The 144179-nt window shown below is 38.3% G+C and overlaps 1 protein-coding gene across 1 annotated transcript; it reads left to right on the plus strand.

Annotated features, from left to right (window-relative positions):
• Positions 1 to 34126: 34126 nt before the first annotated feature.
• On the plus strand, positions 34127 to 120098 carry CRY1 (cryptochrome circadian regulator 1). The gene is made up of 14 exons (XM_053718758.1): positions 34127 to 34736; positions 76017 to 76125; positions 76811 to 76953; positions 81479 to 81663; positions 86074 to 86162; positions 94452 to 94592; positions 97131 to 97442; positions 105800 to 105951; positions 106338 to 106540; positions 117091 to 117192; positions 117351 to 117440; positions 117547 to 117615; positions 118920 to 119027; positions 119831 to 120098. The coding sequence occupies exons 1-13, from the start codon at positions 34579 to 34581 to the stop codon at positions 119021 to 119023; spliced, it is 1857 nt and encodes a 618-aa protein (XP_053574733.1). The 5' UTR covers positions 34127 to 34578; the 3' UTR covers positions 119024 to 119027; positions 119831 to 120098.
• Positions 120099 to 144179: the final 24081 nt, after the last annotated feature.

Genomic DNA, 144179 nt, shown 5'->3' on the forward strand with positions numbered 1-144179 from the left:
GAATATGGTAGTGTCATCTGCGAACAGAGCCACTTTGTGAATTGTTCCATGAAGGGTAACTCCAGCCATTCCTCTATCCGCTCTAATAGCAGCTGCTAGGGGTTCAATGGCCAGCGCGAATAGAATGGGTGAAAGAGGGCATCCCTGCCGGGTGCCATTTGAGATAGGGAAGGGAGAGGAGTGAAACCCCAGACCTCTGACTGAGGCCGTGGGGGCCGAATATAAAGCCCGCACCGCTTGGATGATGGAAGCCGGGAAGCGAAAGGTCACTAGTACCTCCCACAGGAAATCCCACCGAACCCGGTCAATTGCTTTCTCAGCGTCGAAAGCACGGCTATTGGTTTGTTAAGTCTTTTTGCTTCTAGGAGAATATTGAGGAGTCTTCTCATATTGTCGGGCCCTTCTCTTCCAGGTATGAAACCAACCTGGTCAGGGTTAATAAGCGTGGGGAGAAGTTTCGCGAGCCTATTGGCCAGGATTTTTGCATATATTTTAACGTCAGTGTTGATTAGAGATATGGGCCTATAGCTAGCGCAGAGGGTCGGGTCCTTGTTGGGCTTGAGAATCGTGATGATAGAGGCCTCGAGGAACTCCTCTTGAAATTTACCCTCATCCATAGCCAGATTATAAAATCTGGTCAGGATGGGAGCAATCTCCCGCAGGAATGTCTTATAAAAGATCGCGGTGAAGCCGTCCGGCCCAGGGGCCTTGAGAGACTTCAGATTTTTTACAACAAATTTAACCTCTTGAGGTGTAATAGGGCTATCTAAGCTGTCAACAATGGTATCCTCTAGGGCGGGTAATTTTAAGGAGCGCAGGAAAGGACCTATAGCCTCCGACAAGGTTGGCTGAAATGAAGCGTCATTTTGGATATTATATAGAGCTGAATAGTACTCGTTGAACTGCTGGCCTATATGTGATAGGAGTTTAAAGGACTGAACGCTTTGTTTAATCTCGGGAATATGAGAGATGCTAGTACGGTGTCTTAATTTGTTAGCTAAGAGTGTGTCTGCTTTGTTACCCTTAGAGTAAAATAGCTGTTTCAGCTTAAGTAAGTTATTTTGGGTCTTAATATATTCTAGCTTACATATGTGTCCCCTCAAATCTCTAATCTCCTCCTCGATGTTTATGTTAACTTCTGTCCGTCTTTGTGACTCAAGTCCTCTCAGTTTACGATGGGCTTGGGATAAGGAGAGGCCTGTCTGTTTCCTCAAATGGGCTTGTTTTCGAATAAAGAAACCTCTAGTGGTGGCCTTAAAGGCCCCCCACAGTATATCTTCTCGCATCCCAGGGGTGTTGTTAATTTGTAAAGTGAAGTTTATATCTTTCCTAAGCTCTCTCTAAAGGGAATGTCGGACAGGAGGGTGTGGGGAAGCTTCCAGTTAGGTCTGGGTCTGGTGGTGTCTTGTGACTCCAGGTCCATTAGAACCATGTCATGGTCTGACTATGGGCACGCACAAATCTTTGTGGAGAGTATAAGGTCCAGGGAGTCTGGGTGGCAAAACACATAGTCCAGTCTGGAGTGTGTGGAATGGGGTATATAGTAGTGAGTAAAGTCTCTGTCTAGAGGGTGTAGAGATCTCCAAACATCAAAGAAGTTAAACTGGGACATAAGTTCCCGAAATCTCCGGCATGTGGTCTCTGGGCTAGAGGGACTCATTTTAGATGACTTTGTCTGTCTATCAAGGCCACCATCCCACACCATGTTCAGATCACCTGCCAGAATTACCCTACCTTGTCTAACTTGGTCCACTTTACGTAAGATTTTCTTTAGGTATCTGGGTTGGAGGGTGTTAGGCAAATATACGGATACTAAGGTGTATGTGACATGGTCCAGGTTACATATCAGGATAAGGTACCTAGCCTGTGGATCTGTAATCTCGTGGAGAGGTTCGAAGGCCACTCTTTTGTTAATCAAGATAGCTACGCCTCTAGCCTTCTTAGAATAAGAGGCAGTTTTTACAACAGGGTAGTCACGGAGTGACGGGCCGGGGGAGGAGTCTCTTAAAAGATGCGTTTCCTGGAGGAAGGTCACATCGGCCTTGTGGAATTTTAGCGTTCTAGATAGTAGGCTTCATTTGCCAAAGGTGTTTAGACCTCTTACATTTAGTGTCAAAAATCTAAGGGGCGCCATTAACGAGCAACAAACACTTGAGGATTAGGGATAAGGAAAGGTGAAAAGTGTTGGATGGGGGATTAAGGGCGGGGGGCTGGTGGAAGTAGTCCACCTAAGTGGGACCCAAGCGTGGGTTCCGAAGTCTGGGGGAGGAGCTAAACCAAACTGGTAGGGTAGGGCTAATAAACACATAGCCCCGCTCTCAAAAGAAATACAGGGTGGCTAGCAAACTGGCCGGGTCGCCATGTCAACCATGTCAATCTTTCATGTGGGTATTAACTTACTTCCCATACAACTGTCCAGCCAGAGGCCAGCCAACCCGCACTGCTTTTAACAAATAAACAGAAACATCTGCATACAGATAAAAAATGTTAGCAAAAATCAATTAACATTCAAGCAGGTATAACAGAAGATTATCAAGTAGGTGAGGCTTGAGGCCTCGGGATGTGGTCAGTTGGATTGGGTTTTTGGCGCTTGGGCCTCTGCTCTTTAACAGACCATGCTGGGGCTGAGACACGTAGCTTAGACTGGGCAACTGTCTGAGATTCCACTGCAGGCTGCAGGCCCCAAGTAGCCAGGAGAGTACTGCCCACCGAAGGGGAAGAGACAATATGAGACTGATTGTCCTTTGTCACTATTAATTTAGTGGGGAATCCCCATCTGTACTTAATGTTTGCCTTCCTAAGTTGAGCAGTGATAGGGGCATATAATCTGCGTTGTTGCAGCGTATGAGAGATCTGGGAGGAGCTGAATATCCTTAAGGTTATCAGGCAGACTGGGTTTATGATAGGACGCCTGCATCAGGCGGTCTTTGAATTTGAAGTTATGGAAACAAACCACCACATCTCGTGGCTTGTCGGAAGACATTGACCTCGGCCTAAGAGCCCTATGCGCTCGCTCCATATTGTGACAATCACCCTCCAAGGGGCCAAGCAGAGCAGTGTAGAGGGATGTGAGAAATTCTTGTAGATCCCCTGGCAGAACTGACTCAGGTATGCCTCTAAACCATATATTATTTCTTCTGGCCCTATCTTCCACATCGGCCAGTTTTAATTCAAGCTGAGAGATCTGTTCTGCCAAGTTTTCAGCGTATACTAGGATGTTAGAGTTGTCTGTGGCGAGGTCATCATGTTGTCTCTCCAGAGTATCAATCCTGTCGCCCATCTCCCCTATGTCTTTCCTGAGTTCCGCTGAGCTCCTCTGGATCTCGGCTGTGATAGATTTAGTTTGAGCCGCAAGCATCTTTTGTAATGTGCTCTCCGTGATGTAATGATTTAAGTGGGCTCCTGATTGGCAGCTTGATTGGGAGTCCTCATCTTGCGACTCGGGGTCACTTACTGCCTTCCGCATAGGAAGAGGGTCCTTTATGGGTTGAGAGAAATGATCGAGCACAGTTTTTTTTATTGCTGCAGGAGTTCTAGGATTCCTTCTAGATGCGTGTGGCATGGCTAGTACCTCTATAGAGCAGCTGCTGACTTAAATAATGAACCAACTTGACCACTCCAGAACTTTTAGAGAAAACTGTTAATGCAGAAGGACTGACTAGTAAAAGTTATAGCATCTAAGGATGAATACTACAATACAGAAATATATAAAAGATAGAGAGAGCGGGGCTAGGCATAACCAACATATAGTATTGGTACTTAAAACATGATGGCTTATCACTGAGCCAACGGCTCAGGGAAAGTCGGCTCTGTAACCTCCTACAAAGAATGGGGGGGGCCTCAGGAATACGACCAGAAGGAAGGGGAAAGGGTAGGGGACGTGACCAACCCAGACGAACTGGGTTGGAAAGGGGGAGGTGCGGAGGGGAGCCAGATAGAGCGGTCCGTACCCCCAAGCACTCAGATAACCGGTGCCCCCGGTGTTGCAATTATGAGCTTAACCAATTATTAACAATACAGTATTAACACAGCGTTTTATGCAGAGACACAGGAATTGGGTAACCGGTTGAATGATTCAGGAACAGTTTAGTCTAGGTTTGCTGAGTGGGTCCACCCGACGCCTAGTAGCGGCAGTGACCAAACGTCAGGCCGTCAAGAGGTTGCAAGCACAGCCGAGGAGCCACCCAGCAAACCACAAAGTGCCCCCTCTGGACTCAGGGAGTGGGGGATACGACTCAGAGGAAGGGAGAAGGTAGATGGCGGTGACCAGCCCACCACTTGAGTGGGCCGGAAAGGGAGAATCCTGAGGGGATTCACTGCAGTATTACCACACAAAACATATCCACAGCACAAACAAAATTAGGAAGAGAAAGCATGAGAACTGCAGAGAGAAATCAAGCAGTTAAATGCACAAAATGTAGAATGCAGCTTCTAGGACTATTATTGTAGGTAGGGCCTGTAGATAAAAGTAAGCGTTAGCAGGATATTCAAAAACAATAACACTCCACTTTGAGCTGAGAGCCCAAAGGCACATAGGCTGGCGCAGCAGCAATAACTTCACAAAATAATGAGACAGGCTATTGTGTCAAATCAGGCTCTGTAGTCACACTCTGAGTATAGGCTGCAAAGATATATTTACTGAGATGCTGCAGTCCCTCAGGGTTTAAACATTTCTATGTATTATGTGCATACAAGCAGCACAGTAGGCCTGTGGGGGAGAGTATGGTAGAAAGGGCTGCTCTCCTAGGTGGTAAAACGAAGAGCGTTACCTCACTCTCCCTAATAGTCAGTGTTCTCAGACCCGCTGACGAGAACAAAAAAGGTAGGAAATAAGGGCTTTAAAGGGGCCTGCTCAGAGTACCGTGTCAGTTGATGAGGAAAGTTCTCCTAATAATCCCCCTCACAGTATCTAGTTAAGTTGCTCTAAGAGGGGCGCCAATATTCTGGATGCCTAGCAGTCCCAAACAATGCTGAATCCAAGTATTAGGGCTCCAATCTATGTTTGAAAGGTATCCACATGTGGGCCTAGGGCTGTAATAGATATTCAGTAAATCAAAAGATCAGACCTAGGTACTATGCTCTGAGGGTATTATCAGCTGAACCCTGAGTCCGATGTGTGGTAAGTTTATGACTATCGGCCCAGATCAAACACAGTATTCTTAGGGCTCAATGTGACATCCTTAGATACAAAACATTTAAGTGAGCTTTTGCAGCAGAGGGGGGTCCTGGTACCAGACTAACAAGTGGGGCCACAAAATATAAACCCAAGGCCTGTAAGTAGGACTGGCCTGGTGTGAGGTGCGGTAAAAAGATCTTACCCGGAGCTCCTGCTCCACTGCTCCTGCAGATCAACAGTCCCTGAGTGGTTTCCAGCAAAGATACCCGGCCACGCTGAGTCTGTATGGAGTTTTCGTAACCCTCGTGGGTTTTTGGTCCTGCGACTCTAATACAGGCTAAGTTATGGCTCCACCGCCACAAAATCTGAGGCTCACACGTACCCGGTCTTTCACGAGAAGAGCAGGGTCCTGCCGCGGCAAGGTTAGCAGGTCTCCGCTGTCGGTCTGAGTGGGGTCAGGATAGCCCAGAGCTCTCTCTTCTGCCGCACGGTTATCCTCAGTGACACTTCCACAGGCCGCAAGATGGCTGCCGTTGGCGCCAACACCAGCTCCAATGTCGACTCCCGGCCGGTCCACCGCCAAGTCCTCCGCAGCTCCTCTCTCCCCTCCTCCGGTCGGCGCACAGGTCACGGCTCACCTCCGATGCTGCCTCAAAGCCAAGGGTAATTAGCTTGCTTACGGGAGAGAGCAGGTCTGTTACGTGTGCGAGGCTGGTGTCTGAGAACGAGTAAGCCTGGTTGCCTCTCAGTGTCTGCAGCCCACAACTGCTCCAGAGCGGATCCCCGACCATCCGGAGCTCAGAAGGCCATAGGTTTGGGCTAGACCGTTAGTAGCCGGGAAAACAGGCTGCTCTTCAGATCGCTCCTATTACCTCCAATAGTCTCCGTGCAGGGAAATCTGTGAGTTCCAATAATGCACCGAAAGGAACTGACTCTGGTGGTCAATTAGTGTGCCCAATTTTAATATTGTTAAGAGTATTTTATAAGCTAAAATAGAGTCGTGAGACAGGAGCTCTCTGCCTACACGTCTTCCCTGTTCAGCGGTTAGCTCCGCCCCCTGCTAAATAATATTTGTATGTAGAAATGTAGATAATCCTGTATTTCATCATTGTTCCTTTGGCAAAATTAAATTCTTCTCTTCAGAAGAAAAAGAAGAATTTAAACAGTTTTCAGTACTTCAGTCCTGACCTACTTTCTGAGCCCTACAACAGAGAAGTGAATAAGTGACTCATACAAGCAGCAATCATATTAACAGAACATTTATCTTACTTCAGTTTCTGAATGTGAAAATCTAATAAACTTAGGTGGTGATTGATTAACCTAGGTTATATGTTCTAGCCTGAACCATACTACCCATTCCCATGTTAACATATAAACCAGGTCACTGATTCACCCATAAATTTCACCTATACTAGAACTCCAGAATAGTTTACATTATGATGTGAAACATATAAATCAACTTATTGATTTTTATATAATCATAATATGTAATCATTAAAGGGACACAAAACCCAAATTATTTATTTCATGATTCAGAGAAAGCAAAGCAACTTTCTAATTTACTCCTATTATACATTGTCCTTCGTTATCTTGCTATCTTTATTTGAAAAAAGCACGAATGTAAGCATAGGAGCCAGCCCATTTTTGGTTCAGCACCTGGGTAGTGCTTGCTGTTTGGTGGCTAAATGTTTAAATCTAAAGCATGAAAGAAAAAAATGTGGGTTTTGTGTCCACCAAATTCCATAGCCTTGGAGCCGTATATCTTTAGTAACTTAAATAGTGTTATTTAGTGAGTTTAGAGTTTTTTAATCACTGAAGGATGCATATACTAAGAACTTGATACTAGCAGGAACATTTACAAAATGTGAAACCATTGATTTTTTTTGTACACATATTATCCTAAAAGTAAGAACCCAGGCCACAATGGTAACCTGTCAACTGAAGGCCACTGCTTCTTAAAGGTTTATCAAAATCAAAATTAAACTTTGATTATTCAGATAAGCATGCAGAGTGCAAGAGTACACAGTGTATACGTATATGAGTCTGTGATTGGTTCACATGATAAAGGGGCTGGCAAATTAAAGTAAATGTTTAAATTTCTCATAAACATGTTGGGTCCTTCATGCATGCTACTGGTTAAATGGACAGTACACTGTAAAATAGTTTTTACATTAATGTATTTTCAATGATTTGTTATACCAGCTGCAGAACATAAAATGTATGAGAAATTACATTTTCAGGTTTGTGTATATAAAGTAGCAGGTTTTGTGGTTTTAAACCACAGCCTATTACAATGGGTTGAGCTTGCAAGTAATACCATTATCTCATTATGTTATCACTTTGTTTACACAGACTTGCTTCCTTATCTTATATTTGTCTGGAAAACCAAAGTTCAATACTTAGAGAAAACACTGGAAAATTAACATTTTATAACTTAACAATCCGGCACCTCACAGAGGGGCATATTTATCAAGCTCCATATGGAGCTTGATGCCCCATGTTTCCGGCGAGCCTTTAGGCTCGCCAGAAACAGAAGTTATGGAGCAGCGGTCTAATGACCACTGCTCCATAACCTGTCCGCCTACTCTGAGGCGGCGGACAGAAATCGACAGAAATCCACTGATCAAATACGATCGGGTTGATTGACACTCCCTGCTAGCGGCAGATTGGCCATGAATCTGCAGGGGGTGGTATTGCACCAGCAGTTAACAAGAACTGCTGGTGCGATGATAAATGCAGAGAACGTATGCTGTTGGCATTTATCGATGTGCAACGGACATTATCCGCTATATCGGATCATGTCCCCTCGCAACATCATAAATAGGTGTAATTTATTCATCTGGCTGTTTTTACTTAGGCTTATCAATAGCCTAGACTCCAGTATAGGTGGGGATACCACAGTCTAAATCAGCTATTTCAAATGCAAAATATGGGTAAAGGAGATACTTGTAAACACTTTAATACACTCTAGTAGGTAAAATGAATAATTGGGAACAATTTAAAGGGGACATTTTGGGGGGGTAAACTGTCCCATTAACTATAAATGTGGTTTTAAAAACCTCCATGTTTTGTTTAATTGTCCTTAAAATAAAAGTTTAAGAAGCAAAATCCTGTTACCCAGTGGGGTTTTGTAACAATACTTAAAGTGAAGGTCAACTTTGAGGAATGAAAGTCCGGTTTTTAAAAATACTATTAAAAACATGGGCACTTTAATTCATCAAAGTTTACAAAGCAGCTGATTTGTTTAAAAACTAACCTCTCTCCTCTTCACAGGCAGAGCAACTTCCACTGCCCGCAAAACCTCTCTTCATACATCAGCTATGAAGAATCCGGCTTCCTCCAATCACGGCATGGCCTCAGGCAATGTTTACTGTGTGGGGGGGAAGCCGTTATTGGAGGAAGCCAGATTAGTCTTTGCTGACGTATGAAGAGAGGATCTGCGTCCAGGAGAAGCTGCTCCAACTGTGAAGAGGAGAGAGGTAAGTTTTTTTTAAAAAACGGCTGCTTTATAAACTTTGATGAGTGAAAGTGCCCCAGTTTCTAATAGTATTTTTAAAAACCGGACTTTCATTTATCAAAGCTGACCTTCATTTAATACTCAGAGCTATAATGGCTCTGCAAAATGTATTTGTAACCAACTTTGAAAGCAACTTCAAGGTGTTACAGTGTAATTCTATGTATTTGTATCTTTATTTATTTCATGTGGAAGATCATTGAATAAAAGGACATTGGTGAATAGAAAAATACTTATACATGGTGACATATTTATCATATTTTATTTTACATTTGATCATTTTTATTTTGTGTATGATATTCACAGGTTATGAAACTATATATATTTTTTTATTCATACACTTATAGCTTCTCTGTAGGTGTGTGAAAAAAAATTAAAAACAATATTTACAGATTTTATTTTTCTTTATTACAGATGTTCTACTTTCTTATAAAGTTTGTATTGTATGTCATCTCTTACATTTTTCCATTTTAAAAAAACTCTGATAAGTCCATAAATAAGGCACATTCAATTAAAAATAGACACGTAAACTCAGAATTAAAACAAACAAACAAAATTAATAATTACTTGATTAATTAATTTCTTTCATTGGATTCAACTCTTGGCTACTACAAGGAAGTAAAGATTTCCAAAGCTTTAAGAGCACTTAATCCCTCCAACTTCTCTGGTAGTCTAGTCTGATGTATAGCCATGAAATGAGAAGTAGAAATGTAGTATCATGTAAAGGTTGAGTGACTGTGATGTGATGTACAAATTAATATTTAATTGATATACATATCCCATAGATTAATAGTTCATTAATCTGAAATGTTCCTTTGGATGAAAAAAGTTTTATTAAGGACCTGAAATCAGACTTTTTAACTCAGACCAGTTGCTAGTTGATTATACATCACTGATCAAGTTATCTGAAAATACATTCAAAGAGAAGACAGTTGCCTCAAATGAAATTAGATCACTTCAAAGGGACCTTATCACATTGTATTCCCAGGTTTGAACTTCCATAAAAGGAACTTCCTGCCTGAAGAGTTGGTAATAAAGTAAGTTTATCATAGACCCCCCCCCCCCCTGTAGTCAGGGAGACCGAAAGTCTGAAGTGGGGAAAAGATTTCAGGGTGGGCAGCAAATTGTAATATTTTGCATGTAAGAGTTAATTACTCCATACTGAGTTTAAATATACAAACCCCAGATTCCGTGTCAGCTTTAAATTACCTTGATGTTATGTGGGGAAGCTGAATCGATATAAGAATTGAAATCTTAAGGTTTAAATAAATTGTTAGATAATTTTCAGATGTTTCATTTGTACCTCAGTATTGTATAAATGTATATATATGGATCTGGGAGATATGTCTAATGCCATATACTACATTAGATGAGTGTCTACTATATTATATAAATAGCTGTATTGATTTGAAATATGTGAATAAACAACATTTTCTTTTATTTCAGAAATCTGATGTACCAATGAGGTACAATGAGGTAATGAATACATAATAAATATGCTGCCCTATGAATATTTTTATAGACATGAGTCCATACAATTAAAAAATTATTAAGACATGTGAAATGATGAAATCAAATATATATATTAAATAGTCAATAATAATAAAGTCAAATATATATATCTATAATGAATTAATTACTACAGAATTCAAATTAAATGCAATGTAATATCAGAATATGGAATTATATTATTCTATTAAAATCAAATAACTAATTATTAACATGGTACTAGAAATTATGAATTATACTACCAAGTCCCAAAATAGAAATATGACTCTTAAGTACATCTCTTCAGACATTATCAATAGGAAATATATATATATATATATATATATATATATATATATATATATATATATTAATTAAGATGTAATAATATATATATTTACTTATTTTTTATTTTATTTTTAGATTTTAAGTCCTAAGCTTAGTATGGGAAAAATGCAACAGAGGAAGTTTGAAATGATATGTGCTGAATAACCACTTGTTTGTTTGCTCGATGTACATTTCTCTTATTGCAGAGTTGTTAGTTTGAGTACCTTTTTTTTGGTCATTGATGTTTAGTTCAATGGTGTCAGGTTATAAAATTATAAAACCCCAATATTGAGGTGCATAGGTACATATTCTACACGGTACTCTAACGCATAGAGGATTCCCACAGTTTATATTATGATCATGGTTTTAACATTCTAAATGTCAGTGTATGTTGCTTTTTCTTTTGTACCATTATTTCTGTAATCCTATATTTTTCACCCTGCGTGGTGTATTATTGATATTAATTCTATTTGTGTACCTTGTATTGGCTATAAATAAAAATAAATAAATAAATAAAAAATAATTATACCAATGTTTAGTCTTAAAATATAAATACTTAGTTAAATTATATAATCACATATATATTAACCAAATGCTTTATTAAAATTAAAATTAGGAAATATTAAGTATATTGAATGTACATTTATGGGAAAAAAAATAAAATATATATATATAAATATATATATTCTGTAGTTTACGTATCTTACTGATAAAACCACATTTCAACTCCTGTTGCCCCCCTGTATTCGATATGGGAATTGCAGCGAAATATATTCAATTAAGGAAATTGAATAACCAGTGAATATCCAATGAGAGTTATCCAGACCCAAAGATTTCTCTATTGGGTGATTAAGAAATGGGGAGGAGTTTATCACTGATATAAGCTCTGCACATAGGAGAGAATGGCTCTTGCTGCTTCTTTTTGGTGACTACATTGTATTGAATGTACATTTATGAAAATATATATATATATATATACAGGAAATATATTGTTCTGTAGTTTACGTACCTTACTGATAAAACCACATTTCAACTCCTGTTCCCCCCTGTGTTCGATACGGGAATTGCAGCCAAAGATATTCAATTAAGGAAATTGAATAACCAGTGAATATCCAATGAGAGTTATCCAGACCCAAAGATTTCTCTATTGGGTGATTAAGAAAAGGGGAGGAGTTTATCATTGATATAAGCTCTGCACATAGGAGAGAATGGCCCTTGCTGCTTCTTTTTGGTGACTTACTAACTGACCTTTGCCTTGGTGGTGAGCCCTTTCCTTGTTATATTGTTGCAATCCTGAAAAGCTGCAATATTTACTTACAGAAGATGCGAGTATGGGGACACATTCTTTGTAAGAAAAACCTGTTGGAATCCTCTTTCTGATAAGAGATTGTTGGGCTCACTTCTCTCCCAAAATGTGTGCAAATATCTAATTTTATTTGACAATAAGAGGAATCTAGGATACTGGAACTCTCAAATATTGAGCGATTTAATGTTTCTTTATAATTTGTAATATTTTAAATCAAAGATAGTCTTTATTGCAGTAGTTTGAGTGTAATTTTGTATTTATAAATTAATATTAACTAGACCAGTGTATTTCATATATTAAATATACTAGCATTAAGTCAATTATTATTGAGAAAAGGGTTAGGCATTAACATTCACAAATTCATTTTTATTTTACTGTGATATCTCTTAGAAATTGCACTAGTTATTGTGGCTAAATTGGAATTATTTAATACTAGATTACTGGATATATGTTGAATTAATAGTATTGTGTAACAATCTCTGGTTGATTATTTGAAGTATTATAATTTTGGGCCAAATAGTTGAATAACATTTTTCTGAAAGTTCTATTAGATGTATTGAGATTTGGTAAGATTTGTGTTGAAATATTTGATTATATTGTTAATCAAACGTTGTTAAATAAGCTATAAACTGAATTGGTTAAACTTTCCGGCTATTTATAAATTGTTCTAGTAAGATTCATGTGTGATATTTGATAAGCAATTCATTTTGAGTTAAGGTTAATTTATAGAAATATTGTGTCCATAATACAGAGGTACCAGACGATTAATTGAATATTAATTGATCTAAAGATTTTTTTCTTAGCTTGTTAAATTACTTTAAGATTGCAATAATCACTTAATATATATACCTGTTCATAAGTGATATTCGGTTTACTGCACAAATACAATCATTGTGTTTCATAAAGATTAACTGGTAAGAACTTAGAAATTACTTCAATTAGGATTAAATATTTATGTTGAATAATAATTTTGTTGTCAAATTTATAGATATCTCAATAGTATTATTTTAGCAAACTCTACAGAGATTTAACATTTCACTAGAGTGTACTGATACGATTCTATTGTATTATTGGAGATATTGCTGACAATAATTTTATGATTGTTATTAATTATTAATATTCATAATCATAAATACATAACACGCTTGGAGGACACTCCTGAGATGTACTAATATTATTAGGATATACCACTGAGATATTCTAATAGACAAAATTATATAATATTACTGGAGGCTACTACTGAAATCAATATAAATAAATAATAAATAATATTGTAACCTAGATTAAATGATATAATATAATTGGTGGCAACATTAAGATAAATACACCAACTGTAGGAAAGGACAAAGTAGGGAAAATGAGGTGCAAACTAGAACTATTGCCAGAAAGAAAAGAAAAATAAAGTAAAAAATTTAAATGAGCGGGTCTCATGGACTTTCCCCACCATGAAATAAATTAATTTATCAGGTAAGCATACATTTTGCTTTTTTTCATAAGATTGTAAGAGTGTATCGTCCATTTCTCCTGGAAACTAATACCCAAGCTTTGGAGTCTACAAGTAACTGGATGGGACAAAAAATGTTTTAAGGCAGGTACCTAATTATCAGACTGCTGCATGAATTGCTTTCCTACCAAACACATAAAAGTGGTTACATTTAGAGAGAGTATGTTGCTGCCTTGCAAATTTATTCAATATAATCCTCATTCTTGAAAATCCAAAAAGAAGAAACTTATCTAGAAAAAAAGGGCAATAATGTGTCTATTCTGCCTCCAAATAAATCTTGGTAATCAGAAGATTTATCCAAAAAGCGATATGATATGAAGAGCTAAAACCCAAGTTTTCATTAGCATGACAACTTTCTAAATGATTTGAAAAATTTTACTTTATGGCCCAAAATAAGGTGTTCAATACAGCATCAATTAAAATAAATAATGGCAGTACATAAATGTTCACAAAATGATGTGCACTAGAAAAACAAGGGATATAAAAACAAATAAAATAAAAATTATATATATAATTTAATGTTTATTTAAGACATACAGTAAACAGATAAAATGATTTGGATATTAAATCCCCCGGGAAATACAGTGGGGCAAAAAAGTATTTAGTTAGCCACCAATTGTGCAAGTTCTCCCACTTAAGAAGATGAGAGAGGCCTGTAATTTTCATCATAGGTATACCTCAACTATGAGAGACAAAATGTGGAAACAAATCCAGGCAATAACATTGTCTGATTTAGAAAGAATTTATTTCCATATTATGGTGGAAAATAAGTATTTGGTCACCTACAAACAAGCAAGATTTCTGGCTCTCACAGACCTGTATCTTCTTCTTTTAGAGGCTCCTCTGTCCTCCACTCATTACCTGTATTAATGGCACCTGTTTGAACTTGTTATCAGTATAAAAGAAACCTGTCCACAACCTCAAACAGTCACACTCCAAACTCAACTATGGTGAAGACCAAAGAGCTGTCGAAGGACACCAGAAACAAAATTGTAGACCTGCACCAGGCTAGGAAGACTGTATCTGCAATAGGCAAGCAGCTTGGTGTGAAGAAATCAACTGTGGGAGCAATAATTAGAAAATGGAAGACATACAAGACCACTGATAATCTCCCTTGATCTGGGGCTCCACGCAAGATCTCACCCCGTGGGGTCAAAATGATCACAAGAGCGGTGAGCAAACATCCCAGAAGCACACGGGGGGACCTAGTGAATGACCTGCAGAGAGCTGGGACCAACGTAACAAAGGCTACCATCAGTAACACACTACGCTGCCAGGGACTCAGATCCTGCAGTGCCAGACGTGTCCCCCTGCTTAAGCCAGTACATGTCCGGGCCCGTCTGAAGTATGCTAGAGAGCATTTGGATGATCCAGAAGTGGATTGGGAGAATGTCATATGGTCAGATGAAACCAAAGAAGAACTGTTTGGTAGAAACACAACTCGTCGTGTTTGGAGGAGAGATAATGCTGAATTGCAACCAAAGAACACCATACCTACTGTGAAGCATGGGGGTGGCAACATCATGCTTTGGGGCTGTTTCTCTGCAAAGGGAACAGGACGACTGATTTGTGTACATGAAAGAATGAATGGGGCCATGTATCGTGAGATTTTGAGTGCAAACCTCCTTCCATCAGCAAGTGCATTGAAGATGAAACGTGGCTGGGTCTTTCAGCATGACAATGATCCCAAACACAGCGCCCGGGCAATGAAGGAGTGGCTTCGTAAGAAGCATTTCAAGGTCCTGGAGTGGCCTAGCCAGTCTCCAGATCTCAACCCCATAGAAAACCTTTGGAGGGAGTTGAAAGTCCATGTTGCCCAGCGACAGCCCCAAAATATCACTGCTCTAGAGGAGATCTGCATGCAGGAATGGGCCAACATACCAGCAACAGTGTGTGACAACCTTGTGAAGAGTTACAGAAAACGTTTGACCTCTGTCATTGCCAACAAAGGATATATAACAAAGTATTGAGATGAACTTTTGATATTGACCAAATACTTATTTTCCACCATAATTTGCAAATACATTCTTTCCAAATCAGACAATGTAATTGTCTGGATTTGTTTCCACATTTTGTCTCTCATAGTTGAGGTATACCTATGATGAAAATTACAGGCCAAATTATTCCAATCCTTAGTACAGTACTTAATAATGACCGGTTATGTGAACAGAGAATCCTGAAAAAAGCAAGGCATCTCTACTTAAAGTGTCAGTAAACTTTAAAAATAATGTTATATAATTCTGCACATAGTGCAGAATTATATAACATTATATTAGCTAAACATTTATAAAACATAATATACCCTATTCATTTTTTTTTTAAAAAACGCTGTTTTACAGACCCGCTCTCTGTACTCTGCTGAGTGGGTCTGTTATATTTACTCAGCGCATCGGGCCAGCTGTATAGTCACAGCCCGGCCCGACCGCACCATAGCACTTAGTGCAGCTCGCTCCTGCTGTCTGACAGAGCAGGAGCGAGCTGCACTTAGTCTTATGGCGCGGTCGGGCCGGGCTGTGACTATACAGCTGGCCCGATGCGCTGAGTAAATATAACAGAGCAGCTCAGCAGAGTACAGAGAGCGAGACTGTAAAACAGCGTTTTTTTTTTTTTTTAAAATGAATAGGGTATATTATGTTTTATAAATGTTTGGCTAATATAATGTTATATAATTCTGCACTATGTGCAGAATTATATAACATTATTTTTAAGGTTTACTGTCCATTTAAGGTATCTTAAAATCCCAATAATGTTATCTCTTTACTATATGTCTTAAATAAACATTAAATTATACTTATATTTTTTATTTTATTTGTTTTTTTTATCACTCAAATATTTTTCCAGCACACTTCAGTTTGTGAACTTTTATGTACTGTCATTGCATTTGAAGTTTTTTTTAGGATTTTTACCTTTTTAACTGTTTAGTGCAAAGGATTGGTTCTTAGGGCAGGTTGTTATATTAATTATGTACCTAATAATAGCCTGTGGGTTATGTGAGAGAAAGACACGGCTGCACATACCTCAGATGCACCCATTCTACCATACATACTGGCTGCAGAAGAGACAGCTTTCAGTAGATAACCTATCCAGTTCTGTGTATTTCACAGCAGAGGATCTATGTGTGGAGTATATTAACAACTCAACAGGAGGAAGGTTTGTGAATAACTCCTTTACTGGGAGTAATGGTATAATTACCCTATACTCCAAACTCCCCTCAGCCTCTCAGTAGCAGCTCTCTGAGGAGAAGATAAGCCTCAAAAGTCTGAGGACCCCTCTCATTGAAGAATCTGGAGCACTTCAATTCTTCACCTTCCTCATGTGGAGGCAAAGGACAGACTAGAATACCAGAGAGGCGGGATGGATTAAGTGCTCTTAGAGCTTTGTGAATCTTTGCCTCCTCCTAGTGGCCAGGAGTTGAATCCCAGGAATAATGGCTACTGGACTCTCAACACCTTATGAAAGAAATATTTCTATATACTGGGAATAATTGCTATATCAACTATATTCATTTTCATCTTGTTGAAATCTTGACAATCTATGCACAACTAATCTCTAATGATAATTAATTATCTCTAATGATAATATCTCCAATATGCCAGTGATTATTGTTATGAAAACCTCATGATTTTAGGATGTCAGGGGTTTCTTTTCTTTTTTTTTCTTCTATGTTCTATATTTCCATGTTTGCCATTTACAACCCTTTATAAAAACCTTATCTAAAAAATCAAACTTTTGTGATGAATGATTTGTATTACCTACACCTGGTGAAACAGATACAAGGTGCCATTCACTCTTTTCAGAAAAATGCTCTTTATGGGCCAAGCAGTGAACACAGAGTGACAGAAAACAGTGTCCTTTATAAAGACAAAGATAAAAGAAAGACAAAAAATATATATGTTTTCCTATCATTTCAGCCAGGTTGTGGGAACTGGCTTATGGTCTGCCATAAAAAGGGATGGCTAGCTTCCTTGCCCTACTCTGGAAGGGGCTCAGTTAGAAACCTGACCTCATGAAAATAACTTATTTAATGTTAAATTCAGCAAAATAATATTGTCTTTCACATAGGAAGCTAGTAAAGTGTGTTTGACAATTTTTCTGCCAACTTTACATGGAGCAGAGACTATACCAGTGTAATTATAGGTTATATTATATTTTCTCCTTTTTTATTTTAAAACTGTTTGTTTTGTGTGAAATGGTGTTTGTTATTTCCTTTTTATATAAATGTAATGTGACTATTTTTGTTCATCATAAATATTCCTTTATTATATTTTGCCTTTGTCTAATATTGTCAGGGTGCCAGGAATCAGACTGAGACGAGAAGTGCAAAACTAATCACACCTTTATTAATAGCAAAAAATAATAAAAAGTCCACAAGTCAAATAACAAGCCAGGAGTCAAAACCAGAGCTGGTAGTCAGACGAGCCGAGTTAGGAACCAAATCGAATAGTCAGACGAGCCGAGTCAGGAGCCAAAGCGAGTAGTCAGACGAACCGGAATCAGGAACAAGAAGAACAGCAGTGTCAGGAACAAGTCAGGGATCAGGAACCAGGATGGACGTCAGACAGCCAGGTAATACACAGGAACTGGAACTCACAAACAGGTCTGAGACAACACAAGGGCAAAGCATAATGAACAGAGGCCCTTTAAATAATAAATGATGACATCACAATTCTGAGACTGCAACCTGTCTCACATGGATGATGTACACCTGTCTGGCCATAAAAGGGCATGCAGGAAATGAGTAGCATCACACACTATGCACCAGAGTCAGCAAGAGAGGTGAGTAAAATGGCTGCCAGCAGCACATGGCAAACAAAGCAGTGAAAAAACCCTGACAAATATCTGATCCACGTTACAAAAGAGACAATTAATAACAGTACTGTGTTTTAGACTGATTTTTGCTTAATTGGGTTTTAATCTATTAATCTGGGCTTCATGTAGGATTTCCCATATAAACATCCTAGGTGGTGGTGGCAGAGTTTAGTGTGAGTGGCATTAAAGTAGCATTTTGGGACATGTTTCTGGGTCTAATATAGATGAGTGCTTTTGTTAACCATAATTACAAATTCCAAAGTGTATATGTTTGGGGTAATTATAACAACTGTTATATCCAAATAATGTTTCCAGACATGCATGCTAGCAGGTGAAAAAAAGGATCATGGCCAGCATGTATCAAGTAAAAACAATGTTATCTTTACAAGCATTTTTTCATGCATGAATGTTTTACTATTTCAAAATCAATGACGTTGACTGGAATGATTCTGCTAGTGTTCAATAAATTTAGTATATATGGAAAAGACAGGATGCCACCAGTAGTAGGAGAAGATTAGGGAAGGAGGGAATTAGAAGAGGACGCTGAAAGAACTTCTGAAGTAAGTTCAAGAATCAAGATTGGGAAGGACAAAGAGGTTTCATCAGAACTAGAGATAGTTAGTCTCTGCATACTTTTGAGTGGATTCTCAAAATCATGGCGAAATGGGAAAAAGCATAAGATCCTATAGTCAGTCAAGTTTGGAGAAAGACATTTATGGCTAGAGCCATAGGATCTGGTCTCCTGCTGAAAAAACAAGGAAGCTTTGGAAAAAGGACCACAAAAACATAAGATTTTGAGAAAACTTTACTTCTTGGCCCCCTGGAAATACTTACCAGCAAGACCCAGTCTCCAGAGGGGCAAAAACAGAACCATCCACTCCCCTAATTACCTAATAAAGTAGCTTAGAGGCACCACCCCTTCCTCCTCCTATTTCTGTCCAGCGTCAGGGTTGAACCATTTTAGGTTTGGCACCCTGGACAGTGCTTGCTTATTGGTGGCTACATTTAGCTCCATTTAGATTAGGGGGCTTAGTGATAAAATTAGTTATTTGCATTGTGGGGGGATGGCGGTTAAGGGGTTATTAGTTTAATTAGGTTTCTTTTATTGTGGGGGGTGGCGGTTTAGGGTTTAATAGGTTTATTTTAGTAGTAGCGATGTGGTGGGCTGGCGGTTTAGGGGTTAATAGGTTTATTTTAGAAATAGTGATGTGGGGGTCGGCAGTTAAGTGGTTACTAGGCTTATTTAGTGTTGGCTATGTGGGTGGGTGGGCGGCAGTTTAGGGGTTAATAGGTAGTTTATGGATGTTAGTGTACTTTGTAACATTTTAGTTATGAGTTTTGTGAAACATTTTTGTTTTGCAAAATTCATAACTACTAGTTTTAGATAGCGGAATGGATTGCGGCGGTATAGACTATAACGCTAGCGTGATAGCAGAACCACACAACCTATAATACAGGTGCAATGAAACTCCCACATTCTAAATTTATTTTTTTGAGTGTGGAATGGAGAGTTGCGTAAAGGCTAAAATACTGGCGTATAGCCGTACCACCGCGACTTGTAATATAGGAGACCTGCATTTTCTACACACAATGGCCAATTTTTCAGCTGTATAGCCATTCCGCACCATACCGCATTACTTGTAATTTTGCCGTTTGTTTTTAAATATGTGTGTGATTATTATTTTATTCTCTTTATTTCGATTAGCCTTAACATTTTGCATTAAGACTTGGATATTAACTCTTTAAAAAAGTTGGGCTTGTACTATTTTATATACAGTATATATATATATATATATATATATATATACATTTATGTTACTCTCCCTCTTGCTCATGCTAGCTGCTGGCAATATCTCCCCTAATCCTGGCCCCACACAACTTCCTAGTCTCACTCACCCATGTGTGCCTTTCCATAGATCTAGAAAACAAAACAAAACACTTCTATCCATGACCTCTTTATCACGCATTCATCCTCAGCTCTGGCATACTCCTCTGACACGCTACCTACGCAGATGTTCCCGCACTGCTCAGCGACACTGGAAAAAATCTTTGTGTTCAGCTGATTTTCTTCAATTCAAGTTTGTCTTGAACTTCTATTCAGCCCTTAGTCTCTCTAAGCAAGATTACTTCTCTATTATTATTTATATTCTTCCTTCAACCCCAAAACGTCTGTTCTCCACTTTCAATACTCTTCTTCGCCCACCCCCACCTCCTATTACAACTTCTCTCTCAGCTCAAGATTTTGCCAGCCACTTCAACAACAAAACTGATTCCATCAGAAACACATTATCTCTAAACATAGTAACAGCCTCCAACCTCCTCAAAAGATTGCAATCATCCAAAAACACCAAAGCAATAAATTCAGCTCTTTCACCCCTGTGACTGAGAAATAAGTTTCTGCCCTTATACTGTCCTCTCACCTCACTACCTGTCCCCTCTATCCCATCCCCTCACAGCTACTGCCCTCCCTCTCTTCTTTCCTTACCCCTATACTCACACACATTATTAACCTTTCCCTCAGCACAGGTATATTTCGCTCATCTCTAAACCATGCACTGGTCAAACCTACCCTCAAAAAACCTTCTCTCGATCCAACCTCCCCATCCGACTACCGCCATATTTCCCTACTCTCTCTTGCCTCAAAACTTCTTGAAAAGCTTATATACACTCCACAGAGGCACCAATTGTTAAGGTTACCAACAACCTACTTAAATCAAAATATATGCTAATCCTCCATGATCTGTCTGCAGCATTTGATACTGTTGACCACCCTATTTTGCTCTAAACCCTCTAATCCATTTGCAACACATCCCTCTTGTGGTTCTCTTCCAACCTTTTTAACCATACCTTTAGTGTAGCCTTCTCTGGCGCATCCTTTGCCCCTTTACCACTTTCTGTTAGGGAACCACAAGGCTCTGTTCTTGGTCCCCTTCTCTTCTCAATCTATACATCATCATTAGGTTCCTTGTAAAAGTCCAATGAGTTTCAATATAATTTGTATGCTGTTGACACCTAAATCTACCTCTCTGCACCAGACCTATCCCCTTCCTTGCTAATGCATGTCACTAACTGTCTTTCTCATATCTCATCCTGGATCTCCTTTCACTACCTTAAGATAAATCTCTCCAAAACTGAGCTCCTTATTTTCCCCCATTCTTCTAAAATAATCCCCATTTTTCTATAATGGTTGATGATTCCATTATTGCCCCAGCCACACAAGTACAATGTTTTGTGGTTGTTTTATGATCATTATTTCCCTCCTCACATTCAGTCTTTGGCCAATTAATGATGCTTCGACCTTAAAAACATTTAAAAAATTTGACTTTTCCTCACATAAGACACAACTAAGATTTTAATCCACTCTCTCATTCTTTCCGCCTTGACTACTGCAACTCCACATTTTCTGGTCTCCCTAGCTGCCATATAGCTCCTTTACAATCCATAATGAATGCCTCTGCCAGGCTCATCTTCCATACAATGTAAAGTCCAAGAAGCAGCCGCACCATCATCTTCCATACAAGTCACTCTTCATCTGCTGAATCTCTCTGCCAAGTCCTTCACTGGTTTCCTCAAGCCTCCAGAATTAAACACAAAAATTCTGACTGACAGACAAGGCCCTCAATTGTAGTGTTCCCCGCTATATCTACGACCTTGTTTCCAGATACTTTCCCTCCCGTCCCCTTCGCTCTGCTCACAAGCTCCTCCTCTCTTGTTACATCCTCACATTACCGTCTACAGGACTTCTCCAAACTGGCCGCTATTTTGTGGAACTCTCTACCTCACTCCACAAGACCCTAGTTTTGAAAGTTTCCATAAAGACTCTACTGTTCAGGGATGCATACAATACACGCTAGCCAAACTTTTATAACCTCAGTGCCTCTACTCCTTTTTTATCCCCTTGAACCCCCTTAGCATGTAAGCCTATGACCCCAGCTGTTTTTAGATCACCTTCATGAGAGCTGACTACAACAGTGCAACTCTTGGCAGAGCCATCTACCCACTTGACCCCTATAAATCTTACCCTGCATCTCATGCCTATGTTTATAGTGCTATGGAATCTGTTGGCACTCTACAAGTAACTATATATAATAATATTGTTTAGATTATATTTCCAAACAGGCAATTTTTTGTCACATAATAATTTGTATTACTTCTTATCAATTGTTCGTTATTTCTTTTTAGCGTTTTATTTTTAAGGCCAATAACTAGTATGAATTTCTATGCCAATAACTTTCTAATTTGGTGTGTTTGATATAAATCATATACCTTCTTTCCTTCTATAGAATATATGAGACTTTTTGCAGAGTAAAGTACATTTCCTATAACTTATAACAATCCATAATCGGAGGTGATGTCAATTACCAGAAGTGATAAACATATGCGTAAACTGAAGTGACATCATCAGACAGATGTAATATGGCCAACAAAGGTATTGGACGTGTCCTTTGAAGTTCCTTTACATTATATTTGAGGTGTGCCATTTTAGGTATGGGAAACACTTATCTTTGGCAGGTAATTTTGCAGGCATTTTTGACATCGCACTATTGTTAGCTGACATTTCTTTAAAATGGTTTAAAATTGAGCAGATACCGGTCTTGATAAAGGCCCTGTTAAGGGTCAAAATTCATTGGCTATTGGTATCATGCTCAAATTTTCTTGTATATGCAAGCATCTTTACCATCCTGTAAGCCTTATTCTTCAGTTTGGAGACACTTGTCATTTAGCAGTATTGCACTATGTTCACATTTATTTTTTAGTTCTTCACATTGTCATACTATTGAAGATTTCATCCACAGTGTACATATTATGTTTTTTATTATGAAAGAACAGAATTACATTAACTGGGCAGTAATGCACTGAACCTTTCAGTCCAAATCTCATAAAGCGAAAAGAAGTCGGCAGTAGAAATGCAGATAAGCAGGGCAAAAAGCTTAGATAGCTTGAGTGTGGCAAAAGCAAAGGATATGTGCAGCGTTGTGTAGACAGGCAAACAACATCAGACACCTTGAAGAGGAATGAGACCAGACTGGCCGGGCCAAACAGGGACACAATGGAAAAGAGTTGAAAAGCTTACTAACCCGGCACCCGGCTTGACGCTGATTCCCCGGGTGAAGCTGAACCTTGATTCTTGGTCCTCGTTCCTCCTCCTGAGGCTAGTATTCCATGCACCTCCTCTTGAGGCTAAAGGGTGTTCACTGCTGATGGAAAATGTTTACCGCAGCCGCGCACACTCATTGGCACTTCACTATACACTCACTCCGTTCGGATCTTCCTGCCCTCAGCTGGAGCCAGCTCTCAATATTATAAACGCCCCACGTGACCAGTGGGAACCAATGAAAGTGACTTAAAGACGTTCCTGTAACTGTATTTCTTGTGAGGTGCCTGGCAAGGGAGAAAGTCTGTATGAACAAAGAAGACAGCCGGCACCCTCTTCAATGATTAAAAGATAATTTTTTATTGGTTACATGTAAAAAACAGCCAGGTACCATCTGACATGTTTCAGCTGGAATAGCCTTAATCATAGATGCACCTGATTAAAAATCCACGTGATATTTAAAAACACTGCTGCTAGTTAATTGGATCAAACTCTTATGTTGTGTACCCAATAGCATCATTATTAGCAAACACTGTTTAACCACTCATATGCTGGACCAAAAATACTATGTGCATAAACCTAATGCAGAAACCTAATTTAGCATACTAAAGTGTACCCATTCACTTATTTTCATCATATATTCAAAGCACATATAGTGTAGCAACATCAGGGCACAATATGCATATAGTCTGAATAATTATATACATGAATATGTATGCTAGATAAATGTGGAGTACAAAAATAACATCAATGACATATTTGTTAGTAAACAGTTTTCTTTTACCATTCATGTTTTGAACTAAAGTGCTATGTGAATAAGCCTAAAACAGAAACCTAATTTGGCATACTGAAATGTACCCATATACTTGTATTCATTGTGTGTTCAAAGTACATATGGTGTAACAACACCAAAGCACAAAAAGCAAGTGGCCTAAAATAATTATTTACATAAAATAATTATTTACATGAATGTACCGTATATGCTAGATGACTGTAAAGTGCAAAAATACACTATCCAAAAGATATAATGAGAATAATAAATCCAAACCAGGTTTGCTAATACCCTCCGTTTACTCATCAAGGGAGAAAAACAAGTATTGAAAGTAACAAATTCTATGTATACAGCTCGTTGTTCCATGATAGTAAATCTATACATAGATACTATATTTCTCATCACCTTTATTCTACGTGCCATATTATGTCTAAAACAGTCCATGTTAATTCTGTTATACAAAGTTTTGAAAAATAATGATATAATTAATTAATTAAGTAGCAGAGATGAAGATTGTAGGCATGGTAACAAAATTACTCATGTGTGACACAGTAAAACACCATTCAGTTCTTTTACAGAGATGTAAAGAAAAAATGAATACAAAATCAAAGAAGTAAATGAATACATAAATAAACTAACTCTAAGTGACGTTCGACACATAAACCCCCCATATATTTATGGTACTGTATAGTAAGGATTGGAGGGTTATAACTATGGCCTCTTTGGTATTCAATAGGTATTATGGCTATAGGAAAAATATCTTATTCCCAAAAGTTAATCACATCATATATGCTATTAAAACCATAAGGTACCCTTGTTCCCAAGGTGAGAATCCAAAAGGCCTCCATATTGTGTAGTGACTTGATAGTGTCCCCTCCCCGTTTTGGGGTCTGAACCTGTTTAATAACCATTCATTTAAGCAAAGAGATGTCATTATGGTGAACCTTAACAAAATGTTTAGCTAGATCTGAACTCAGTTTTGATCTGTTTATGTCTGACAAATGTTGTCTGATCCGCTCCCAGACCTCGAGGGTGGTACATCCTACATATTGCTTGTTGTTACAAGTGCACCAAATAAGGTACACAACATTTTTACGTCTTTAGTTCACACACAACCCTACCAAAAATTGCTTACCAGTAGTTGAACAGATAAAGCTATCATTCTTATCAATGTAACTGCAAGGTATGCAGGGACCATATCCGCACCTAAACATACCTTTGTTTTGTAGCCAAGCACTACCTGTGTTTTTAGTACAAAGCTCACTGGGTGACAAGATATTGCCAATGGTGGGCTCTCTCCTGTATCAAAAATGACAACCTGTTTTAACCACATCTTTCAGCTGATCATCCGCTGTAAGCATTAGTAAATGTGTACATATAACTTTACAGACATTATCAAAATTTGTAGAATACTGTGTAACAAAAGTAATTGGCTGTCTAGTTGATGATGTAAAATTTCTCTGTTTGTCTACATCCCTTAACAATGTGCTTCTTGCTATGTTGTCCACCTCAGTTTTAGCTCTTGTGATGGTGTCTCTATGGTAACCCCTTACTGTGTGTCTATTAACCAAATCCTTACTCTGCTTCTCATAATCAATTTGGTTAGGGCAGTTTCATTTAGTATGAATGAACTGGCCTTTTGCAATGGCATAGGGGACCCTCCTTGGGTGGCAACTTCTGCCCTGCAGCAAAGTGTTACCTGAAATGGGCTTCCTGTAGATTGTGGTGTCTACTTTACAAGTGGCAGCATTAGCTATCAAGGTCACATCGAGATCATTAATTCTCTCCAATTCAAATGTAAACTTCAAACCCCAGGGGTTGTTGTTCAATTGATCAACAAAACCAGACGCTTTTTCTTTCCCTCCTGACCACACAAATAAAAGATCATCAATAAAACTATGGTAAATGACAATCTCCTTATGACAACAGTTGGCATCACCATAGATATATGTGGCTTTCCACCACCCCATCACTAAATTTGCATAGGATGGGGAGAATTTAGCCCCCATGGCTGTACCATGGGTCTGCAGATAGTAAGTACTATCAAAGGAAAAATAGTTGTGTGTCAGGAGAAAGCTTGTAACAGACAACAAGTATTCAACAAAATCAGCTGAATAGTTGGTTGTGGTGTACAGAAAATGTTTTATCGCCTCTGTGCCCATATCGTGTGGTATGGACGAATAGAGGGATGCCACATCTATGATGAGCCATCCATAGTTTTTATCCCAATCAAGAAAAGCTAATTTCTGAAGTAAATGTTTGGTATCTCTGAGGTAGTTTTCTAGGTTCAACACAAGTGGTTGGATGATGCTATCAAGCCACTCAGGGAGTGGTTCACACAGAGAACAATGCCAGATACGATAAGTCTTCCCTTAACCGCTACTAAAGACTTATGAACCTTAGGAAGTACATGAATAATCAGAGTTATAGGATTCTTTACCAGTAAAAAATCAAATGTATTGCGATCAAAATGCCCCAACTGCAGACCATCATCAAGCAGAGGGGTTAGCTCTGTCTGAAACCTAAGTGTAGGATTTGCAGGTAGTATTCTATAATCATCTACATTGTTCACTTGTCTTGAGATTTCATTTCTATATGACTGGACATCCCAGACGACTACGCTTCACCCTTTATCCGCTGCCTTGATGATCAAGTTATTATTCTTTTTTAATGAATCTAAGGCTACTTTCTCCTCTCTAGTTAGATTTGGATAAACTCTCGGCTGTTGTTCAGACAACTCAATCAGATCTAACTCAACTCTTTTTTGAAAGTTAGTTAAAATGTCACCTCTTGATTGGACTGGATAAAATGTGGACTTCGGTTTGAAGCCTGTGTTCTAAGAGTTCCAAAGCATGTACATCTCTTATCTCTGAAACATCTAAGGTTGAACCGGTAGTATTTATGTTAGAGGGGTCAACAAGAGCAACAGGGATAGTTTGTGGATCACTGTCAGTGAAATAGTATTATTTCAAAGTAAACTGTCTAATAAGTTTGTTCACGTCCACAAGAGTTTCAAACAAATTGAACCTTGTGGATGGAACAAAGCCCAAACCATAGTTGAAAATCTTGAACTCAATATCACTCAGGCAGTAATCAGTCAGATTTAACACAGTTGCAACTTGTTATGGACTATAATTGTTCTGAGTGTGATTCTTCTCCTGTCTCTGTGGGTACCGGGATTGGTTCTTTTTTGGAATAGCCATCATATAATCATTTCATTGTTTTCTGGGACCTTCATTGACTTTTTTCTTTACCAAGAATATCACTACTTTACTACATTTATTTTTTCATTTGTAATTCTTTTTTCTCCATGAGTTTTAATATATATATGTATATATATATATATATATATATATATATATATATATATATTATATATATATACATATATCATAAAATCATGAAGAAAAAAGAATGACAGATGAAAAAATGTTTGTAGTAAAGTAGTGATATTCTTGGTGACGACAACTCAAAAGAAATTTATTTTTTATTTTTTCATCTGTCATTCTTTTTTCATCATGATTTAAAAAGAAATATATATATATATATATATATATATATATATATATATATATATATATATATATATATATATATATCTATCATTACCCTGGCCCTGCAGCAATCACTACACTTTTACACTCTAGCTCAGTCTCTCACAATACAAATTCCAGGTCACGCAGTCCTAACAATCTCATCTCCATTAACCCACAGCACTTATCCCCTCTCTTTTTTTGTGCCCTCTGGAATTATCGCTGTCTGTAACAAACTAACAACAGTTCACAACCTTTTTGTTTCAATCTTCTAGCAATTACTGAAACCTGGCTATCTTCTGACACTGCTTCCATTGCTGCTCTCATGCACAGCGGTCTCCATTTTAGCCACACACCTAGGCAAGGTGAGAGACATGGTGGCGGTGTTAGAATCTTACTCTCCCCCTCCTGCTCCTATCAGCACCTGCATCCTCATCAATTTCTCTTCTTCTCCTCCTTTGAAGTCCACTGCATTTGTCTGTTCTCCCCCCTCTCACTCAGAGTGGCAGTTATCTATAGCCCCCTGGAACAACCTCCCAATTCCTTGACAACTTTGCTGCCTGGCTTTCTCACTTTCTCTCTACAAATACACCTGCTCTAATCCTAGGGGACTTCAACATCCCCATTGATAACCCATCTGCCCCTGCTGCCTCTAAACTTCTCTCACTCACAAACTCCTTTGGTCTCTCACAATCCATCCTATTCCCTACTCACTGCGACGGAAACTCTATTGATCTGGTATTCTCTTACCTCTGCTCCCTTTCTGATGTCACCTGTCATCCATTTCCCATCTCAGACCACCATCTGCTCATCTATACTCTTAATGTACATGCTAAACCTATTTCTCCCCCTCGCCCCTGCACCTGTAGAAATCTGCACACTGTGGATCCTCTTCAACTTTCCAACCTTATTCAAAAACGCCTCCCTCCCACACTTCCACGGTATTCTGCCCTGACCTTGCTACAACTCACTATAACAATACTCTCTCCTCTGAACTCAACAATAGAAGGGTCTCCATTCTTTCCAAACAGTTTATTAGGAATCAATATATGTTAATAATAAGAGAAAGAGTTACAGGTATATATACACATCTATTTTACAGCAAGACAGTCCAAATAATGAATACAGGGCAATTCTACTACAATACTACAACCCCAATTTCTGCAACACTGCTAAAATAATCACAGGATTTTATCCAAGGAATATACTTAGCCACATTCTCCAGTGTGTCCCACATCAGCCATCTTTTCAGCACGAACAGGATAAGAATGGGAGAGAAAAATAGATTGTTTCCCAATTATATTCTCATTTCAAAGGGGTTTGGCCTAGCACATGCCAGTCAAGGCTAATGGGGGTGTCTTTAATTAAACACCTAGTTCAGAGAGAAAGGTGTATCTGGGGGGAGGGATTTCAATAACAGCTAGGTCAGTAAGCTATGCCACCACACTCCACAAATACGCAAAACCCCACGTCGTCAGCTCCAGCCCTAGCACTTTCAGCAAACACGCTACCTACAAAAATGCTCGTGATGCTGAACGTGCCTGGAGAAATCCCGCTCAGAACCCAATTTCCTCCACTATAAGTTAATTCTTTATTCTTACTCCTCTGCCCTTTACTTAGCCAAGCAAAACTACTTCTCTTCTCTTATATCTTCTCATTCCTCAAACCCTAAACGCCTCTTCTCCATTTTCAACACTCTCCTCTATCCACCTGCACCACCCCCTTCATCTGCCTTTAGTGCTCAAGAGTTGGCAGACTACTTTTTCAACAAAACACTTACCATCCGAAGTAACATCCCAACACAAGACTGCAACCTTCCGTCTCCGCCCCTGGTCATCCCCTCCACCACTCTCAGTACCTTCCCCACAACCACTGAGAATGAAGTGAGTTCCCAAATGTCTTCTACACATCTCACTGCCTGCCCACTTGACCCTATCCCTTCACATCTAACACCTTCTCTGTCTTCTACCCTGACTAATGTATATATATATATATATATATATATATATATACATACAACACACAGAAAACTTGGCACTTAGCAGCAGGCACACAGCAATGTTTAAAAGCAAAAATGGGAGAGTCAGTTGCATTTGGCACAAATGGTTTAAGCCCAGGACCACATCAAGGTCTCTCCCCTCTTGGGACCCTAATCTGCACACACACAATGCATGCTTTCAAACAAACCAACTGGGAGCCTCCCAAGGTGACAAAGGTTTTTGTAATTTCTCTGAGTACATAGCATACAAAGCACAAGAATGGACCGCACTCTCAGATCTGACAGGGTACACATCCTAGTAACTGTAAACTCCACAGCCCTGAACACTGAAAGACAGCTGTACAGTTTGCAGCAATCCAGGCAGTTAACCCCTGAGCTGCCTGGGTGACAAGCATATATATATAGGTAAACTTACAAATATTATCAACACAACACACAGAAAACCTGGGACACACCAGCAGGCACACAGCAATGTTTAAAAGAAAAAATGGGAGAGTCCGTTGCATTTTGCGCAAACAGTTTAAGCCCAGGAACACGTCAAGGTCTCGCCCCTCCTGGGACCCTAACCTGTACTCACACAATACATGCTTTTAAACAACAATCCAAAGCACAAAATCCAGACCGGCTCTTCACAGAGTAAAAACAGTGGGATATTTATTGCATCAAATAAAAGTCATATGTGTAGCACAAACAGCACAGCAAGTAAGCAACACTAACAAGGTGCGAATCGCTATTCTAAAGGCATACAGACGCTACGAACGTGGGGCCGCATGTTGTCACTATATATATATATATATATATATACATATATCATAAAATCATGAAGAAAAAAGAATGACAGATGAAAAAATGTTTGTAGTAAAGTAGTGATATTCTTGGTGACGACAACTCAAAAGAAATTTATTTTTTATTTTTTCATCTGTCATTATTTTTTCATCATGATTTAAAAAGAAATATATATATATATATAATTACCCTGGCCCTGCAGCAATCACTACACTTTTACACTCTAGCTCAGTCTCTCACAATACAAATTCCAGGTCACGCAGTCCTAACAATCTCATCTCCATTAACCCACAGCACTTATCCCCTCTCTTTTTTTGTGCCCTCTGGAATTATCGCTGTCTTTAACAAACTAACAACAGTTCACGACCTGTTTGTTTCAATCTTCTAGCAATTACTGAAACCTGGCTATCTTCTGACACTGCTTCCATTGCTGCTCTCATGCACGGCGGTCTCCATTTTAGCCACACACCTAGGCAAGGTGAGAGACATGGTGGCGGTGTTAGAATCTTACTCTCCCCCTCCTGCTCCTATCAGCACCTGCATCCTCATCCATTTCTCTTCTTCTCCTCCTTTGAAGTCCACTGCATTTGTCTGTTCTCCCCCCTCTCACTCAGAGTGGCAGTTATCTATAGCCCCCTGGAACAACCTCCAAATTCCTTGACAACTTTGCTGCCTGGCTTTCTCACTTTCTCTCTACAAATACACCTGCTCTAATCCTAGGGGACTTCAACATCCCCATTGATAACCCATCTGCCCCTGCTGCCTCTAAACTTCTCTCACTCACAAACTCCTTTGGTCTCTTGGGACCCTAATCTGCACACACACAATGCATGCTTTCAAACAAACCAACTGGGAGCCTCCCAAGGTGACAAAGGTTTTTGTAATTTCTCTGAGTACATAGCATACAAAGCACAAGAATGGACCGCACTCTCAGATCTGACAGGGTACACATCCTAGTAACTGTAAACTCCACAGCCCTGAACACTGAAAGACAGCTGTACAGTTTGCAGCAATCCAGGCAGTTAACCCCTGAGCTGCCTGGGTGACAAGCATATATATATAGGTAAACTTACAAATATTATCAACACAACACACAGAAAACCTGGGACACACCAGCAGGCACACAGCAATGTTTAAAAGAAAAAATGGGAGAGTCCGTTGCATTTTGCGCAAACGGTTTAAGCCCAGGAACACGTCAAGGTCTCGCCCCTCCTGGGACCCTAACCTGTACTCACACAATACATGCTTTTAAACAACAATCCAAAGCACAAAATCCAGACCGGCTCTTCACAGAGTAAAAACAGTGGGATATTTATTGCATCAAATAAAAGTCATATGTGTAGCACAAACAGCACAGCAAGTAAGCAACACCAACAAGGTGCGAATCGCTATTCTAAAGACATACAGACGCTACGAACGTGGGGCCGCATGTTGTCACTGACGCGTTTCGGGGTTTCCTGAAATCATAGGTAAACGTACTACGTAACCCCTTCACCGTATATACCATGTATTGGCCATATAAAAGCCTCTGTTTAAAGTAACTACCACAGTTTTCACTTTAAAAAGAAAGTGCTCCTAGAATCAGACAGTTATATGCTAAGCAAAGTAAGCGATTGAATAACACTTCAACATGCTTTTCAAGAAGCATATAACGATATTTCATTCAATGGATATGTTTCACATTATACATCTGTAATATTTAAAGGGCCATTATACACTCATTTTTTCTTTGCATAAATATTTTGTAGATTATCTATTTATATAGCCCATAAAGTTTGTTTTAAAAATGTATAATTTTGCTTATTTTTAAATAGCATTGCTCTGATTTTCAGACTCCTAACCAAGCCCCAAAGTTTTATTTGAATACCGTCAGCTACCTTCTCCAGCTTGCTCCTGTTTGTGTAAAGGGTCTTTTCATATGCAAAAGGGGGAGGGTCTTATTTCCCACTTGCAGTGGGCTTTCCAACTGCCTTTTCAACAGAGCAAAACTGAGAGCTTCTAAGTACATTTTTAAACAGTTTTACACTGGATTTTTATATCAGTATCTGTGCATCTTATTATTTATAGTAGTGTCTATTACATGTAGTTATATGAAAATGAGTGTATACTGTCCCTTTAAGGAGACATGAAACACAACATTTTTCTTTCATGATTCGGATAGAATATGCCATTTAAAAAAAAGTTCAGTTTACTTATATTATCTCATTCTCTTTGTTGCCTTGGTATAATGTGTATCCATAATTGAGTCAATTATTTGATGCCAGTGAACCACTTTTTAAAATGATTTGCATTTAGTTTTTACACACTAGTCTATACAATTCCCTCTATAGATCTTAGTCGTTGTTATCTTGTCATTCGTGTCCTTTTCTCACCCATGGATTTAACTTAAAGGGCCATAATACCCAAATGTTTAAACACTTGACATCTCTATGTAAAAAAGAAAGATATTTTATCTCAAAAGTTCCTCGGTAGCCACATCCCACTGTAAAGGATTTCTAAGCAGCATATTAATATGTCTGTCCTGGGACAGCTGAAAGGATGAGCCTCGTGCACTCTCATGTTATTTCCCTATTCAGTGTAACAATGAAATCTCATGAGAGTTAAGTGAAATCTCATGAGATCACAGTAAAAGAGTTCACAACCTCAGGACTGCTGTTCATTTCTTCATTTTTTTTACCTGCAGCTGTGAGCAGGTGAAGTATACCTTTTTACACAGAACTTACTCTGCTGAGCTGAGGAGATTGTGAGGTAAAATATCTTCCTTTTTTACATAGAGATGCTCAGGTGAGATTTTCCTGTCAGCTTTTTACAGTTATACTGCATCAGTTTCAAGTGATTTAGCATATGAGTATTATGTCCCTTTAATAAAAACCTAAGCTTGGGATACATAAGCTTTTAGACATACTCGTTTCAATACCCTGTTCGTCCCATTAACCCATTTTCAGTGAGTTACTGAGTTAGGTTTACTTTTTCATATAGTTTCAGAAGCATGTTTTCTGACATATTTATATTTTGTTTGTTTTTTCCCTTACAAAAATTCTTGTTTTTTAGCACATGAACGTTTGTTTCCTAGCAATAGCATATATAGCAATTAAAATAGCCTTAACACCTCCAGTTCTGTTAAATTATAAAGGCATGGCTGTCTTTAATTTGTTTTATACGGTGACAATTACTTCGACACAACCAGGAACGTGACTAGCTGCGGTACAAACAACGGTTACCAAATCTAAGACAGGTGTGGCCTAAATTATGCGGCATTGCATAACGGACAGCCTGTGAGCTACTTATTATGGCAACAACTAGGTCGCGACTACATCCAGTGCAGGATTATTCAGTCTGGAATTTTGCGGATTAATAAAAGCAGCGATGGGAACCGGTTGCTCTAAGCACTAGATTTTAAACATACTAAAACCAAACGACGATAGATGTTATATAGCGGCTGCTCCCGTATAGCACTTGGTATGTATTTACTAATAAGAAGAATGGCACAGGGCTACCCACGCAGTTTGCGCTGTAACAGCAAGCAGGAGGTAATCCGCGTGCTTATCCGGGTACTACTAAAGCCGACCAATCATAGCGCTGCAGTTAGACTGGGCGTTTACACTGCATAACATTTGTGTTCAGCTTGGCATTGGCTGCTGGGAACTACAGTGTATATAGCTCCTAATAAGCGCAGCAGAGGGGAAGTAGGAGGAGCTAAACATAATTCAGTGTACTGAGCTGAAATCTAGAAGAAAGGACAAAAACACGTGAGGGCAGGGAGAGGCGTAGTAAACACACTAGATAAACGTGAGGCGCATATGTCATATGACCTGGCAAGAGCCAATCACAAGGATTAGCGCTAGGAAAGGCGGGGTTAAACTGACGTGTCTGGAGGAGTGCAAGCTAGCTAGTGGAGTCGTGCACTTCAATGAATCAACACTTGGCAGAAGGAGTTGCTGGGTACGGTGGGAGCGTTTGGCAGCTTGTGGTTTACTTGAATGCCCATCTTGCTGTTCTTGACCATCCGTACCAGCGTGTGAGGTCTTAGCGGTGGCGTTACATGTTGCTGCTGGACCGTGTGTTTATTCTCTTCCACACATAATGACCGACAAACCTCTGCTCTTTATTCACAATCAAGGAAAATCCCATTTATTTTTTCCTGCCACTTAAAAGACTTTTAATTTCACCAGCACTCTAGTTACTACAACTTTCTTTACACATTCGTTGTATTTCCATAATGAGACTTGATTGTACTTGACTCTTCATCCCTTGTTTATTTTTACTTTTGTTTTGTGTTCTGTATTTTCAATTTACACCGGCTGCCTTTTTGACATTTTATTTGGAAATATGGGGGTAAATGCTATACACTGGTTCAGAAAAGGACTGAGGCTCCATGATAATCCTGCCCTGCGGGAGTGTATACAGGGGGCTGACACTATCAGATGTGTCTACATCCTGGATCCGTGGTTTGCAGGCTCATCCAATGTGGGGATCAACAGGTGGAGGTAATGAGAACCTTTTTAATAAAGCCAGTAAACTTGCAGCATCTAATTACACTAAATAACCTATTAGTTTCTTAGCTTATTACGTGATTCACCTCTTGGCTGCCCTAGAGGCTTGTGTTTAAATCCTATTTGGCAGTCAGTGGGTCAAAAAAAACTAAAGATTATTCTCCACTTTTTGCAGTTTTTTTCTGACAGGTAAGTGGTTAAACTACTTACGCCTGTACTATTTACTAGATTGATAATTTATAGCTATATCTGTAATAATGCAATGTATTAATATTATAATTTATATGGAAGTATAAAGTAAACTCAAACACTAAAGTAAAGTATCATTAAAATGTTTTTTATTTTTATTCTTCCTCTGTCTGCAGCTGTCTATCCCATGTCAGGTTGTACCTACCTCCATACATACTCATAAGTTAACGGCCATTATGATTGGCTGTCTCCATTATTGCACGCATGCTGCAAAAGGCCAATTAGAGTGCGCAGTAAGATATTAAATTGTAAAAATAAGCAATTGTGCTCACATAGAATTAGTTTTTGCCAGAGCTTTAGATATTTGGATGGAGGAATTTTAGTTTACATGGCCCTTGTTTTTCTCCTTCATGCTGGTTTTGATGTAAGAAAATGTTATCCTTGACTTCTATTTTTAAAACTCCTTTCTATTGTAATGAACAATTATGTGCTTTAAACAGAACTAAAACCGCTATAAAGTGCTTTAGTTGCATGGCATTTAAACCTAAAATCTGCTTTGATATCTATTCCTCTTCCCCCGAGAAACTTCATTGTACTGTACAAAACATTTGGGAAATGCAAGAAGAATGGTATGACACCTGATTTGGCTGACTACTGCTTGTCATTTTTTTATTGTAACTTCAGTTAGGTTGTTCGAGTAGAGTCTTAGCTGCATGATTGTATTTGTATAACTAAAACACCTGAACGTAAAAAGGAGCCAGTCTAGAAAGGCTTGATAATGGGCCAGTAATCACATTGACATAAGATCTTTGTAGCCTTGATATACATTTGAAGTTTGAAAATATTTTAAGTGCATTAAGATCGTATTTGCTGCAAAAGTTTTTGTTTTGTTTTCCGTCTTAAATAGCCAAACTCCACCTGTCACTTGCCATAATGTTGAGTAGCCTATTTGTACGTGTTAGGTGAGTAGACAAGGCTACCCTTGGTAGTCACGTCAGCAGAGTCACCATTGTTTTCCTGTTCCAAGTCCCCCAACAAGTCTTGGGCAGTACTTTAAAAATTCTTTTGTAGTTAAAACTATTTAAATTTGTAAAGGGCCATTATAGTAAAAAAAAAAAAAAAAAATATATATATATATATATATATATATATATATATATATATATATATATATTTAAAATAATATGCTCTAATTCAATAGTGTGCAATTTGAAGACTGGTGTTGCTTTTTGGATCAGATGCAGATTCCACTTAGAACCGCTGTGCTTCCATCGTCATCTTAAGACTTCCAACCCTGCACCTCTAGCGAATTAGAAGGCTATTATAGCCCTTTAAATCTTGCACAACCTAGAAAACCCTATAGGCTTTTAAAGTGTTAGATGGGGGGGGGGGGCTAGTAATATTGTGTCAAAAAGTAATTTACTATTATTGCAGGTGTCAAATTGCTGCAGGTTTTTATGTATCAGTCTTGTTTTCAAATCTATCCATTTACTTTGGTAAGGAATTTAGTTCTATTCTGAAACCTGAATTTTAAAGGACCACTAAACACAGTGGAATAGCATATTCAATAGATGCATAAACAATGCAAAAGCACTTAGCTTGAATCTCAAATCTGTAGATTTTGTTTCTGACAAATATCAGTTACATGTTCCTTCGTAATGCATCATGTGACAGCCATCAGCCAATCACAAAATGTATACATGTACATGCTCAGTAGGAACTGGTGCTTCAAACTTAAAATTATGCACATTTAGATAATGGAGATGAATTGGAAAGTTGTTTAAAATTGTGTGCTCTATCTGAATCATGAATTATTTTTTTTTTTTTTTTACTTGACTGTCACTTTAAGTCAAGTGCCAGTTGCTAAAATCTTTACCTGGTACATTTGCAGACTTCTCTTGCCACTAGGATCTGTTTGCTGCTAGCTTTTTTTTTTTTTCTTCACTTTCACTTTCCATGTAAATAAATTATCAATGAATTAGTCATTCCATGCTTGGTTAGATACGTAGAGCAATCTTGTATCTTTTTTTTTTTTTTTTGTTTTTTTGTTTTTACATTTTCTTTGTTTTTGTTCTATGGTTATGTTTTGCTTCTTTATTTTTTTTTTTTTTTTATTTTTTTTTTTTAACAAACAAAAAGTCCAATAGGATGTCACAATGTATATAAAACAATAAGTATCCTAGCGTATATAAACGCCGCTTACAGATTTACAGCTTTTCCGTGTGTGTCAGGAGAAGTAGATTGGGCTGCCACTGTAGTATTTATTAATTTATTTATTTTTTCATAACTCAGAATACAATTTTTAATTTTACTTCTATTATCAAATTTGTGTTCTCATATTCTTTGTTGAAGAGATATCTAGATAGGTAGAGTGCACATGTCTGGAGCACTACAGGACAGGAAATAGTGCTGCAATCTAGTGCTCTTACTTATGTATAACATTTTTGCAAAACTGCTGCCATATAGTACTGCAGGCATGTGCACACTCATGATCTTACCTTCCTGCTTTTCAACAAAGGATAACAAGAAAATTTGGTAAAAGTACATTATAAAGTTGTTTTAAAATGTTTAGGTTCTATCTGAATCATGAAAGAGAAAAAACGTTGTTTTGTCCCTTTTAAGTATTGGCTATAGAAAAACTGAAGAAATTGCAAGTGGAGGGGTAAGAGATAAGCATTTGTATGCACAGGAATTGATAAAATAAGATTTTTTTTTTTTTGGATTTTTTTTTTCCCTGCAACCTCAACACATTTTAATGGGTTCTGGTTTTAAAGAACAAAACCAGTTATTTAATATACAAAAAAAACTAAAGAAGCAGTTTCTCGTACATTTTATATTCTGCAGCTGGTATAACAAGGCATTGGAACACATTAAGGAAAAAAACAATTATTTTAAAGGGACATGAAACCTGATTTTTTTTTTTTCCCTCCTGATTTAGGTAGAACATAACTTTTTAAACAACTTTCCAGTTTACTTCTATTATCAAATTTGCTTTATTCTTTTTAGTATCATTTGTTAGAGTAGCAACGCGCTACTGGTTTTTAACTGTACAGATGGGTGAGCCAATGACAATCAGTGTGTGTATGTATATATACACACATGCAGCCACCAATCGACAGCTAAAACCCAGGTTCTTTTATAACAAGTGCATGTAACACCAGAGGGCGCTAATATGATTAAAAATTGTGTATACCCAATTTAAAAAGATTTTTTAAAAACAAATGAACAATGGTATATAGTAATGGATAATGGTACCTCATTAAATAAAATGTCCCAGTTTAAAAGTCCACTAGAAAATGTATAGTCTTATAATTGGACACATAAGTTCAAAAATTTTTTCTTGACTGTCGGCAGTGGACTCTCCCTGATTCAGAATCAGGATCCTTCTTTTTCCAAAACGAAGCCAATCTGTGTAGGATTTAAACACAAACAAGATCGACCATTGTGTGTATCCACAGACCCAATATATTTCACACAGCAGTATTCAATTTCCAGGGTACTCACACTTTTGCAGAGCACACCAGTGTGCTTGTGGGAACGGACTGGTTATCAGAGCAAACCAGCTTGCTCTCTCCGGTATGCTCTCTCCTCGCAGGTGTGGATAATGACAGATCCACTGGCGCCTCACAGTAAATCAGTGTACTGAGACTTCACTTAGCAGCGGCTTGGTAATGAGAACCTCACTTGTCAAGGAATGGCAGACAATGATGATAAAAAACAAATCTTTAATCATTAGTAATACCAAAATCCTTACAATACAAGTGGGTGGACAATGTGTAACAATAAAATTTGCTACGCGTTTCTCGGCTCACTTAGCCGTTTCCTCAGGCATATTAAAAACACATTTTTAGCCCGGCTATATAGTGCCGCTCATTACCAAACCAAAACTATACCCTCCCCCTTCCTTTGCTAGGGGGTGTGTGTAGGCTATCCAATCAGTGAATATCATTTTCATACCAAAAAGTTGTTATCATACAACCACCAACTCTCACTTGGTATACAAATAAGATAATGTATCCATAATGTCCCTACATTTAACAAATCACATACTAAAACATATTTAAAAACAAATTCAAAGAAACACTTGTTGCAATTGCTCTTTCACCTATTGTCGTATAGCCAGTCTATATTTTGTTCAGCATGTAAATATTCTCCTCTATAAGATTGTAAAAGCAAACATGATGGTTCACATTAAAAACACTGAAATCGGATTGTCGACCCTAATATATCTCAGCAATATAAACATATTTCACCTCCAAAGTACAACCAAATCGACGATTGAACCATTACTTTTGGTATAGTTTGTATATAAGCTTAACTGAACATATAATAAAATATATAAACCTAACAATTTTAATGTTCCGGCTCCTAAAATAATTTTTATGACAATAAATCAGCTAGTACAATTTGCACTGGCCACTGTATTTATATAATTTTGATACATTAAATGCACTGTATTTTTAGTGAAGAAAGTTCGCCAGTAAAATTTTTCACTGACCGGCAAATTTATGTGATAGTGATATATATAGTGCACCGGATACTAAGTAACAAAAATTTTTATATAATAATACGTGTAATAAGAATTTTGTATAAAATCTATATATATAAGCGTACAATTATTATTATTTATAAATCTATATGGAATATAAAATTTCCCTCAATCCATCTATCATCTGTGGTACAATTGTAATAATATATATTAATATTGTGTGATAAAATATAATGTGAAAATATAGTGATTATACTAGTATAAATATAATGTGAAAAACTAGTAATAACTAGTGCATAAGTGTGATAGTAATAGAAGTATCCCTTTGTTTGTGCACTAATTGTATTATGCAACCATCTAATGCAGATAAAAATTGTGACTCTAAAGTGAATACATTACCAATATACATATATATATATATATACACACATATATATATACATATATATACATATTAAAGAGAAATCTAAATAGTCAACCCAGTATAGTTTTTAGGAGAGCTCCAAATTTAAAACAATCTCTGGCCCCCAGTAAGGTGGTAATTTCAAAAAAAGCCATTAGGAACATGGGTAGTATTGGTACTAATAACAGGGGTACATATAAGTGTGGAAAATCCAGATGCCACATGTGTCACTCTATAACTCATGGTGCTAAAAGTATAAAAGCCCATACAACTGGGGAAACATTTCAAATTAAAGAACATCTCAACTGTAGCTCCAGATTTGTAATTTACGTGTTATCTTGTATTTGTGGGGTACAATACCTGGGGCGTACTACACGCAATATACGGACTAGATGGAGTGAACATCATAGAAATGTTATAAAGAAGTCAGATAAACACAGTGTATCTAGACACTATATTCAAGAACACAATGGGGAACCCTGTAGTTTTAGAATCACACCTTTGGAAACAATACCCTGTTCCAATAGATATAACAGATTCAATAAGCTACGTCAAAGAGAGACTTATTGGATCCATAAATTTGGTTCCCTGTTCCCTGAGGGATTAAATGAAGTGATAGACTCTGCAGCCTTTTGAGAGCAAAACACATCACACGGGTTTTGATTATAGACAGATCATTATTAATAGTCAAGTTAGGGGAGGATTGGCAGTACAGTTATATACACCATAATATTATTATTTTGATGTCCTTACAGACATTCAGTATGTTAGTTCCTGTAATTTAATTATTTTATAATATACGATATATTAGACCATATTTAATGTTTATATCGGCCTGTTACACTGAAGTTCAAGATTACATTATTGATCTATTCCACACATAAACACACCAAATTATAAACACATATAGAGAAATATAGAGGTGTTGTTCACATTAATAAACACATATCACTAAGATTATAATGTTATGCATTTTTAAAAAAATCCTAAATGAAATGTATATATGTATATATATGTATATATATATGTGTGTATATATATATATATATGTATATTGGTAATGTATTCACTTTAGAGTCACAATTTTTATCTGCATTAGATGGTTGCATAATACAATTAGTGCACAAACAAAGGGATACTTCTATTACTATCACACTTATGCACTAGTTATTACTAGTTTTTCACATTATATTTATACTAGTATAATCACTATATTTTCACATTATATTTTATCACACAATATTAATATATATTATTACAATTGTACCACAGATGATAGATGGATTGAGGGAAATTTTATATTCCATATAGATTTATAAATAATAATAATTGTACGCTTATATATATAGATTTTATACAAAATTCTTATTACACGTATTATTATATAAAAATTTTTGTTACTTAGTATCCGGTGCACTATATATATCACTATCACATAAATTTGCCGGTCAGTGAAAAATTTTACTGGCGAACTTTCTTCACTAAAAATACAGTGCATTTAATGTATCAAAATTATATAAATACAGTGGCCAGTGCAAATTGTACTAGCTGATTTATTGTCATAAAAATTATTTTAGGAGCCGGAACATTAAAATTGTTAGGTTTATATATTTTATTATATGTTCAGTTAAGCTTATATACAAACTATACCAAAAGTAATGGTTCAATCGTCGATTTGGTTGTACTTTGGAGGTGAAATATGTTTATATTGCTGAGATATATTAGGGTCGACAATCCGATTTCAGTGTTTTTAATGTGAACCATCATGTTTGCTTTTACAATCTTATAGAGGAGAATATTTACATGCTGAACAAAATATAGACTGGCTATACGACAATAGGTGAAAGAGCAATTGCAACAAGTGTTTCTTTGAATTTGTTTTTAAATATGTTTTAGTATGTGATTTGTTAAATGTAGGGACATTATGGATACATTATCTTATTTGTATACCAAGTGAGAGTTGGTGGTTGTATGATAACAACTTTTTGGTATGAAAATGATATTCACTGATTGGATAGCCTACACACACCCCCTAGCAAAGGAAGGGGGAGGGTATAGTTTTGGTTTGGTAATGAGCGGCACTATATAGCCGGGCTAAAAATGTGTTTTTAATATGCCTGAGGAAACGGCTAAGTGAGCCGAGAAACGCGTAGCAAATTTTATTGTTACACATTGTCCACCCACTTGTATTGTAAGGATTTTGGTATTACTAATGATTAAAGATTTGTTTTTTATCATCATTGTCTGCCATTCCTTGACAAGTGAGGTTCTCATTACCAAGCCGCTGCTAAGTGAAGTCTCAGTACACTGATTTACTGTGAGGCGCCAGTGGATCTGTCATTATCCACACCTGCGAGGAGAGAGCATACCGGAGAGAGCAAGCTGGTTTGCTCTGATAACCAGTCCGTTCCCACAAGCACACTGGTGTGCTCTGCAAAAGTGTGAGTACCCTGGAAATTGAATACTGCTGTGTGAAATATATTGGGTCTGTGGATACACACAATGGTCGATCTTGTTTGTGTTTAAATCCTACACAGATTGGCTTCGTTTTGGAAAAAGAAGGATCCTGATTCTGAATCAGGGAGAGTCCACTGCCGACAGTCAAGAAAAAAAAAAAAAAAAAATTTTTGAACTTATGTGTCCAATTATAAGACTATACATTTTCTAGTGGACTTTTAAACTGGGACATTTTATTTAATGAGGTACCATTATCCATTACTATATACCATTGTTCATTTGTTTTTAAAAAATCTTTTTAAATTGGGTATACACAATTTTTAATCATATTAGCGCCCTCTGGTGTTACATGCACTTGTTATAGGAGTCTGATTCACTTTACTTTCATAGTATATGTGTTGAGAGGTGCAGCTGTAGTTTTATTATATATATCAGACTGTTAATTATCATTTGTCTGTAAAGGGTTTTTTTATATATTTTTTTCGTGTGAAGCCCATATTCATATGGGTTTCTTTGACTAGAGATATTCCTTCTAATTGCACTTTAGCGCCCTCTAGTGATTGTACATCACACATATTTAACCCAGGTTCTTTGCTGCTCCTGAGTTCACCTAGATAAAACTTTCAACAAAGGATAAGAGAAGAAAGCTAATTAAATAGAAGTAAACTTGTTTACAATTGTATGCTGTGTCTAAAGCATGAATGTCTAATTTTGACTTTACTGTCCCTTTTTAACTCATGGCAAACACTTCCAAACCATACAAAACTTTATTGAACCAAGCTAGAAACTCTGAGAAGTTGTTGTTCATCTTTTTGTTACGTTGTAAGGAATATATAATGGTTAGATTACCAGATTGGAATAAACCCATGTTTATATTTATTTTATGTTGTAATAAAGACTCCAATAACATTTTATTACCTTATCTCTTCTATACCCCACTGGGAGTGTAAACTTTTTTTTTTTGGAGTAAACTGTCCCTTTAAGCACCCAAGTCAGTTTTTAGTTAAAAGACCAGTAAATACAGTGGATTTGCATAATCAACCAATTCATAACAAGACAATGCATTAGCATTCAGTCTGAACTTAAAATGATCAGCACTTTTTTTTTTTTTTTTAAATATCTGATAAATTTAAGTTGTCTTTCCACTCCTTGCACATGCTCAATATTTGTGTACATGTGAAGAAACCGTTTTAAAGTTTACCAAGTAGTGTGATTTTGTGTTTTCAGTGATATTGTTTTTACATTATTTACCTTTTTGACATTTTATTTAGCCTCTCCTATATTTCTTGTGTTTGGGCAAAAACTCATTACTGGAACAGTAGTTAAAATAGTAAATATACACCATTAAAATATAATTATTTGTTTTCCCTTTTCTTTAATAACCATTGCCAATAGAAGTCAATCATTTCTGGTTGTTGTCGATCATAAAATTGGCAAAAAAAATCTCAACTTGGTGTCATTGAAGAAATGAAGGTAAGTCGGTCCGGAGAGCCAAATACCGTTTGGTGGTGATATGCAGCTTTTCATGAGAATTGCCACAGGAAAGGCCTCTGCTAAACAGGATCCGTTTTTTAATCAGCAGCCTCAGTTAAGGCCACCTCCTACCAAATTCTTTACTCGGCTTAAAGGGACAATAAAGTCAAATTAAACTTTAATGATTCAGATAGACCATGACGTTTTAAAAGACTTAACATTTTACTTCCATTATCAAATTTTGCAGTCTTTTTATATCCACACTTTCTGAGGCACCAGCTCCTACTGAGCATGTGCACAATTTCAGAGTATATGTATACTAGTCTGTGATTGGCTGATGGCAGTCACACAATATGGGGGGGCATAAATTTGTCAGAAAAAAAATCTACTGCTTATTTGAATTTTAGAGTTTTATTGCATTGCCTTTGTGTTATGCACATGTTAATAATAAAATACTACTGTACAGTATTTAGTAGTCCTTTAAGCAGCCTAAAATTCTGAATTATAATAGAATTACTGTAAAGAAACGTCTATTGAATGTGAAAAATAAGAGATTTGCTTGGGCCATGGGACACATGCAGTGGACATCAGACCATTGGGAGATGTTGTTTTGGTCTGAGCCCACATTTTGAGGTATTTGGTTTCAGTTGCTGTATCTTCCTGAGACACAGAAAAGGTGAATGAATGATATTCAAATATGGTTCAATATTGCCTAAATTTGTCAAAGCATTCGGCATTTGCTTGATACATGAGTCATTCTACTAAGTTATTTGTAAGTTCACATACTGTACATGAAAGTTCCATCTAATAATGATGTAACAACAACAACCTTGTGAAGTAATCATGTGATACGTTTTAGGCCTGAGTAATTATGCCTGTCTAACACAATATTACACTCATGTTAGTGTTTTCTTTCTTCCTGGAATGGTAATGTATTTCATTAATATAGCAAAGGTGACAATCATTTTAAGTGTTTGGCCACTTAATGCAAAAAGAACTGTAACCCCCAGCGCTTCAAGCCTTTTAACAAATTGTTTTGATGACTGCGTTTAAAATGTGGCTCCCTATTCACAGCCATTTTAGACCATTCTATAATGGCTCAAGCTGTTAAAGACCTGCAGTGCAAACACAGCTAAAAGTGATGCTTTTTATACGCATAATATTTGCTTTTGGCCCTATAAGCATATTTAGGATGCACAGACTGTTTATTTACCAAGCATTTCACGCCCAGAGGCCGTGCAAATTAATCTTGTCTAATGCTTGTTGTTCATCCTACGTTCACAGAAGAAGGGATCATGCTTTTGTGGAGGAAATTAAAGGGCTGTTATTCATTGTTGTAATAAAGCACTAAGCTGTGTTTTATACTTACTAGAATGTCTTATTTTATATTTTAACTAAACAGCATAAAAGTCATACAACAGTTACAAAATTGCTAAGCTTGGATGAAATTTATTATTGCTTCTCTCGCTTGGTATCCTTTGTTGAAAAGCATACCTAGGTAGGTTCAGGAGCAGCAATACTTTACTGGGAGCTAGCTGATTGGTGACTGTACATATGTCTCTTTTCATTGGCTCATCGGATGTGTTTAGCTAGCTCACAGTGGGCCATTGCTGCTCCATCAACAAGGGATAAACCAAGATATTGAAGCCAATTTGATAATATAAGTAACTTAGAAAGTTATAGAATTGTATGTTTTTTGTCTGAGTTTTGATAGACAAATTCTGGGTTTCATGTCCCTTGATGCATAGTTTATTAAAGGGTCAGTAAACTCAGTTGATGTTAAAGATAAGTATAAACTCCTATATATACTTAGAATCTAACCTCATAGTGCATTTATCGATAAAATAGCTTCAAACCTGTTCCGTTTTTATTTTTGCATCCTAACCGTTTCTTTTTGTCCGTTCTCCAACCCCTCCACGGCGTCTCCAATGTGGGCGGTATAGACTTACTCTGTACTTCCCACATGTAAATGATGTGACGTAACTCTATCCTCCCACAAAAGCTCGATCACCCTCGTGTGTATGTCCTCTCTACTTCCCTATAATTCTACGGAATATTTGTTTTTTGACATATGGGTCTGAAAAATTATGTGTATACATGATAGTATGTGAATCAAATACAATGAATGGATTCATTTGGATAATTAGCTATCAGTGAGATTATTATACCTGTTTATGGTCAGGATGGAGAGCGGATAGATTACTGTTAGCGAGAGATGCGTCTTTACTAGAATCCACTGCGCAATGAGCGTGATCTATTAGATGCAATATTGTAAGCATCGAACGCTTAGCGTGGACGTCTAATTGGGGGCATGCGCAGAACGAAAGCAGGAGAAGATGAAGTCACTCTGCGCGCGCTGGCAAACAAGGTAAATAGCTCGACCGATATTAACGTTATTGGGTAAATGTACATTCTTGAATTAGATGAAAAAAAGCAGCGGTAGAGAAGGCAGACTGTGAATACACAAGCGGTACAACTTTCAATCTAAATTAGATAACTAAAAAAAAGGTTTTGCATAATTTGATGAATGAAAGTCTACTTAAATACATGTTGCATATTGAAAAACGGCAATTGAAATTTGGAGTATACTGTCCCTTTAAATGCCTACTGAAGTTTCATTAGTCCGGAAACGCTGGGGATTTTAAGCCATGTTTTTTTTTAAATTAAGGGCATTCTAATGCAAAAAGGGCATGTTCTTATTGTTAGAGTATGTCGCGTTTACGTTACTGAGGGCTTAAACACAGGTAACGTTACAATGTGCAGCCACAGATTCAAGGTTTGTGGGCTGTTCAGGGGTGGCCATTACGTGTCCCTCTGAGGAGCTGCAATTCTTGTGGGACTTAGCCTATGTGTGCTAACCCGCTGCAGAATCTGTTGGACCTCTACAAATAACCCCTTTTTAAAAGGGTTAAACACATAACTAGATTATCATATTTATTTTTTATTAATCTACCCTAGATATTCATTTAGTGCATGTCATTTTCTGAAACAGAATGTCCTTTTAAATATACAGCAGAGTATCAATAAACGTTAAGCTACAAAAATGGCATCTGGTAATACCCACTTGCTTTATCTTTAGCTGTCAATCATTACTGTGTCCTATATAATCTTGTACATTTATATTGTTTGGTGAACTAAACATGAGCCACACTTCACCAAGACAAGTTGTTTACATACAAGTGTGTAGTTTTTGTTTAGATAAATACAATTTATAGTAAAATAAGTTTCAATGTGAGACAGGGGTATAAAACATAAAAAAAAAAATACATTTACTGTTGTGTAAAAGTGTTTTTTTTTTGTTTTTTTTTAACAAACCCCTTTAAATATTGTACAATTTTTGTGTCATACTTTAAAAGTAAATTTAATCTATTTAAATAGTTGCTTCTGTTTAAATGTTCATCCAGAAGTAGATAATTCATAAGCAAAACGGCCACCAGGGGGCTGCAGAGAACCTTGAATCTTAAAAACTGCATGCTTTAAAGTGAATGTAAATTATACGGTTGTTAATGTACACTAACAATTCTCAATAAACCTATAATTGAAACCGCAATGTTTTTTTTCTTCAAAATTCATGTTATCCTATTATAATTTATATTATAACTTATCTCCGTTCTGATGGATAACACCTCCCATCCTGGATTTCCTGTATTCTGTCTACATTGCGTATAGAGCAGTCCCGCCTGCTCTATTACGTAGTCCTGAAGCACGCTCACGAAGAGAAATCAATTAGCCCAAGCGTTTTAAAACTATGGCTAATATGCGCATGCGTGCCCTGATCCATTGCGAATCGTAGTAAATGCTTAGCGCATGCGCTAGACGTGGACGAGCATTGCTTGTCAATCACGAATAGGAAGGGAACGCATGCGCAGTTATATCGCATGACGACGAAAAAAAGGGGCTGGACGCCACGGGGTGTAATTGATTATTCGTTAAAGGAACTGTCTATCAACTTGGAACTGAGGGACAAGATGGCGGGCGGAGGAATAAAGTAAGAAATATAGCGATAAAAACGTTTATATTCGCATTTCTTATTCAATAAAAAAAAAATCATGACTTAAACTAACGTTTATTTTTGAATATTCACAACATGAGGATGAGAGGTGACCGTGAGTTTACATTCACTTTAAGTGGACTAAATTTCTCTGCAGTAAATCTTTGACATCTTAAATATATACTGACATAATTGTTAACCTATTCTTATATGCCCCTGTTTTGTTTGTTTTTAGGAAGCAACACCCACCAATAAGAGGTTCAAATTAAATTTGGCATACGTCTCAGTTTTTATGTTTTATTTTTATTTATATACAAAGAGAGAAGCGCTCTACCAGGAACGAACAACAGCTCAGTGGCTTGTTCTATGGCGATTTACCACCCGGAAGCAGCCTCTTTTAGACCAGTGTGCTTTTCACAGAAGAAAACTTTCCTGAAGTATATCAGTCTGATCCTGCCAAGTAAGGTCAGTCCAGCTCCGAAATACCAGGCAATTCTCCTCTGAACAAGGAACATGACAACCCCAGACGATCGTTTCGGCCTCCTATGGGCCTCGTCAGTGAGGTGCAGCCACATTCCTCTAAGCACACTGGGCAAGGAGTCCACGTCTGGTTTCCCCCATCACCCATAGGGAGACTTCCCCAGGGTCATAATAATTTGCATACAAAGAGAGAAGCGCTCTACCAGGAACGAACAACAGCTCAGTGGCTTGTTCTATGGCGATTTACCACCCTGAAGCAGCCTCTTTTAGACCAGTGTGCTTTTCACAGAAGAAAACTTTCCTGAAGTATATCAGTCTGATCCTGCCAAGTAAGGTCAGTCCAGCTCCGAAATACCAGGCAATTCTCTGAACAAGGAACATGACAACCCCAGACGATCGTTTCGGCCTCCTATGGGCCTCGTCAGTGAGGTGCAGCCACATTCCTCTAAGCACACTGGGCAAGGAGTCCACGTCTGGTTTCCCCCATCACCCATAGGGAGACTTCCCCAGGGTCATAATAATTTGCATACAAAGAGAGAAGCGCTCTACCAGGAACGAACAACAGCTCAGTGGCTTGTTCTATGGCGATTTACCACCCGGAAGCAGCCTCTTTTAGACCAGTGTGCTTTTCACAGAAGAAAACTTTCCTGAAGTATATCAGTCTGATCCTGCCAAGTAAGGTCAGTCCAGCTCCGAAATACCAGGCAATTCTCCTCTGAACAAGGAACATGACAACCCCAGACGATCGTATCGGCCTCCTATGGGCCTCGTCAGTGAGGTGCAGCCACATTCCTCTAAGCACACTGGGCAAGGAGTCCACGTCTGGTTTCCCCCATCACACATACACAATTTAGGAGCCAGATGCTGCTTCATGGATTTGTCCACACAATACCCATGAAAATTATTGGTGCTATAGAAAGTAATTAGTTTTAATGGAGAATATAACACAATTAAACATATTTAATATATACAAACTTATAAAGTGTGATTAATATGAATGTATCCCCTTGCATAAAATAAAAGCAAAAAAAATATACGTAAAGTATATAAAATGTTCTTAACAAATGTGAAATAATGTTTACTGGTGTTCAGTTAGTGTGATACAACTCGGATACAGAAGCTGGGAATGTTTTGGTATTGTGGTCACGTGACTTACTCCATGCAGCTTCCAATCCATCTGTCAATCTTTGTAACAGTGCTCCTCAGATCACGTGATCTGTATTGGCCGATCACAAGTTAAAATTATATTCACTTGTTGTAATCTATGTGAAAAGTATGAAAAAGTATCAGCACTATTCTAATGGATACTATATTGAACTGTTGTTCCTGAGCTACAGGCATCTGACCGCATGTGGAACTGGAGCACAATCGGTGCTCCGGTTCCATATGAATGTAGGCTGTTATAGATGGTGACACTGTGTGTCTGTCACTGTCTAATGATCATCTGCTGGTGTGGGTGGTCCAGTGGAGGGAGTGGGAGGACCCTACACACAGAAAATAAAAAATAAAGGGGAAAGGAAGGGATGCTATGATACACTTATTTCTGTATGGGGGGGGGGGGGTTCTAATGATCAGGGTGAGGCACTACACTACAGAAAATAAAAACACACAAAAAAAAAAACCCAGACAATTTATAGGTAGTGGTAGACAGCTGCCAGTACCTAAGATGGCAGGCATAGTTAGAGGGGGAGGGTTAGAGAGCTGTGTGTGAGAGATCAGGGAAGTTGCAGCCTAACGGAGGGATCCTACACTGCAGAAAATAAAAAATGATTTAAAAAAAAAATAATTGCCTTAACTTAATAGTGGCAGACTGTCTGCCAGTACCTTAAATGGTGGTGACAAGTGGGGTGTGAGGGAGGGAAGAGAGCTGTTTGCTAGGAATCAGGGGGTTGGAAGTGTCAAGTGGGAGGGTAATCACGAAAGCTAAAATTAACCTTACAAGTTAACTGATTAACCCCCCCCCCCTTCACTGCCGGGAATAATAGAAGTGTGGTGCAGAACTGTAGTTAGCGCCTTCCAATTACCAAAAACTAATGGCAAAGCCATGCATGTGGGCTATTTAGAAACAAAGGGGACCCCAGAGAATCATTTGTGCTAAGTTTGTGGAAAAAGTTAACATTTTTTTTTATAATATTTAATATGATCGCATCTGGCTGTGAAATGGTGGCATGAAATATACCAAATGGGCCTAGATCAATACTTTGGATTCTCTACTTAAAAAAAAAAAGTCGTTATGACAGGTAAATAGAAAAAAAAAACAAGGCTCCATTTCTATTTAAATGGAGTGATAGCAAAAGTGCTAAAAACTATTTTCTAAAACACAATTATATCAATATGACGGAGAAAAGATTTTGAGCCTATACTTGTACCTTATTTTCTTCATAGTCTGTTGCTGTTTTGACACAATTTTGAATGGAAAGACTGATTTTCTTTTGCTGTTATAGAATGTCCCAAGGCAGAGGAGGTTCATGAGCACCTAGAATGCTTCATGCAGACTGGCAATATAATGACCTTGATTCATAACAAAAATAATACTGATACATAACTCGGTGAACAAAACCATACAAGGAGAGGATGACTGCGTTTAACGGGACTATGAAACATTTTAACTGTGCTTAAGGCATTCGAAATAGAGGAAACTCGTTAAAAATAATGTAATAAACTGTCAATATGGGATATTCTCAGTAGCGCTTTATTATATTTTAGGTGGTCAAAGGGAAGGAAATTAGGCGCAGAGGCAAAAGGTAACTTCCATTATAAAGAAGTTCCTATAAGTCATTATCAATAACTAGACCGTGCTGGATCATAATATTGTCCTTTGTGCCAAGTTGCTCAATTATCAAGATTGTTTTTTATTTTTTAAATCTATGGGAAGGGTTCATTTTCCCTGATCTTCCTGGTAGCAAAAATAAACTGTTTTTCTTTGCTACCTGTGATGCCATTAAGAGACTGTCAGTTGCAATACTCTATTGTAAGAGGGATGTGTGACTGATTTTGCTATGTAAGAGTGTCTCAGGGAGCCCAAGTACAAGGGAATGACGAGATTGAGTGCCTGGGAATTTCATGCTTTGCAATCCCAGATCTATTTTATATGTTAAATGCTACAAATAATGTGGTTTTTTTTGTGTGACCAGTGTGTATACAAACCTCTTTGTAACAATGAATATTTTGGCTTCTCTAGTATGTAACTTTAGTTAATATTCATGTTTCTAGAGGATTCGTCTTAAATTAATCAGAGATTCATAGAACTTGACTTTTAAGCTACTGCATGAATCTATTTAAAAAAGGTTAGTGCATGAGCCAGGATTATCCTTGCTATGGCTATGTCCAGAATTCCTTATCTGTATGGATCACTGCAACTCTCTTGACACATAAGAAGCTTGAGAATAAAGGAATACTATCTATGCATTAGTATGCCATGCTTTGTTATGTCTGCACATTCTAAAGATTTTTTTTTTAATAAGGCTAAATACAATAATTGTGTTTCTGCAGGAATAAAAAAAGTACATTTCCATAATGAAAACGCAGGAAAAAATGCCTCTCTTCTCTGAAAATACCTCCCCTCATGTTACATTTTTTTTATTATACACTTTCTACATTGGGTTGACACCTAGCCGTGATTTTTTTTTTTTCCTCCTGACATGGTTGGTATTTTTAAGGTCCAGATAAGTTGAGAATAAAGATAGAAAAAAGATGTTATCGTGGTCAAAGTGTATTGGAATCTAATGATAAACAAATTGTTTAAAAGCAGTCCTAGCAGCTTTAGTTCCTGATGCATATCCAGTGTTTTTTCCGGAAAAGTTGTCAACCCCATAGAACAGTTTTCATGTTTATAATCCACTTGCATCTAATACAAATACGGTAGCAGAAAATTATTGACAAAAACGTTGAAAGAGAAATTTGAAACCAGAAACGATTAAGAACACGTGGAGTAAGTAACATTTAAACAATGTGTCTTCCGTATCCATTGAACTTGTTATTGGTTTAAATCAAGGTGCTCTATGTACTAGCACTTGTAAGGGTGCCTATTCAGCTCCCGATCTTGAATACTGTTTGGCCATCATTTGTCCACCAGATACCAAACAGCTGCATCCAGGCTACTACCATCTCTCCAAGGCTGGAAGGAATCTGTTGGTTTTTATCTCTTTAAAACTCGTGCTAAGACACCTTCATGTCTCAGAATACTCCCTTAATCCAGTTATACTGATGCAAATACAGGAATTAAACAGGATTTGCTGTGGGTCCAAAATAAATAATAAATGTTTTGGACTTTTTTAATGGCTGTATAAACAAGATTCATTACTGCAAACCTGGCACCTCTGCCCGCATTGAAGATGCTTGTGAATGCTGCCGAGCAGGTGCTGTCAATCTTCCCGATCAGATTGGGATGATTTCACTTTTTCAGACTCATTTGCGTGAGCCGGAAACACTGGTTTCCCAAAGCTGATAAATGGGGCCCTTTGTGTGGGTTGTGCGTTAGTCAATTTAACTAAGGGCCTGAAGGTTAACCTATTTTTGTTTACATGTGTAGAAGTATCATAATAATGACAGATTAACCAACTCTAGGATTTTCCTTTATGTGATTTGTTTGGCATAACTGTGGGCATGTTTGGTAGGCCATAGACTTTGAATTTGTAACTTATTAGCTCATGGACTCCTTATTCTAACTGTACTCCTGTTTGTAAGACCTATTTAAAAAAAACAAGTATATATTGCAAATTAAGTACTAACATTTTCAGGATTCAATGTTTTTCAGAGGTTTCCACCCCCCTGGATTCTTTAGGGGACTTTCCAAAGGAAATACTTTGTATTGTAAATTTAAAATTGCGCGGTGACGTCATTGCGCACAATGTGAAGCCCCGGCGATGCCTGTCACTATGCAGGCCTGATCGCCAGGGTAGGAGCGGGTGGGAGCCCCCAGATCTCCCTCAAGGTTGGGAGAGTGCTAGCACCAGAGTGGGAAGACCCGTCATTAGCACTCAAGGGGTTAAAGGGGCAGTATACACCAATTTTCATTTAACTGCATGTAATAGACACTACTATAAAGAATAATATGCATAGATGCTGATCTAAAAATCCAGTATAAAACCGTTTAAAAACATAGAAGCTCCCAGTTTATCTCTGTTAAAAAGATTAGCTGCAACACCCTCTGCAAGTGGGAAATAACAGACACTCCCCCCTTTCCTTTGAATATGCAAAAACTCTTTACACAAACAGGAGCAAGCTGGAGTAGGTATACATCAGTATTCTAACACTTTGGGGCTTTGTTAGCAGTCTGAAAATCAGCTCAATGTTTAAAAATAAGCAAAACTCTACATTTGTTTTTTAAAAGCTGTATAAACTATATAAATTGATCATCTACAGAACATTTATGCAACGAAAAATAGTGTATAATGTCCCTTTCAGGTGGAAAAGGGGGTACATATACAATGTAGGTGCTTTTTCTTCGTAAAATATGGGAATGCATATTTTAATCGGTTTGTTTTGTTATCTTTACTGCACTATAGGAGATGGTATGGGTGGGGGCCTATGGAAGAAGTATGCTCACCATTTGTCAGGCACTAGCCTAGATCTCCAATTTAAAGAAACAAAACAACATTACAAATAGACTACTGTACAGTTAAACAATAATTTTCTCTCTAACACTATTATAACAGCATTATTCTTGGATGTCTAACTATTAAACCTCAATCCTAGAATTCAAGGAGTCTTGGCTCCATGGCTTATTCTATGTGTGTGTGTTTGGTGCACACCATAGTGTCCTGAGCACCCCTTACCTGGATAAACTGGCAGCACATACAATAACAAAGGCAGCTTATCCCAGAGCAGACTGGGTACAGGATACAGTAAAGTATAATCACTAATGAAACAAACCTTTATTAAGTTCTAGCTGTTGGTCAAGAGGGGATGAGCATAATCACATCCAATTAAACTTACTCCTGTGCTGTATATAACAAGGGGCAGGAGTGGGATTAATTGGCAATTATTTACATGTAAGCCTCTCATTATTAGAGTTGTTCAGCTGCACTTTACATACACATAGCTGAATGTTTTCTTAGGATATTCGTGCTATGCCATGTGATCTTAGTATGGTGCTGTATTTAAACACCTTAAGAGCCTGCTGCGATTTCCAATATATGGCAGTAGTGGTATAACTGTTAAACAGAACTACAACTCCCCTAACTTTGTGTTGTTTACTTTGTTAAACAGTTGCTCATTTGAAATTATATATAAACTTTAAAAAGGAGTGTTGGGGGTGTTATCAAAAACTTACTCCCCCGTTGTGTGATAGAATTATATTGTGACCAGGATGGATACAGCACTTCTGTAAGCATTATATACATATTTGGATACTTAGAATTGTTTCCCCCCATTTTTTTAGTACAAGTAAACTTGGAAGTGTTTGGTTACATATGGCAGCGACATAAGCTGCTAAGTAGGTCACTGCTGGGTACAGCGCTCTCCCCCTACTGGTTGCTACGGCGATGACCTACTTTTACAAGCTGTTATGACATGTCAAAATACTTTAGAAAAAAAGCTACAAACAAACCCTTTATAGGGATACCTTGGACTTTCAGCTAAATCTGAACATTGTTACTTGTTATTTCTGGGTTTTAAAATTACCTGAAAATAGCAGTCAAGTTACTTACCTAAAATAGTAAGTGGAGAGTCTCTGTGTGTAGCCAGATTTTATTTGTGTGGGAAACCCACACAGTTCTGTATTTATTTGGAATGGTATTTTTTTTTCTTTTAAATACTTTTTCAGATATCTAGTAGTAAGTAGCGTAGAGACCTTGTGTATATATTATATAAGAGCAGTAATGTTCAAATCTGGTGTTTGCAGACATCAAATAAATGTCTCTTCTCAGGAATAATAATAAAAAAAAAGTTGAGTTACTCCTATTGAAGTGAGTTAAGAATGCTGAGTTGATTTTTTTTTGGGACATGAAATCCAAACATTTCCTGTCATTATTCCGATAGATGTGTACTGTAAAATATAAATTAATGGTTAATTACACAAGAGTCCAGTATTAAAGGGACATTAAACACTAAATAAATGCTAGATAGAATGATGCATTCAAAGAAAAGATTAGTCCATGACTAACGTAGATGTATTTTTTAAAGTTTCATTAGTTGTTTAAAAAGTGACAAAATAAGTGTAAAGTTTTAGTGTCTATAAAACACTGTGAGCTGCCATGTTGTAACTTGTGTTACCTTCTCTGCTGTGGCCAATTAGAGTCAGTTATAAATAGGTCACTAGAGTGTGCAGCCAATGGTTGTGCTGGATTTAACAGTGTTCTGCACTTCCATTTCTAACAGGAACTGAAAAGCTCACAATTTCAGAATGGAATTACAAGCAAAGAGGACAAAATAAATAATGAAAGTATATTGCAGAATTGTTTTATTATATACAATTTATCATTTTATATTACCATCTCAAAGTGTTTAATGTCCCTTTAAGAACCAAGGTTTGCTGCAACAGAAATTGTCATTGTCAAGTGTTTCACAGTTTGAGAACCTCTGAAATCGAACATCCTGAAGGAACCATGACTTCTACCATTACACGGACAGACACAGTGCACCTTCCATGAGCAACTTACAGCCGGTGAAATGATTTTGCAGTCAGGGTCCCTGCTACTCTATTCTATAAAACAATACAGCATTTGTAATGGGAATATGCACAGGCAGCTGTGAGAGTTCATTGTATAACAAACAGGGCTCCAGCCTTTTGAAAGAGGTGCTGAATTCTACTAAAGAAGATGAGAATAACTGATGTAGAGAAAAGGAGTGCCATATGTGCGTAGTAAATGGGAAGTGGATAAGGCTATAATTGCGGTGTAGGGGACATCGGCTAAAATGGCCTCTGGGATTTTGTTGTAGCCGTTAGGTTGGACGCCCCTGGGTCAATCCATCTCAAGTGGTCCAACATATGTTGCTTGGCCATTTTTAGTAGTTGCCTTGTAATGTTTACTTTATAACATTGGTTTTCAAACCTGTCCTCAGTCTCCCTAGCAGGCCAGATTTTTAGGATTACCTTGGGTGAGAGCAGGTAAAATAACCATATTTACTAATCAGCTGATTATTTCACCTGTGCTCTATTTCAGATATCTTCAATCTGGCCTGTAAGGGTGTCATGAGGACAGGTTTAAAAACCAGTGCTTTATAATGTGCTGGGGGGTCAGTCCATCTCAAGTGGTCCAATAATTATCAAGTTGGTTGCTTGACCATTTTTTATTATTTTTAGTGATTACCTCTATCTACGGTATTGCAAAATCACCATTGGTTTTAATTTAATTTTACTTGCTTTTAACAGAGCAGCCATCTTTGTGTAATGCGCATGACAAATTTTGATTATACAGATGTTTATAGAAAAGTAGGGGATCAGGTAGGAACCTAATAAAATTATTCCTTCAAGCCCATCTGTTTTGAGAGTGTGCTTGCCTATAAGTGACAGTAAAGTCAAAATAAAACTTTAGATTCAGATTGAGCATGGCATTTTAAACACTTTTCCAATTTACTTACACTATCAAAATTGCTTTTTTCTTTTGGTATCCTTTGTTGAAGAGTAAATCTAGGTAGGGTCATAGCAGTTCAGGAGCGTGCACATGTCTTTAATACTCTAGGGCCAGCACTGTTTTGCTACATTGTTTGTAGTAATGTTTTACTTTGTGGAAAACACTGCTGCCATAAAGTACTAAAGACACATGTACACTCCTGAGCTCTTATGAGCCCACTTTAATTCACTCTTCAACAAAGGATACCAAAAGAACAAAGGTATTTTGATAATATAAGTAACTTGGAAAGGATCACTAACTTTAGTAGAATTGCATAATTATTAAAGGGACATTCCAGTCAAAATTTAAATGCTCATAGATGCATTACATCTTTGAATAGAAACATATTTGCAATATACATGTATTGGCAAAAATGCTTCTAGTAAAAGTTATCCTTGTTTTAGTGTTAGCATTTTTCTCTGCACGTGCATGTGAAGCATAGCTAGGTATTCTCAGTGCACCCACATTTTACATACTGCAGCTGCTCAGCGCATCAGTGGGGCTGGTATCATGTCAGCAATTAACAAATTGAGTCATTACCAGATGGTACAAGCACCTTAGGCTCTCCAAGCAAGTGCTTTGTTTAAAATGCTGGTGCACGGTACATACTTAAATACACTTTTGAAACAGCTATAGCTTTTATTAGAAGCATTTTTGCTAATGCATGTATATTACAAAAATGCCTCTGTTCGAAACTGAAATGCATCCATGTGGTTTCCCATTTTGGCTGCAATATCCCTTTAAGTGTATAATATAAATACAATGCAATAACACTGAATTTCAAATAATCAGTAGATATTTTTTTTTTTCTGACAAATTTTGTTTCCCCCTTTTGCTGTCCCTCTGTATCATGTGACGGTTATCAGCCAATCAGACTAGTATATGTATACCATATAAACTTGTGCACATGCTCAGCAGGAGCTGGTGCCTCAAAAAGTGTTTATATATAAGACTGCAAAATTTGATAATAAAAACAAATTAGAAAGTCTCTTAAAACTGCATCCTCTATCTGAATCATAAGTTTTAATTTTGGCTTTTAGTGTCCCTTTAATGTCATAGTAAAGTGTGACAAATTTCATTGAGGAAGTGCCAGAGGCAGAATTTATTTTCATGTACTGCAATAAGATTTTTTTTTTCCTGCAGCTCATATTGAGATGACATTTTAAATCAGTTACAGTAAAGCACCAGCTCAATTGCAGAGTGTTGATTAATAAAGCCATTTTGAAAGGTTTATAACATTGCAGCAGTTAAAAAATGGTATTGTAACTGCAGAGATTTAAAAAACAAACAAAAAAAAAACTAGTTTTAATAATTTTACTCAAAAGTCAAAATATTAAAGGGTAAAAAGATCAATGACAATTACAAATTGCAACACTTCTCACATAAGGACAAAAGTATCCTGATGAATAACAAGCAGAAAACAAGGATTTTCAGGTAATCTTTTCTAAGAAATAGACCGCAGGCATCATTAAAAAAGAAAAAATAGTCCATAAGTATCAGTACAAATCTATATAATGAATAATACAATTATAACAAATCCGCACATTAAGTCCTCAGGGAGAAAATCGAATCTCCAAGGTCACCCTATTTTTTGATTACCTTATAACTAGTAGTTGCAAATATAAAATCCGAGCTAGAGAATAAAAAGGTATTAAGTTTTATAATGTCCCTTAAATAAATGTAATTTCTCCAACATTGGTGTGTCCGGTCCACGGCGTCATCCTTACTTGTGGGATATTCTCTTCCCCAACAGGAAATGGCAAAGAGTCCCAGCAAAGCTGGTCACATGATCCCTCCTAGGCTCCGCCCACCCCTGTCATTCTCTTTGCCGTTGCACAGGCAACATCTCCACGGAGATGGTTAAGAGTTTTTTGGTGTTTAAATGTAGTTTTATTCTTCTATCAAGTGTTTGTTATTTTAAAATAGTGCTGGTATGTACTATTTACTCTGAAACAGAAAAGGATGAAGATTTCTGTTTGTAAGAGGAAGATGATTTTAGCAGACAGTCACTAAAATCGATTGCTGTTTCCACACAGGACTGTTGAGATGAAGTAACTTCAGTTGGGGGAAACAGTTAGCAGTCTTTTCTGCTTAAGGTATGACTAGCCATATTTCTAACAAGACCATGTAATGCTGGAAGGCTGTCATTTCCCCTCATGGGGACCGGTAAGCCATTTTCTTAGTTAAACATAAAAGAATAAAGGGCTTCAAAAAGGGCTTAAAATCTGGTAGACATTTTTCTGGGCTAAAACAATTGCTTTACTAGGCATATTATGCAGATTCTAACTAATTATTGGTATTGGTATTGAACAATTCCTTCATACTTTTTCACATATTCAGTAATAAAGTGTTTTCAGTTTGAAATTTAAAGTGACAGTAACGGTTTTATTTTAAAACTTTTTTTGTGCTTTGTTGACAAGTTTAAGCCTGTTTAACATGTCTGTACCTTCAGATAAGCTATGTTCTATATGTATGAAAGCCAATGTGTCTCCCCATTTAAATTTATGTGATAATTGTGCCATAGTGTCCAAACAAAGTAAGGACAGTAATGCAACAGATAATGATATTGCCCAAGATGATTCCTCAAATGAGGGGAGTAAACATGATACTACATCATCCCCTACTGTGTCTACACCAGTTATGCCCACACAGGAGGCCCCTAGTACATCTAGTGCGCCAATACTTATTACCATGCAACAATTAACGGCTGTAATGGATAACTCCATAGCAAATCTTTTATCCAAAATGCCTACTTATCAGAGAAAGCGCGATTGCTCTGTTTTAAACACTGAAGAGCAAGAGGACGCTGATGATAACTGTTCTGACATACCCTCACACCAATCTCAAGGGGCCATGAGGGAGGTTTTGTCTGATGGAGAAATTTCAGATTCAGGAAAAATTTCTCATCAAGCTGAACCTGATGTGTGACATTTAAATTTAAATTAGAACATCTCCGCGCACTGCTTAAGGAGGTGTTATCTACTCTGGATGATTGTGACAATTTGGTCATTCCAGAGAAATTATGTAAGATGGACAAGTTCCTAGAGGTTCCGGTGCCCCCCGACGCTTTTCCTATACCCAAGCGGGTGGCGGACATAGTAAATAAAGAGTGGGAAAGGCCCGGCATACCTTTTGTTCCCCCCCTATATTTAAGAAATTATTTCCTATAGTCGACCCCAGAAAGGACTTATGGCAGACAGTCCCCAAGGTCGAGGGGGCGGTTTCTACTCTAAACAAACGCACTACTATTCCTATCGAAGATAGTTGTGCTTTCAAAGATCCTATGGATAAGAAATTAGAGGGTTTGCTTAAAAAGATTTTTGTACAGCAAGGTTACCTTCTACAACCATTTTCATGCATTGTTCCTGTCACTACGGCAGCGTGTTTCTGGTTCGAGGAACTAGAAAAATCGCTCAGTAAAGAATCTTCGTATGAGGAGGTTATGGACAGAGTTCAAGCACTTAAATTGGCTAACTCTTTTGTTTTAGATGCCGCTTTGCAATTAGCTAGATTAGCGGCGAAAAATTCAGGGTTTGCTGTCGTGGCGCGCAGAGTGCTTTGGCTAAAGTCTTGGTCAGCGGATGTGTCTTCCAAGACAAAATTGCTTAACATTCCTTTCAAGGGTAAAACATTATTTAGACCTGATTTGAAAGAGATTATTTCAGACATCACTGGGTGAAAGGGCCACGCCCTCCCACAGGATAGGTCTTTTAAGGCTAATAATAAGCCTAATTTTCGTCCCTTTCGCAGAAACGGACCAGTCTCTAATTCTGTATCCTCTAAGCAAGAGGGTAATACTTCACAACCCAAACCAGCCTGGAAACCAATGCAAGGCTGGAACAAGGGTAAGCAGGCCAAGAAGCCTACCACTGCTACCAAAACAGCATGAAGGGATAGCCCCCGATCCGGGACCGGATCTAGTGGGGGGGCAGACTTTCTCTCTTTGCTCAGGCTTGGGCAAGAGATGTTCAGGATCCTTGGGCGCTAGAAATAGTTTCTCAAGGTTATCTCCTGGAATTCAAGGAACTACCCCCAAGGGGAAGGTTCCACAGGTCTCAATTATCTTCAAAACAAATAAAGAGACAGGCATTCTTACATTGTGTAGAAGACCTGTTAAAGATGGGAGTGATACATCCAGTTCCAATAAGAGAACAAGGAACGGGATTTTATTCCAATCTGTTCATAGTTCCCAAAAAAGAGGGAACATTCAGACCAATTTTGGATCTAAAGATCCTAAACAAATTTCTCAGGGTACCATCGTTCAAAATGGAAACTATTCGAACGATCCTACCTACTATCCAGGAAAATCAATTTATGACTACTGTGGATTTAAAGGATGCGTACCTACATATTCCTATCCACAAGGAACATCATCAGTTCCTAAGGTTCGCTTTTCTGGACAAGCATTACCAGTTTGTGGCACTTCCATTTGGATTAGCCACTGCTCCAAGGATTTTCACAAAGGTACTAGGGTCCCTTCTAGCGGTTCTAAGACCAAGGGGCATTGCAGTAGTACCTTACTTGGACGACATCCTGATTCAAGCGTCGTCCCTGTCAAAAGCAAAGGCTCATACGGACATCGTCCTAGCCTTTCTCAGATCTCACGGATGGAAGGTGAACAAAGAAAAAAGTTCTCTGTCCCCGTCAACAAGAGTTCCCTTCTTGGGAACAATAATAGATTCCTTAGAAATGAGGATTTTTCTGACAGAGGTCAGAAAATCAAAACTTCTAAGCTCTTGTCAAGTACTTCATTCTGTTCCTCGTCCTTCCATAGCGCAGTGCATGGAAGTAATAGGATTGATGGTTGCAACAATGGACATAGTTCCTTTTGCACGAATTCATCTAAGACCATTACAACTGTGCATGCTCAGACAGTGGAATGGGGATTATACAGACTTGTCTCCGACGATTCAAGTAGATCAAAAGACCAGAGATTCACTCCGTTGGTGGCTGACCCTGGACAATCTGTCACAGGGAATGAGCTTCCGCAGACCAGAGTGGGTCATTGTCACGACCGACGCCAGCCTAGTGGGCTGGGGCGCGGTCTGGGAATCCCTGAAAGCTCAGGGTCTATGGTCTCGGGAAGAGTCTATTCTCCCGATAAACATTCTGGAACTGAGAGCGATATTCAATGCTCTCAGAGCTTGGCCTCAACTAGCAAAGGCCAAATTCATAAGGTTTCAGTCAGACAACATGACGACCGTTGCATATATCAATCATCAGGGGGGAACAAGGACTTCCCTGGCGATGAAGAAGTGACCAAGATAATTCAATGGGCGGAGGATCACTCCTGCCACTTGTCTGCGATCCACATCCCAGGAGTTGAAAATTGGGAAACGGATTTTCTGAGTCGTCAGACATTCCATCCGGGGGAGTGGGAACTCCATCCGGAAATCTTTGCCCAAATAACTCAATTATGGGGCATTCCAGACATGGATCTGATGGCGTCTCGTCAGAACTTCAAGGTTCCTTGCTACGGGTCCAGATCCAGGGATCCCAAGGCGACCCTAGTAGATGCACTAGTAGCACCTTGGACCTTCAACCTAGCTTATGTATTCCCACCGTTTCCTCTCATCCCCAGGCTGGTAGCCAGGATCAATCAGGAGAGGGCCTCGGTGATCTTGATAGCTCCTGCGTGGCCATGCAGGACTTGGTATGCAGACCTGGTGAATATGTTATCGGCTCCACCATGGAAGCTACCTTTGAGACAGGACCTTCTTGTTCAGGGTCCATTCGAACATCCGAATCTGGTTTCCCTCCAACTGACGGCTTGGAGATTGAACGCTTGATTTTATCAAAGCGTGGGTTTTCAGATTCTGTAATAGATACTCTGATTCAGGCTAGAAAGCCTGTAACTAGAAAAATTTACCATAAAATATGGAAAAAATATATCTGTTGGTGTGAATCTAAAGGATTCCCATGGAACAAGATAAAAATTCCTAAGATTCTATCCTTTCTACAAGAAGGTTTGGAGAAAGGATTATCTGCAAGTTCTCTGAAGGGACAGATCTCTGCTTTATCTGTTTTACTTCACAAAAGACTGGCAGCTGTGCCAGATGTTCAAGCATTTGTTCAGGCTCTGGTTAGGATCAAGCCTGTTTACAGACCTTTGACTCCTCCCTGGAGTCTAAATCTAGTTCTTTCAGTTCTTCAAGGGGTTCCGTTTGAACCCTTACATTCCGTAGATATTAAGTTATTATCTTGGAAAGTTTTGTTTTTGGTTGCAATTTCTTCTGCTAGAAGAGTTTCAGAGTTATCTGCTCTGCAGTGTTCTCCGCCCTATCTGGTGTTCCATGCAGATAAGGTGGTTTTGCGTACTAAGCCTGGTTTTCTTCCGAAAGTTGTTTCCAACAAAAATATTAACCAGGAGATAGTTGTACCTTCTTTGTGTCCGAATCCAGTTTCAAAGAAGGAACGTTTGTTACACAATTTGGACGTAGTCCGTGCTCTAAAATTCTATTTAGAGGCTACTAAAGATTTCAGACAAACATCTTCCTTGTTTGTTGTTTATTCTGGTAAAAGGAGAGGTCAAAAAGCGACTTCTACCTCTCTTTCCTTTTGGCTTAAAAGCATTATCCGATTGGCTTATGAGACTGCCGGACGGCAGCCTCCTGAAAGAATCACAGCTCACTCCACTAGGGCTGTGGCTTCCACATGGGCCTTTAAGAACGAGGCTTCTGTTGACCAGATATGTAAGGCAGCGACTTGGTCTTCACTGCACACTTTTGCCAAATTTTACAAATTTGATACTTTTGCTTCTTCGGAGGCTATTTTTGGGAAAAAGGTTTTGCAAGCCATGGTGCCTTCCATTTAGGTGACCTGATTTGCTCCCTCCCTTCATCCGTGTCCTAAAGCTTTGGTATTGGTTCCCACAAGTAAGGATGACGCCGTGGACCGGACACACCAATGTTGGAGAAAACAGAATTTATGCTTACCTGATAAATTACTTTCTCCAACGGTGTGTCCGGTCCACGGCCCGCCCTGGTTTTTTAATCAGGTCTGATGAATTATTTTCTCTAACTACAGTCACCACGGTATCATATGGTTTCTCCTATATATATTTCCTCCTGTCCGTCGGTCGAATGACTGGGGTGGGCGGAGCCTAGGAGGGATCATGTGACCAGCTTTTCTGGGACTCTTTGCCATTTCCTGTTGGGGAAGAGAATATCCCACAAGTAAGGATGACGCCGTGGACCGGACACACCATTGGAGAAAGTAATTTATCAGGTAAGCATAAATTCTGTTTCCTTTGCTCTTGGTCTAACATCACATAACTATAAGGTAAAAATGTAGTAATAAAAATGGTGCATTGCTTATAAGAACATCACATTCAGTAGTCACAGCTTTACAGACTGGTAAAGGCTAGGGGATGGGGTTGAATAAATCCCTGAGTGCTAGTTCTCAATCAATGCACTGCTTGTTTCCAGCGATGCTCCATATATCATTGTTCTCTTTAAAAATTTTGCTTGGGCTGCACTGTGTAATTTTTCCTTAAAGGACCAGTCAACACAGTAGATTTGCATAATCAACAAATGCAAGATAACAAGACAATGCAATAGCACTTAGTCTGACCTTCAAATGAGTAGTAGATTTTGTTTCTGACAATTTTAAAAGTTATGTCTCTTTCCACTCCCCCTGTACCAGCCATCAGCCAATCACAAATGCATACATGTACCATGTGACAGCCATCAGCCATTTACAAATGCATACACACTTATTCTTGCACATGCTCAGTAGGAGCTGGTGACTCAAAAAGTTTAAATATAAAAAGACTTTGCACTTTTTGTTAATGGAAGTAAATTAGAAAGTTGTTTAAAATGGCATGCTCTATCTGAATAATGAAAGTTTAATTTTGATTGAGTGTCCCTTTAACAAAAAGTGCTGCTTGAAGAGAACAGTAAAATACTTAGCAGCAGTCTGATGTGGAGCAGAGCTGTAAAACGAAAGCGCTAACCGTTCCTGTGTGTGTCATTTTCTCTAGAGACATGCTGCATTTTCTGGGATGACATCTCAGATCATGGTATGTTCTGCCTTGTGGCTGTGGACAAGGGATTATCCAAATGAGGTCTCATGCGATACCAGTTCAGGGATTGCCAACTGCATGGGGGTTGCAGGGCTTTTACATTTTAGTTTAGCCTTCTAACTTTTGTGTTTTTATATATATATATATATATATATATATATATATATATATATATATATATATATATATATATATATAAATGTATGACTTGTTTGCAGATACACTTCTGGCTTCTAAACGTTTGGGTGGCTTCCCCATATTCCTTCTGGCTTGCAAATTAAAAATACTTTGTTAACTTCACTTCTAATTAGCAGGTGATTTGTCATAAGTATGTCAACCTATCTACTAGGTGACTTTTACAATTCTGTTGTCTCTAAAAGAGAGCCCAGTGCACCCATATAAATGACCACTGACCCTTGTTCGAATAGAAAAGGCTCCTTTTCAGGTGGTCACCAAAACAGTGATTCCAAGATTTAACTATAAACATATGGAACTAAATCATGTGTATTTGGGTATTGCTCCTGTGTCCTGTGATAGATTTTTTTTTTTTTTTATTGAAATGGTAAATTCCTTAGCATTGGACTTGTATTAGTGAGTGGTGCATCTATAAAGAAGTCCTTAACCATAAAAAGTCACAACACTAAGGACCTGATGAGCAAAAAAGACGCTGACATGGAGAGAAATCTCAACATCTCTTTGGGGGCTTTATTTTGAGCATTATTTTGCAATGTAGATGTCTCCTTCACATGCAGAATTACGCATAAAGAGATAAACAACTCAAGAAAATAAATTGCCTTTTAAAAGAATTTGATGGATCTTGCGGTACTGACGAGATTAATTAGATCATCTCACCTGAGCAGAGAGGTTTAGATCATCAAGCCCTAGGAGTACAAAAATATCCTTTCAAGGATCTTGTGTCAGAGTAATAGTGATCAAGTTCTAGCCAAACATTTTAGGTGCTAGGGCTTATAGATCCATCTTTATCCAAGGAAATACACATTTGTCAATATTCTACTAAATAGGAGAAGTAAATGAGTAGAACAATCTGTGATATTTTTCAGAACATTGTGTCTTGTGTGTGAATGTTTAGAAAGTATGTAATTGAGGTGTAGATGGGGTTAAATGCCAGTTCTCCAGAAAGTGTGCCAGATAAACTGGCTAATACAACTTTACTGGCTTATCATAAGATACATTTCTTTCATGTAATTAGCAAGAGTCCATGAGCTAGTGACGTATGGGATATACATTCCTACCAGGAGGGGCAAAGTTTCCCAAACCTCAAAATGCCTATAAATACACCCCTCACCACACCCACAAATCAGTTTTAGAAACTTTGCCTCCCATGGAGGTGGTGAAGTAAGTTTGTGCTAGATTCTACGTTGATATGCGCTTCGCAGCAGGCTGGAGCCCGGTTTTCCTCTCAGAATGCAGTGAATGTCAGAGGGATGTGAAGAGAGTATTGCCTATTTGAATTCAATGATCTCCTTCTACGGGGTCTATTTCATAGGTTCTCTGTTATCGGTCGTAGAGATTCATTTCTTACCTCCCTTTTCAGATCGACGATATACTCTTATATATACCATTACCTCTACTGATTCTCGTTTCAGTACTGGTTTGGCTTTCTACTACATGTAGATGAGTGTCCTGGGGTAAGTAAGTCTTATTTTCTGTGACACTCTAAGCTATGGTTGGGCACTTTTATATAAAGTTCTAATTATATGTGTTTAAACATTTATTTGCCTTGATTCAGGATGTTCAACGTTCCTTATTTCAGACAGTCAGTTTCATATTTGGGATAATGCATATGAATAAATCAATTTTTTCTTACCTTTAAATTTGACTTTTTTCCTGTGGGCTGTTAGGCTCGCGGGGGCTGAAAATGCTTCATTTTATTGCGTCATTCTTGGCGCGGACTTTCTTGGTGCAAAAATTTTCTTGTCATTTCCGGCGTCATACGTGTCGCCGGAAGTTGCGTCATTTTTTTTACGTTTTTGCGCCAAACAATGTCAGCGTTACTGGATGTGGCGCCATTTTTGGCGCCAAAAGCATTTAGGCGCCAAATAATGTGGGCGGCTTTTTTGGCGCTAAAAAATTTGAGCGTCATTGTTGTCTCCACAATATTTAAGTCTCATTATTTATTGCTTCTGGTTGCTAGAAGCTTGTTCATTGGCATTTTTTCCCATTCCTGAAACTGTCATTTAAGGAATTTGATCATTTTTGCTTTATATGTTGATTTTTCTATTACATATTGCAAGATGTCTCAGATTGACCCTGAATCAGAAGCCACTTCTGGAAAAACGCTTAACTGAGTTTCAGTTCTACCAAAGCTAAGTTCATTTATTTTAAATGTTATAAATGTTTATCTTTAGCTATGGTTTGTAATAAGTTATTAAGATATACTTTTACATGCAGAATCCATTAGTATTTATGCTTTATATATTTTCATTCTTACATCTTATGTACAAGAAATATTTAGAATATTTATAAGAAATATTTTTCTGATTCTATTTTAAAGGCTTTGTCTGACTTTGTGCCTTCTAATAAAATTTTTAGGTCTTTTTCACTTCTTTTTTAATTATTGAAGTTTCAAATGGCCAAAAACATACTGATTTATCCTTCTCTGATGATATTTTTTCTCTCTCAGAAATTTTCTTCATCAGATATTGACACTAACAAATCTACTTTTTTATTATTTTTCTATTATTAAAGTACATTTGTTCTTTGTTGAAAAGGTGTTGATTATTTTGGATATTAAGGTAACTAGTTCTTTAAGACTAGCTGACACTATTTCTGCCTATTTATTTCTTCTGTGTTTTCAGAGGTTTTCTTTCCAATTCCCCATTCTAGGGAATGTAATAGGCTGAGAACTTTCTTTTATTCCTTCTTCAAAGGTTTTAAACTATATTCTTTGCCAGCAGTTAAATTCAATTTGGAGGGTTCTCCAATTTATTGGGGCTATCTCTACTTCTACTAATTATGCTATTGTTTCTATAGCAAAATAGTATTTATTTTCCTTTAGATAGTTGTATCTTATTTATGGAAAATTATTTAGTTTCAGGTACTTTTCTTGGTCCTGTGATTTATTTGGATATTTCAATTGCTTCATTTTTTCTGTTTACTTTAAGATCAAGTATCAGATTATGATTTATTTTAGCATTGTTAAGGGACAACATTTACTAGACTAGGTGCTGTTGCATTTGTCTTGTTGTTTTGCATTTATTGATTATGCAAGTCCACTGTATTGACTGGTCCTTTAAACTGGACTATCATGCTAATAATTTCATTTGTGTCTTCATTTTATTGAATATTTTCGCAAATGAGGGTTAATCTATGTCTTTAGCTATTTTAGCTAGAAGAATTTTGTGATTTAAAAAAAAAAAAAATCCATATTTCTTTTGTTTAACTGTTACTCTGGGCTTCAAGATTGAGTTCTAAGACTAAAACTTTAAGCTTATACTAGTTTGGTTGTTCTTATTAAGGAACGAATTCCTGAGTTCTTTCCCAAGTAACATGTTTATAATTGGGGTTCGAAATCAGCTCCCTAATATTGCGATGTACGTGCCGTATTCCAGCTTGGCTGGTAAGGGGCAGGTTAAGACTTCTTTGAAATTTATTTGGTTCTATTTTGTCCAAATTCTTTGATTTTATTCCAGTAAGGCTAACACTTTCTTTAAGTGTGTTTCTGTCCTATATATTTTGGGTACTGTTGAAGCATGGCTGGGCACCCATGGGGTTCAAGCGCTGCTCAGACCTGGAATCTTCTGGGGTATTTCTTCCAGTTCCTTTTTTAGGAACCGGGTTTGGAGTTTTATTCAAACTATTTTGCCTTTTTATGGTCATTGATAGCATTATTTGTTTTCATTAGATACAATAAATGCATATTTTCATTTTTCTGTTTTCATTCAGATTATTTTCTGAGGATGCGGAATCTCATATGATTCACTTGCTCTTCAGGACATAGTTAGAGGATCTTTTTTTCGAAAGCTCTTGATTCCTCACACAAGGGTCACCTTTTTTAGGTTTCCAGAAAGTTTGTGTCACTGTCTTTGTCTCTCTCAGACAAGGGATAATTCTATTGGGTTCCGTCTGTCGGTACCTTTAGTCTCTATTATTTCCTTCAGTTGCTATATATGCATAGAAGTTTTAGGTCTTATGGCCACAACATTGGATTCAATTCCCTTTGCTCATTTTCACTAGAAAGAACCTTTCCAGTCTTTTATGAGTGTTGTTTCTTCTAGAACATGGTTGGAGGATCAATTTACCAAAAAGTTTGTTGATTCCTCAGACAAGGGTAACCTTTTTAGGTTTCCTGATAGATTCAGTGTCCTTGACTCTGTCTCTGACGGACAAGAGACGTCTGAAATTGGTTTCAGCTTGTCGAAACCTTCAGTCTCAATCTTTCCCTTCGGTAGCCTTATGCATGGAAATTCTAGGTCTTATGACTGCTGCTTTGGACGCGGTTCCCTTTGCTCGTTTTCACATGCGACCTCTTCAGCTCTGTATGCTGAACCAGTGGTGCAGGGATTATACAAAGATATCTCAATTAATATCTTTAAAACCGTTTTTTTTTGACACTTTCTGACGTGGTGGACAGACCACCATCGTTTAGTTCAGGGGGCTTCTTTTGTTCTTCCAACCTGGACTGTGATTTCAACAGATGCAAGTCTGACAGGTTTGGGAGCTGTTTGGGGGTCTCTGACAGCACAAGGGGTTTGGGAATCTCAGGAGGTGAGATTACCAATCAATATTTTAGAACTCCGTGCAATTTTCAGAGCTCTTCAGTCATGGCCTCTTCTAAAGAGAGAGTCGTTCATTTGTTTTCAGACGGACAATGTCACAACTGTGGCATATGTCAATCATCAAGGAGGGACTCACAGTCCTCTGGCTATGAAAGAAGTATCTCGAATTCTGGTTTGGGCGGAATCCAGCTCCTGTCTAATTTCTGCGGTTCATATCCCAGGTATAGACAATTGGGAAGCGGATTATCTCAGTCGCCAAACGTTACATCCGGGGCGAATGGTCTCTTCACCCAGAGGTATTTCTTCAGATTGTTCAAATGTGGGGACTTCCAGAAATAGATCTGATGGCTTTTCATCTAAACAAGAAGCTTCCCAGGGATCCTCAGGCGGAGGCAGTGGATGCATTGTCACTTCCTTGGAAGTATCATTCTGCCTATATCTTTCCACCTCTATTTCTTCTTCCAAGAGTAATTTCCAAGATTCTAAAGGAGTGCTCGTTTGTTCTGCTGGTGGCTCCAGCACGGCGTCACAGGTTTTGGTATGCGGATCTTGTCCGGATGGCCACTTGCCAACCGTGGACTCTTCCGTTAAGACCAGACCTTCTATCACAAGGTCCTTTTTTCCATCAGGATCTCAAATCCTTAAATTTGAAGGTATGGAGATTGAACGCTTGATTCTCAGTCATAGAGGTTTCTCTGACTCTCTGATTATTACTATGTTACAGGCTCGTAAATCTGTATCTAGGAAGATATATTATCGAGTCTGGAAGATTTACATTTCTTGGTGTTTTTCTCATCTTTTTTCTTGGCATTCTTTGAGAATTCCTAGAATTTTAGTTTCTTCAGGATGGTTTGGATAAAGGTTTGTCTGCAAGTTCCTTGAAAGGACAAATTTCTGCTCTTTCTGTTCTTTTTCACAGAAAGATTGCTAGTCTTCCTGTTATTCATTGTTTTGTACAAGCTTTTGTTCGTATAAAACCTGTTATTAAGTCAATTTCTCCTCTTTGGAGTTTGAATTTGGTTCTGGGGGCTCTTCAAGCTCCTCCGTTTGAACCTATGCATTCGCTGGACATTAAATTACTTTCTTGGAAAGTTTTGTTTCTTTTGGCCATCTCTTCTGCTAGAAGAGTTTCTGATTTATCTGCTCTTTCTTGTGAGTCTCCTTTTCTGATTTTTCATCAGGATAAGGCGGTGTTGCGAACTTCTTTTAAATTTTTACCTAAGGTTGTGAATTCTAACAACATTAGTAGAGAAATTGTGGTTCCTTCATTGTGTCCTAATCCTAAGAATTCTAAGGAAAGATCGTTGCATTCTTTGGATGTAGTTAGAGCTTTGAAATATTATGTTGAAGCTACTAAAAATTTCTGAAAGACTTCTAGTCTATTTGTTATCTTTTCCGGTTCTAGGAAAGGTCAGAAGGCCTCTGCCATTTCTTTGGCGTCTTGGTTAAAGTCTTTGATTCATCATGCTTATGTCGAGTCGGGCAAAACTCCGCCTCAAAGGATTACAGCTCATTCTACTAGGTCGATTTCTACTTCCTGGGCGTTTAGAAATGAAGCTTCGGTTGATCAGATTTGCAAAGCAGCAACTTGGTCTTCTTTGCATACTTTTACTAAATTCTACCATTTTGATGTGTTTTCTTCTTCTGAAGCAGTTTTTGGTAGAAAAGTACTTCAGGCAGCTGTTTCAGTATGATTCTTCTGCTTATAATTTCAGTTTTTTTCATTATAAGATTTAAACTTTATTTTGGGTGTGGATTATTTTCAGCGGAATTGGCTGTCTTTATTTTATCCCTCCCTCTCTAGTGACTCTTGCGTGGAAGATCCACATCTTGGGTATTCATTATCCCATACGTCACTAGCTCATGGACTCTTGCTAATTACATGAAAGAAAACATAATTTATGTAAGAACTTACCTGATAAATTCATTTCTTTCATATTAGCAAGAGTCCATGAGGCCCACCCTTTTTTGTGGTAGTTATGATTTTTTTGTATAAAGCACAATTATTCCAATTCCTTATTTTTTATGCTTTCGCACTTTTGTCTTATCACCCCACTTCTTGGCTATGCGTTAAACTGATTTGTGGGTGTGGTGAGGGGTGTATTTATAGGCATTTTGAGGTTTGGGAAACTTTGCCCCTCCTGGTAGGAATGTATATCCCATACGTCACTAGCTCATGGACTCTTGCTAATATAAAAGAAATGAATTTATCAGGTAAGTTCTTACATAAATTATGTTTTCCCACTTCTGTTAGTCTACCATGGAGGATAAAATCAATAATGTATATTTAAAATCTATACAAAATATGCATTGTCATATAGATGCCCAAACATTTCTGTCACCTATGTGTTTGTGCTAGATGTGTGTGTGTATGTATATATATATATATATATATATATATATATATATATATATATATATATATATATATATATATATATACATACATATATACATACATACATACATACATACATACATACATACTATTAGAGAGCCATGGAAGTGAACAGAACCTTTCAGGTCCTGAACAAGGTGCATTCATCCTTTCATAGCAAACACTGTTCTATAATGAAAGGAATTTTTGTGAAATTTATGTATGGACATAAGAATAATTATGTCCTAAAAGCTGCAATCAGACCCATGATGCATCAACTCACCTTTGCAAGAAAGTAAAATGTAGTATATACTCATTTGTGTGTTTTTAGTTGCTATATGTTAGAGAACATTGGTATATACTACATTTTACTTTCTTACAATGTTGAGTTGAGGCATCATGGGTCTGATTGCAGCTTTTAGGACATAATTATTCTTATGCCCATACATAAATTTCACAAAAATTCCTTTCATTTTAGAACAGTGTTTGCTATGAAAGGATGAATTTCTGTTTACTTCCATGGCTCTCTAATAGTTAATTTGTTGAATGGAACACCCCCCCTCCCATCAACTAGAGCAAGTTACATTGTTATAAGTTGCTAATGAGCGGATTATTAAATCAGCTGTACGGTCAAATAAGGCGCTCTCCGGATTCATAAATAAGACAGAATGTACTGTAATGTCACATGCCAAGGTGCAGATGTCTGTTACATGGACTGCAGATTAAATGGGTTTGTAGGTCACTGTTTGTAGTTAAAGATCCTTTAGAATAGATCATTTGTAGGTTTGCATACAGTTAATACAAATTCTCAAAAACCACAGTTTTCCCTCTATTATCATACAGTCTCTACAAATGTGTTAAAAATTTAGGAACCAGAAATGTCAGGTTTTATGGTGGTTATGCATATGACCTTACAGTGCTCACTCAGCCTTTCTCTATCGATATTCATATCTATAGCTAAATGTATTGTAGCCATTGTAAAACCAATACACATATACCAAGTTTTAGCCAATTTCATTCCAGTCCAAAAATCAGGTTTTATTATGGAGCAACTTGTAAAATTAAATTATAGCATTTCTGCTCTGAGGATATACACATATAAGACTGTGTATAGTTTTAGTCAGCAGGAAAAAAAGTATTTGCCACTAATTGGCCACAGCAAAAGAGAAAAGATAAACACTCCTCTGAAGAATCGTCATGGTGTCTGCCCCTTTACTGAAAAACAGAGCAAATGTTAACAAAACAGAATGAAATATAAATTGAAATGTTTTTAAAAACTTTATGGTAAATGCAATTTTTAAGCCATATTTAAAAAAAAAAAAAAAAGTTTGTTATTTCTACCAGACTGTCAGACTTTACTTCAGCCTGGCTATAATCATTTTCCTTTTCTAATGGCATTTTTTATTTGATCCAAGCACGCTTCAATACAATCTGATTTGCTTTGCTTGCTCGGATTCAGAGGATCAAATAAGACCATATGAAAACCATCTTTCTTTTCTGGCCTGTAATAAGAATGACCTATTTCTTTTATTCTAGTTCTTTTGGCAAAGCCAGATCACTGGCTGCATCTCCTAGTTCCTTTAGATCACTAATGGTTTGGGGTTTAATAATTATTTAAAAGCCTTAAAGGGACATGAACCCCAAACATTTCCTTTCATGATTCAGATACAGCATGCGATTTTAAACAACTGTCTAATTTACTTCTATTATCAAATTTGCTTTGTTCTCTTGGTATATTTTGTTTAAAAAAAAGCTTACGAGCATGCACATGTCTAGAGCACTATGTGGCAGCAGTTTTGCAAGAATGTTATCCATTTGCAAGAGCACTAGATCGCAGCACTATTTTCTGCCATGTAGTGCTCCAGACACCTAACTAGGCATCTCTTCAACAAAGAATACCATGGGAACCATGCAAATTTGACAATAGAAGTAAATTGGAAACTTTTTAAAAAAAAAATGTATGCTCTCTGGATTACAAATACAAATTTTGGGTCTCATATCCCTTTAAGTGACCTATTATTAAACACTCAAATATTATTAAATTTCCTAAAAATGTTTAGTAACACACGGCCTGATTTAGACAAGGTTTCCCCTTTAGAAGACTCTTTTTGAGTTTTGTCCACCTTGTTTTCCAAACAACCAGAAGTCTCCAAAGCACACAATTTTAAAACTATGGTAAACCCAATTCTGCTTTTTCACAGGGGCTGCAAAAAAGTAGATTGGGCTGTGTGTAGCCCAGGTGGTCATCCCTCCTTTACATTAACTAGACTTCAATGTGATGTCTTTTATTCTAAAGATATTTAATCCAATTTTAAAAACTTCCATCCTCTGTATTTATATCCGCTGGTGTTGCAATGTAGTGCCATTATTCTGGCTTATTACCTAAGGTGTCTTTGTTGTTGAGTTTCAAGGCTCATGTATGATTGCAGGACATTTAAAAAAAAATTGTTAAATATAAAATGACACGGCCCCTATTTAACAAAGGTCTGTAGGACCTGATCTGACAGTGCGGATCAGGTCCGCCAGACCTCGCTGAATGCGGAGAGCAATACGCTCTTGGTATTCAGCATTGCACAGCAGCTATTGTGAGCTGCTGGTGCAACGCCGCCCCCGAGTGTCAATAAACTCGATCGGGTTGAATTGCGGCGATGTGAGCAGACGGACAGGTTATGGAGCTGCGGTCTTTAGACCGCTGTTTCACAACTGGTGTTTCTGGCGAGCCTGCAGGCTCGCCAGAAACATGGGCCCTCAAGCTCCATCCAGAGCTTGATAAATGGGCCTCATGGTATGAAATGGTTAATTGCATACATTATGAATTGATACTATTAAAGTGCTAAATCCTGCATTTGTCACATTTAACAGTAATAATCATGAAATCGAATAACCCACATGCAAGTGCTTGTAAAAAAAAAATGCCACAAAAAGTCTGTTTTCAGGTTTTGTATGTTAGAATGTTGTTTTGATAATATTGCATATGTTTAATTAAAGGGACACTGTACCCAATTTTTTTCTTTTGTAATTCAGAAAGAGCATGCAATTTTAAGCAACTTTCTAATTTACTCCTATTATCAATTTTTCTTCGTTCTCTTGCTATCATTATTTGAAAAAGAAGGCATCTAAGCTTTTTTTTTTTGGTTTCAGAACTCTGGACAGCACTTTTTTATTGGTGGATTAATTTATCCACCAATCAGCAAGGACAACTCAGGTTGTTCACCAAAAATGGGCCGGCATCTACACTTACATTCTTGCATTTCAAATAAAGATACCAAGAGAATGAAGAAAATTTGATAATAAGAGTAAATTAGAAAGTTGATTAAAATTTCATGCTCAATCTGAATCACAAAAGAAAAATTTTGGGTACAGTGTCCCTTTAAGGTGGCTTAATCAACTGAAACAGCAGCTATAATAGATTTAAATCTCATAGGAAAAAAAGCCACAAATTAGTAGTTGCTTGTGAATTTGTATCCCTGTAACATCTAATATATTTGTATGCGGACCCCTCTCTATTCTATTGTCTACTTATTTCTTTCTTTCGTCTGGGACAGTAAAGTCAAAATAGGACATGCAATTTTTCCAGTGTACTTTTATCATCAATTTCCTTAGTTCTCTTGGTATTCTTTGTTGAAAGCTAAACCTAGGTAGGATCATAGGCTGATGTATATGCCCTTGAAGGTTGCCTCTTATCTCAGGGCATTTTACAGTTTTTCAGTTAGACAGTGCTAGTTCATGTGTGCCATATAGATAACTTTGTGCTTGTGGAGTTATGCAGCAGTCACCACTGATTGGCTAAAATAATAAAGGGAGCAGTCTGCAGAGGCCTAGATACAAGGTAATCAAAGAGGTAAAAATTGTATTAATATACGTGTTGGTTATGCAGAACTGGGAAATGGGTAATAAAGGGATCATCTTTTTAAACACTAAAACATTTTTAAGTAGACTGTCCCTTTAAATGTTTAACATAGAGAGATCCTCTTATAATTGTTTATTAGTTGGCAAATTATTATGATTGTTTTGGGGTTTTTTATGAATTAAATATATGATAATATATAAACTTTTGTTTACTTTTCTCTGTTAATGTGTTTTGTTTTTGTTTTTTAGATTTCTTCTACAATGTCTTGAAGACCTTGATGCTAATCTGCGAAAATTAAACTCTCGTTTGTTTGTAATCCGTGGGCAGCCTGCTGATGTATTTCCCCGGCTCTTTAAAGTATGTTTTGTTTTAACTATTATTTATCATTTTTATTTTTTTAATGTTCATTAACTTTGATAAGGCTTATAGGCTAGATTTTCACTACTTTGCTACCGTGGAAGTTGAATGTTTTTAATAATTTTAAATAAATTACTCACAATTACATTTTATGCATTGTGTTTTTTGTTTTTTAATATTTCTGCAAAAAAAGTATTTGGTTTGCTGAAAAGAACATGATCGCTGAAATTTGATTTTAGATGCTCTTAGCTGAAGTCTAAAAACTGCTTCAGAGCAAATTTGTGAAATTAATCAGCACCAAAATGGTTAAATGGGTTATCTTTCCAGACATATTGATAAAATGAGTTGTTCATTAGTCATATTTATTTCAGAGTCCCTTATTAAACACTGTTCATCCCACTGAAGCAGAGGTTACTGTACCTACCTTTTTAAGAACATAAAAATGAAGTAATAGGAGAAAACTTACCATAATTCTGCTATTAAAAATGTTTCTGTTGGAGAAGAGTTGGGCTAATCAGTGGCTAATAAGTTCTTAATACGGATTTAAAAATATTGGATTAAGTGTTGGACTTTAGTGCAAGAATTTGAAATTATGGCAAATATGGTTATCAGATGTCTGACTCTCCAGTTGCATTGTGGGCCACAGTGAACAGTTGTTTTATATATGGTTTCCTTTTTTATATAGGAATGGAACATTACCAAGCTGTCGATTGAATATGATTCTGAGCCATTTGGAAAGGAGCGAGATGCAGCCATTAAAAAACTTGCTAGTGAGGCTAAAGTGGAGGTCATTGTACGCATTTCACATACTTTATATGAGTTGGACAAGTAAGTATTTTAAGATATCTTTGCTGTTTGAACCATGTCAAACCTTTATTATATTGAATTATCTAGTTGAGACTAACCAATGGAGGTTTTTCCCCTCTATGTACAGAAACTTACCACTCACCTTTTACCAATTTAGGGCCAGATTACGAGTGGAGCGCTAACAGTTACATGCAAGTGATGAGGGTTTTTTCACGGTTGTCTGCGCACGTCGGGTTTTTGCTTGTATTACAAGTTGAAAGTAAACACTATCGCTTGAGCGCAATTGAGGTTAACACGCGTAGGGTTAGCGCGCACTCAGAGCTCTGGTTAACTGAAACAAAAAGGCATCACAAAACACATAAAAAATACATTGAAAAGTACACTTACACTCATAATATCACTATCTGTTAAACATTATTTAAAAAAATGCATGTTTTTTAACACCTGATATATGAGGTCTCAGGTGTTAGAGAAAAAAAAAAGGGCAGGCAAAGGGCTTTAACATAGAGATACATACATATAAATGTCTAAATATGTGTGTGTGTATATACTGTATGTGTATGTGTGTGTGTATATATATATATATATATATATATATATATATATATATATATATATATATATATCTTAAGATACAAAGAGGAAATATGTACACAAAATAAAAAATTCAGAACAAAATAGCTTCTTCAGGCATAAGTCAGTATTTAGCGTGACCTACTTGGCACTAAGCACATCTTGAACTCTTTTGGGACAACTGTTCTGAAGTTTTCTGAAGTAATCTTCTGGTATATTATACAGCTTATTTCAGCACTTCCCAGAGTTCTATAGATTTAGGTTGTTTTTTATTTATTTATCTGTCCAGGTGATCCCATACTGCCTCTTTAATATTCAGGTCTGAACTCTGTGGAGGTCAGTCCATGACTCTCAGTGTTTTATCAGCTTTTTTTTAACCTCCAAATATGATTCCACTGCATTAGCAATGTGCTTGGGATCGTTATCATGCTAAAAAATAAAACCGTTCACAATCAGGTGCTTTCCAGAAGGAATGGCATGATGAATTAAACTCTGTACTTTTTCAGCATTTATGATCCCATCAATTAGGACAATATCACCAACACCACTGGCAGAAATGCAGCCCCAAACCAGGACAGACCCTCTACCATGTTTCACTGAAGGCCGCAAGCACTCGTTCTTCCATCTTTCTCCAAATCTCCTCACATATTAACGACGATTGGACCCAAAAATGTCAAACTTGGATTCACTTCATAATACTGATCATCATTCCAATCTTTGTGAGCTTTAGCATATCTAAGGCTTTTCACCCTGTTCCCCTTTCTAAAAAAGGCTTTCTTGGCTGCTACCATTCCACAAAGACCATTCCTGATGAAGCTTCTTTGGACTGTAGAAGGGTAAACTTGGCATCCCAATGAAACAGCCAGATGCTGAGCTAGGTCCTTGCTAGCTAGACATCATCTGGTCTCTCAAAGAAGGAACTGAGAAACTTCTTATCAGACTTTGAAAGCCTTCCAGTCCTTTTTTGTCTTTGACCTCTCCTGACTCTTTAAATTTCATATAACTGCTTGAATACCACATATTGAATATACAGTACAGTTTGTTTGCTGATTGCCCTTTGAGAGTGGCCTTGCTGATGCAAAAGTATGATTTTATGTCTGTCAAATTCTGGGATCTTTGGCATTTTTAATGGAATGATGTGATTGAAAGTTGGTCTTATTAGGAAGCTTCTAATGAATTAAATTCGTACCACATGTGTATGTAATGCTCAAGCATGTCTTGCACAAACCTGGTGTAATTTTTTTTCACAGCAGTAATTTTGACTTGAAATAGTAGAACAAATACAGGTGTCAGCAATGACATCAATTAGGGTTCCATTCCATTTAAGTTTTATGAGAGCCAGCTTCCTGCTATTTGTAAGGGGAGGTCACACTAAATACTTGCCACTTTAGCCTATAGAAGTTTTATTTTCTGATTTCCTTTTCTGTCTGTTAATACTATATACAAATATCCTGTATTTTCTGGTTAAATTCTAATAAAGAGACGTAATTAAGAGTAATAATTATACAATATATCACAAAAATGAGTACACCCCTTACATTTTTGTAACTATTTTATTATATCTTTTCATGTGACAACACTGAAGAAATTACACTTTGCTACAATGTAAAGTAGTGAGTGTACAGCCTGTATAACAGTGTAGATTTGCTGTCTCCTCAAAATAACTCAACACAAAGCCATTAAAGGGACATTAAAGCCAAATTTTTTCTTTCATGATTCAGATGGAGAATACCATTTTAAACAACTTTCTAATTTGCTTCTATTATCTAATTTGCTTCCTTCTCTTGATATTCTTTCCTAGAAAGCATATCTAGATAGGCTCAGTAGCTTCTGATTGGTGGCTGCACATAGATGCCTCATGTGATTGGCTCACCCATGTGTATTGCTATTTCTTTAACAAAAGATATCTAAAGAATGAAGCAAATTAGATAATAGAAGTAAATAGGAATGTTGTTTAAAATTATATTTTCTATCTGAATCATGAAAGAAAATTTTGGGATTTAATGTCCCTTTAATGTCTAAACCGTTGGCAACAAAAGTGAGTACACCCCTAATTGGAAATGTTCAAATTGGACCTAATTAGCCATTTTCCCTCCCCGGTATCATGTGACTCGTTAGTGTTACAAGGTCTCAGGTGTGAATGGGGAGCAGGTGTGTTAAATTTTGTGTTTAACTCTCACACTCTCTCATACTGGTCACTGGAAGTTCAACATGGCACTTCATGGCAAAGAACTCTAAGGATCTGAAAAAAAGAATTGTTGCTCTACATAAAGATGGCCTAGGCTATTAGAAGATTGTCAAGACCCTGAAACTGAGCTGCAGCACGGTGGGCAAGACCATACAGCGATTTCACAGGACAGGTTCCATTCAAAACAGGCCTCGCCATGGTCGACCAAAGAAGTTGAGTGCACGTGCTCAGTGTCATATCCAGAGGTTGTCTTTGGAAAATAGACGTATGAGTGCTGTCAGGATTGCTGCAGAGGTTGAAGGGGTGGGGGGTCAGCCTGTCAGTGCTCAGATCATACGCCGCACACTGCATCAAATTGGTCTGTATGGCTGTCGTCCCAGAAGGAAGCCTCCTCTAAAAATGATGCACAAGAAAGCCTTCAAACAGTTTGCTGAAGACAAGCAGACTAAGGACATGGATTGCTGGAACCATGTCCTGTGGTCTAATGAGACTAAGATAAACCTATTTGATTCAGATGGTGTCAAGCGTGTGTGGCGGCAACCAGGTGAGGAGTACAAAGACAAGTGTATCTTGCCTACAGTCAAGCATGGTGGTGGGAGTGTCATAGTCTGGGCCTATGTACTGTGACATACTGAAGCAGATCATGATCACCCCCCTCTTTCGGAAACTGGGCCGCAGGGCAGTATGCCAACAGGATAATGATCCCAAACACACCTCCAAGACGACCATTGCTTTGCTAAAGAGGATAAAGGTGATGAACTGGCCAAGCATGTCTCCAGACCTAAACCCTATTGAGCATCTGTGGGGCATCCTCAAACGGAAGGTGGGGGAGCGCAAGGTCTCTAACATCCACCAGCTCCGTGTTGCAGTCATGGAGGAGTGAAAGAGGACTCCAGTGGCAACCTGTGAAGCTCTGGTGAACTCCATGCCCAAGAGGGTTAAGGCAGTGCTGGAAAATAATGGTGGACACACAAAATATTGACACTTTGGGCCCAATTTGGACATTTCCACTTAGGGGTGTACTCACTTTTGTTGCCAACGGTTTAGACATTAATGGCTGTGTGTTGAGTTATTTTGAGGGGACAGCAAATTTACACTGTTATATAGGCTGTACAGTCACTACTTTACATTGTAGCAAAGTGTCATTTCTTCAGTGATGTCACATAAAAAGATATAATAAAATATTTACAAAAATGTGAGGGGTGTACTCACTTTTGTGAGATACTGTATGTGAGTAAAAAAGTAATCTCCAGCAGTGAGCAAAGTGACTTTAATTTTCAAACAAAGGTAAAATGCAGCCGTATTTGACCTTTGTTTGAACATTAAAGTCACTTTGCTCACTGCTGGAGATTACTTTTTTTACTTGAATTGTTTGCACTTTTGAGTAGTGGGTGCTTTATCCATTGCTATTTATCTGAGATACTGTATATGGTCATTATACCATTGCTAAAACAATAAATCTAATGGTGGCCTAAGACTTTTGCACAGTACTGTATGTGTGTCTGTTTATTTATATATACAAAATGTTTGCATAGAAAATTAGCACATTTCCTATGCAAAAATATTGTATTGATTTACTTTTGAGACATGGAGGATTTTAATCTCAGATTTTTATCTCCACCATAATTTTAATGAATTTTGTTTATTTATATGTATATGAATCATGAAAGTTTTTCATTTTGACTATACTATTCCTTTTAATGTCCACTTATTTCTGCCTGTATTTAAATGGTTTATATATACCATCTGTGTCAGAATACTATTGAATGTATATGTCTTTTGTAGGATCATAGAGCTTAATGGAGGGCAGCCACCGTTGACATATAAAAGATTCCAGACCTTAATCAGCAAAATGGAACCACTTGAGACACCAGTAGAGACCATCACTACAGAAGTGATGCAAAAGTGTACTACACCTGTATCAGATGATCATGATGATAAATATGGTGTTCCTTCTTTGGAAGAACTAGGTATAGTATTGTATTCTTTTTGGCTAATGTTGTTATATAGACCCCAATGACCAGCATATTGTATCACACAGGATAACATTTACATAACTGACATCTAACAGTTGACTATTCTCTATTTGTTATTTTACTAAATTTCAGTTCAGCGTTAATATCTCTGCATTGTCTTATTGATAAAAACAAATCTTGTTATAGTGAAAAGGGGTTACTAAAATGTTTGTGTTTCACTAAATATATGTTGAATGCAGAATTTCCAGCTATTTCACCTGTTCACAACATTTTAATGAAATAAAAAAAAAATTAATGTGTAAATTTTGCTTAATTTCAATATATAATTACATTTTGCAGAGCTTAACAGAGAGGCTCATAGCCAAACAGATATTGTGAACCATTTTATTCTACAGGAGTGCGCTCTTGAGGATTTCTAGTTTGAGGCATGTTTTTATAGATAATACCTCTTGGGCAAAACAGCCTCTGATTGGTTGAATTGTCATGAATATCTACTTGAACAAGTACCTAGACATCAGAAAGCCAAACTTGTAACTTCACATTTAAAGGGACATGAAACACATTTCCTGATTCAGACAAAGTATACTATTTTAAACAACTTTCTAATTTATTTGTATTATTTAAATTGCTGTATTCTTGTGGTATCTTTTTGTTGAAGGCGCCACAATGCATTACTGGGAGCTAACTGAACACATCAAGTAAGCCAATGATGAGGCATAAATGTACAACCACCAATCAGCAGCTAGCTCCCATCAGTGCATTGCTGCTCCTGAGCATACCTTTGTATGCTTTTCAATAAAGGATACCAAGAGAATGAAGCAAATTAGATCATAGAAGTAAACAGTGGCAGACCCAACGCATAGAGGCCATAGTGCCTTCTGTTTATATTAACGCTCCTTTTTAAAAGTGAAAAGCAACATCAGATAATAACGGGAGCCTACACTGCTGCTTTCCCTTATATTAGCCATTGTGACTGCAGTAATCTTCTTACCCCAGGATCTTTTCTATTACATTAAGGACATGTAGCTACAGTCAATGCTGTTACTCCCAAGTGCTATCAAAATCCAGGTCTGCCTCCTGCCCTCTTACCTAATCTTCCTTATGGTTTTGAATTCCTCTGTCCTGCAGCTCTCTTGTCCAACATATGGTCACTGCTTCCTTTCACCATGCGAAGTGACATGTCCTAACTGGTTCTCACCGGACATGGACTCACAAAATGGGCGCTGCTCAGCTGACTGTACTCCCTGGTTCCTCACACTATGTGAGTGTCAGAAAATGGGCAGAGATCTGTAGCGGTCCTTCCTTCCCTCTATTAGAGGCGGTGACATAAAAGGCTAAGCGTGCTAAGTCAAAGAGGAATCTGGCAGGTAAGCTTCACAGCACGCTAATATGGAGGGACTGTGTGCTGCCAGAGATGGGGTCGTGCTAAGGGGTAACAGTTTAGCGAGCTGTACTCACCAGCATGCTAAACCGATGCCTCATAGTTGGCCCCAGGCTTTAGCAGCATGCATTATCACCAGTTTAGTTCGTCTATGAAGCTTCCCTGCTAGACTGATCCTTGGCTTAGCATGGCTGCCACTGAGCAGCGCTAAGTGCTGACAGTCCTGATTAAGCCTTGGTGAAATGGAGCTCCGGGCAAATGGCCGGTTCTTTCATCTTGTTTGGGTCTCCCCAAGCCTCGGGCCCGGTGCAGTGGCACTACCTGCAGCGGCAATAGTTCCGCCCCTGGAAGTAAATTAGAAAGTTGTTTTAAAGTGTATGCTCTATCTGAATTATGAAATAAAAAACTGGTTTTCTTGTCCTTTCTAAATTATGCAACAACTAAACATGAAGTAGTACATAAATTGATAAAGAAAATCTGCAATAACTGGGCAATCTGAATTAATATATTACCCTCAGTGTATAGTAAGAATTGTTTCAAGTGTACTTGTTCTTTTTCAGACCGATACAGGTGTCTAAATATGTCACTTTGTTTGCTTTTTTTTAAGAACTTTCTATCAAAGTGTATAATATATATATTTGTTTATTTTCGGTTCAGTTTGACAGGGTTATATAGCCTTACTATACTTATATCATTGTAGATTTAGTTTATTTAGATTCCTATTTATTTTAGCAAGCCTTCATTTATTTTGTTATATTTGCATTTTTTAGCTGAATGCTTGAGTTTCGACTGCAGATAATCTGGTAATCTAGATATACTGTTACAGCTGCTGCTATGGTACTGCGTACAATTATTGGGGGCATTTTTTTGTTCTCTGTTTAGTTTTTGGCAGCATTAACTAAATAACACATTGCTTAACCATTTACTACACATTGCTTAATTTCTACTGATTGCTTACACCATTAACTTCATATGGATTGATATTAAAGCAGAAAGCATGATAATGGCAGAACATGCTATTCGGTCATCTCTCTGTAAGGGGCATGCAAATATAACAGTGTAAAGCACACTTATATTTAAATCTGCAGACACTTTTGTGATTAGAAATGCAAAGGGCTATGGGGATAATAGTTGTACTACATGAAAATATAATTGCGCTTCCTACTAAAGGACTGTTCAGAAGTCTATGTCTACAGAAACATATAAAGGCATATTGTATCAGTGGCACATATAAGTAAAGAGTACTTAGTCCCACATGTATAAATCTTGCTGGAAGATATTATAATAAAACAAAATTTAGCTGTCAGTAAGAAGTGGAAAAAAACATGTTTTACTGCTTTATAAAGGCAAGCTTTCTGCTCTATGCCCTGTAATTTTGCATAAATGGGCATTTATCCAGTTTTTAAATGTAAGCAGAAACATTTTTATATATATTCATATATTTAGCAAGCGTTGTATACAAGTTGTCCTTTTTGCTGTTCCTCCCCTGTATGTATCTGAATATTTCTCACATGACAAATTAGTACAAGATTGAGATGTATAATTAACAGAAGCATTTTATTAAATACAAAAAATATGTTTAACTCTTTGGTGCCACGTTTACCAGCAATGGGATGCATGTCCGAAAAATCTCACTCCCGTATTGCAATTAGATAGCAAATTACTTTAACCTTACGTTTTATCGATGGAGCAGCTAATTACTTAAGGCATTTAATTGTAATTAATGAAAGTAATCTAACAGAAAATAAAGTAAACCATGAGAGAGAAAATGTTTTCATGTTCCAATATTTAGAGGCATTTTTAAAAAAAAAGTTCTTTAGGAGTTTAAAGTTTCTTAATTGGGTGAGCGAATAATTTTGGTTTCCATCTTTTAAATAAACAGCAGCATGGTGCCTAAAATTGGAACATTTGTTTCTGAACAACGTAGCATTCTTACTTTTAAATGATTTTGCGTTTTTTTAACAAATAACAGACCTAGCAATTTCTCCAGGAAACTCTGCAAGTTAAATTAAAGAACTGAGATTTTTCTTATCAAGTTTTTTTTTGCCAGGACCTCAAATAGAAAGGGCTCTCTGGTGCCCTTAGGCTGCAGTCTGTCAAGTAGTATGTTACTTACTCACCGAGAGACCTCACATTCGGAAAAGGGTGGTTGCATCACTGTCCGCTGACTACAGCGATTTGGTGATGTAAATTGCTCCAGCAGGGATCGGATCGTTGCATGGAGACTCACAATGAGAAAACCCATGAGAAGATGGCACAGGTGGGGTCGTTATTTTTCTAAAGAGTGCCATGAATGTGGCAGGGCATATCCCATACGTCTATGCAGCACAGCTACAGTGGACCTGTGGGGTATGCTCATAGGTTTCTGGGGGAGTCAAGTGTTTGTTTGTTATCCAACTTGTGTTCTGTTTTCTACCAAACAAAACAACATATAATTTGCTGGATACCTAACGTATAAGATGCAAATTTAAAATATCATCTTAACCCTATTCAGGACTGTCTTTTTAGAGATCCAAATAGCTTCAATAAACACATCGAATAGCTCACATTTTGTATAACTTTTTGTAATACGTTCAACCCATGTCATCTCAGATTTAATGTGTAAATATTTACACAAGAAATTAATACAGTGATAGAGTCCTGAATAGAGTTAAACTATTTGTTTTAGTGTGTGTTTCTTGTCTGTCCAGGTTTTTCCCCTAGTTTTGGATTAGACAAATGTTCATTTCTATTCTTAGAAAAGAATCACACTAAAATTAAATGATAACATTGTCCCAAAAAACTCAATCTAAATTGTAATCCTTTCACACCAGGAGTCAGATTTTGTCGGCGCGTGTCCCTTTGCCGGAACAGGAACTTACTTTGCCTGCTAGCCCCAAGGAGTTAAAGAATTTGTTAACGTTTGTCAAGAACCTTCCTCAGTTGAAGGATTGTTCTTGTGCTTTACAAGCAAATTTGTGCTACATATTTGTTTCCTTTAACTTACGTACATTTAAATATAATTGTATGTCTTCATCCTGTAGGGTTTGATACCGAAGGATTGCCATCAGCTGTGTGGCCTGGGGGAGAAACTGAAGCTCTCACTCGTTTAGAGAGACACTTGGAGAGGAAGGTAATTTTTTGCCAGATTAAAAAAAAAATGATATTGCGCACACTCACTTAAAAACAGCAACCAGCAGATAAATGCCTCCAAAACAAAACGGCTGCCATTCTCTTGATTTGTATAGTGCTAACTTTATTAGCACAGTGACATTTTGGGGATATCTATATACAAATTCAGAAAGTGCTAACCTTTTAATTTTGTTAAAACACATACATACACACATACAAAACACACTGCTGGACATATTTACATTTTTGCTATTTAATCAAAATACACAAACCAAATTAAATAAAGGAATTGCTTATAAAAGAATGCAGCATAAATGTATACTGAATTTTTATGAACATATGCATCTCAGTTTCAAGGGATTTTAACTTTAAATTTATCTTCCACCACACATTTGTATAAAAAGCAAAAAGTTGCACACTAAATTTTGGAATGAAGGTGACATCTTTGCTAAATACTACATATTCAGTACAGGTTCACAATTTTAATATAATAATGATGACAAATCAAGCATACTTTTTATAAATCATTTTGTTTTGTATTTGCATGGTGTTGTTAATTTAATTTTAAGATGGATTTCTTTTTGTGTACTTTCTGATAAAACCATAAAACTACCTTTTAGTCCATTTTTTATTTTGGACATTTTACATTGTGTTTTTTTTTAGGTTTTTTTTTTAGTCAAAGTGCTTTACCTAAAATCAAGTGGGATTTCCTATAATATGTCTATTGTTTAGTGCACTGACAATTTCACATGAATCGTCTTATTTATTGAACAAGCATTGGGCCTGATGTTGTGCTTACATTGTTAAAGGGATATGAAACCCAAACATGTTCTTTAGTGATTCAGACAGAGCACACCATTTTACAAAAGTTTCCGATTTACTTCTATTATCAAATTTGCTTTGTTCGCATGATGTTCTGTGTTGAAGATATACCTTGGATAACATCAAATAGTTAAACAAAATGGGGTATTAGTGCACAAATAAACAAACATTTTTAAATTCTGCGAAACATTGCCTGCAAACATCACTTATACTTTTATATTAAATATATAATATTAAAAAGAGAGAAGCAGGAATGATTCAGCCCATAAAAACAAAGTATTGTAGTGTTAGGACCAGTCAATATTGGGGCACATTGTAAGATGGTGACTGGCAAAGCAGGATGTGATCATATTTTGTGACTAAGATCCCAATTTTAATATAAAAACATAAGTGATTTTTGCAGGCAATCTTTCAAGCATTTAAAAATGTTTTGTTTATATAATGTACATATTCATATAGCTAGATAGATATATAACTATCTAGATATATATCTCTGAATTTAAAACCTAGTTTAAGACTTTATGACGAACACTATATTTTTTTTCAACCACCTCCCAGGTTAGCAAAAGTCAGACCTGAGTTTTGCAACACACCCTATAAAGGTCTATTAGGTGAGGGATTTAGCAAGCACAGCTACACTATCTGACCTCTAAATGTTATGGAAGAATAAACGGAGCGCTATAGATTGCACTCTGATTATGTTAGCGCACCATAGCACTACTATTTTTGCACTCCACTTGTGATCTAGGTCTTATTGTGCAAAACCTTATCGCATGATATTTTTCCTTTTAGATGCGGCATCTTTTTTATTGCTTTTAAAACATGCACAAGTAGAAGACATTATGGGCCAGATTATAAGTGGAGTGCTAAATATTACTTTAGTGAAAACTTTATTTGCGCTGCATTTTGTGTAGACTGCTCCCTATGTCCGTTCTTTTGACAAACTTGCATTTTAGCCAATCAGTGCTGACTAATGGGTAACTCCACAAGAGAGCACAATGTTATCTATAAGGCACACATGAACTAGCGCTGTATAGCTGTGCAAAACTATCAAAATGCACTAAGATAAAAGGCGGCCTTCATGGGCTTAGAAATTAGCATATGAGCCTACCAAGCTTTAGCATTCATCAAAGAATAACGAGAACAAAGCAAATTTGATATTAAAAGTAAAATGGAAAGTTGTTTAAAATTGCATGCCCTATCTGAATCATGAAAGTTTTAATTTTAACTTAATTGTCCCTTTAAGTATATAAATTGATTGTATATGTAAGTGATACCACAGACAAAATCAGCAATGTCAAATGCTGATATAAAGGTAAATGAGCTATTTGTAAACAATTTAATACACTCCAGCAGGTAAATAGATCACTGGGAACAAATTAATGGGGAGAACAATTTAGGCTAAACTGTCCCTTTCTCCAACATAGGTGTGTCCGGTCCACGGCGTCATCCTTACTTGTGGGATATTCTCTTCCCCAACAGGAAATGGCAAAGAGCCCAGCAAAGCTGGTCACATGATCCCTCCTAGGCTCCGCCTTCCCCAGTCATTCTCTTTGCCGTTGTACAGGCAACATCTCCACGGAGATGGCTTAGAGTTTTTTGGTGTTTAACTGTAGTTTTTATTATTCAATCAAGAGTTTGTTATTTTAAAATAGTGCTGGTATGTACTATTTACTCTGAAACAGAAAAGAGATGAAGATTTCTGTTTGTAAGAGGAAAATGATTTTAGCAACCGTTACTAAAATCGATGGCTGTTTCCACACAGGACTGTTGAGAGGAATTAACTTCAGTTGGGGGAAACAGTGAGCAGACTTTTGCTGCTTGAGGTATGACACATTTCTAACAAGACGATGTAATGCTGGAAGCTGTCATTTTCCCTATGGGATCCGGTAAGCCATTTTTATTACATAAAGAAAAAAAGGGCTTCACAAGGGCTTTTAAGACTGTAGACATTTTCTGGGCTAAAACGATTGATATATAAGCATATTTTATACTTCATAGCTTTGAGGAATTATTTTATTCTTGGGACTTATGTAAAATAACCGGCAGGCACTGTATTGGACACCTTATTCTCTAGGGGCTTTCCCTAATCATAGGCAGAGCCTCATTTTCGCGCCTCTATTGCGCACTTGTTTTTGGGAAGCATGACATGCAGATGCATGTGTGAGGAGCTCTGATACATAGAAAAGACATTCTGAAGGCGTCATTTGGTATCGTATTCCCCTTTGGGCTTGGTTGGGTCTCAGCAAAGCAGATACCAGGGACTGTAAAGGGGTTAAATATAAAAACGGCTCTGGTTCCGTTATTTTAAGGGTTAAAGCTTTCAAATTTGGTGTGCAATATTTTTAAGGCTTTAAGACACTGTGGTGAAATTTTGGTGAATTTTGAACAATTCCTTCATACTTTTTCACATTTGCAGTAATAAAGTGTGTTCAGTTTAAAATTTAAAGTGACAGTAACGGTTTTATTTTAAAACGTTTTTTGTACTTTGTTATCAAGTTTATGCCTGTTTAACATGTCTGAACTACCAGATAGACTGTGTTCTGTATGTGGGGAAGCCAAGGTTCCTTCTCATTTAAATAGATGTGATTTATGTGACACAAAATTTAGAGAAAATGATGCCCAAGATGATTCCTCAAGTGAGGGGAGTAAGCATGGTACTGCATCATCCCCTCCTTCGTCTACACCAGTCTTGCCCACACAGGAGGCCCCTAGTACATCTAGTGCGCCAATACTCCTTACTATGCAACAATTAACGGCTGTAATGGATAATTCTATCAAAAACATTTTAGCCAAAATGCCCACTTATCAGCGAAAGCGCGACTGCTCTGTTTTAGAAAATACTGAAGAGCATGAGGACGCTGATGATATTGGTTCTGAAGTGCCCCTACACCAGTCTGAGGGGGCCAGGGAGGTTTTGTCTGAGGGAGAAATTTCAGATTCAGGGAAAATTTCTCAACAAGCTGAACCTGATGTGATTACATTTAAATTTAAATTGGAACATCTCCGCGCCCTGCTTAAGGAGGTGTTATCTACTCTGGATGATTGTGAGAATTTGGTCATTCCAGAGAAATTATGTAAAATGGACAAGTTCCTAGAGGTCCCGGGGCCCCCCGAAGCTTTTCCTATACCCAAGCGGGTGGCGGACATTGTAAATAAAGAATGGGAAAGGCCCGGCATACCTTTCGTCCCTCCCCCTATATTTAAGAAATTGTTTCCTATGGTCGACCCCAGAAAGGACTTATGGCAGACAGTCCCCAAGGTCGAGGGGGCGGTTTCTACTCTAAACAAACGCACCACTATACCCATAGAAGATAGTTGTGCTTTCAAAGATCCTATGGATAAAAAATTAGAGGGTTTGCTTAAAAAGATGTTTGTTCAGCAAGGTTACCTTCTACAACCAATTTCATGCATTGTTCCTGTCACTACAGCAGCGTGTTTCTGGTTCGATGAACTAGAAAAGGCGCTCAATAATAATTCTTCTTCTTATGAGGAGATTTTGGACAGAATTCATGCTCTCAAATTGGCTAACTCTTTCACCCTAGACGCCACTTTGCAATTGGCTAGATTAGCGGCGAAAAATTCTGGGTTTGCTATTGTGGCGCGCAGAGCGCTTTGGCTAAAATCTTGGTCAGCGGATGCGTCTTCCAAGAACAAATTGCTTAACATTCCTTTCAAGGGGAAAACGCTGTTTGGCCCTGACTTGAAAGAGATTATTTCTGATATCACTGGGGGCAAGGGCCACGCCCTTCCTCAGGATAGGTCTTTCAAGGCCAAAAATAAACCTAATTTTCGTCCCTTTCGCAGAAACGGACCAGCCCCAAGTGCTACGTCCTCTAAGCAAGAGGGTAATACTTCTCAAGCCAAGCCAGCCTGGAGGCCAATGCAAGGCTGGAACAAAGGTAAGCAGGCCAAGAAACCTGCCACTGCTACCAAGACAGCATGAGATGTTGGCCCCCGATCCGGGACCGGATCTGGTGGGGGGCAGACTCTCTCTCTTCGCTCAGGCTTGGGCAAGAGATGTTCTGGATCCTTGGGCGCTAGAAATAGTCTCCCAAGGTTATCTTCTGGAATTCAAGGGGCTTCCCCCAAGGGGGAGGTTCCACAGGTCTCAATTGTCTTCAGACCACATAAAAAAACAGGCATTCTTACATTGTGTAGAAGACCTGTTAAAAATGGGAGTGATTCATCCTGTTCCATTAGGAGAACAAGGGATGGGGTTCTACTCCAATCTGTTCGTAGTTCCCAAAAAAGAGGGAACATTCAGACCAATCTTAGATCTCAAGATCCTAAACAAGTTTCTCAAGGTTCCATCGTTCAAAATGGAAACCATTCGAACAATTCTTCCTTCCATCCAGGAAGGTCAATTCATGACCACGGTGGATTTAAAGGATGCGTATCTACATATTCCTATCCACAAGGAACATCATCGGTTCCTCAGGTTCGCATTTCTGGACAAGCATTACCAGTTTGTGGCACTTCCGTTCGGATTAGCCACTGCTCCAAGAATTTTCACAAAGGTACTAGGGTCCCTTCTAGCGGTGCTAAGACCAAGGGGCATTGCAGTAGTACCTTACTTGGACGACATACTGATTCAAGCGTCGTCCCTTCCACAAGCAAAGGCTCACACGGACATTGTCCTGGCCTTTCTCAGATCTCACGGGTGGAAAGTGAACGTAGAAAAAAGTTCTCTATCTCCGTCAACAAGGGTTCCCTTCTTGGGAACAATAATAGACTCCTTAGAGATGAGGATTTTTCTGACAGAGGCCAGAAAATCAAAACTTCTAAACTCTTGTCAAATACTTAATTCTGTTCCTCTTCCTTCCATAGCGCAGTGCATGGAAGTAATAGGTTTGATGGTAGCGGCAATGGACATAGTTCCTTTTGCGCGAATTCATCTAAGACCATTACAACTGTGCATGCTCAGTCATTGGAATGGGGACTATACAGACTTGTCTCCGACGATACAAGTAGATCAGAGGACCAGAGATTCACTCCGTTGGTGGCCGTCCCTGGACAACCTGTCACAGGGGATGAGCTTCCGCAGACCAGAGTGGGTCATTGTCACGACCGACGCCAGTCTGGTGGGCTGGGGCGCGGTCTGGGGACCCCTGAAAGCTCAGGGTCTTTGGTCTCGGGAAGAATCTCTTCTCCCGATAAATATTCTGGAACTGAGAGCGATATTCAATGCTCTCAAGGCTTGGCCTCAGCTAGCAAAGACCAAGTTCATAAGGTTTCAATCAGACAACATGACGACTGTTGCGTACATCAACCATCAGGGGGGAACAAGGAGTTCCCTGGCGATGGAAGAAGTGACCAAAATCATTCAATGGGCGGAGACTCACTCCTGCCACTTGTCTGCAATCCACATCCCAGGAGTGGAAAATTGGGAAGCGGATTTTTTGAGTCGTCAGACATTTCATCCGGGGGAGTGGGAACTCCATCCGGAAATCTTTGCCCAAATTACTCAATTGTGGGGCATTCCAGACATGGATCTGATGGCCTCTCGTCAGAACTTCAAGGTTCCTTGCTACGGGTCCAGATCCAGGGATCCCAAGGCGACTCTAGTAGATGCACTAGTAGCACCTTGGACCTTCAAACTAGCTTATGTATTCCCGCCGTTTCCTCTCATCCCCAGGCTGGTAGCCAGGATCAATCAGGAGAGGGCATCGGTGATCTTGATAGCTCCTGCGTGGCCACGCAGGACTTGGTATGCAGACCTGGTGAATATGTCATCGGCTCCACCATGGAAGCTACCTTTGAGACGAGACCTTCTTATTCAAGGTCCGTTCGAACATCCGAATCTGGTCTCACTCCAACTGACTGCTTGGAGATTGAACGCTTGATCTTATCAAAGCGAGGGTTCTCAGATTCTGTCATTGATACTCTTGTTCAGGCCAGAAAGCCTGTAACTAGAAAAATCTACCACAAAATATGGAAAAAATATATCTGTTGGTGTGAATCTAAAGGATTCCCTTGGGACAAGATAAAAATTCCTAAGATTCTATCCTTTCTTCAAGAAGGTTTGGAGAAAGGATTATCTGCAAGTTCTTTGAAGGGACAGATTTCTGCCTTGTCTGTGTTACTTCACAAAAAGCTGGCAGCTGTGCCAGATGTTCAAGCCTTTGTTCAGGCTCTGGTTAGAATCAAGCCTGTTTACAAACCTTTGACTCCTCCTTGGAGTCTCAATTTAGTTCTTTCAGTTCTTCAGGGGGTTCCGTTTGAACCCTTACATTCCGTTGATATTAAGTTATTATCTTGGAAAGTTTTGTTTTTGGTTGCAATTTCTTCTGCTAGAAGAGTTTCAGAATTATCTGCTCTGCAGTGTTCTCCTCCTTATCTGGTGTTCCATGCAGATAAGGTGGTTTTGCGTACTAAACCTGGTTTTCTTCCGAAAGTTGTTTCTAACAAAAACATTAACCAGGAGATAGTCGTGCCTTCTTTGTGTCCGAATCCAGTTTCAAAGAAGGAACGTTTGTTGCACAATTTGGATGTAGTTCGTGCTCTAAAATTCTATTTAGATGCTACAAAGGATTTTAGACAAACATCTTCCTTGTTTGTTGTTTATTCTGGTAAAAGGAGAGGTCAAAAAGCAACTTCTACCTCTCTCTCTTTTTGGCTTAAAAGCATCATCAGATTGGCTTACGAGACTGCCGGACGGCAGCCTCCTGAAAGAATCACAGCTCATTCCACTAGGGCTGTGGCTTCCACATGGGCCTTCAAGAACGAGGCTTCTGTTGATCAGATATGTAAGGCAGCGACTTGGTCTTCACTGCACACTTTTACTAAATTTTACAAATTTGATACTTTTGCTTCTTCTGAGGCTATTTTTGGGAGAAAGGTTTTGCAAGCCGTGGTGCCTTCCATCTAGGTGACCTGATTTGCTCCCTCCCTTCATCCGTGTCCTAAAGCTTTGGTATTGGTTCCCACAAGTAAGGATGACGCCGTGGACCGGACACACCTATGTTGGAGAAAACAGAATTTATGTTTACCTGATAAATTACTTTCTCCAACGGTGTGTCCGGTCCACGGCCCGCCCTGGTTTTTTAATCAGGTCTGATAATTTATTTTCTTTAACTACAGTCACCACGGTATCATATGATTTCTCCTATGCAAATATTCCTCCTTTACGTCGGTCGAATGACTGGGGAAGGCGGAGCCTAGGAGGGATCATGTGACCAGCTTTGCTGGGCTCTTTGCCATTTCCTGTTGGGGAAGAGAATATCCCACAAGTAAGGATGACGCCGTGGACCGGACACACCGTTGGAGAAAGTAATTTATCAGGTAAACATAAATTCTGTTTTTTACGATCTGTGAAAGGACTGTTGTATCTTTCCGGTGACTTCCAAGTTCCTATCCCGAAAACAAGGGATGAAAATTACTGTTAAATACAAATTTATGTTTTGTGGTTTTTCATTTCATGTAAGCTCAGAGATAATTGCTATTTTTTTTTCTCTGTGTATTTTAGGCATGGGTGGCGAACTTTGAAAGACCTCGAATGAATGCAAATTCTCTGCTTGCAAGTACTACTGGACTTAGCCCATACTTGCGTTTTGGATGTTTATCTTGTCGTCTCTTCTATTTCAAATTAACCGATTTGTACAAAAAGGTAAAGTTTGCAATAGAAGTGTCCAACCTTTTCAAATGAGGGGCCAGCTGGCAGGTTTAACTGTAAGAAAAACAAACATATATCTGAATAAAGTTAAGAAAAGTTTCTGTAAAATATATAATATTGCTTATGCTTGTAGAGTGCAACCAACATATATATGCAAACATACACAGTAACACATACTTCCAAAAGACCAGAAAAGTGGTGCAATATATCATCCAGTTGCAGCTAGGGGAACGTGTGTGTTGTATACAGAGAGTGGTAGAGGAAATGTAGGAATAGCACTCAGTTTCTTTACTATATTATAACATAACCAAATGGTGTTTATACACAATTTGGTGTTCTGTGTCTTCTTTATTAAAGGGACACTATACCCAAACATTTTCTTTCATGATTAAGGTAGAGAATACATTTTTAAACAACATTCCAATTTACTTCTATTACCTAATTTGCTTCATTCTTTAGATATACTTTAATGAAGAAATAGCAATGCACACGGTGAACCAATCACAGGAGGCATTTATGTGCAGCTACCAATCAGCAGCTACTAAGCATATCTAGATATGCTTTTCAGCAAAGAATATCAAGAGAATGAAGCAAATTAGATAATAGAAGTAAATTAGAAAGTTGTTTATAATTGTATGCTCTTTCTAAATCATGAAAGAAAAAATTTGGGTTTCATGTCCCTTTAATGTGCTGTAACATTTCTCAATAACTCCAAAGCAAACATTAAAGGCACATGAAACTCACATTTTTTTTCTTTCATGATTCAGATAGAGCACATCATTTTAAACAACTTTCCAGTTAACTTCTATTATCTAATTTGCTTAGTTCTCTTGATATCCTTTGTTGAAAAATATACCTAGGTGGGCTCAGGCGCTGGGTGCTAACTCCTGATTGGTGGCTGCACATATATACCTCTTTTCATTGGCTCATTAATGTGTTCAGCAAACTCCCAGTAGTGCATTGCTGCTGCTTCAACAAATGATACCAATAGGATTTAAAAAAAAAATGATAATACAAGTAATTTGGAAAGTTGTTTAAAAGTGAATGCTGTATCTGAATTATCATGAAAGAAACATTTAGGGTTTCATGACATGACCCTTTTTTTAGTAATTTGTACAAATGGGTTCAGTTACCATTAGGCCACTCTGATTACCCCAAGGCCTGAAGCTGAGCAGACTAGTTTACAATATTGGAAGATTATGGAAAGCCAAAACCATTTTCTTCCATACGTAATCTTAACATATTGATTAGTTAGTTGGACAATTAGAAGATAAGAAAATTACAAATACTGTGTGAGCAGCACTTTATATGTATATAGGCTAGTACAAACTATACACATATACTATACACATATACTATACACATCCTATACACATATACTATACAAGTATATGTATATAGTACAAACTATACACATATACTATACACATACTATACACATATACTATACACATATACTATACACATATACTATACAAGTATATGTATATAGTACAAACTATACACATATACTATACACATACTATACACATATACTATACAAGTATATGTATATAGTACAAACTATACACATATACTATACACATATACTATACACATATACTATACACATATACTATACACATATACTATACACATATACTATACACATATACTATACACATATACTATACACATATACTATACAAGTATATGTATATAGTACAAACTATACAAATATACTATACACATATACTATACAAGTATATGTATATAGTACAAACTATACAAATATACTATACACATATACTATACAAGTATATGTATATAGTACAAACTATACAAATATACTATACACATATACTATACACGTATATGTATATAGTACAAACTATACAAATATACTATACACATATACTATACACGTATATGTATATAGTACAAACTATACAAATATACTATACACATATACTATACACGTATATGTATATAGTACAAACTATACAAATATACTATACACATATACTATACAAGTATATGTATATAGTACAAACTACACAAATATACTATACACATATACTATACAAGTATATGTATATAGTACAAACTATACAAATATACTATACACATATACTATACACGTATATGTATATAGTACAAACTATACACATATACTATACACATATACTATACACGTATATGTATATAGTACAAACTATACACATATACTATACACATATACTATACAAGTATATGTATATAGTACAAACTATACAAATATACTATACAAATATACTATACACATATACTATACAAGTATATGTATATAGTACAAACTATACAAATATACTATACAAATATACTATACACATATACTATACACATATACTATACAAGTATATGTATATAGTACAAACTATACAAATAAGATCATTCTTTGGTTTGATGACAGGCACTTTTATGGCTTAATGTTTAGAATGTCCAGATGTCATTACATCCTGCTTTACTAGCCATGTTAAATGAATCTTGTGTTTTGTTGAACATTTTATATAGGTAAAGAAAAACAGCTCGCCGCCTCTTTCTCTCTATGGGCAGCTACTGTGGCGAGAATTTTTCTACACTGCAGCAACTAACAACCCTCGTTTCGATAAAATGGAAGGGAACCCAATTTGTGTTCAAATTCCTTGGGACCGAAACCCAGAGGCCTTGGCCAAATGGGCAGAAGGACGGACAGGCTTTCCATGGATTGATGCAATCATGACACAGCTTAGACAGGAAGGTTGGATTCATCATCTTGCTCGACATGCAGTGGCTTGCTTCCTCACAAGAGGAGACCTGTGGATTAGCTGGGAAGAAGGCATGAAGGTAACCTGCTCTTCTTAAAGTCACCATTTTATATATATATAGTAAACTCACAGTTAACCGCCAACCATGGGGATTGGTAGATTCCGGATAAGTGTAGTTTCTGGTTGCTTGAGAGTTACTATTAAAATAGGCCTAACTAGTTCTTTAACCCATACTATACTATAAACGCTTTATTTTCTTGATATTAATATTTAAATACAGTAAATAAAAGTAAATAATATTAATGCCGCCTCCGTTCAGTCCCGGGCACCCAGTGGCAGCGTGATGTCTAATTCTCAGACTGCCTTGTGCTCACAACTGTCAAGAGCAGTTATGTAGGGTCTAGTGGCATGAAAAGGGCTTGCTTTCACCTTCGAGAGCCCACTATAAAGGAAGCTGTGGAGCAAACTTAGGGCCGATTTATCATTGGTCTGTCCGACATGATCCACTCAGAGGATCATGTTCGACAGACATTGATGAATGCCGACAGCATACTCTGTCGGCATTTATTATTGCACAAGCAGTTCTGGTGAACTGCTTGTGCAATGCCGCCCCCTGCAGATTTGTACCCAGACTGGGCGTAGTAAGAGGTCATGAAGATGGTTTTGTTACTGAGAACAGTATTACAAATACCAATTCTTCTTTCTGGCATAGGAAAGGACTGTAAATTTCTAAGGTTGTTCATAATATTTAGAGATCAACTACACTTTCTTTAGATGCCGGTGAAATAGTTTGTCAAACTTTACCTATTTTTATATTGTTTAGGGTAATTAAAAAATGTTTCTGTTAATTACAGAATCGTTTCAAAATGTACTGTAAGATGGAACAAAGAGGAAAATTAATACAATGTCCCATTTAAATTTAAACAGGGAGTCCCATAGCAGCCATGTAGTAGGTGTACAGCAACAAAAAACAACCAATAGAAACAGCCAAGGTTTATCTTATTGACTATATTATTTAATTAATAAAGTGCACTATCCACTAAGCTATATGCTTTTGTGGAGATTTAAAAAAAATAGTGATCAGTGATGAAATCTGTTGCAAATAATAGGTTAAAATAAATTAAACAGGAAACCCCAGCATTTTCTATCACGATTTGTATATAACATACAATTTTAAACAACTTTTCAATTTACTTCAATTAACTAATTTGCTTCATTATTTTGTTATCATTTGCTGAAGGAATAGCATTGCACTACTGACATCTAGTTAGCCAATCACAAGAGACAAATGTGTGCAGGCACCAATCAGCTGCTAGCTCCCACTAATGAAGGATATGTGCGTATTCTTTTTCAACAAGGGATACCAAGAGAACGAAGCACATTTGAAAATCGAAGTGAATTTATAAAGTGTTTTAAAACTACATGCTCTATCTAAATCATGCAAGTTTAATTTTGACCTTCCTATCCCTTTAAATTAACCAGCATGTAATAAGGCTACTGCCTTAGACAGTTGATTTACTTTAAATGTATGTCATTTTGTTTGTTTTATACGTACTGACATTTCACCCCTGCTATAAAAAAGATTTAACTGCAGAGTTTTAGCTTGAGCTTATGATAAACATTAAAACAATGATGCTTTCTGTTAATTAAAATAGCTCCTCATTCTTTTTTTGACATCATCCTTTTCCACTTTCTAGGTCATTTAATACCTGCTGTGTTCTTAAAGGCAAGGCTTTCAGGCTGTCCTCATTTTAAAAATAACCAGGTTAATTTCACTGACTGTGTAAACAATATAATGAAATACTAAAAAAGTATTTTTTAACCTGTAAAAAAAAAAAAAAAAAAATATATATATATATATATATATATATATATATATATATATATATATATATTTCTCCAACATTGGTGTGTCCGGTCCACGGCGTCATCCTTACTTGTGGGAATATCTCTTCCCCAACAGGAAATGGCAAAGAGTCCCAGCAAAGCTGGCCATATAGTCCCTCCTAGGCTCCGCCCACCCCAGTCATTCTCTTTGCCGTTGCACAGGCAACATCTCCACGGAGATGGTTAAGAGTTTTTTGGTGTTTAAATGTAGTTTTTTATTCTTCTATCAAGTGTTTGTTATTTTAAAATAGTGCTGGTATGTACTATTTACTCTGAAACAGAAAAGGATGAAGATTTCTGTTTGTGAGAGGAAGATGATTTTAGCAGACAGTAACTAAAATCGATTGCTGTTTCCACATAGGACTGTTGAGATGAAGTAACTTCAGTTGGGGGAAACAGTTAGCAGACTTTTCTGCTTAAGGTATGACTAGCCATATTTCTAACAAGACCATGTAATTAATGCTGGAAGGCTGTCATTTCCCCTCATGGGGACCGGTAAGCCATTTTCTTAGTCAAACAAACAGAATAAAGGGCTTAATATGGGCTATAAAACTGGTAGACACTTTTATGGGCTAAATCGATTGCTTTATTTGGGCATTTTATTCATGTTTATGCTGATAATTCACATTTATAAACTTGGGGAACGTTTATTAAACGGCAGGCACTATGTTAGACACCTTTTCCAGTCAGGGGGCCTTCCTAGTTGTAGGCTGAGCCTCATTTTCGCGCCATTACTGCGCAGTTGTTTTTTGAGAGCAGGACATGCAGATGCATGTGTGAGGATCTGAAAGTTGCTGGAAAAGTTTCTAGAAGGCGTCACTTGGTATCGTATTCCCCTCTGGGCTTGGTTAGGTCTCAGCAAAGGCTATAGCTGGGACTGTATAGGGGTTAAATTTGTAAACAGCTCCGGTTCCGTTATTTTAAGGGTTAAAGCTCTGAAATTTGGTGTGCAATACTCTTAATGCTTTAAGACACTGTGGTGAAATTTGGTAATTTTTGAACAATTCCTTCATACTTTTTCACATATTCAGTAATAAAGTGTTTTCTGTTTAAAATTTAAAGAGACAGTAACGGTTTTGTTTTAAAACGTTTTTTGTGCTTTATTGACAAGTTTAAGCCTGTTTAACATGTCTGTGCCTTTGGATAAGCTATGTTCTATATGTATGAAAGCCAATGTGTCTCCCCATTTAAATTTGTGTGATAATTGTGCCATAGCGTCCAAACAAAGTAAGGACAGTACTGCCACAGATAATGAAATTGCCCAAGATGATTCCTCAGATGAGGGGAGTAAACATGATACTACATCATCCCCTACTGTGTCTACACCAGTTTTGCCCACGCAGGAGGCCCCTAGTACATCTAGCGCGCCAATGCTTATTACCATGCAACAATTAACGGCTGTAATGGATAACTCCATAGCAAATATTTTATCCAAAATGCCTACATATCAGAGAAAGCGCGATTGCTCTGTTTTAAACACTGAAGAGCAGGAGGGCACTGATGATAATTGTTCTGTCATACCCTCACACCAATCTGAAGTGGCCATGAGGGAGGTTTTGTCAGATGGGGAAATTTCAGATTCAGGAAAAATTTCTCAACAAGCTGAACCTGATGTTGTGACATTTAAATTTAAATTAGAACATCTCCGCGCACTGCTTAAGGAGGTGTTATCTACTCTGGATGATTGTGACAACTTGGTCATTCCAGGGAAATTATGCAAGATGGACAAGTTCCTAGAGGTTCCGGTGCACCCCGACGCTTTTCCTATACCCAAGCGGGTGGCGGACATTGTGAATAAGGAGTGGGAAAAGCCCGGCATACCTTTTGTTCCCCCCCCTATATTTAAGAAATTATTTCCTATGGTCGACCCCAGAAAGGACTTATGGCAGACAGTCCCTAAGGTCGAGGGGGCAGTTTCTACTCTAAACAAACGCACTACTATTCCTATCGAGGATAGTTGTGCTTTCAAAGATCCTATGGATAAAAAATTGGAGGGTTTGCTTAAAAAGATTTTTGTACAGCAAGGTTACCTTCTACAACCCATTTCGTGCATTGTTCCTGTCACTACAGCAGCGTGGTTCTGGTTCGAGGAACTAGAAAACTCGCTTAGTAGAGAGACTCCATATGAGGAGGTTATGGACAGAGTTCACGCACTTAAGTTGGCTAACTCTTTTATTTTAGATGCCGCTTTGCAATTTGCTAGATTAGCGGCGAAAAATTCAGGGTTTGCAATCGTGGCGCGCAGAGCGCTTTGGCTAAAGTCTTGGTCAGCGGATGTGTCATCCAAGACAAAATTGCTTAACATCCCTTTCAAAGGTAAAACTCTATTTGGACCAGAATTGAAAGAGATTATTTCAGACATCACTGGGGGAAAGGGCCACGCCCTTCCACAAGATAGGCCTTTCAAGGCCAAGAATAAGTCTAATTTTCGTTCCTTTCGCAATTTCAGGAACGGACCGGCCTCTAATTCTGCATCCTCTAAGCAAGAGGGTAATGCCTCACAACCCAAACCAGCCTGGAAACCGATGCAAGGCTGGAACAAGGGTAAGCAGGCCAAGAAGCCTGCTGCTGCTAACAAAACAGCATGAAGGAGTAGCCCCCGATCCGGGACCGGATCTAGTAGGGGGCAGACTCTCTCTCTTTGCTCAGGCTTGGGCAAGAGATGTTCAGGATCCCTGGGCGCTAGAAATAGTTTCTCAGGGTTATCTCCTGGAATTCAGGGAACTACCCCCAAGGGGAAGGTTCCACATGTCTTACTTATCCTCAAACCAAATAAAGAGACAGGCGTTCTTACATTCTGTAGAAGACCTGTTAAAGATGGGAGTGATACACCCAGTTCCAATAAAGGAACAGGGAATGGGATTTTATTCCAATCTGTTCGTAGTTCCCAAAAAAAGAGGGAACTTTCAGACCAATTTTGGATTTGAAGATCCTAAACAAATTTCTCAGGGTACCATTGTTCAAGATGGAAACCATTCGAACGATTCTACCCACTATCCAGGAAGGTCAATTTATGACTACCGTGGATCTAAAGGATGCGTACCTACATATTCCTATCCACAAAGAACATCATCAGTTCCTAAGGTTCGCCTTTCTGGGCAAACATTACCAGTTTGTGGCCCTCCCATTCGGGTTAGCCACTGCTCCAAGGATTTTCACAAAGGTACTAGGTTCCCTTCTAGCGGTTCTAAGACCGAGGGGCATTGCAGTAGTACCTTACTTGGACGACATTCTAATACAAGCGTCGTCCCTGTCAAAAGCAAAGGCTCATACAGACATCGTTCTGGCCTTTCTCAGATCACACGGATGGAAGGTGAACATAGAAAAGAGTTCTCTGTCTCCGTCAACAAGAGTTCCCTTCTTAGGAACAATAATAGATTCCTTAGAAATGAGGATTTTTCTGACAGAGTTCAGAAAGTCAAAACTTCTAAGCACTTGTCAAGTTCTTCATTCTGTTCCACGTCTTTCCATAGCGCAGTGCATGGAAGTAGTAGGGTTGATGGTTGCAGCAATGGACATAGTTCCTTTTGCACGAATTCATCTAAGACCATTATAACTGTGCATGCTCAAACAGTGGAATGGGGACTATACAGACTTGTCTCCAATGATTCAAGTAGATCAGAAGACCAGAGATTCACTCCGTTGGTGGCTGACCCTGGACCATCTGTCCCAGGGAATGAGCTTCCGCAGACCAGAGTGGGTCATTGTCACGACCGACGCCAGTCTAGTGGGCTGGGGCGCGGTCTGGGAATCCCTGAAAGCTCAGGGTCTATGGTCTCGGGAAGAGTCTCTTCTCCCGATAAACATTCTGGAACTGAGAGCGATATTCAATGCTCTCAGGGCTTGGCCTCAACTAGCAAAGGCCAGATTCATAAGATTCCAATCAGACAACATGACGAACGTTGCGTATATCAATCATCAGGGGGGAACAAGGAGTTCCCTGGCGATGAAAGAAGTGACCAAAATAATGCAATGGGCGGAGGATCACTCCTGCCACCTGTCTGCGATCCACATCCCAGGTGTGGAAAACTGGGCGGATTTTCTGAGTCGTCAGACATTCCATCCGGGGGAGTGGGAACTCCACCCGGAGATCTTTGCCCAAATAACTCAATTATGGGGCATTCCAGACATGGATCTGATGGCGTCTCGTCAGAACTTCAAGGTTCCTTGCTACGGGTCCAGATCCAGGGATCCCAAGGTGACTCTAGTAGATGCACTAGTAGCACCTTGGACCTTCAACCTAGCTTATGTATTTCCACCGTTTCCTCTCATTCCCAGGCTGGTAGCCAGGATCAATCAGGAGAGGGCCTCGGTGATCTTGATAGCTCCTGCGTGGCCACGCAGGACTTGGTATGCAGACCTGGTGAATATGTTATCGGTTCCACCATGGAAGCTACCTTTGAGACAGGACCTTCTTGTTCAGGGTCCATTCGAACATCCAAATCTGGTCTCCCTCCAGCTGACGGCTTGGAGATTGAACGCTTGATTCTATCGAAGCGTGGGTTTTCAGATTCTGTGATAGATACTCTGGTTCAGGCCAGAAAACCGGTAACTAGAAAGATTTACCATAAAATATGGAAAAGATATATCTGTTGGTGTGAATCCAAAGGATTCCCATGGAATAAGATAAAAATTCCTAAGATTCTCTCCTTTCTACAAGAAGGTTTGGAGAAAGGATTATCTGCAAGTTCTCTAAAGGGACAGATCTCTGCTTTATCTGTCTTACTACACAAAAGACTGGAAGCTGTGCCAGATGTTCAAGCATTTGTTCAGGCTCTGGTTAGGATCAAGCCTGTTTACAGACCTTTGACTCCTCCCTGGAGTCTAAATCTAGTTCTTTCAGTTCTTCAAGGGGTTCCGTTTGAACCTTTACATTCCATAGATATTAAGTTACTATCTTGGAAAGTTTTGTTTTTGGTTGCAATTTCTTCTGCTAGAAGAGTTTCAGAGTTATCTGCTCTGCAGTGTTCTCCGCCCTATCTGGTGTTCCATGCAGATAAGGTGGTTTTGCGTACTAAGCCTGGTTTTCTTCCAAAGGTTGTTTCTAACAAAAATATTAACCAGGAGATAGTTGTACCTTCTTTATGTCCGAATCCAGTTTCAAAGAAGGAACGTTTGTTACACAATTTGGACGTAGTCCGTGCTCTAAAATTCTATTTAGAGGCTACAAAAGATTTCAGACAAACATCTTCCTTGTTTGTTGTTTATTCTGGTAAAAGGAGAGGTCAAAAAGCGACTTCTACCTCTCTTTCCTTTTGGCTTAAACGCATCATCCGATTGGCTTATGAGACTGCCGGACGGCAGCCTCCTGAAAGAATCACAGCTCACTCCACTAGGGCTGTGGCTTCCACATGGGCCTTCAAGAACGAGGCTTCTGTTGACCAGATATGTAAGGCAGCGACTTGGTCTTCACTGCACACTTTTGCCAAATTTTACAAATTTGATACTTTTGCTTCTTCGGAGGCTATTTTTGGGAGAAAGGTTTTGCAAGCCGTGGTGCCTTCCGTTTAGGTAATCTGATTTGCTCCCTCCCTTCATCCGTGTCCTAAAGCTTTGGTATTGGTTCCCACAAGTAAGGATGACGCCGTGGACCGGACACACCAATGTTGGAGAAAACAGAATTTATGCTTACCTGATAAATTACTTTCTCAAACGGTGTGTCCGGTCCACGGCCCGCCCTGGTTTTTTAATCAGGTCTGATGAATTATTTTCTCTAACTACAGTCACCACGGTACCATATGGTTTCTCCTATATATTTCCTCCTGTCCGTCGGTCGAATGACTGGGGTGGGCGGAGCCTAGGAGGGACTATATGGCCAGCTTTGCTGGGACTCTTTGCCATTTCCTGTTGGGGAAGAGATATTCCCACAAGTAAGGATGACGCCGTGGACCGGACACACCGTTGGAGAAAGTAATTTATCAGGTAAGCATAAATTCTGTTATTGAAGTTGCTGGAAATCAGCAGTGTTGAACCTTTTCAAATGAGAGGACACATTAGCATTTTTCCTTTGAATGGCTGATGAGCAATGTTTGAATAAAAACTACACAATGAAACTGAAATTGATTCTGTTATATAAATACATTTTAAAGAAGTAAATTTAACCTAGATATGTAATTGATTTAGTTTGCAAATGTATCATTATCTGCTTGTTGCAGATCTCCATTAGTAGAGTGTAGTAATATATCTGTTATAAGATTGATGTACTGATAAATACCTCCCTGATTCATACACATAATGCTTGTAAACATGGAGGGCCACATAAAAAGTACTGGAGGACTACTGTAGCCTATAGGCCTTTGGTTAGGAAACCTTCTTTATTAATTGTAGCCTAAACTGACTTCTCAGAAGACCAACAAGGACCTGCTGTGATCCTTATTTGCATTAAAAAATAATAATCTAAATTGGAAGTCATTCAATGTTGGTATTAAGTGTTTTGATAATTGCTCTTATTATTATTTTTACCAAGTTTGATTTTAATATAATTTAAGATTATTCCTCTTGTATGCTAGCCCTTTGAGTTATTAAACTAATAACTGTGTAATCTTTCAGGTGTTTGAAGAACTGTTACTTGATGCTGATTGGAGTGTTAACGCAGGAAGTTGGATGTGGTTATCTTGTAGTTCATTTTTTCAGCAATTTTTCCATTGCTATTGTCCAGTTGGTTTTGGAAGAAGGACTGACCCCAATGGAGATTACATTCGGTAACTAGACACACAATCTGTTAAAACAGAAATTATAAATAGTAATTTTGCTTTTATCTCCCCCACCCCACCCGAAGCAGAATCCATTTGAATTAGTATTTATTTTTGCCTATGTAATTGTCAAAGCTATCCAGGTACCTATAACAAGCCAAAATATAACTGGTAATATACAACGGCTTTAATATTTGTAGATCCACGTCCATCCATCAGTGTTTTACCTAATCTACAATTGTTAACTAAACAAACGTTTACTCCCTTTGATAAAATAGTTGAATGTTACATTTATTTTTACTTCAGTTTTTTTTTAAAAACAATGATGCATTTTCTACATATGCAATCTTTTTTTCTAGAAATTTAAAATGGACGTTATTCTTTTTTATGCACAGGCGGTACTTGCCGATTTTAAAAGGGTTTCCACCAAAGTATATCTATGATCCCTGGAATGCACCCGAAAGTGTACAGAAACTTGCAAAATGTATTATTGGTGTTAATTATCCAAAGCCTATGGTAAATCACGCTGAGGCAAGCCGTCTGAACATCGAAAGAATGAAGCAGATTTACCAGCAACTTTCCAGATATAGAGGACTAGGTATGTCATAGAGAATCTATCCTCCTGTGCTTTACAGATAATCCATTTTTTTCTGTTCTATATTCTGCTAACATAGCATTTTTATAAACCTGCAATGTGTAGCTCCACCAAAAGAAGAGTTCTAAAGAGCCAACCATTTGATAGACCTATAGTGCATTGTAGAGTATCATGAGGTAAACTCAACTGTGTTCTTGTGTGAAGTAGCCTTTTTTATTATTATTATTATTATTATTATTATTATTAGTTCTTTCTAGTTGCTGCATTGGAGACCTTTGCAGTTTAGTAGATGAAAACATGAAAAATAATTTTTATGCAATATTCATATTTAATAATGGTTTTAACTATGTGTTTATAAATAGATATTCCTATATATATCTAAACATATATATATATATATATATATATATATATATATATATATATATATATATATATATATGTATAATGTATATTATACTATTGAGCACCCAGGGCTGTGCATGTTACAGGGTCACAGGATGTGTACCCAGTCTGAGAGTTTAGTCCCCTTCCGTGTTTTGTATATGTCTAGGGAGATTACATATGTCTGAACCCTTTACTTTTTCCCAGTTTGTTTGATTGAGAGCTTGCTTTGGTATGGCTGAATTAGGGACCCAGGTTTTGGGAGAGACCTTGAAGTGGTACTTGGGCTTGTAACTAACTCTTCCAGTTTTGCTTTTAATCTTAGCTGAGTGCTGGACTTCCTCTGGCCTAGATTTAGAGTTCGGCGGTAAAAGGGCTGTTAACGCTCCGCGGGTTTTTTTCTGGCCGCACCATAAATTTAACTCTGGTATCGAGAGTTCAAACAAATGCTGCGTTAGGCTCCAAAAAAGGAGCGTAGAGCATTTTTACCGCAAATGCAACTCTCGATACCAGAGCTGCTTACGGACGCAGCCGGCATCAAAAACGTGCTCGTGCACGATTCTCCCATAGGAAACAATGGGGCTGTTTGAGCTGAAAAAAAACCTAACACCTGCAAAAAAGCAGCGTTCAGCTCCTAACGCAGCCCCATTGTTTCCTATGGGGAAACACTTCCTACGTCTGCACCTAACACTCTAACATGTACCCCGAGTCTAAACACCCCTAACCTTACACTTATTAACCCCTAATCTGCCGCCCACGCTATCGCTGACCCCTGCATTACACTTTTAACCCCTAATCTGCCGCTCCGTAAAACGCCGCCACCTACGTTATCCCTATGTACCCCTAATCTGCTGCCCTAACATCGCCGACCCCTATGTTATATTTATTAACCCCTAATCTGCCCCCCACAACGTCGCCGACACCTACCTACACTTATTAACCCCTAATCTGCCGAGCGGACCTGAGCGCTACTATAATAAAGTTATTAACCCCTAATCCGCCTCACTAACCCTATCATAAATAGTATTAACCCCTAATCTGCCCTCCCTAACATCGCCGACACCTAACTTCAATTATTAACCCCTAAACTTCCGATCGGAGCTCACCGCTATTCTAATAAATGGATTAACCCCTAAAGCTAAGTCTAACCCTAACACTAACACCCCCCTAAGTTAAATATAATTTTTATCTAACGAAATAAATTAACTCTTATTAAATAAATTATTCCTATTTAAAGCTAAATACTTACCTGTAAAATAAATCCTAATATAGCTACAATATAAATTATAATTATATTATAGCTATTTTAGGATTAATATTTATTTTACAGGCAACTTTGTAATTATTTTAACCAGGTACAATAGCTATTAAATAGTTAAGAACTATTTAATAGTTACCTAGTTAAAATAATAACAAAATTACCTGTAAAATAAATCCTAACCTAAGTTATAATTAAACCTAACACTACCCTATCAATAAAATAATTAAATAAACTACCTACAATTACCTACAATTAACCTAACACTACACTATCAATAAATAAATTAAACACAATTGCTACAAATAAATACAATTAAATAAACTACCTAAAGTACAAAAAATAAAAAAGAACTAAGTTACAGAAAATAAAAAAATATTTACAAACATAAGAAAAATATTACAACAATTTTAAACTAATTACACCTACTCTAAGCCCCCTAATAAAATAACAAAGACCCCCAAAATAAAAAATTCCCTACCCTATTCTAAATTAAAAAAGTTACAAGCTCTTTTACCTTACCAGCCCTGAACAGGGCCCTTTGCGGGGCATGCCCCAAGAATTTCAGCTCTTTTGCCTGTAAAAAAAACCATACAATACCCCCCCCCCAACATTACAACCCACCACCCACATACCCCTAATCTAACCCAAACCCCCCTTAAATAAACCTAACACTAAGCCCCTGAAGATCTTCCTACCTTGTCTTCACCATCCAGGTATCACCGATCCGTCCTGGCTCCAAGATCTTCATCCAACCCAAGCGGGGGTTGGCGATCCATAATCCGGTGCTCCAAAGTCTTCCTCCTATCCGGCAAGAAGAGGACATCCGGACCGGCAAACATCTTCTCCAAGCGGCATCTTCGATCTTCTTCCATCCGGTGCGGAGCGGGTCCATCTTGAAGCAGGCGACGCGGATCCATCCTCTTCTTCCGATGTCTCCCGACTAATGACGGTTCCTTTAAGGGACGTCATCCAAGATGGCGTCCCTCGAATTCCGATTGGCTGATAGGAGACTTATTAGGGGGCTTAGAGTAGGTGTAATTAGTTTAAAATTGTTGTAATATTTTTCTTATGTTTGTAAATATTTTTCTTCTGTTATGTGTGATCAGTCCACGGGTCATCATTACTTCTGGGATATAACTCCTCCCCAACAGGAAATGCAAGAGGATTCACCCAGCAGAGCTGCATATAGCTCCTCCCCTCTACGTCATTCTCTTGCACCCAACGACTAGATAGGATGTGTGAGAGGACTATGGTGATTATACTTAGTTTTTATAACTTCAATCAAAAGTTTGTTATTTTATAATAGCACCGGAGCGTGTTATTACCTCTCTGGCAGAGTTTGAAGAAGAATCTACCAGAGTTTTTACTATGATTTTAACCGGAGTAGTTAAGATCATATTGCTGTTTCTCGGCCATCTGAGGGAGGTAAAAGCTTCAGATCAGAATGAATCTGCATTGAGGTATGTAGCAGTTTTTATTTTCTGAATGGAATTGATGAGAAAATCCTGCCATACCGTTATAATGACATGTATGTATACTCTACACTTCAGTATTCTGGGGATGGTACTTCACTGGAATTACTCTGTAAAAAGTACAGTAAACCTTTTAATAGGTATTTATTATGTTAAACGTTTTTGCTGGAATGTAGAATCGTTTGCATTTTCTGAGGTACTGAGTGAATAAATGTTTGGGCATTATTTTTCCACTTGGCAGTTGCTTGTTTTAATTGTGACAGTTTCGTTTCTCTCTCACTGCTGTGTGTGAGGGGGAGGGGCCGTTTTTTTGGCGCTCTTTGCTACGCATCAAAAATTTCCAGTCCGTTACTCTTGTATTTCCTGCATGATCCGGTCATCTCTAACAGAACTCAGGGGTCTTCAAACTTCTTTGAAGGGAGGTAGATTCTCTCAGCAGAGCTGTGAGACTTATATATTGACTGTGATTAAAAACGTTGCTCTGTAATTTTTACGTTTCAAATTTAATTATTGTTACTTTACTAATGGGAACAAACCTTTGCTAAAGTTGTGTTGTTTTCAAGGATTGATGCTATAACAGTTTTTCAGTTCATTATTTCAACTGTCTTTTAATCGTTTAGTGCTTCTTTGAGGCACAGTACGTTTTTGTTAAATAAGATTGTAACCAAGTTGCAAGTTTATTTGCTAGTGTGTTAAACATGTCTGATTCAGAGGAAGATACCTGTGTCATTTGTTCCAATGCCAAGGTGGAGCCCAATAGAAATTTATGTACTAACTGTATTGATGCTACTTTAAATAAAAGCCAATCTGTACAAATTGAACAAATTTCACCAAACAGCGAGGGGAGAGTTATGCCGACTAACTCGCCTCACGTGTCAGTACCTGCATCTCCCGCCCGGGAGGTGCGTGATGTTGTGACGCCTAGTACATCTGGGCGGCCATTACAGATAACATTACAAGATATGGCTACTGTTATGACTGAAGTTTTGGCTAAATTACCAGAACTAAGGGGCAAGCGTGATCACTCTGGGGTGAGAACAGAGTGCGCTGATAATACTAGAGCCATGTCTGATACTGCGTCACAGCTTGCAGAGCATGAGGATGGAGAGCTTCATTCTGTGGGTGACGGTTCTGATCCAAACAGATTGGATTCAGATATTTCAAATTTTAAATTTAAGTTGGAGAACCTCCGTGTATTACTAGGGGAGGTTTTAGCGGCTCTTAATGATTGTAACACTGTTGCAATACCAGAGAAATTGTGTAGGTTGGATAAATACTTTGCGGTACCGGCGAGTACTGACGTTTTTCCTATACCTAAGAGACTAACTGAAATTGTTACTAAGGAGTGGGATAGACCCGGTGTGCCGTTCTCACCCCCTCCAATATTTAGAAAGATGTTTCCAATAGACGCCACCACACGGGACTTATGGCAAACGGTCCCTAAGGTGGAGGGAGCAGTTTCTACTTTAGCTAAGCGTACCACTATCCCGGTGGAGGATAGCTGTGCTTTTTCAGATCCAATGGATAAAAAATTAGAGGGTTACCTTAAGAAAATGTTTGTTCAACAAGGTTTTATATTGCAACCCCTTGCATGCATCGCGCCGATTACGGCTGCGGCAGCATTTTGGATGGAGTCTCTGGAAGAGAACCTTAGTTCAGCTACGCTGGACGACATTACGGACAGACTTAGAGTCCTTAAACTAGCTAATTCATTCATTTCGGAGGCCGTAGTACATTTAACCAAACTTACGGCTAAGAATTCAGGATTCGCCATTCAGGCACGTAGGGCGCTGTGGCTAAAATCCTGGTCAGCTGATGTAACTTCTAAGTCCAAATTACTTAATATACCTTTCAAAGGGCAAACTTTATTTGGGCCCGGTTTGAAAGAAATTATCGCTGACATTACAGGAGGTAAGGGCCACGCCCTGCCTCAAGACAAAGCCAAAGCTAAGGCTAGACAGTCTAATTTTCGTCCCTTTCGGAATTTCAAAGCAGGAGCAGCACCAACTTCCACTGCACCAAAACAGGAAGGAGCCGTTGCTCGTTACAGACAAGGCTGGAAACCTAACCAGTCCTGGAACAAGGGCAAGCAGGCCAGGAAACCTGCTGCTGCCCCTAAGACAGCATGAATCGAGGGCCCCCGATCCGGGACCGGATCTAGTGGGGGGCAGACTCTCTCTCTTCGCCCAGGCTTGGGCAAGAGATGTTCAGGATCCCTGGGCGCTAGAGATCATATCTCAGGGATACCTTCTAGACTTCAAATTCTCTCCCCCAAAAGGGAGATTTCATCTGTCAAGGTTGTCAACAAACCAGATAAAGAAAGAAGCGTTTCTACGCTGTGTACAAGATCTGCTATTAATGGGAGTGATCCATCCGGTTCCGCGGTCTGAACAAGGACAAGGGTTTTACTCAAACCTGTTTGTGGTTCCCAAAAAAGAGGGAACTTTCAGGCCAATCTTGGATTTAAAGATCCTAAACAAATTCCTAAGAGTTCCATCGTTCAAAATGGAAACTATTCGGACAATCTTACCCATGATCCAAAAGGGTCAGTACATGACCACAGTGGATTTAAAGGATGCTTACCTTCACATACCGATTCACAAAGATCATTACCGGTATCTAAGGTTTGCCTTCTTAGACAAGCATTACCAGTTTGTAGCTCTTCCATTCGGATTGGCTACGGCTCCAAGAATCTTCACAAAGGTTCTGGGTGCCCTTCTGGCGGTACTAAGACCGCGAGGAATTTCGGTAGCTCCGTACCTAGACGACATTCTGATACAAGCTTCAAGCTTTCAAACTGCCAAGTATCATACAGTTAGTCCTGGCATTTCTAAGGTCGCATGGATGGAAAGTGAACGAAAAGAAGAGTTCTCTCTTTCCTCTCACAAGAGTTCCATTCTTGGGGACTCTTATAGATTCTGTAGAAATGAAGATTTATCTGACAGAAGACAGATTAACAAAACTTCTAAATGCATGCCGTGTCCTTCATTCCATTCAACTCCCGTCAGTAGCTCAATGCATGGAGGTGATCGGCTTAATGGTAGCAGCAATGGACATAGTACCCTTTGCACGTCTACATCTCAGACCGCTGCAATTGTGCATGCTGAGTCAGTGGAATGGGGATTACTCAGACTTGTCCCCTACTCTGAATCTGGATCAAGAGACCAGAAACTCTCTTCTATGGTGGCTTTCTCGGCCACATCTGTCCAGGGGGATGCCATTCAGCAGGCCGGACTGGACAATTGTAACAACAGACGCCAGCCTACTAGGTTGGGGCGCTGTCTGGAATTCCCTGAAGGCTCAGGGACAATGGAATCAGGAGGAAAGTCTCCTACCAATAAACATTCTGGAATTGAGAGCAGTTCTCAATGCCCTTCTGGCTTGGCCCCAGTTAAAAACTCGGGGGTTCATCAGGTTTCAGTCGGACAACATCACGACTGTAGCTTACATCAACCATCAAGGAGGGACAAGAAGCTCCCTAGCAATGATGGAAGTATCAAAGATAATTCGCTGGGCAGAGTCTCACTCTTGCCACCTGTCAGCAATCCACATCCCGGGAGTGGAGAACTGGGAGGCGGATTTCTTGAGTCGCCAGACTTTTCATCCGGGGGAGTGGGAACTTCATCCGGAGGTCTTTGCCCAAATACTTCGACGTTGGGGCAAACCAGAGATAGATCTCATGGCGTCTCGCCAGAACGCCAAACTTCCTCGCTACGGGTCCAGATCCAGGGATCCGGGAGCGGTTCTGATAGATGCTTTGACAGCACCTTGGAACTTCGGGATGGCTTATGTGTTTCCACCCTTCCCGCTGCTTCCTCGATTGATTGCCAAAATCAAACAGGAGAGAGCATCAGTGGTTCTAATAGCGCCTGCATGGCCACGCAGGACTTGGTATGCAGATCTAGTGGACATGTCATCCTGTCCGCCTTGGTCTCTACCTCTAAGACAGGACCTTCTGATACAGGGTCCATTCAAACATCAAAATCTAACTTCTCTGAAGCTGACTGCTTGGAAATTGAACGCTTGATTTTATCAAAACGTGGTTTTTCTGAGTCGGTTATTGATACCCTGATACAGGCTAGGAAGCCTGTTACCAGAAGGATTTACCATAAGATATGGCGTAAATACCTATACTGGTGCGAATCCAAGGGTTACTCCTGGAGTAAGGTTAGGATTCCTAGGATATTGTCCTTTCTACAAGAAGGTTTAGAAAGGGGTTTATCGGCTAGTTCATTAAAGGGACAGATCTCAGCTCTGTCCATCTTGTTGCACAAGCGTCTGTCAGAAAATCCAGACGTCCAGGCCTTTTGTCAGGCTTTAGCTAGAATCAAGCCTGTGTTTAAAACTGTTGCTCCGCCATGGAGTTTAAACCTTGTTCTTAACGTTCTACAAGGAGTTCCGTTTGAACCCCTTCATTCCATTGATATAAAGTTGTTATCTTGGAAAGTGTTATTTTTAATGGCTATTTCTTCGGCTCGGAGAGTCTCTGAGTTATCAGCTTTACATTGTGATTCTCCTTATTTGATTTTTCATTCAGATAAGGTAGTTCTGCGTACTAAACCTGGGTTCTTACCTAAGGTAGTCACTAACAGGAACATCAATCAAGAGATCGTGGTTCCTTCCCTGTGCCCGAATCCTTCTTCAAAGAAGGAACGTCTTCTACACAATCTGGATGTAGTTCGTGCCCTCAAGTTCTACTTGCAGGCAACTAAGGATTTTCGACAAACTTCTTCCCTGTTTGTCGTGTACTCTGGTCAGAGGAGAGGTCATAAGGCTTCGGCTACCTCTCTCTCCTTCTGGCTTCGTAGCATAATTCGTTTAGCCTATGAGACTGCTGGACAGCAGCCTCCTGAAAGAATTACAGCTCATTCTACTAGAGCTGTGGCTTCCACTTGGGCCTTTAAGAATGAGGCCTCTGTTGAACAGATTTGCAAGGCTGCAACTTGGTCTTCGCTTCATACTTTTTCCAAATTTTACAAATTTGACACTTTTGCTTCTTCGGAGGCTATTTTTGGGAGAAAGGTTCTTCAGGCAGTGGTTCCTTCTGTATAGTGAGCCTGCCTATCCCTCCCGTCATCCGTGTACTTTTGCTTTGGTATTGGTATCCCAGAAGTAATGATGACCCGTGGACTGATCACACATAACAGAAGAAAACATAATTTATGCTTACCTGATAAATTCCTTTCTTCTGTTGTGTGATCAGTCCACGGCCCGCCCTGTTTTTTAAGGCAGGTAAATATTTTTTAAATTATACTCCAGTCACCACTTCACCCTTGGTTTCTCCTTTTTCGTTGATTCTTGGTCGAATGACTGGGAGTGACGTAGAGGGGAGGAGCTATATGCAGCTCTGCTGGGTGAATCCTCTTGCATTTCCTGTTGGGGAGGAGTTATATCCCAGAAGTAATGATGACCCGTGGACTGATCACACAACAGAAGAAAGGAATTTATCAGGTAAGCATAAATTATGTTTTTTATTTTCTGTAACTTAGTTCTTTTTTATTTTTTGTACTTTAGCTAGTTTATTTAATTGTATTTATTTGTAGCAATTGTGTTTAATTTATTTATTGATAGTGTAGTGTTAGGTTAATTGTAGGTAATTGTAGGTAGTTTATTTAATTATTTTATTGATAGGGTAGTGTTAGGTTTAATTATAACTTAGGTTAGGATTTAATTTACAGGTAAATTTGTTATTATTTTAACTAGGTAACTATTAAATAGTTCTTAACTATTTAATAGCTATTGTACCTGGTTAAAATAATTACAAAGTTGCCTGTAAAATAAATATTAATCCTAAAATAGCTATAATATAATTATAATTTATATTGTAGCTATATTAGGATTTATTTTACAGGTAAGTATTTAGCTTTAAATAGGAATAAGTTATTTAATAAGAGTTAATTTATTTCGTTAGATAAAAATTATATTTAACTTAGGGGGGTGTTAGTGTTAGGGTTAGACTTAGCTTTAGGGGTTAATCCATTTATTAGAATAGCGGTGAGCTCCGATCGGAAGTTTAGGGGTTAATAATTGAAGTTAGGTGTCGGCGATGTTAGGGAGGGCAGATTAGGGGTTAATACTATTTATGATAGGGTTAGTGAGGCGGATTAGGGGTTAATAACTTTATTATAGTAGCGCTCAGGTCCGCTCGGCAGATTAGGGGTTAATAAGTGTAGGCAGGTGTCGGCGACGTTGAGGGGGGCAGATTAGGGGTTAATAAATATAATATAGGGGTCGGCGGTGTTAGGGGCAGCAGATTAGGGGTACATAGGGATAACGTAGGTGGCGGCGATTTGCGGTCGGAAGATTAGGGGTTAATAAGTGTAAGTAGCTGGCGGCGACGTTGTGGGGGCAGGTTAGGGGTGAATAAATATAATACAGGGGTCGGCGGGGTTAGGGGCAGCAGATTAGGGGTACATAAATATAACGTAGGTGGCGGTCGGCAGATTAGGGGTTAAAAATTTTAATCGAGTGGCGGCGGTGTGGGGGGACCTCGGTTTAGGGGTACATAGGTAGTTTATGGGTGTTAGTGTACTTTAGGGTACAGTAGTTAAGAGCTTTATAAACCGGCGTTAGCCAGAAAGCTCTTAACTCCTGCTATTTTCAGGCGGCTGGAATCTTGTCGTTAGAGCTCTAACGCTCACTTCAGAAACGACTCTAAATTCCAGCGTTAGAAAGATCCCATTGAAAAGATAGGCTACGCAAATGGCGTAGGGGGATCTGCGGTATGGAAAAGTCGCGGCTGAAAAGTGAGCGTTAGACCCTTTAATCACTGACTCCAAATACCAGCGGGCGCCCAAAACCAGCGTTAGGAGCCTCTAACGCTGGTTTTGACGGCTACCGCCGAACTCTAAATCTAGGCCATAGTGTGTTAAAAATAAAATAAAAAAAATATATATATATATATATATATATATATATATGTATATATATATATATATATATATGTGTGTGTGTGTGTGTGTGTGTGTGTGTATATATATATATATATATATATATATAAAATTTTGTATAAAAAAAATCATCAGATATATGTAGAAATATTTATTTATGAAGAACATTGGAATGTGAAATGTTAATATTTTCATGCTCACAAGAGCTGCTGGTGCAACGCCGCCCCCTGCAGACTCGCGGCCAATCGGCCGCCAGCAGGGGGTGTCAATCAACCAGATCCTACTCGATCGGGTTGATTTCTGGCAATTCCTGTCCGCCTGCTCAAAGCAGGCTGACAGGGTTATGGAGCAGCGGTCTTTAGACCATAACTTGTGTTTCTGGCGAGTCTGAAGACTCGCCAGAAACACGGGCCCACAAGCTCCCTACGGAGCTTGTTAAATGGGCCCCTTAGTCTGAAAATAATTTATTTATTTAAATCCAACTACAGTTAATTACCTGATAAAGTAATTCATCATGTTTTAATATAAATGAACTATGTTTTGTAGGTCTTCTTGCATCTGTTCCATCAAATCCAAATGGAAATGGAAGTGGGGGGCTTATGAGTTACTCTCCAGGGGACAATATGTCAGGCTGCAGCAATAATGGAGGTACAATGAGAAATAGATTTCTTGTGTTCTTTTTTCTCTCTTTTCTACCATCCATTCCCCAAGTAGAAATAGTATATGAATATATTATTCATATCTTGTTCTTTTACACCATTTAATATTTGTTTAATAAATGTTTTCTTTTTTTATTATATTGCCAGGAGTTCAAATGGGAACCAATGAAGGGAGCTCATCAAATAACCAAAATGTTAACCAGGAGGACACCCACTCAGGGGCCGGAGGAGTTCAAGGTATTACTGAGTTATTTGTGGCTATTTCTAGGGTTCACAGTGTCATTGGTTTAATTCTGGCACAATTTCTTTTTAAACTAGGAATTAATCGGTTGTAATTTTGTAGGTTACTGGCAAGGGAGCAGTATGCTGCATTACAGTCACGGTGACAGCCAGCAGTCTTACCTAATGCAAGGTAATACATATTTTCTTATGTCAGTGTAATAAAGAATCTATCTTAAAGCGTATTAAAGGGACATGAAACAATTTTTTTCTTTCTTTCCTGATTCAGAGAAAACTTGTAATTTTAAACAACTTTCCAACTTATTTCTATCATCAAATTTGTTTTGTTCTCTTGGTATCCATTGTTGAACAGCATATCTATGCTAAGTTGATGCTGATTGGTGGCTGCGCATGTATCCCTCATGTTGTTGTCTCACCCATGTGCATTGCTATTTCTTCAACAAAAGATACTAAGAGGAAGAAGCTAAATAGATAATTGAAGTAAATTGGAAAGTTGTTTAAAATTGTATTATCTATCTAAATCATGAAAGAAAAAAATGCTCTATTTTAGGACATTTATTTTCAAACACTTGTCTTTTTGTAACTGTGTTTAACCCCTGCGATACTGCATTTTCATAGGAAAGTCAGTGCATTGAGTGGCATTCAATTGTGTTTAACCTTTATGGGTTACTTTATGGGTTACTAAAGAGCATACACAGATTTATGTGAAAATCGCTGGTAAGCCATACTGTATGAGGAAGGCTTCAAGTAATACAAGGGACATTCCAGCCAAAATTGAAAACCTCATGGAATACATTTCAGTTTTTATTAGTAGCATTTTTGTTATATACATGTATTAGCAAAAATGCTTCTAATAAAAGCTATAGCTGTTTCATACGTGTATTTAAGTATGTACAGTGCACCAGCATTTTTAGAAAGCACTTGCTCATAGAGCCTAAGGTACTTGTATCATCTGGTGATGACTTAATTTGTTAATTGCTGACATGATACAAGCCCCACTGGTGCTCTGAGTGGCTGCAGTATTTAAAATACTGGTGCTCTGAGAATATCTAGATATGCTTCATATGCAGAGAAACATGTTAATACTAAAACCGTGATAACTTTTACTAGAAGCATTTTGCCAATACATGTATATTGCAAATATGTTTCTATTAAAATATGTAATTCATCTATGTGCATTTAAATTTTGACTGGAAGGTTTATTCAAGGTGTTCTTATCAGCTTAATTTTAATTACCTGTGTGTGTGTGTGTGTATATATGTGTGTGTGTGTATATATGTATATGTGTGTGTGTGTGTGTGTGTATATATGTGTGTGTGTGTGTGTGTATATATATATATATATATATATATATATATATATATATATATATATATATATATATATATATATATATATATATATATATATATATATATACTTTTTTTAAAGGTTTTATATTTAGTCTGAACTGATACATTTTAATTTTCTTTATAGCCAGAAACACTCTGAGTCCAATGGTTTCTTCAGGCAAACGGCCAAGTCAAGAAGAGGAGATACAAAGTGTTGGGCCGAAAGTGCAGCGCCAAAGTATCCATTAACATGGTATGGTTCATTCAGCAAGTTTGCAACTGCAGTAGTCCTTTATAGACTAAACAAATATGTATTGCATTATTTATGTTCATTATGTTTTTAAACCATAAACTCTTCTTTCAAAAACAGCCTTGATTTATCTAATTGTTATGTAGCATTTTACACACAGAAAATGTTATATGAGACTATTAGCCTTTTCCTATACTTCCCATTACATATGAATCTTTATTTTAATGTTAAGCTTTCAACAAACTTCTATTTAACAAGTTATAAATTATAAGCAACTCTCACACAAAACACCTTTTTGCATAGGAGTATATTAGCAATCTTCTCCTTCCTCCTATGGGCCACTGAGAGCACATAACTTACCTTTATAGTTACTTTATACTGTAGATACATTCATCACCTGTCCACTATGTGATTTTTGGAAGACATTGGCTATAAAGGTGAACATGCCTTTCCCTTTAATCAGGGATTCGTTTTGGGGTTCACTATAAAACCACTTGCATCTTTGGCATCTAAAGGGTTAACTGGAGTTCATAGGTCACCTGCGACCTAATTTTAGCTATGGCAATATTTTGGCAGCCACAGCATTTCTGTTAGGACAACAACTGATATGAGAATACCTGAATTATTTCTTGTAACTTTATTACTTGTGTTACCTTCACTTGTGAACTTTTCTCGACCTAAGAATCCTATTTAGTCATCAGATTTATCTGTTCGTTTTAATAAATCTGTCTTAATTGTTGACAATATTTTGTACCAGTGACAATACAATGTATTAACCATCTTCTTTTTGTTTGTTTTTCCTACAGCTGCTGGAATCTGCAAAACAAACCGAAGCAATGTTCACTTTCATAGTATTGAATTTGTATGTAAATAAAAAATAGGGAAAAAAATGAAAGACTTTTCTCAAACAGTTCTGAATTATTGTAAACTAATCTGTTTGTGAAAGTTTAACTTATCACTGCATTTCTATGGTTTTTACCTTTTTACATATTTCAGTACATTTTTGTGTAAATATTTCTGTAAGTATTTGGTGACGCTTATAAGCTTGTAAATAAAAAATATCTATGAATTAGACATAGACTGTTTTTAATATATTTTTGTAAACTCTCTACCGCAGAAAAGAATAACTGTAAACTGGCAACAATCTAGTGAAAGCTTTGTTTTCTGTCAGGGGGAGGTTGTGTTCGATTTATCTGAAATGTCTGTCTGCTTGTTAAATCAGCTGTTCATTTATTTAAAGGGTCATTATACATATGTAAAAGCACTATTAAACATTATATATATCTATATCTATCTATCTATATATATATATATATACACACACACACAGGTGGCCCTCGTTTTACAACGGTTCAATTTACACTGTTTCAGAATAACAACCTTTTTTTCCAGTCATGTGACTGCTATTGAAAAGCATTGAGAAGCAGTGCATTTATTAATATAGCCAGTAGGTGGAGCTGTCCGCTTGTGTTGCAGCAAAGCCAAGCAAGCTAAAATTAATCAGTTTAACCAGACCTGAGCTATCGAGCAGATTTCAAAGGAACAATATCTTCCTGTCTATAATATATATATATATATATATATATATATATATATATATATATATATATATATATAATATATAGTATATATATACTGCCGTTTTAGTTTATATACTTTCTGCTAATGCTCATTGGCTGCAAAGAACAACTCCAGCACTTCTTTTGGAGGAGATAGCGCACTTCTGCAAGCCTAAATAATGGTTTATTATGGACTGGATCATGCCCTTTAATTTATTGTGGGATAAAGACACATTGCAGATTGATATATTTTAATATATCTCACAAACAGACAAAGTAAATATTATTCAAAACGATGTACAAAGATTGTAGTACAGTTTAAGCTATGCTTAAAATTAAGGGTTGGGTTTTCAGGTTCTGCTGCACAGTTTAGTTGTTCTTCTTTGTTAGCAGAGCTCCAGCATTGTCTTTAGGGTTCTGATAACAGCCTTCTCACCTATTACAATGTTGGAGGAACAGTGGATCTATACACTGTCCCTTCTACCAATATGAATGTGTCACATGAGAAAGCACCTATTTTAATGGGAAGAGTGATCCATGCTTTTGTAAATGAGAGAGTGGTCAGTAAAGTGTTCATGCATAATTGAACACATTTTATCAATACAATGAAAAAACATTTACTCTAGGGATTGCCCTTTTATTTATCAGGAACAGCATTTTAGAGAATGTGGCTATTTCAAGAATGTGTGTTACCATCTTTGGCCATATAAATACCCCAACCTTACGTCTCTGCACCCTAAACCTGTAGGCTGTGAGCTCTCCGGAGCAGGGTCCTCTTCCTCCTGTACTAGATTTGTTTAGTTTTGTTATGTTTTGTATTTTAGCACAAATCCTTGTCATTGTATACCCCTATCATTGTACCCAGCGCTACGGAACTTTGCGGCACTATACAAATAAATGATAATAATCAAATGTGGCACATATAATTCTTTATATGTATCAATCAAAAGTCCTGTTAAGTTTGACTTACCATCTGCTGTATTTTCCCAGAATAACATACTTGGTGCTATGTGCCTATCAAATATTTTGAACTGAGTCATAGGTCCTATCGGAAAGCTAATATTTCCTATTCTTCAACTTTATTTGAAGAATTAAATAAATACATGTAATAACCTATTGATGGCTTTAAACACTTTGATATTGTAATATAACATGTTTAATTATGTGTATTAAAAAAATTAACATATACTTTCAATATTTATTCTGTCCCCCTTTCCTGTAATTTAATTCTGAAAACTGTAGGCTTACTAGTTCCTATTAGAAGTGCAGACTCCAGACTTGAAAATGCTACATTCTACAGAGTCATTATTTGCATTTTAGTGCATCATTTATAGCTGTCCCTAATTTGCCTCAGCAGAAAAAGTGGCACCCATTGTTTTTTGGCCTCTAAAACGTTACACTTATTAGTTATTCACTTACTGAAAAATAAACCATTATCTGCATATTATTCTCAGGCTACTATTTGATTTGAAGTGCTTAATGGCCCTTTAATTTATCCAGACATCCTAGAATGACATGTTTTTATTTTAGTATTATTTTTTTTTAATTGGTTTAAAGACACAAGTGTTGCACATTAGTTTTCTGATAACATATGAAGCTTCATTGGTTTGTAGACTAAGATGTGCTGGGGAATAGTGAGTAACAGTTTGAGAATTTTACCAACATTCCATTTTTTATTGTTACTGACAGCCATCATATAATTAAAGGGACATGAAACCCACATTTTTTTTTCATGATTTAGAAAAAGCATGCAATTTCTCCAACATAGGTGTGTCCGGTCCACGGCGTCATCCTTACTTGTGGGATATTCTCTTCCCCAACAGGAAATGGCAAAGAGCCCAGCAAAGCTGGTCACATGATCCCTCCTAGGCTCCGCCTACCCCAGTCATTCTCTTTGCCGTTGTACAGGCAACATCTCCACGGAGATGGCTTAGAGTTTTTTAGTGTTTAACTGTAGTTTTTATTATTCAATCAAGAGTTTGTTATTTTGAAATAGTGCTGGTATGTACTATTTACTCAGAAACAGAAAAGAGATGAAGATTTCTGTTTGTATGAGGAAAATGATTTTAGCAACCGTCACTAAAATCCATGGCTGTTCCACACAGGACTGTTGAGAGCAATTAACTTCAGTTGGGGGAACAGTGAGCAGTCTCTTGCTGCTTGAGGTATGACACATTCTAACAAGACGATGTAATGCTGGAAGCTGTCATTTTCCCTATGGGATCCGGTAAGCCATGTTTATTAAGATCGTAAATAAGGGCTTCACAAGGGCTTATTAAGACTGTAGACTTTTTCTGGGCTAAATCGATTCATTATTAACACATATTTAGCCTTGAGGAATCATTTATTCTGGGTATTTTGATATAATAATATCGGCAGGCACTGTTTTAGACACCTTATTCTTTAGGGGCTTTCCCAAATCATAGGCAGAGCCTCATTTTCGCGCCGGTGTTGCGCACTTGTTTTTGAGAGGCATGACATGCAGTCGCATGTGAGAGGAGCTCTGATACTTAGAAAAGACTTTCTGAAGGCGTCATTTGGTATCGTATTCCCTTTTGGGCTTGGTTGGGTCTCAGCAAAGCAGATACCAGGGACTGTAAAGGGGTTAAAGTTAAAAACGGCTCCGGTTCCGTTATTTTAAGGGTTAAAGCTTCCAAATTTGGTGTGCAATACTTTTAAGGCTTTAAGACACTGTGGTGAAAATTTGGTGAATTTTGAACAATTCCTTCATGTTTTTTCGCAATTGCAGTAATAAAGTGTGTTCAGTTTAAAATTTAAAGTGACAGTAACGGTTTTATTTTAAAACGTTTTTTGTACTTTGTTATCAAGTTTATGCCTGTTTAACATGTCTGAACTACCAGATAGACTGTGTTCTGAATGTGGGGAAGCCAGAATTCCCATTCATTTAAATAAATGTGATTTATGTGACAATGACAATGATGCCCAAGATGATTCCTCAAGTGAGGGGAGTAAGCATGGTACTGCATCATTCCCTCCTTCGTCTACACGAGTCTTGCCCACTCAGGAGGCCCCTAGTACATCTAGCGCGCCAATACTCCTTACTATGCAACAATTAACGGCTGTAATGGATAATTCTGTCAAAAACATTTTAGCCAAAATGAACACTTATCAGCGTAAGCGCGACTGCTCTGTTTTAGATACTGAAGAGCATGACGACGCTGATAATAATGGTTCTGAAGGGCCCCTAACCCAGTCTGATGGGGCCAGGGAGGTTTTGTCTGAGGGAGAAATTACTGATTCAGGGAACATTTCTCAACAAGCTGAACCTGATGTGATTACGTTTAAATTTAAGTTGGAACATCTCCGCATTCTGCTTAAGGAGGTATTATCCACTCTGGATGATTGTGACAAGTTGGTCATCCCAGAGAAACTATGTAAAATGGACAAGTTCCTAGAGGTCCCGGGGCTCCCAGAAGCTTTTCCTATACCCAAGCGGGTGGCGGACATTGTTAATAAAGAATGGGAAAGGCCCGGTATTCCTTTCGTCCCTCCCCCCATATTTAAAAAATTGTTTCCTATGGTCGACCCCAGAAAGGACTTATGGCAGACAGTCCCCAAGGTCGAGGGAGCGGTTTCCACTTTAAACAAACGCACCACTATACCCATAGAGGATAGTTGTGCTTTCAAAGATCCTATGGATAAAAAATTAGAAGGTTTACTTAAAAAGATGTTTGTTCAGCAGGGTTACCTTCTACAACCAATTTCATGCATTGTCCCTGTAGCTACAGCCGCATGTTTCTGGTTCGATGAGCTGATAAAGGCGGTCGATAGTGATTCTCCTCCTTATGAGGAGATTATGGACAGAATCAATGCTCTCAAATTGGCTAATTCTTTCACCCTAGACGCCACTTTGCAATTGGCTAGGTTAGCGGCTAAGAATTCTGGGTTTGCTATTGTGGCGCGCAGAGCGCTTTGGTTGAAATCTTGGTCAGCTGATGCGTCTTCCAAGAACAAGCTACTTAACATTCCTTTCAAGGGGAAAACGCTGTTTGGCCCTGACTTGAAAGAGATTATCTCTGATATCACTGGGGGTAAGGGCCACGCCCTTCCTCAGGATCGGCCTTTCAAGGCAAAAAATAAACCTAATTTTCGTCCCTTTCGTAGAAATGGACCAGCCCAAAGTGCTACGTCCTCTAAGCAAGAGGGTAATACTTCTCAAGCCAAGCCAGCTTGGAGACCAATGCAAGGCTGGAACAAGGGAAAGCAGGCCAAGAAACCTGCCACTGCTACCAAGACAGCATGAAATGTTGGCCCCCGATCCGGGACCGGATCTGGTGGGGGGCAGACTCTCTCTCTTCGCTCAGGCTTGGGCAAGAGATGTTCTGGATCCTTGGGCGCTAGAAATAGTCTCCCAAGGTTATCTTCTGGAATTCAAGGGGCTTCCCCCAAGGGGGAGGTTCCACAGGTCTCAGTTGTCTTCAGACCACGTAAAAAGACAGGCATTCTTACATTGTGTAGAAGACCTGTTAAAAATGGGAGTGATTCATCCTGTTCCATTAAGAGAACAAGGGATGGGGTTCTACTCCAATCTGTTCATAGTTCCCAAAAAAGAGGGAACGTTCAGACCAATCTTAGATCTCAAGATCTTAAACAAGTTTCTCAAGGTTCCATCGTTCAAGATGGAAACCATTCGAACTATTCTTCCTTCCATCCAGGAAGGTCAATTCATGACCACAGTGGATTTAAAGGATGCGTATCTACATATTCCTATCCACAAGGAACATCATCGGTTCCTAAGGTTCGCATTCCTGGACAAGCATTACCAGTTCGTGGCGCTTCCTTTCGGATTAGCCACTGCTCCAAGGATTTTCACAAAGGTACTAGGGTCCCTTCTAGCTGTGCTAAGACCAAGGGGCATTGCTGTAGTACCTTACTTGGACGACATTCTGATTCAAGCGTCGTCCCTTCCTCAAGCAAAGGCTCACACGGACATTGTCCTGGCCTTTCTCAGATCTCACGGATGGAAAGTGAACGTGGAAAAGAGTTCTCTATCTCCGTCAACAAGGGTTCCCTTCTTGGGAACAATAATAGACTCCTTAGAAATGAGGATTTTTCTGACAGAGGCCAGAAAAACAAAACTTCTAGACTCTTGTCGGATACTTCATTCCGTTCCTCTTCCTTCCATAGCGCAGTGCATGGAAGTGATCGGTTTGATGGTAGCGGCAATGGACATAGTTCCTTTTGCGCGCATTCATCTAAGACCATTACAACTGTGCATGCTCAGTCAGTGGAATGGGGACTATACAGACTTGTCTCCGAAGATACAAGTAAATCAGAGGACCAGAGACTCACTCCGTTGGTGGCTGTCCCTGGACAACCTGTCACAAGGGATGACATTCCGCAGACCGGAGTGGGTCATCGTCACGACCGACGCCAGTCTGATGGGCTGGGGCGCGGTCTGGGGATCCCTGAAAGCTCAGGGTCTTTGGTCTCGGGAAGAATCTCTTCTACCGATAAATATTCTGGAACTGAGAGCGATATTCAATGCTCTCAAGGCTTGGCCTCAGCTAGCGAGGGCCAAGTTCATACGGTTTCAATCAGACAACATGACAACTGTTGCGTACATCAACCATCAGGGGGGAACAAGGAGTTCCCTAGCGATGGAAGAAGTGACCAAAATCATTCTATGGGCGGAGTCTCACTCCTGCCACCTGTCTGCTATCCACATCCCAGGAGTGGAAAATTGGGAAGCGGATTTTCTGAGTCGTCAGACATTGCATCCGGGGGAGTGGGAACTCCATCCGGAAATCTTTGCCCAAGTCACTCAGCTGTGGGGCATTCCAGACATGGATCTGATGGCCTCTCGTCAGAACTTCAAAGTTCCTTGCTACGGGTCCAGATCCAGGGATCCCAAGGCGGCTCTAGTGGATGCACTAGTAGCACCTTGGACCTTCAAACTAGCTTATGTGTTCCCGCCGTTTCCTCTCATCCCCAGGCTGGTAGCCAGGATCAATCAGGAGAGGGCGTCGGTGATCTTGATAGCTCCTGCGTGGCCACGCAGGACTTGGTATGCAGATCTGGTGAATATGTCATCGGCTCCACCTTGGAAGCTACCTTTGAGACGAGACCTTCTTGTTCAGGGTCCGTTCGAACATCCGAATCTGGTTTCACTCCAGCTGACTGCTTGGAGATTGAACGCTTGATCTTATCGAAGCGAGGGTTCTCAGATTCTGTTATCGATACTCTTGTTCAGGCCAGAAAGCCTGTAACTAGAAAGATTTACCACAAAATTTGGAAAAAATATATCTGTTGGTGTGAATCTAAAGGATTCCCTTGGGACAAGGTTAAGATTCCTAAGATTCTATCCTTCCTTCAAGAAGGATTGGAAAAAGGATTATCTGCTAGTTCCCTGAAGGGACAGATTTCTGCCTTGTCTGTGTTACTTCACAAAAAGCTGGCAGCTGTGCCAGATGTTCAAGCCTTTGTTCAGGCTCTGGTTAGAATTAAGCCTGTTTACAAACCTTTGACTCCTCCTTGGAGTCTCAACTTAGTTCTTTCAGTTCTTCAGGGGGTTCCGTTTGAACCCTTACATTCCGTTGATATTAAGTTATTATCTTGGAAAGTTTTGTTTTTAGTTGCAATTTCTTCTGCTAGAAGAGTTTCAGAATTATCTGCTCTGCAGTGTTCTCCTCCTTATCTGGTGTTCCATGCAGATAAGGTGGTTTTACGTACTAAACCTGGTTTTCTTCCAAAAGTTGTTTCTAACAAAAACATTAACCAGGAGATTATCGTACCTTCTCTGTGTCCGAAACCAGTTTCAAAGAAGGAACGTTTGTTGCACAATTTGGATGTTGTTCGCGCTCTAAAATTCTATTTAGATGCTACAAAGGATTTTAGACAAACATCTTCCTTGTTTGTTGTTTATTCCGGTAAAAGGAGAGGTCAAAAAGCAACTTCTACCTCTCTCTCTTTTTGGATTAAAAGCATCATCAGATTGGCTTACGAGACTGCCGGACGGCAGCCTCCCGAAAGAATCACGGCTCATTCCACTAGGGCTGTGGCTTCCACATGGGCCTTCAAGAACGAGGCTTCTGTTGATCAGATATGTAGGGCAGCGACTTGGTCTTCACTGCACACCTTTACCAAATTTTACAAGTTTGATACTTTTGCTTCTTCTGAGGCTATTTTTGGGAGAAAGGTTTTGCAAGCCGTGGTGCCTTCCATTTAGGTGACCTGATTTGCTCCCTCCCTTCATCCGTGTCCTAAAGCTTTGGTATTGGTTCCCACAAGTAAGGATGACGCCGTGGACCGGACACACCTATGTTGGAGAAAACAGAATTTATGTTTACCTGATAAATTACTTTCTCCAACGGTGTGTCCGGTCCACGGCCCGCCCTGGTTTTTTTAATCAGGTCTGATAATTTATTTTCTTTAACTACAGTCACCACGGTACCATATGGTTTCTCCTATGCAAATATTCCTCCTTAACGTCGGTCGAATGACTGGGGTAGGCGGAGCCTAGGAGGGATCATGTGACCAGCTTTGCTGGGCTCTTTGCCATTTCCTGTTGGGGAAGAGAATATCCCACAAGTAAGGATGACGCCGTGGACCGGACACACCGTTGGAGAAAGTAATTTATCAGGTAAACATAAATTCTGTTTTTAAGCAACTTTCCAATTTACTTCTTTTATCTAATTTGTTTCATTTTCTTAAAATACTTTGTTGAAAAGCATATCTAGTTTGGCTCAGTAGCTGCTGATTGGTGGCTATGCATAGGTGCCTCATGTGATTGGCTCACCCAGGTGCATTATTTCTTCCACAAAGAATATCTACAATTGGACTGTTTAAAATTTGTATCCTCTATCTGAATCATGAAAGAAAAATGTTGGGTTTCATGTCCCTTTAATTTCTAGAAGTTGAGCAGAAATGTAAAGGCCTGCTGCCTCCATGTTTATATTAAAGTCTAGAGATTATGATGTCTGAAATATGAACTTCTTCAAACAGCTCAAAACACAAGGCAATAGGAAGCCACATACAGTAACTTCAGCATAACCATCTAGTTTTTTGGGTCTGTTTTTTTTTAAATAAACATACAGTTTCTATTTAAAACTGGCAGATCTATAGGTGCAGAAACCTATTTTTATGTTGGTTATTTTTATGTTGTAAACCTGCACTTTACTTTTATTGTTTAGACCTAATATTTGTTACTGCTGTAAATATTGCATGCATGCCAATGTATCCTTAAATACAGTAATAACTGTTTTGTAATTGCACTGTACTATTTGTACACCCCCATTGCCTTTTTTATTTTTAAAGAAAAGCTACCCTTCTAATAAAACATGAAAATGAATACAATTTGCTTCGCTGTGGTTTTGGAGTTAATCTGAAATAATAAAATGTTTAGGAATGATGTTAAACCTGGAGAAAATGGGATGATTTTGCATACAGTATATTCTTAGCAATCACAACATTCATAGGTTAGAGGGCATTTAATTTAAATTGCTGGCCAATATTTCTCTTGTAAGGTGTATCCAGTCCACGGATTCATCCATTACTTGTGAGATATTCTCCTTCCCAACAGGAAGCTGCAAGAGGATCACCCACAGCAGAGCTGTCTATATAGCTCCTCCCCTAACTGCCACCTCCCAGTCATTCTCTTGCAGCTCTCGACAAGGGAAGTAGCTAGAGAGATGTGGTGCATTAATGTAGTTTATCTTCAATCATTGACGGTCCCTAAGGGGGAGGGAGCAGATTCTACTCTAGCTAAGCGTACCACTATCCCTGTCGAGGACAGTTGTGCTTTTCTAGATCCATTAGATAAAAAAATTAGAGAGTTACAAAGAAAATTTTTATTCAATAAGGTTTTATTCTCCAGCCTCTTGCATGCATTGCCCCAGTCACTGCTGCCGCGGCTTTCTAGTTTGAGTCCCTAGAGGAGGCTCTACAGATTGAAACCCTGTTGGAAGATATTGACAAGCTTAGGGCCCTTAAGCTAGCCAATTCATTTGTTTCTGATGCCGTTGTTCATTTAACTAAGCTAACGGCTAAAAATTCAGGTTTTGCTATTCAGGCGCGTAGGGCGCTATGGCTTAAATCCTGGTCAGCTGACAGCTGACGTGACTTCAAAGTCTAAACTTCTCAACATTTCCTTCAAGGGTCAGACCCTATTCGGGCCTGGACTGAAGGAGATCATTTCTGACATCACTGGAGGAAAAGGTCACGCCCTTCCTCAAGACAGGTCCAACAAATTAAGGACCAAACAGTCTAGTTTTCGGCCCTTTCGAAACTTCAAGAGTGGTGCAGCTTCAACTTCCTCTAACACAAAACAAGAGGGAACTTTTGCCCAGTCTAAGCCGGTCTGGAGACCTAACCAGGCTTGGAACAAGGGGAAACAGGCCAAAAAGCCTGCTGCTGCCTCTAAGACAGCATGAAGGAGCAGCCCCCGATCCGGAAACGGATCTAGTAGGGGGCAGACTCTCTCTCTTCGCCCAGGCTTGAGCAAGAGATGTTCAGGATCCCTGGGCATTGGAAATTGTGTCCAAGGGTTATCTTCTGGAATTCAAAACCTCTCCCCCAAAAGGGAGATTTCATCTCTCACTTTTATCTGCAAACCAGATAAAGAGAGAGGCATTCTTACATTGTGTTCAAGACCTCCTAATTATGGGAGTGATCCACCCAGTTCCGCAGGAGGAACAGGGTCAGGGCTTCTATTCAAATCTGTTTGTAGTTCCCAAGAAAGAGGAAACATTCAGACCAATCTTAGATCTCAAGATCTTAAACAAATTTCTCAGAGTTCCATCCTTCAAGATGGAGACTATTCGAACCATCCTTCCTATGATCCAGGAGGGTCAATATATGACTACCGTAGACCTAAAGGATGCTTATCTTCACATCCCGATACACAAAGATCATCATTGTTTTCTCAGGTTTGCCTTTCTAGACAGGTACTACCAGTTTGTGGCTCTTCCCTTCGGGTTGGCCACGGCACCAAGAATCTTTACAAAGGTTCTAGGGTCCCTTCTAGCGGTCCTAAGGCCGCGGGGTATAGGAATAGCCCCTTACTTAGACGACATTCTGATACAGGCGTCGACTTTTCAAGTTGCCAGGTCCCACACGGACATTGTTCTGGCATTTCTGAGGTCCCATGGGTGGAAGGTGAACGAAGAAAAGAGCTCTCTATCACCTCTCACAAAAGTTTCATTCCTAGGGACTCTGATAGATTCGGTAGAAATTAAGATTTACCTAACAAAGGCCAGATTGTCAAAACTTCTAGACTCTTGCCGTGTACTTTATTCCACTTCTCCTCTTTCAGTGGCTCAGTGTATGGAAGTAATCTGTTTAATGGTAGCTGCAATGGACATAGTACCGTTTGCCCGCCTACATCTCAGACCGCTGCAACTTTGCATGCTCAGTCAGTGGAATGGGGATTACACAGATTTGTCCCCTCTACTAAAACTGGATCAAGAAACCAGGGATTCTCTTCTCTGGTGGCTATCTCAGGTCCATCTGTCCAAGGAGATGAGCTTCCGCAGGCCAGATTGGACTATAGTAATGACAGATGCCAGCCTTCTGGGCTGGGGTGCAGTCTGGAACTCACTGAAGGCTCAGGGCTCGTGGACTCAGGAGGAGGCTCTCCTTCCAATAAACATTCTGGAATTAAGAGTGATATTCAATGCTCTTCAGGCTTGGCCCCAGCTAGCTGCGGTCAGATTCATCAGATTTCAGTCAGACAACATCACGACTGTAGCCTATATCAACCATCAGGGGGGAACAAGGAGCCCCCTGGCAATGTTGGAGGTTTCAAAGTTAATTCTATGGGCAGAGGTCCACTCTTGCCATCTCTCAGCTATCCATATCCCAGGAGTAGAGAACTGGGAGGTGGATTTTCTAAGTCTGCAGACTTTTCATCCAGGGGAGTGGGAGCTCCATCCGGAGGTATTTACCCAGCTGATTCAACTATGGGGCAAACCAGAACTGGATCTCATGGCGTCTCGTCAGAACGCCAAACTTCCTTGTTACGGGTCCAGGTCAAGGGATCCCCAGGCAGCGCTGATAGATGCTCTAGCAGCGCCCTGGTCCTTCAGCCTGGCTTATGTGTTTCCACAGTTTCCTTTGCTCCCTCGGCTGATTGCCAAGATCAAGCAGGAGAGAGCTTCGGTGATTTTGATAGCTCCTGCGTGGCCACGCAGGACTTGGTACGCAGATCTGGTGGACATGTCATCCTTTCCACCATGAACTCTGCCGCTGAGGCAGGACCTTCTACTTCAAGGTCCCTTCAAACATCCAAATCTAATTTCTCTGCGTCTGACTGCTTGGAGATTGTACGCTTGATTTTATCAAAGCGTGGTTTTTTTCGAGTCGGTCATTGATACCTTAATTCAGGCTCGAAAGCCTGTCACCAGGAAAATCTATCCTACGATATGGTGTAAATATCTTCATTGGTGTGAATCCAAGGGTTACTCATGGAGTAAAGTCAGGATTCCCAGGATATTGTCTTTTCTCCAAGAAGGATTGGAGAAAGGATTGTCAGCTAGTTCCTTAAAGGAACAGATTTCTGCTCTGTCTATTCTTTTGCACAAGCGTCTGGCGGATGTCCCAGACGTTCAGGCGTTTTGTCAGGCTTTAGTTAGAATCAAGCCTGTGTTTAAACCTGTTTCTCCACCATGGAGTTTAAATTTAGTTCTTAAAGTTCTTCAAGGGGTTCCGTTTGAACCTCTGCATTCCATAGATATCAAGCTTTTATCTTGGAAAGTTCTGTTCTTGGTAGCTATCTCTTCGGCTTGAAGAGTTTCAGAGTTATCTGCCTTACAGTGTGATTCCCCTTATCTGATCTTCCATGCAGATAAGGTAGTGTTGCGTACCAAACCTGGGTTTCTTCCTAAGGTGGTATCTAATAAGAATATCAATCAGGAGATTGTTGTTCCGTCACTTCTTCAAAGAAGGAACGTCTATTACACAATCTTGACGTGGTTCGTGCTTTAAAGTTTTATTTACAAGCTACTAAAGATTTTCGTCAAACATTTGCATTGTTTGTTGTCTACTCTGGACAGAGGAAAGGCCAAAAGGCTTCGGCAACTTCTCTTTCCTTTTGGTTAAGAAGTATAATCCGCTTAGCTTATGAGACTGCTGGCCAGCAGCCTCCTGAAAGAATTACAGCTCATTCCACTAGAGTGGTGGCTTCCACATGGGCTTTTAAAAATGAGGCTTCTGTTGAACAGATTTGTAAGGCGGCGACTTGGTCTTCGCTTCATACATTTTCAAAGTTCTACAAATTTTATACTTTTGCTTCTTCGGAGGCTATTTTTGAGAGAAAGGTCTTACAGGCAGTGGTGCCTTCTGTTTAACCGCCTGCCTTGTCCCTCCCTTCATCCGTGTCCTATAGCTTTGGTATTGGTATCCCACAAGTAATGGATGAATCCGTGGACTGGATACACCTTACAAGAGAAAACAAAAATTTTGCTTACCTGATAAATTTATTTCTCTTGTGGTGTATCCAGTCCATGGCCCGCCCTGTCATTTTAAGGCAGGTGTTTTTTAAATTTTTAAACTACAGTCACCACTGCACCCTATAGTTTCTCCTTTCTCTTGCTTGTCTTCAGTCGAATGACTGGGAAGTGGCAGTTAGGGGAGGAGCTATATAGACAGCTCTGCTGTGGGTGATCCTCTTGCAGCTTCCTGTTGGGAAGGAGAATATCCCACAAGTAATGGATGAATCCGTGGACTGGATACACCACAAGAGAAATAAATTTATCAGGTAAGCATAAATTTTGTTTTTTTAAACAGTACATTTGTCTTTTAATAGATGGTGTTTTTTTTAGTGTGTGTATATACAGTATAAATATATATATATGTGACAAGGCAGCAGCCAGAACATGTCCAAAACAGGATCGCAACGTTCATATAAAATCTTAGTGGTTTAGTCAACAACAAAAAATAACAGGTTGCACCGTGACTTTAATCCCTAGCAAGGCTAGCATAAAGAGAAAAGAAAAACCTCCTTTTAGGAGGCTTACTAAACTTTTTAAACAGTCCTGACTAACTGTGTACTGGCCAGCTAATCTGGTTACCAGTCAAATAAACACAGCAAATATAGTACAAACATTTGTCGCTCCAAACAGTTTTTCTGTGAAAACTCGCAGCAGCATTCTATAGCTTTATCTCACTGGTAGCCATTTGCATAATGAGAGACTGCTTATTACAGTTCTGCCTATAAAGCCACAAACTGATTAAAGGGACAATATACACCAATTTTTATATAACTGCATGTAATAGGCACTACTATAAAGAAGAATATGCACAGATACTGATATAAAAATCCAGAATAAAACCTTACATAGAAGCTCCCAATTTCACACTGTTGATGAGGTTAGGCTGGGACACCCACTGAAATGGGCTGAGAAAGAAGAAAGAGCAGATACTCACCCCCCTTCCCCCGCATATGAAAAGACCCATTAGACATAACAGGAGAAAGCAGGAATCTGTAGACATCAGTATACATCTAAAACTATGGGGCTTGGTTAGGAGTCTGAAAATCAGTACATTATTTAAAAATAAGCAAAACTATTCATTTTTACAAAAACACTCAGGCTACATAAGTGTATTGTATTTGTTTATAAATCACACATTCCGTTTTTTATTTTTTTGCCCAGCAATTAGGATTTTACCTTTGTTTATTCATCCGTTTTCCCTTGCTTCATTATTCTACCTTCCTTGTGGTTGCTGGAGACTCGTTTGCTGTATTGTTCTTGTGCGCAACGATCTCCGGTTGCGGCCGCCATTTTGTTTCCTTTCCTACTTAATCTGTCACGCCTCCATTTTGGTGAAAGTGTATTTGCCCGCCCTTTGACCTGTCAATCACAGGTTTTTCTCTTTACCGCCCTCATTGCTCCTCAGAGTCTGACAGGAAAAGTTGCATTTAGTCAAGTTTGCAACATTTGTATTTATATATACATTGTTATATTTGTTTTTCTCTAATACATTATTATAAGTATATATTACAGATTTGTTTAAGATAGTTTAGCAGCTAGAATTCAAACTTTAAACTTTAATTTTATTAAATTTAAAGCTACAGTATTTTAGTTTGATTAATTTTTATTAAGACCCTTTTATTTGTTAGAATATTACAAATAATTGTTTTACTTCAGTTTTATTATGTCTGATGATAAGTCTGAGTTCTCTGAAAAATCAGTCAGAGAATTAATAAATAGCTCTCTAGAGCCTTTCAAACAGCAGATGATGCAATTTCAATCTGCAATTAACTCTGTGAACGAGACTAAGGACAATATTCCTAGAAAAGCTTCAGCAAAAAAGAAGCATTTACTAAAAAATGTTAAATCAAAATCTAATGATAAATCTCATGTTCCTTATAAAAGAGTTAATGTACGTCAGCGCAGTTCTGACATTTCCCAGCCTGCCTTGCAGCGCAAATATATTTAATCAGACTCAGAAAGTGACTCTAACAAAATTAAAAAGAGACAAAATAGGAAAAGAAAATTTTTAATTTCTTCTGATTCATCTGATAATCTGGATGTCTCAGACATGCAAATTGAAAAATATTATCCTGATTTTGAGGAGTTTTCTAATGATTCTATAGATAATTTTAATGACATTTCTTCTGAAGAAGAATTCCCTAAATCTAAGAAACCCAAGTTCATGTCAAAATCAAAAAAGGTTAAACTTTTTGATAATTTTGGAGATCCCTATACTGACCCTAATGATTTAGAATATCCCAGATCATCTCAATGGAAACCTTCTAAAAGGGTTTCAAAGTTTTTAGACCATTACATTCGCAGACCCCTTACTTCCAAAGCAAAAAATATTTTAAAAGCTGAATGCCCTCGCCCTGAGCTCCCTCACAACACCCATATGACTCCTAATATTGATGAAAACTTATTAAAATTTTTAGGCAATAAAAATACCAATTTAAGAAGAGGTCCTGACAGATTTTTAAAATCTTGTCAGGATAAATTGTTAGATACCTTAGGTCCTGTAACTAAGCTCTTCAAACTATCCGAAGAGGCTATTTCATCTGATTCTATGCTAGATCCATACGTATCTAGGGAATGGATACAAAGATTGGTTTACCTTTTAGGGGATGCCAATACCTCCTTGTCTACTCAAAGGAGAAGACTTCTTTTAAGATTCCTGGATCCAAAAATTGCAGACTTTGCCCCCACTGAAATGGACCCTAAAGCTGATGGCTTCTTATTTGGTTATGCTGGTTTACAGCAACTTAGTTCTTACGTTAATAGATTTAACAGTCTTAACATAATTAAGATGAATACTAAAAAGATTTTCTACCAATCTCAACCTTCCAAGGTTTTCCCCAGGGCTGGAAAAGGCAGGGAGCGCTTTTCCAGCCACTACTCAAATATTTCCAGGTCCCACTTCCAGAATTTTGTCCCTTCCACTTCCTCACACGCAAGCTTCTTTCCATCAAGAAGCAGAACATTTTTCAACAGAGGTTCCAGGAACTTCAGGAATACTAGGAGACCATTCCAAGGTAAGTTCTCCCATCTGTATTTCCACAAATTTTTCCTATCTAAAAATAGGTGGCAGACTTATGTATTTTATAAAAGAATGGCAAAAAATTACATCAGACCCATGGGTTATTCAAGCTGTATCCGGCCTTCCATTAGATTTTATTCAAATTCCCTTTCAAAATTCTCATCCTTATCCAATAAAATTTTCTACAGAAGATCAATCCCTTCTAGATTTAGAAATTTCAGAGCTATTGGAGAAGAATGCAATAGAACTAGCACCTTCTCTAGTAGACTCTTTCATCAGCAACATGTTCTTCGTAAAAAAGAAAGAAGGTTCTCTTCGTCCTGTCATAAATTTAAGAGAATTAAATCAATTCCTTGTTTTCAATCACTTCAAAATGGAAGATATTCATCTTTTGAGGGATTGTCTTTACAACAAAGATTGACTTGTAGGACTAGACCTAAAAGATGCATACCTATCAGTCCCTATCCACTTAGATTTCAGGAAACATCTAAGATTCCTTTGGAAAAACAAATTATGGCAGTTTTCTTGTCTGCCTTTTGGCCTTTCTTCTGCACCATGGACTTTTACAAAGATTCTAAAACCAGTCACAGCCTGGTTGAGGAAAATAGGAATTTGTCTAATAATATACTTGGACAATATCCTTCTTATTCACCAATCTCCCCTTTTTTTTGAAGGATCAGTTATCTCTTACGATAAATTTCCTCCAAAACCTGGGTTTCATTATCAACTTCAAAAAATCAGTTTTGGTTCCTTCCAGAATCTGATTTTTCTTGGCTTCAATGTGGACACTGTTTCAGCTTCTCTCAGCCTCCCTTTGGAGAAGATCAAAAAAATCAAGAAAGAAATTTGTTATCTTCTAAAGAAAGATTTCTTCTCTATCCGTCTTTTAGCCAGAATTATAGGTCTTCTTTCCTCTTCTATTCAAGCAATTTTTCCAGCTCCACTTCATTACAGAGCTCTCCAAAATTAAAAATCTATTACCTTCGACAGGGTTTCTCTTATCAAGACAAAATATCAAGACAAAATATCCTTATCAAAGGAAGCTTCGGAGGAATTGAATTGGTGGCTCCTGAATATAGAAGCTTGGAATGGAAAAGCAATTTTCGGAATTCTCCAGATATAATAATAGAGTCAGATGCGAGCAAATCTAGTTGGGGTGCAAGATGTGGTCCTCTGATTACAGGAGGGAAATGGTCTCCTTCAGAACAAAATCTTCACATCAATTGTTTGGAACTTCTAGCAGGGGCTTTTGCAGTTCAAAGTTTTGTCAAGCACAAAAATCCTATAACAATTCTTCTTCGTATGGACAACGTATGTTCGTTATATCAATCGATTAGGAGGTACTGCTTCAAAAATGTTATCAGATTTAACAAAATATTTTATTCACGATTGTTTATCTCAGAATATATCTATTCAAGCAGAATATGTTCCGGGTTTAAACAACCAGATGGCAGATTGGGGATCGAGATATCTTACAGACTTCAGCGATTGGAAATTTAATTCTTTAATTTTCCAAAAAATTCAATCTCTAAGGGGTCCCTTTTCAATAGACCTCTTTGCCTCTCGTCTGAATCATCAGATATCTCCTTATTTCAGTTGGAGACCAGATCCCCAGGCTCTAGCAATAGATGCCTTTCTGCAGCAATGGCCAATCACAGGAGCTTATGCATTTCCCCCATTTTCAATGATTCTTAGGACATTACTTTTTGTCAAACGTCAACAGATTTCTCTTCTAATAATAACACCCTTTTGGCAAACTCAAGTTTGGTATCTTCTTCTCCTAGAATTATCATTTTTTCATCCACTTCTACTTCCATCCAGGTCAGATCTTCTAACAGATCCTTCAGACCAATTTCATCCTCTGGTCCTTCAAGACAAACTTCATTTAATCGTTTGGATGATTTCAGGGGATCCTGGTCTGGCGATGGATTATCGGAAGAAGCTAGACTCCTCCTTCAAGATTCCTGGGCCCCTAGAACCAAAAATTTTTATTTATCCTCCTGGCTTAAATGGTCTAGCTGGTGCAATTCTAGACACCTGGATCCATTTCAGTTCCTTTAAATCAAGTTATTAATTTTTTATCTTCTCTTTTTCAATCGGGTTTAGCTTACAGATCCATTAATGTAGCTAGATCAGCTATATCTGCTGGACATGAATTACTTAATAATTTCCCTATAGGTCAACATCCTACTATCTGTAGCCTTTTAAAATCTTTTCGTCTTAAACGTCCTCCTTCTTCTAAATATTCTTTCTTTTGGGACGTAGATTTAGTTATCTCTCTTTTTAATTCTGGCCTAATAATGAAAGTTTAACTCTCAAACAACTTACAGTTAAATTAACCACTCTACTATGTCTTTTATCTTGTAAAAGAGTATCTGACGTTAAAGCTATTGATTTCAATTCCAAATCTTTTTCACCTCAGGGTGTAATTTTTTCTATCTCTCGTAGAACTAAGACCCTATCTTCATCTATTTTTTATCCTTATTTTTATGAATATCCTAAGCTTTGTGTAGTTCTTTGTCTCAAAGAATACGAACAAAGAACTTCTCTTCTTAGGTCGTCCCCTCATAATCAACTTCTTCTTTCTTATGCTCCTCCTCATTTACCCGTTTCTTCTCCTACTATCAGTAGATGGGTGAAATGGGTTATGAATCAAGCTGGTGTTGACAATAATTTTTCTTCACATTCAATAAGAGGAGCTTCTGATTCTAAAGCATTTTCCAAATCTGCTTCCCTTCAAGACATTCTTAATGCTGCCGACTAGTCATCAGCTTGAGTTTTTAGACAATTTTATTTTAAACCTATTCATTCTATTCCTTTTAATTTAGTTTCATAAGTTCTTTGCTTTAAACTAGCAAAATAGGAGTCTCTGTCCTTGTAATAAAATTCCGATTATCCTAGCTTTGTGAAGGAATAATCTAGATTTTATTAAAGAGACAGAGATGAGTATTTTCCCCCCACATTTTATTATCTTTGTGTTTGCATTATGATTGTACCCTCCCTATATTAAAGCTTTTTATTATAATTATTAACATTATAACATTATGTTTCTTCTGTTAAGTGTGATCAGTCCACGGGTCATCATTACTTCTGGGATATTACTCCTCCCCAACAGGAAGTGCAAGAGGATTCACCCAGCAGAGCTGCATATAGCTCCTCCCCTCTACGTCACTCCCAGTCATTCTCTTGCACCCAACGACTAGATAGGATGTGTGAGAGGACTATGGTGATTATACTTAGTTTTATATCTTCAATCAAAAGTTTGTTATTTTAAAATAGCACCGGAGTGTGTTATTACCTCTCTGGCAGAGTTTGAAGAAGAATCTACCAGAGTTTTGCTATGATTTTAGCCGGAGTAGTTAAGATCATATTGCTGTTCTCGGCCATCTGAGGAGTGAGGTAAACTTCAGATCAGGGGACAGCGGGCAGATGAATCTGCATAGAGGTATGTAGCAGTTTTTATTTTCTGACAATGGAATTGATGAGAAAATCCTGCCATACCGATATAATGTCATGTATGTATACTTTACACTTCAGTATTCTGGGGAATGGTACTTCACTAGAATTACACTGTAAGAAATACATAAAGCTGTTTAATAACTAGAGATTATGTTTAACGTTTTTGCTGGAATGTAAAATCGTTTTCATTTGCTGAGGTACTGTGTGAATAAATGTTTGGGCACTATTTTTCCACTTGGCAGTTGCTTAATCTGTTTTTCTGACAGTTTCTGTTCTCCCTCACTGCTGTGTGTGAGGGGGAGGGGCCGTTTTTTGGCGCTTTTTCTATGCATCAAATATTTCAGTCAGCAACTCTTTGTATTCCCTGCATGATCCGGTTCATCTCTACAGAGCTCAGGGGTCTTCAAAACTTATTTTGAGGGAGGTAATTTCTCTCAGCAGAGCTGTGAGAATTATAGTTTGACTGAGATAAAAAACGTTTATTCTGTAATTTGTTTCCTGCTTTCAGAATTTGTTATCTTTGCTAATGGGATTAAACCTTTGCTAAAGTTGTGTTGTTTACAAGGATTGAGGCTATAACTGTTTCAATTTATTAATTTTCAACTGTCATAGATCTTCTGTGCTTCTTAAAGGCACAGTACATTTTAATATTATTCTAATTGAATTGTATTTCCAAGTTGCAAGTTTATTTGCTAGTGTGTTAAACATGTCTGATTCAGAGGATGATACCTGTGTCATTTGTTGCAATGCCAAAGTGGAGCCCAATAGAAATTTATGTACTAACTGTATTGATGCTACTTTAAATAAAAGTCAATCTGTACAAATTGAACAAATTTCACCAAACAACGAGGGGAGAGTTATGCCGACTAACTCGCCTCACGTGTCAGTACCTACATCTCCCGCTCAGAGGGAGGTGCGTGATATTGTAGCGCCGAGTACATCTGGGCGGCCATTACAAATCACATTACAGGATATGGCTACTGTTATGACTGAGGTTTTGGCTAAATTACCAGAACTAAGAGGTAAGCGTGATCACTCTGGGGTGAGAACAGAGTGCGCTGATAATATTAGGGCCATGTCAGACACTGCGTCACAGGTGGCAGAACATGAGGACGGAGAACTTCATTCTGTGGGTGACGGTTCTGATCCAAACAGACTGGATTCAGATATTTCAAATTTTAAATTTAAACTGGAAAACCTCCGTGTATTACTAGGGGAGGTGTTAGCGGCTCTGAATGATTGTAACACAGTTGCAATACCAGAGAAAATGTGTAGGTTGGATAAATATTTTGCGGTACCGACGAGTACTGAGGTTTTTCCTATACCTAAGAGACTTACTGAAATTGTTACTAAGGAGTGGGATAGACCCGGTGTGCCGTTCTCACCCCCTCCGATATTTAGAAAAATGTTTCCAATAGACGCCACCACAAGGGACTTATGGCAAACGGTCCCTAAGGTGGAGGGAGCAGTTTCTACCTTAGCTAAGCGTACCACTATCCCGGTGGAGGATAGCTGTGCTTTTTCAGATCCAATGGATAAAAAGTTAGAGGGTTACCTTAAGAAAATGTTTGTTCAAAAATTTTTTCATCCACTTCTACTTCCATCCAGGTCAGATCTTCTAACAGATCCTTCAGACCAATTTCATCCTCTGGTCCTTCAAGACAAACTTCATTTAATCGTTTGGATGATTTCAGGGGATCCTGGTCTGGCGATGGATTATCGGAAGAAGCTAGACTCCTCCTTCAAGATTCCTGGGCCCCTAGAACCAAAAATTTTTATTTATCCTCCTGGCTTAAATGGTCTAGCTGGTGCAATTCTAGACACCTGGATCCATTTCAGTTCCTTTAAATCAAGTTATTAATTTTTTATCTTCTCTTTTTCAATCGGGTTTAGCTTACAGATCCATTAATGTAGCTAGATCAGCTATATCTGCTGGACATGAATTACTTAATAATTTCCCTATAGGTCAACATCCTACTATCTGTAGCCTTTTAAAATCTTTTCGTCTTAAACGTCCTCCTTCTTCTAAATATTCTTTCTTTTGGGACGTAGATTTAGTTATCTCTCTTTTTAATTCTGGCCTAATAATGAAAGTTTAACTCTCAAACAACTTACAGTTAAATTAACCACTCTACTATGTCTTTTATCTTGTAAAAGAGTATCTGACGTTAAAGCTATTGATTTCAATTCCAAATCTTTTTCACCTCAGGGTGTAATTTTTTCTATCTCTCGTAGAACTAAGACCCTATCTTCATCTATTTTTTATCCTTATTTTTATGAATATCCTAAGCTTTGTGTAGTTCTTTGTCTCAAAGAATACGAACAAAGAACTTCTCTTCTTAGGTCGTCCCCTCATAATCAACTTCTTCTTTCTTATGCTCCTCCTCATTTACCCGTTTCTTCTCCTACTATCAGTAGATGGGTGAAATGGGTTATGAATCAAGCTGGTGTTGACAATAATTTTTCTTCACATTCAATAAGAGGAGCTTCTGATTCTAAAGCATTTTCCAAATCTGCTTCCCTTCAAGACATTCTTAATGCTGCCGACTAGTCATCAGCTTGAGTTTTTAGACAATTTTATTTTAAACCTATTCATTCTATTCCTTTTAATTTAGTTTCATAAGTTCTTTGCTTTAAACTAGCAAAATAGGAGTCTCTGTCCTTGTAATAAAATTCCGATTATCCTAGCTTTGTGAAGGAATAATCTAGATTTTATTAAAGAGACAGAGATGAGTATTTTCCCCCCACATTTTATTATCTTTGTGTTTGCATTATGATTGTACCCTCCCTATATTAAAGCTTTTTATTATAATTATTAACATTATAACATTATGTTTCTTCTGTTAAGTGTGATCAGTCCACGGGTCATCATTACTTCTGGGATATTACTCCTCCCCAACAGGAAGTGCAAGAGGATTCACCCAGCAGAGCTGCATATAGCTCCTCCCCTCTACGTCACTCCCAGTCATTCTCTTGCACCCAACGACTAGATAGGATGTGTGAGAGGACTATGGTGATTATACTTAGTTTTATATCTTCAATCAAAAGTTTGTTATTTTAAAATAGCACCGGAGTGTGTTATTACCTCTCTGGCAGAGTTTGAAGAAGAATCTACCAGAGTTTTGCTATGATTTTAGCCGGAGTAGTTAAGATCATATTGCTGTTCTCGGCCATCTGAGGAGTGAGGTAAACTTCAGATCAGGGGACAGCGGGCAGATGAATCTGCATAGAGGTATGTAGCAGTTTTTATTTTCTGACAATGGAATTGATGAGAAAATCCTGCCATACCGATATAATGTCATGTATGTATACTTTACACTTCAGTATTCTGGGGAATGGTACTTCACTAGAATTACACTGTAAGAAATACATAAAGCTGTTTAATAACTAGAGATTATGTTTAACGTTTTTGCTGGAATGTAAAATCGTTTTCATTTGCTGAGGTACTGTGTGAATAAATGTTTGGGCACTATTTTTCCACTTGGCAGTTGCTTAATCTGTTTTTCTGACAGTTTCTGTTCTCCCTCACTGCTGTGTGTGAGGGGGAGGGGCCGTTTTTTGGCGCTTTTTCTATGCATCAAATATTTCAGTCAGCAACTCTTTGTATTCCCTGCATGATCCGGTTCATCTCTACAGAGCTCAGGGGTCTTCAAAACTTATTTTGAGGGAGGTAATTTCTCTCAGCAGAGCTGTGAGAATTATAGTTTGACTGAGATAAAAAACGTTTATTCTGTAATTTGTTTCCTGCTTTCAGAATTTGTTATCTTTGCTAATGGGATTAAACCTTTGCTAAAGTTGTGTTGTTTACAAGGATTGAGGCTATAACTGTTTCAATTTATTAATTTTCAACTGTCATAGATCTTCTGTGCTTCTTAAAGGCACAGTACATTTTAATATTATTCTAATTGAATTGTATTTCCAAGTTGCAAGTTTATTTGCTAGTGTGTTAAACATGTCTGATTCAGAGGATGATACCTGTGTCATTTGTTGCAATGCCAAAGTGGAGCCCAATAGAAATTTATGTACTAACTGTATTGATGCTACTTTAAATAAAAGTCAATCTGTACAAATTGAACAAATTTCACCAAACAACGAGGGGAGAGTTATGCCGACTAACTCGCCTCACGTGTCAGTACCTACATCTCCCGCTCAGAGGGAGGTGCGTGATATTGTAGCGCCGAGTACATCTGGGCGGCCATTACAAATCACATTACAGGATATGGCTACTGTTATGACTGAGGTTTTGGCTAAATTACCAGAACTAAGAGGTAAGCGTGATCACTCTGGGGTGAGAACAGAGTGCGCTGATAATATTAGGGCCATGTCAGACACTGCGTCACAGGTGGCAGAACATGAGGACGGAGAACTTCATTCTGTGGGTGACGGTTCTGATCCAAACAGACTGGATTCAGATATTTCAAATTTTAAATTTAAACTGGAAAACCTCCGTGTATTACTAGGGGAGGTGTTAGCGGCTCTGAATGATTGTAACACAGTTGCAATACCAGAGAAAATGTGTAGGTTGGATAAATATTTTGCGGTACCGACGAGTACTGAGGTTTTTCCTATACCTAAGAGACTTACTGAAATTGTTACTAAGGAGTGGGATAGACCCGGTGTGCCGTTCTCACCCCCTCCGATATTTAGAAAAATGTTTCCAATAGACGCC

Source organism: Bombina bombina, chromosome 6, assembly GCF_027579735.1.
Source record: "Bombina bombina isolate aBomBom1 chromosome 6, aBomBom1.pri, whole genome shotgun sequence".
NCBI lineage: Eukaryota > Metazoa > Chordata > Amphibia > Anura > Bombinatoridae > Bombina > Bombina bombina.

What these genes read in the sequence shown, in the direction of transcription:
- CRY1 (XM_053718758.1), top strand. Translation starts at nt 34,579, where the DNA reads ATGGGGGTAAATGCTATACACTGGTTCAGAAAAGGACTGAGGCTCCAT. An exon ending in CCCAATGGAGATTACATTCG is followed by an intron (nt 105,952 to 106,337) that starts GTAACTAGACAC and finishes TTTTATGCACAG; the next exon opens with GCGGTACTTGCCGATTTTAA. An exon ending in GCAGTCTTACCTAATGCAAG is followed by an intron (nt 117,616 to 118,919) that starts GTAATACATATT and finishes TTTTCTTTATAG; the next exon opens with CCAGAAACACTCTGAGTCCA.